Source organism: Tyto alba, unplaced genomic scaffold (genome assembly GCF_018691265.1).
Source record: "Tyto alba isolate M040663 unplaced genomic scaffold, T.alba_DEE_v4.0 Super-Scaffold_13, whole genome shotgun sequence".
NCBI classification, from domain to species: Eukaryota; Metazoa; Chordata; class Aves; order Strigiformes; family Tytonidae; genus Tyto; species Tyto alba.
Window position 1 is genome coordinate 30,695,782 of NW_024881275.1, and position 113,706 is coordinate 30,809,487.

A 113,706-nucleotide genomic window follows, 5' to 3' on the forward strand; every position below is an offset into this window, starting at 1 on the left:
CCTCTGCGATAACGTATTTAAGAAGGGATGTGGTGATGTGCAGTGGGACTTGTGAGGAGGAGTTGCTGCAGCTGCATGAACACCAAGGTCAGTGGAGGAACGGAGGAAGAAAGGAGTGGGGAGGTGTGCCGGAGCAGAGACCCCCCTGTATCCTGTGGTGAGACGGCAGGGCAGCTCCCCCCTGCCACCCATGAAGATCTACGGTGGAGCAGACACTGATTTATGGCCTGTGTTTTTTTGCCTGGATGATCAAGGTGCTGTGCCCAAAGAAGGCCAGGGTTTCGTGGGAAAAGGTAGACCCCAGTGTTATAATTCAGCGCTGGGAAGATTGCAGCATGCGGGGGTGTCCCATGCTGGAGCAGCTTGGGAAGGGCTGCAGCCGTGGCAGAGAATCCAGTCAGAGAAAGTTCGTGACTCATGACGGAACAGTGTGGGGAACGCTGCGGCCCATGGGAGGGACTCACATCAGAGAAACTTTGTGGAGGACTGTCTCCTGTGAGAGGGGGACCACGATGGACCAGGGGGAACAAGTTCTGGAGGCTCACTCCACCGAAGATGGAAGAAGCAGCAGTACTGACTGCACCCCCACCCCCCATTCCCTGCCCCTGCACTGCTGGGGGAGGAGGTAGAGATATCGGGAGCAAAGCTGAGCATGGGAAGAAGGGAGAGGTGGAGGGAAGGTGTTCTCTAGATGTGGCAATGCTTCTCACTGTCCTACTCTGTTAAGTGGTGCTGTTAATGTCTGTAATAAATGTATGTTCTTTTTTCCTTCCCCTAATGAGTCTGCCTTTTGCTTGTGCCCATAAAGAGTGATTTTTTCCCCATCCCAGTCCTATCTCAAACCCCAAGCCTGGCTCTCTGTCCCTTCTTATTGCTGGAAGAGAAGGGACAGAGAGTGGCTGCATGGTGGTTGGCTGCCAACCAGGCTCAAAACATGACAGCAGTGAATGTTATTATCCATTCTATCTGAGGTCAGGTGAGGATCCTTTATTCTCAGAGAGAACAATCATTACTCAAGCTGCATTTCTCAATCTGCCATATGAAAATGTTCTGTCAGCTTTATTAGATGTATACAACTTCAACCAGTCCATGTTACTTTCAGTAATTCATTTGCCAACATCATAATTCTTGATAACCTCTGTTACTTCTGAAAGTGTAATTTCAATGCCTTCTCAGTGTGCATAAGTGTTTTTAAAGGCTTTAGGCTTTTTAGTGCAATGTTGACAGGCAGTAAACAAGTACCAAGGTGAAACCCATAGGTAGATAGTGGGAAACTCTGTAATGACGTGAGTTTGGTCGCTGAATTTATAGCCACCCATATTTTAATTCCTGTGCTTGTGCCCTGATTGGTTCCTGAAAAGCCTATCTTTTGTATTTCAGGTTCAGAACCAAGTATTTGTTATTTTCCTCATAAGGGGGATATGGGAGTTTATGTCTAGCTTTTTCATACACAATGAAGAGCTGGAAAAGATGTGTCTTTCTCTAAGGAATTTATGAGGCTGGCAGGGCAAACAAAAAGAAAAAAAAAAAAAAAGAAAAGAAAAGAAGACTTTCCACTAATAGATTTTTTCAGGTTTTTTTGACATTCAACAAAAAGAAAAACTTTTTGCATGGACACAGTGGAAATTGATCATTATGGGAGAACAGACATCTTAAAGAGATCAAGCAATGGAAGTTGGCCAAGAGTTAAACATGGAGGAATGTGCTTGAGATGTGCTTTTGAGTGAAAGCTACATGAGATTTGGCAGGTTTCATTCTGGGTAGATGGTGAATTCCAAAAACTTTATTTCATGGACCTTGATGTGTTTGCCAATTCAACTAAATCTGATGGTCAAACCAAGATTAAATCACCAAATCATGTTAGATTTCAAATGAGACAGAAAAAAAAACTCCCAAAACTATAGGTTTGCTCTGATAATATTCTAAGAAGCTCACTCAGGTTTACATCTAAATTGGCTGACAGTTTGTAATATTTTTATCTTAAATTCATTTTGGGGTGTGATCTTACAAATCTGTTTTTGTTTCATGATTTCTGTTCTCAATCCTCTCAACTGAATACCTCCTCCTAGCATTTTATTAACAATTACTTTGCTTGTTTTTCCAGAAGCATGGGTGCGAACAGTTACCCCTTCAGGCTCTCAAGTCCCTGAAGATTCAGTAAGAATTGACCCTGAAACTAAAGCCCAGGCCACAATTCACTCATCTGTTCCTCTACCAGGCAGTGTTATTGATTATTCAGAGGAGATACAAGAACATCCTTCATGTGTGATTAAAAGTGTTATGACTGAAGACACAGCTGAAGAGCGTAAGCACTACTTTGTGCCTCGTGTTCAGAATGACAGTGTACTTCATTATTGTCCACAAAGAGGCAGATTGGTACCCCATTACCGTATTGTAGTCTCACAGAAGCAGTACTGCATGAGCATTATAGCCCATAATGCATCATCATTGCTGCTATAGCTTGAATATGGATGAATATGAGTATGGACTAAATGGAGGAGTTCTTGTCATAATTCATCATGTAGGTAATGGAAGTGGTCTTCAAGCTTCTCATATACAAGAGATGCCTATTGGCTTAATACACATTAAAACTAAAGCCAGAAGAACAGGATGAAATTTATTGTGTGTTCTGTATCTGTAACTTCTAAAACAAGGTGTGCAACCTACCAGACTCTCTAAGAGCTGACAAAAAATACAGTTGCAGTTATTCAGAAACAGCAATGTGGCTACCTAGTCTGTGCCATATACTTTGATTCTAGTTGTAAAGTAAGACCTCTGAAGGTCTTGAGGAAGTCTGCATTCTAAAGGGATTAAACTGAAAGGTACTGTGGTGGTTTCGAAGCCTTTTGAAAGCCAGTCTGACTGATGGCATTGAAAAGAAAGGAAAGAACTGTTACAGATGTTTCATCCCTGCCATACAACAAAATTATGTGTGAGTTACCTCATAAGAGTTTTATGAAAAGATATATTCAGTAGTTTTGGGAGTCACAAGCTCTATGAGATGCTAAGTAAAGAGAAGACGTATAGACTGATTTTTAACATTCATGAATTAACTTGTAGGAGTTTCAAATATCTTTTTTCCCAATGGATTGATATAGACTGAAGGGGAACTTTGCAGTCATTTCAGCAGGTAAAATAATAATGCATTTTTTCCAGTAGGAAGCAATATACATATGTCTGTTTTCCATTAGGGGTTTAAAATTAATCTTTACCCTAGACAGAAAGATAGACCCTATACTCTTGACCTGGAAGTACTGGTGCTGTAGTTGCTAATTTTACCTAAAGTAGGATTATGTGAAGTGGAGGGCCATTTCAAGAATGACTGTGGCTTCAACTAGTCTCCTAGGTGATGGAAAGCAAGCCAACTATGAACCAAAATGATGCAGATATGAGAAGTCAAGTCCTTTAAGTAGCTATTCTATATATAATGTGTGTCCTTCACTGACATAATTCACAGAACAAAACCTGAGAGAGGTTTATGTAATGTATACTGATGAAAATAATTCTAAAATAATAATAACTTGAGGTAAGGAGACTCAACACATTTATTTATTTAAGTATTATTCTAAATCATCAAAACTGGATTTTGACAAACAAGTCTTCTATGGCTGTATGGGAATAGGACCTGGTGAATCCATCCAGTAGATGGTAGTCTGTTTTAAAACAGTATATTCTGTTACAGTATGTCCAATAAAAGCTATGTGAAGAGACAGATATTTGGTTGTAAAAAATCACTGCACCACGGAAGTAAATAAAGATTGCTTCAGGATCTCAGGAAAGGTGGCTACTCATTTGGATTTACCCAGTGTACAAAAATTCTTAATTTTTGGTAATTTTTTTGACCAATTCAAAAATTCAGAAGACTTCTTTAAGACACTGTTCTCCCTTTCACACCAGAACACTTGAAGAAGTTCCTGATGTTGAGTTTCGTGACTTGGTTTTCTCTCAGCAGGAGTGTTGCACACATCCAGAGTGCTGATTAATAACCTTAGATCAGATAGGCCTCATCTAACAAGGTGATCCACCCATGCCCCTACAAACACACACACATATTTTCAAAGATATTGGTAAAAATCCAGTATGTTTTGTAATTTTTCAAAATTATATTTTGAAGATATTTTCACGGGAGGTGAGAAATAAGTCTGGAGTACAGCCTTTGGATTCAATATTTCTCTATTTTCAGAATCAGGTGGAACAATTCAAGACTCAAACAAGTGCTACATCCTTTTTATGCTTGTAGCACTCTCAATAATTTTCCAGTTTCTCATTCTTTTGTACTCCTTTTCCTCATTTAAATCTCTTTTGATCCCAACAGAGTAAGTGCATACCACCTTTAAATCCAATGAATTAGTGAACCAAGAGAATTCAGAGAATTGAAATTATTTTCATCTGATTTTAGCACCTGAATTTTGTTAACAGATGGAGAGGGAAACTCATGGCTGCAAAAGCTTGGAATGAATATAAACAAATGGTCATTTCTGAATTCTCTGATTGGATGGAGTGAAAACAGAGCTCTAGAAAAAGGTATATTTATACAGAAAATATTATTATTGCTTTCTGGAACACATAATACATTTCATAAATAGGGAAGGTTGTTTTCTTTTATGTGAGCTCTGATTGAATGAAGTTGTATAGCTTAAATTTATACAAGTCACTATTCCAAGTAATCAGATCAGTCTCTTTTGACCTTGTAGACCTGTTAGTTAATTATGATACTTACTTAAGGGTTATAATACACAAAATAATTTTCCAGTAAGAAGTCACCTACTATGTTAAACCAGAGAGATGATTGAAAAAATAAAATTAAAAAAAAATATGGTTTAATCAGCAAAAAAGAAGATAAAAACAAATTGAAAAATTTTATATCAGACACTTATACAAATGATCTATCAAACAACTTGTAAAAGGTTGTTTGAAGGAATCTTTAAAGGGCCCTCTTTTTAGCTGTGATAAAAGCTAGTTTTCTTAACAGGCACCATATTTCTGTGTGATTTTTTTTTTTTAACCTAAGTTTTCATTTTTAGTTTTAATGACATAAATATATGTAAGTAATTAGCAGCAGAGTAGTCATGGACAAGTAATTGTTAAACCCTATAATTATGTGTGATGACATCCATAGATCAAAGGTGACCAGTCAGAGTTGCTAAAATTCTTCTTCCAAAGGTCCATTTTCTTTGTTATCAGAAAAAAGATATATTAAAAATATATTTGATGTGTCTAATGAAAATTTCAAAAATGTAATATCTACACCTGGAATTGCTGTGCATTTTAATTCTACAGTTCAAGTTGATAAAGTAATTTTTATTATGCAGTAGATCGTGTGAACATATCTGGAGTTTGTTCTGATGTTGATCATAAAGCAACTGCGCTGGAGGAGTGTACAACCAAAGAAGACATGTCATATATTCCATACAAGTTAGCGACATTATATATCATCAAGGTAAAAAAAAAAAGCAAACAAAAAAAAAAAAACCAACAAAAAAAAACAAACAAAAGAAAGAAATACACCTTCCACCTAAAATAAAAGCCCCAGCATGAATGAATAATACAGTATAAAAAATTGCCAATTTAATTAAGTGTCTTTTTTGTAGGATATACTAAATGAATTGTGATAATTGTTTTCACCATGTGAATTCAATTCACAGTGGGTTTCTTCTTCACATTTGAAAGCCTGAACTTAGATTTTGAATACTGATATAAAAATGCAAACATTGAAATGGAAATTCCATCTCAAATTAAGATCAGATATTAAGTTCCTTAAATTTACCTGTTCCAGGTAAGCATCTAAAGTTAAAAAACTGCCTTGTAATTGTATATGGAGAAAACTCTTGCCTTCCCATACATTTCTCATCATGTTACTTTGTTGTTGGAAGTGGCTTTTGACCTCCAGTGTGAGGTTTTCTTGCTATTGCAATATTTCTGGTACCAGTAACTAGCATAATTTTGAAGTTTCTGCTTAGCCAGTTTATTTTATATTATGCAATATCTGTGTGTATATGTCTGCGTGTATATATATCTCCTGGCTTATTGGTTTCATTGGTTTATTTATCCCATTAAATATGTTCTTATACTCTTATTATGCATCCAGAAAGTTCTATGATGACTTCTGTGGTATAGCCTACAGACTCCTCAGTTATCTGTAAGAAATGAGTTCAAATACCTGAAGCAATCTAATTAAGACAACTCAGAGCTCTGTGGGTGATCAGAGGGATAAACCTGTCTGGGTCTTTTCAATGTTCTCCTAGAAGAGGCTTTTCTTGCATCTTAAACTTTAAATTGTGTCTATTAAAATTCCTCTACTTCTACAGTAGTGGTTTTGGTGGGTGGTAAATAGGATAGTATATTTCAATATCACATTGTTGCTTTGTTACTTTTTATAACATTTGAACTGTGACAGTGTCAGATGGTAGAAATTTTTTACTCTCAAATTAACTGCTTGTAAATACTCTCAAAGATTTAATCTATCATCATAGGTCAGTGCTAACAACCACAACTATTTTTAAAAAATACATCAGCCACCACAAAAAAAAAAAAACAAAACTTTTTTTTTCTTTTTCAGTTTTAGTTTGGCTGAGCTGCTCACTGTCAGGAGAATCTGCATCATATTAAGCTTAAACGTGGAACTGAAACCAAGGAAATATCTGGAAAAGCTCTAGAGTTTTATAATTTACACATGACCATGTTTATTTTTGCTGTAATGCATCTAGCAGCATCGCTTAGCCTCATTTGAGATACACAAGTGTCAGTGTTGCCTGATTTTAGACTGCACCTCTCAGACAAGTATATAAAAAGAAAAGTGGACAGCAGAAGCTGGGGTGAGAGATAGAGGAATTTTCCTTTTGTGACTACTATGAATTAGATTAGAAACAAAATCAATAAAATGGAGTCACTAAGGATCCTGACGCAATTTAAAGCTTAAATGAGTCATTTTCAAACAGGAAAAAAGTAATTTTGCCAGTGCGTTAAAACATCTGTTTTATTAGTCATGAGAAATGCCTGTAGTTCACCTTAAAGTTATATCAATTTTGCAGGTTTTCAAATTATTTTAATTAAATTAAAAATAAAATTGAGTGTGTTCTGTAACCAATTTGTGTTATCTAACTCTTAAATGCAAAAATGCAGTCTTCCCCACTGCAAACCTTTGTGTGTGGTTTTTTTTTTTACTTTTTTCTTAGTAATAAGCTTCATAATGCTGTTTCTCTTTTTCAAGCACTTTAGAATAATTGTAATGACTATGTCTTCCATAATCAATTCAGATCACTACAGTAAAAAGGAAGAAGTGAAGATGTAGTACTAGGACCAGAAAAGAAAATCCACTTTGAGTCATAAACAGATTTTTATTCAGTATCATAACATATTTTCTAGTTGTTGAAGCCTGAAAGCTTTGGCCTGCAATTCTGTTGGCTATTTATCTGTTTTCAAGATCAAACTCTTCACTGTACTGTATCTGTCATTTTGAGAAATATACCTTGAAATTGTTTGATGGTTCATTATAGCTGGAGTTGCTAATGCTCTGAATTGATAATTTCATTCATCCTCTACAGATTGTAAAAGACATGCAGCAGATGAAAAACAAACACATGAAGATAATCAGACAACTAGACAATACAAGGAAAGAGAACCAGGTAATTATTCTGGAGGATTAGCACTGTTGTTATACCATACCATTAGTCAAAATGACAGCAGGGTAAAATCTACTACATTCACATTTACATCTGCATTCAGGTATCTATTCTAAGTCTCTTTTCTCTTAAATACCACTTTCTTCTAACAACTGACACCATGGTTAGAACATTTGCATTTATGTAGGTAATGCCACTCAAGAATGATCTTATTGTAAAGGGCTGTGCCAAGCTGTACTGCCTTCCCTCATTGACAAAGTGGAAAGTTTTATGGCCTCTTCCTCTGTGGGTACTTTCTCCTCTAATTCGCTCTTAGCTTTGCTTTATTTAGCCTTGAAATATTTTGTCAATATTGTTTACAGAATAGCAGAATCCCTCCACCTGTAAACCCCTGCAAGGTTACCGTGAGGATCCAGAGGTGCCAGTCCTGTGAAGATAACCCCACAGTGCATCACTTTCCTTAGTAGAAGTATTTCTGGATTCCATTAGTCAGTAATTCTCCCAAAATATTAAATTACCCACATCATCTTTGGCTACACTGTTCTGAAACATTTTCTTGCATCCACTGATTGATCATTCTGCTTGTTTGTCACATTATTCTCCTTTTCTGATCCACAGTAAGACACGCACTTAGTTCCTATGCAGATATATGTTTTTCCATACAATTACAGTTTATTCTGGGTGCACACAGAGAAGAGATTCAGATGTTACTCTGGAGCCTCCAAGGGGAAGTGAACAAACACTATGGACTGTCAAATGAACTTGAGAGAGTTCCTTGTATGTAGTATACAAAGGCATAGTATCCTTTGGTACAAAGGGGACTTCGTCTTATTCTCAGGTTATCACATCTGCACAAGCATTGTATAGTACCCGTTTAAACCCACCTCTGTGCCTCAGTAGGCATGTAACCCTTGCACAATCAAATCTTGCACTTTCAGTTGTCTCTGTAGATCACTGGGGAGGAAAAAGAGAGAAACAGGAAGAACACAGATGCAAAGTAAGAGAGAATTGCCTGCTGGGTACAGATGCAAACACAGGAAATGTAATGATCCTTCTTCACAGAACCTCTTTCATTCTGATTTCTGTAATGTGTTATTAATTAAAATCTCTGAAATAAAATAATCACTATAAAGACCAGAAATATTTGTGCTTTTTAAAGCTTCTGATTTGTTTGTATTTCTGATAAAATTTTATTGCCTTATTTAGATGTTTCCTGTTGCTGAGAGTTATTTTTTGTGCTAATTATGTCATCTAAGCTTTTGTTTTCTGAACAAAGTTTAATTTCTTTAAAATTCTTAGGTATGCTTAGAGTGAATTAATTCTGCTCTGCTCAGAAAGGTTTTTACTCCTGCAGAAAACCAGAGAAAAAAGTTACTTTAGCAGCAAGTTTTGATCAAAATCTGCAGTGGGTGAAAGTATGGACCCGTGATCAATAAGAAAGGTTTGCAGGCAATAAAAAGCATTCAAGAAAGAGAATCAAGCATTATATGTTGTGGAAATTGTTCTCTTTAACATGTTTCACTTTTGTGGTTTCACTCAGTATTCATTTTCTCAATAATCTTTTGTAATACAGGAGCAGACTGTAACTACTGTAAAGAAATACTATGGTGAGAAAATGAGGAATCTGAAATCCCAGCTAGAAGCTTACCAAGAGCTAATGAACAAGAGCAACACACACTGGCAAGACACAGTTAAGGTAACCAAGAAGTAAAATTTTTACATGGGGGTAAGGATGGCAGGTACTTCCAAAGGTTGCAGGAATAGGATGTATAAGTAAGGATTTTTTCTTAGGAACAGACAGTCAAATGAAGGCACTCAATTTCTGAAGTTAATACAAAACTATGTCTGCCTCCTCCTGGAGATGAGTAAAGCCTTACACAGTATATTTCCAAAACAGTTTTCATAGGTTGCCCTATCTTCACACCCCTGATGAAAACTCAGTGTGGGGTTCTCCCATACTGTCTGTGCTCATACCCTTGGAAATAGCTTTGTTTTTAGGAAAAGAAAGTGCAAAGATATTCTCAGACTATATAGGATGTGAAATGCTTTTCTGGTGATGAACCTGTTCCTCCTTCTGTCCTACTACCAAGCAAAAGACTCAGCACATTCACACCTTTAGGGAGGCTTTTTGGAGTCAGACCACCTTTCAACATGTAGTCATTGTAAATAAGTTAAATTTTATTATTTTTGTGCAAGGTCTCCAGGACTTAGCAGCCTGGTCAAAATGTTATGACTTCGCAACACGTGTGGAAAAAAAAACCAAAACTATAGGCCTTTTTAAAAAATGAAGCACTGTTGTAGAAATTTGAATCCCTTTTGCTTTATTCTACTGCCTTCAGAGCCTGAGGGAAAGCAACAGACAACTGATCCAAGAGAAGGAAGACCTTCTTCACCAAATGAAGCAACAAACAGAGAAATGGGAAGAAGAAAAGGTAAATACAGCTAGTATGGGGTTTTGTTCTGGAGTTAGACAGTGTTCTCATTAACATTTCTAGTGTATGCTGTTTCCAGGAGTCTCAGGGACATGGAAACCACAGTGTCTACCATTAGATGTGTACATCTAAAACAGCTAAGACTGAACTGCTGTGCACCTGCCTTCCTGTTTTGTCAGAGCACCCATGTAGTTTTTCAGCCTTTAAACACCAGTGAAGATGACATACATGTTTTTGTCATACTATATTATTCTTTCGACTAAAAAATTATTAGATTGTCATTTCTCTCTCTCATTTCACATTTCATATTTTTGGAAGAATTTTAAAATCACAGTAGAGAACATTGATTATTTTTTTATTTAGCAGTTAGCATACTACAACACCGCAATGCAACTTTGACCTAGCAGCAAAACTACCTCACTTGGTAGCTGCCACAAAAAAGGGATGTGCTTAAAATTCCACAGGTTTTCCAAATTTCTCTGAAATAATGCAATTTCAGTTTAATAAAGATATGAGATAGCTGCAGGGGTGTAATAAGAAAAAAAATGGTTTTTTTAATAGGTAGCGTCTGTGAGCATGGACTGATAGTTGTTATTTTCTTTGTCATGTTCTATTCCATATAATATGTGCAAGTCTTTCTGTAACTTTAGAGATCTTCAATGTTGCTTTATAGTAGCCAATTTTCATTGCACTATTCAAAGACATGTATTCAGGGAGATCTTAGCTAACCTTCTGGTATGTCACAGTGGAAGATTCTCAAAGCCAGATTCTCTTTTACATTTATGAAACTGAAATGCAGATTTCTGTAGGATTTCCCAGTTAATGTCTCAGGAAAGAGTGGTGTTTTGTTTTTTGGTTTCTTGTTTTTTTAGGGTTTTGTTTTTTTTTTTTTTTTTCAAATGCTGTAGCACCACCTTTTGATTAAATTTTGCATAGCACCAGTATTGAAAATTAACGTTTTCTCTTTCCAAACACTTGCAACAATGTCTACCACTATAATACCCTATTATTGACTGATAAACTGTGAAAAATCATGTTTTACAAATTTTTTGTCCTAATTGTTATATATCAAGGAAATGTAGCATAAATATTATAATAAAGAGTAAGAAGTGATGAGGATACAATATTCTAAGGCTTGTAGGAAGAAGGAATACCTTCTATTAGATCAAATAATGCTGGTAAGATTTGACAGACAAAACCTTTTCTTCAGGTCTGCCTTAGAACTGTGCTCCCAAAAGCTTTTGTTCTTCAACTGTTTCAGGAATGTTTATAATTTTTGTCTCTTCTTTCATTCCAGTAATGTGGGTAAATGCTAAAGACAATGTAAGCATAGGACATCTTGGTACAGGCTCTTGTGACAACACTAGAATCTGAGCAGTCTCTGGTTTATATCTGTATTTTATTTTCTAGTAATGGCCAATTACTGTATAACAGTCCATCTGTGTAGGCTGTGCCTGTAAGTGACAACAAAATTAATTCACTATTATTGATTATTCTCACCAAAGAAATGCAATGAAAACTGGTAGCATTGATTTCCCGCTATCTTCTTTTCTTGTCTTGCAGGTCGGGATTCTAGAAAATTTGTGTAAAAACCTAGATTGTCTTTATACCCAGCACACACTAAGTGAGTTTTGTATTTCAGATACAGAGTTTCTTTCCTTCTTGTTTTTCTGTTTACAATGAGGTGCATACCACCTGAAGTCAATATAAGCTTTTTCATTGCAATACTGTGTTACAGGTGGAATAGTAAAGGAATGTTGAAGGTACAAGTAATGTCTGTTGTGACTCCAAACTTCTTAGCATTATTCCTAGGCTTATTACAGTCAGTGTCAGTTTTGAGTAGGTCTATTTCAGCATTTGTAGCTTTCACTTTAGAACTTCAAAATGAAACAAAGAACAACTCATTTAAAATTCTTTGAGTTTTAATAAATAAATGGAATTCTTGATTATTAAAATTTATTAGTCCATTATAAATTCTTGATCTCTAAAGGGAGATAATTTGGCCTGCCTAGACAATATTCTAGGAACTGCAGATTAGAAAAGCTTACATTGTTCTCACCCATTTTTCTTGTTGTTTTCAATTCAGCTTTGCAGGAACTTCACAACATCAGTGTATATGTGGAAAGAGTGCATGACCTCATGAATTTCCAGATAAAAATTCTTCAGCAAAAATCTGAAAAGACAGAAGGAGAAGAATCAGATGTGTCAGAGGTTTTAGAATTAGTGCAAGTGAGCAAAAAATGGAAATGTAACTGGTTGTTTTTAGGATTATTGCAGGTATTTCAAAGGCAGTCAGGCTGACTAGCAAAGGCTGAAGTAAAGCATGGGACTAATTGATAGTAAAAACTGTCTGCAAATATGTACATGGCATGTAAATGATAAATTAGTGATGAATGATTAAAACACCACAGTAATGAAATTAATCCTTATTCTAGAATCTCTTATAGTGTACTATCATTCTTATTATGATATTAGATAGTATAAAACTGCTACAAAATCTTTTAAAAATCTACTTCCTTGAATTATAAATGCTATATTCTGAATGTTGGAACCAAGCAGCCCGTCTTATTCAGTATTTATTTTGCACTTCTCCATTTTTGATCTACCTTTCTCATTGAAATCGTGGCAATTTCATATGAAAGAAATGAAAATCTAGATCCTGGCTTAGTGTTTAAGGTTATATTTGTTGCCTCTTAGGTAGGTAATGAAGAAGAGAAGCCTGAATGGTCAATGGAAAAGGGATATCTTTGGCAAGCACACACCATGCTGCAAAAGATACAAGAATCTTTACAGAAACGAGAGAGAGAAGTCACTGAGTTCCTACAAAGTGAAAGAAGATATAGCAAGACAGTGAAACCTCAAATCACAGTGCTAAAATTCTTGAAAACTCTTGTCAAGAAGGTAAGGTCTCTGTTATTGAAAAGATGAAAAATTATATACTGGGTTTTCTAAAAAGTTCAATAAGGAAAAAAATGAAGTATTATTTATTATTGTTATTGTCTTTAAAAATTGGAAAAGTTATTTTGTATACACTTACTTAAAGACTACAAGAAAGATTATCAGAATAACACATGGAACTAAAGAACCATAAATACCCACTGAAAATTAGCCTACAGAAAAATGATTAGGTCAATTTGCACACTCCTTAATTGTCATTATTTTAAAAGATAAATTAGTGAAGCATGAGAATGGCATTGTTCTCATGCTTTTTCTGTCTTTCCAGTTATGTGAACTACATGAATTACAAATAGATGTGCCACTTTTACAGGAAATATCTAATTTTTGATCCATGGTAGGTTCACACCGTATATTGTGATGTCCCTGGGGCACAACAGTACATCAGTCATCTTATCAGGAAGAATGAGGATGAAATGGGTGATCGGAAAGAAGCCTTTAATAATGCTCAGGCTGACATTCTGTCCTATGAAGTATTTTATGGAGGTGAACCTGTGGATGACAAAAGGTATATTGGACAGTTAATAAAACAAAGATAGAAATAGTACAGATAAATAATGGTCTGTTTAATACCTTTCAAAGATTGCTACTAAAATTTCCATGCATAGTTTGGGGGGGGCGGGGGAGGGAAGGGCAGGGGGAGGAAGAAATCAAAGTCAAGTCTATGTTTATGTTAAGAAAGAAATCAAGGAGCTTAGAAAACCAGCTACAAAAAGCAGGAAAACATTTCAGCTTAGCTGGCTTATGCAAGTTTATCCAGTGTATTATAATATGTGCTGAAATAAGCTTATTTGACAAGCCTATGCTACAACTTCACCATCTTATTCTTCCTACATTTTTACAGGATGTTTCTTCCTCATATTCTGGGTGATTTCATCTTTCTTGTGGCTTAAATAACCAGTTCCTTACAAACTCCTCTTCTTTTTTTTTTTTTTTTTTTTTTTCCTTTTTTGAATGACAGGACACAGCTCTCAGCGAAGCTTTTCAGAAATCTTGGGAAAGCAAAGTCTGATTTAGAATATGTTGAAACAGAGAAAATTGTGTTTGATTGTATCCAGACAGGGGAAATCCCCAACTGGATTAAAAGGGATTGTCTTTATGTAGCCTTGACAGGTGAGAAATCCTCTTGTCAATTCAGAGAAGTCTAGTTATCCTCAGCCAACTCACTTTTGAATGTAGGAAAACCCAGTACAGCAGTTAAAGGCATTTAGACACATGCTGCTGCCATGCCATAAGGTATCCCATGAAACATCTTTAGTTATGTGCATTTTAAGGATATGAATTTTAGTACTGGGTCATGACTTGTAAACATATGGTTTCCACATTTATTCTCCACTGTTCATCTTTTCTTTGGTATCTTTATAATTTTAAAAATCAGGTGTCTTTTCATATTGTGTCTAAATAGCTCAGTGAATGTCTAAGGTAGACACTCCCAGAATCCCACCAGATATGGCAGCCATGCACTAAATGCAACAGTAAATGCAGAATTCAGAAGGAAGTAATCGCTTCTGAAGAAAACTTCAAAATATCCACTGCATTAATTTAGCACATTGTGCTCTTCTGAGAGGACTAGCAGAAAATCTTTTCCAAATATTTGGCATGCTTTTTCTATGATTCAGCAACACAAAACCTGGTTTTGGTGGTTTAGGCAGGGAAAGGAAGGAAGTTGTGAACTTCTGTTTGAGAGGATGGCTGTTTCTAATTTACAAGATTTACTGGGTTATATGTTTATTATATGTAACTATATAATTACTGGAACTCTCCAGAAGACCCTGCAACATGCTCTGGGGAGACAAAGCCACCATCCATTGGAACTCATGCAGAAGTTTAAAATGGAAATCAAGGTAATATATTGCAATGTCTTATCCCACATGGTTTTAAAGAAGGTATTGAAAATTGCCCTCCTTTTCCTAACTATTCCTAAGGAATTTGAGATTTGTTCTGCATTATCTACTGTGATGTATGTATGTGTATCTTTTTCCAAAGAGCAAAATCTCAATGGGAATTACGTACACAGATCTGTAGTTATATACCTGTAGCCCCCTAAACATATTTACATTAAAGAGTAACATAGCTTTGCTAACCAGTGAATTATATGGTCACACTTTTCTGTGTATGAAAAGATTCCTGTCTTCTATTTTTATATCTGTACGTCTATTTTACTCTTTACATACAAATCTTTTTCTGCATCTTGATGGCACTTGATGCCTGTTACAAGTAAAGATATATTTACCTTAGAAAAATCCTTTAAGATCGTCGAGTCCAACTGTTAACCTAGCACTGCAGAGTCCACCACTACATCATGTCCCTAACCACCACATCTACACATCTTTTAAATATCTCCAGGGATGGTCACACAACCAGTTCCCTGGACAGCTGGTTCCAATGTTTGACAACCCTTTTAGTGAAGAAATTTTTCATAATATCCAATCTGAAACTACCCTGGCACAACTTCAGGCCATTTCCTCTTGTCCAACTGCTTGTTACTTCTGAGATGAGACTGACACCCACCTCACTACAACCTCCTTTCAGGTAGTTATATAGAGAGATAAGGTCTCCCCAGAGTCTCCTTTTCCTCAGACTAAACAACCCTAATTCCCTCAACTTCTCCTCATAGAACTTGCTTTCTAGACCCTTCACCAGCTTCATTGACCTTTTCTGGACATGCTCCAGCACCTCAATTTACTTATATGTCTAAGGATTTGGAGTACACAGATTCCCTGTTTAGTAGTAGGTTACAAATGAAATATTCTCATCTGCATTTACATCAGAGCAAATAACTGAAAGAAATAACTGTTGGAATTGAGTTTTCTCTGCTGAAAGTGACCCAAGCACATACTTTAGTGATGCAATAAGAACCAGAGTGCAATAATGTGTTTATCATATTGTGGTTGGATATCAAAGTGAATAGCCCCAGAATTGCCTGAAATCATTATCACCCCTACATAGACATTAACACAACCATCGTGTCAAGTACAGAAATTCTTCATTGGTAAGTAATGAACTCAAACTGTAAAATATTTATGTTGATAATTATTAATTATACCATTGGGGTTTTTTTTTTGACTGTTGGTTTTGGGTGTTTTTGGTTTTTAAGTTTACCAAAGAACAGTCCACATTTTAGAGAAAGACATTGGAAAGAAAACTTAAAGCAGAAAAGCACTTACAGCAGAATCTCTGGAGTGGAAAATGAATTGGAAGAATTATAAGCCCATAGTTCATTAAATATCAGAAAACCCATGCAGGCATTTATATATTTTGAAAATTTTACCCCTTTTAAGAATTATTTTTAAGGCATCTTAAAAAAATAATAAAAAACACAACCAGAAAAAAACAACAACAACAACAACAAACCCCCAGTATTATAATAACCTGAAAGAGACAAAGAAGTCTGAGTCAAACAGTTATAGATCTGCTTCCAAGTGGATGAGATCCATCTCACTAGGCAGCAAAGCTTAAAGTGGGGCATTTAACATGTCTCTACAAGCAATATATGCAGAAAGGTGGCTCCAAAGGGTAATTTTCCTCTGTGAAACACAAACCTCCAAAATTATCTTCACTCTGTCCCACTTCAAAATAATATTAAATAATTGTTTTAAAGTTCTGACACTTGTACCATAGCAAGTGTTTTAACTCAACATTTTTTTTTAATTGAAAATTGAAATTGAAAAAATCATAGATATAAAGAAAAGCTGAAAAACATAAACTTTGAAATTGTAGTTCAGCCAAAGAACAAATGGAAGTGAAGATAGTGATGGTTGTTGTTGAAGACAACTACTTGTCTTTAAAAAATGTTGTTGAAGATGATGATACTAAGTTCCTGGAAGAAAACGCACACTGCAAATTTAGATACCAAATGTGTGCTCTTAAAGATGGGGTCTTTTTCAGCTGCCAAGCATAGGTACACAGGGCCATGAGTGGTTTATTTGCACTAGTCAACTGAGTCAAGTCCCTAATTTTACTGCCCACATGCAAGTTGAAAACAAGTTTTTTTCCAGGGCTGACCTGGCATTCAGAAGGTAGCATCCACAACCTTTAATTTTTTTTAACTGCGTGTCTTTTCTTTATGTACTGCTTCTAGGTTTGAGTTACCTATACAAAAAGAACACTCTCTACAGTTGAAGCATGGGGGACTGCTGGGAACACAATGTCTGATCCCAAGTACCATTAATGTATTTATGGCCTCTTTCAATTGAGCTGTTAGTCCACTTCTCTGCAGTAAGACTATTGGAAGGGAATGCAAAAGAAAAGAAACAAGGACATAGATGTCACTAAAGCATAGATGCATTATGGTGATGATGCTCAAGAGAAAAACAACTAGAGTGGGTAAAGAAGAGGGTGATTGTCAGTGTTTAGTGATGAACATACCACTCCAGGATGCGGTACCATTGACGATAAGTCAAAGCATTAGACAGAACTGGACCAGTGCCAGTCCACCACAGGGAAAGAAAAAAAAAAAAAAAAGAAACAAACAAACCTAAATATCTGTAAAAACTATATACCAACTATTATGCAGGATGTATGTATAGACCACTGACTGATTTTCTGCTGCAATTAGAATTTTGATGTATTTGATGATGAGTTAAAGGCAATTTTAAATCAGCTTTAAACAATAGAAGTCATTTAATAAGCTAGAGCTCTGTCAAAAGTCAAATAAGATTTTTGAACTGTGATGGAGCTATTAATCTGTCTACTGTAAAGCAATTGAATATTTTACATAAAGCAGTGTAAAATAAAATAAACTGTCCAAAAAAATAAAAACTTCTTTATTGACTTTATTGGTTAGCATTGTTAACTATTTAAACAAAGTGCTCAAGTGAAAAGACTGTATCTCTGAAGAAGGTTTAATATTATTCTTGTTATTCTTTTCCTAACCTGTCTCAATGTCTGACTAAAGCTTACAGTTTAGCTCCTTCCTTTATTTAATCTCATGTCTATGCAAGTTTACTGAAGCTATTTCATGGATTCATATACAATTGTTCAAATTGCTAGCATTTATATTTATTTTTAATTTTGCAACAGATAGAAAAGGATGAATTGCTGTACTAGGAAATTGATTTTTGCTTACTGTTACTGTCAGCATTAAGGATAAGAATTAATTAAAATGTTTCACAAAACAGCATTTAAAATAACAGCTCTTACATGCTTTAAACTTAATTAAATTAACAAATATACCATAAGTGACAAAAATCAGAAGAAGAAAGCAATGTCATTTTGATTTCACTTTGATAAGAATCATTCAAGTAAAGGACATACTAACTGAGATTAGTGAATTGACAGTTTGTTTCTCATCCTCTCAGGCCAGATATTTAATTGTATTTCTGAATCTAAAAATGCAAAAACATGTCTCTGACTGAGACTGCCAAGATATCTAGATCCTATTTAAAGATCTAAAAAATGAAAATTCTATTAGGTACATTAATTTTTAGTTCCTAATGTCTTAGAGAACAGATGACTAGTTATTTGGGGTGTTTTTCAGTAGTTCTCATATTTTCTTGCTTTGTTTTTGTTTTTAAGCTGAAAAGAAAGCCAGTCTTTCCCCCTTATCAGCTCCCAAACTGCTTTCTGGTTTGGAAGGGACTAATGCATTTTAGTGAATTTTTACACAAACAAAATTTAAAAAAAAAAAAAAAAAAAAAGAGAGATAACTTTAGTTTAAGCAAGATCAAAATTGGGACTTAAATACCAAAGCTGAAGAAAGGTTACTTAGATCATCTTCACCTGATAAAAATGAAGGGAAAAAAAAAAAAAAAAAAAACAAAAAAAACAAAAAACCACTTTATTTCCAAGGAATTTTGACTGTTTCTATCATGTGCAAATTTTCTCCTGGTTTGCCTTTCTAAAGGATGCTCATGATACATCACGGCAGCATTATAAATCCTTGATAATTATATTTTACTATTCCTCTGGTAAATGGAAACAAACAAAAAAAAGAACATAATCAAATTAAAGGCCGGTATACTGAGAGAACAAATCATAATTATTTATAAAAATTACACTACCCAGAAACTTCATTTCAAATGCTTTTATCTCACCAAGGAAATATCTTTGCTGTAGAAATCAGGTACACTTTAGGAAAACTTCTATATAGCATAACTCTTATTTAGCACATCTAATCTTTTGACCTGCAATCAATCAAATGGAAACATTTAATCTAGTTCATAGACTAGTGATCATAATTTCGTATTGAGATAATATTTGAAAGTCCTGTAAAGATCCACTACAGCTACTGTAATTTTAAAACTAATCCTGGAGAAAGGGAAAAAAAAAAAAAAAAAAAAAAAAACAGAGAAAAACCTAAAAACATCAGCAGTAAAATGTAAGATATAACTCTCAGCACATAGATATGTAGGTTGCCTAATATCTGCCAGGGAAGACAATGAAGTTGAATTACAAAACACTGGCATATATGAAAAAAGAAGGAAGCCTGTGATAATATTCAACCCCCTATCCTAAAATACTCTGAAACTCCCCCCTGCCAACTGAAACCTTAGAATGACTTTATTAATACCCACCAGCTAAAAAGATGTCATTACTACTACTTACTATATTATCATTTGATAAGTCTGGAGCATTTCTATCAATTCTTTTTTGTATTGCTTATACTTAGAGCATTAGAAATACCTCTGAAATTATTTCAAATCGAAACAAAAAATAGGATAAATTTTCCTCCAAAAATCTTTTGACATCATAAGTAGCATAAGCAATAAATTTTACTTTAATCTGAGATATATGGGATCTACAGCTGTAAGTACCTTAGGCATTCCTGCTAAAATTATTCTTGTGAGTGCAATTCACATTTTCTTAGAAGAGAATCAAGCTTGGTACATTTCTGCAAAAGCACTTATGATACCCTTCAGAAAAACTCTGAGATTTCTGTCTAGGGATTGATCTAATTCATGTTTCATGCTAGATAGTAAAGCCATTGACTGCTGAGTAACAACAGATGTACACAGTGTTATATTACAAATCAGACTAAGCATCTTTCTGCCAATCACTTTCTCCAGTGCTTTCTACTAGCAGAAACAAAATGGTTCTGCCATTTCATCACAGCTGAAATGTAAAGGCATAGGCAATTTAATCTGCCTGAACATTTGCTTAATAGGTTGTTTCATGCAGATTTTGTGACACAAAGTTACAAGCTACTTGTTAAAATGCGAAGCAGCCACACACAATTTTCCAGGTTTACTTTAGCAGATTTCCTGATAAAAATGTTCTTTCTTTATCCAGGAAGGAACTCAACCTTTCTAATTCAGGGCAGGTTTACAGAGACACAAATGGATGTTAGGAGTTTGTGACCATTTGAATTTTCATAGAATAAAATGGGCCTGACTGGGTTTTTCATGCCTTTGAAAATTTCTAGTTTGGAAGTCGTGAAGGCAAAACCTGATCATTTCCAATGTGTGCATCTCCTGTTTGCCAGTGTGGAAACAGGAAAAGATGTAAATAAAAGACAGGGTATAGGTAGAAGATCTGGGAGCAAAACTGTACTGATCATTAATGATTCTGCAAGGAATTAACAGAAGTATTGTATTACCCTGGAACATTACTTCCACAGACAGTAGCCCAAAGTGAGTAAATATACAAGGTGTTTGCTATGTTCTCCTCAAAGTAGTGGGTAAGGGATACTTGGTTTCCTGAGGCAAATACCGTGAGTCGTCTTCCATTTTTACATATACAGTTTTTACCAATCTTCAGAAATCTGGACCCCATTTAAAACCAGTATGAATGAGAGAAGAAACAGCTCTGACAGTTACAAGCACAAAGCCTTCATTACATAAAATTTGACCAAAAAAACCTCTGTTTTTCAGAAGGAAATATTATTAGAAAAAATTTGTGAAGTATTTTTATTATTGATTATTTGTGCTATGACAGTAATTGTATGGAGAAAAAAGTTCTGAACCAGAAAAGCATCAGTTCCCAAATATATTTGCATTTTACATCAGCTTAGTCATGATATTTAAAGTCTGTAATTAAATTATACAAGTACTAATCAGATTTAATTTTTGGTTAGATGATTTATTAACTAGTTGTGTACAAAGAACCCATGAGCTTCATTACCACAGCATAACATAGCATAGCATAGCATTTGTAATTTTGCTCTTTTACTAGGAAAAACAGGTTAAAGAAGTTAAACGTTAAGTCTGGATCTTACCACCATCTTTCTGCCCTGTTCTAACCTGAGAAGTGTTTCTCATCTAGGGTGTGTTCAAGGGCTGCTCCTTAGCTCTCCAGGACACCTGACCTGAAACACACCAATTCTTCTGGTGGTTAGCTTGTCCACCTTGATCATGGCTTTCTCATTATCTTAGTGATAAAACTCTTGTATTGCTTTATATACCTTTTTTGATATTACAGTTTCAGCAGAAATTTTACATACTCTTTATCATTAAAACACAGATATGCTTTGCAGACATAACTCTCTTCAGCGTAAAGCAAGTTATATATAAAATAAAAGCAGTGCTCCTCTTATGTGCAGTTCTCAATTCTTCCACGTTTTTCAGGTGTCTGCAGTTCTCACATTAACCCTGCTCAGTCTCGGATGTTTTCTCCCTCATATGAGGTCTGACATTGAATTAACTTTTAACTAATATGGAAATCCCAATCTCATCAGACAAATTCTTTTCTATTATGCTCATTTGAGCAGATGTAAAAGCTTTCATGAAAACCACCATAATAGAATATTTTGCTTTAAAAGAACCATTAAGATTCTACTTCTAATCCAGTCCTAGTCTTACAGCTCTCTGACTATTGCTTGTTTCAGGTCTATAGTTTTGGAATTTCATCTTTTTTATCATGTTTTAATGTTATTCCGCATACAGTGTGATGGAAAAGATATCATAATAATACAAAAATAAAGGAGAATCTTCACAGTAGGAATGTAAAATAGTGGCAGCACGATGTAAAGTCCGCTGGATTAACAGAATATATGAGGGAGGTGAGTTTTAATTTAGAGAAGGTTGGGTTTTTTAATCTCATGCTAGATGAAGTCTCATTTCACTGTACTCACACATTTTTCAAAAGGAGAGGGGGGGAAAAGGTTATCTATGATATAAATAGTAATATCAGTGTTGTCAAATTGCATCTATCTGAAAAAGTCTATATTTTGCCTGCTAAAATTCAGACACAGGTTTTCTAGACAGTGAAAGTTTTTCATTTATGATTTTTAAAACATTAAAGGCAATTTTCTGACAGAGTTTTCTTATCTTCTCATGTTCCACAGAAAATGTGACTTTTCCAGGTGGTAGAACTGTTCATCTCCCACAGAAATGTATCTCACTGTACCTAAACTAAAAATCACATCAACTGAAAAGGTCATGATCATTAGTGGAAACATGTGCCTTCACTTGGATGTTTTTTACTGAAACAGGTTTTCCTCAGGTCTGACCCTACTTGGCCTGACCCGCATGCAGGCAGTGTAGCCGTGGGCTGAGACTGGAGTACAACCTCGATCCCCAAGCAAACACAGCATCTGGATGATGGGGCAGTCTTGGAGGTCTTTGTGGCTTCAGTGCAGGCAGGATTAATGCTTCCCAAGAGATTACTGTATGCTTGAGGTCGTGGTAATACTTTTGGTATGTTGAAGAGCAATACCAGAGGTCCTCCCAGCCTTCACCTGTGCAATGAGTGCAAACTAAGGCATTGGAGCCCTCTGGTCCCACCATTACCTCTTCCGTCTCAATCTCATTATTTCAGTTTTCATCTCTTTGTCTTCTCCTTACTTACCAAGTTCCTACTGTTGACTCTATTTCATTTCCATCAGCCATTTTATTCCTTTGTTCCTCCATTTCAGTATCCCTTTGGCAAAAGTCACATCTACAGCTTTGGTACAATCAGCCTTAACTCATTGAAATGCACAAAACCGAACCTGATAATTTGAAGTTGGCTAAAGACAATCAGCAATTAAACACATTCTCTGGTCTCACAAATATGTGAGCACATTGATGGCATGCTGTGCACGGCAGACAAGTCCCCACATAACAGAGAATTCTTTGTGAAACTGATTGCTTGGGTGCTTCGAGAGACAGCATACCTCAGTTCTATCATGTGCTGGCAATTCCAGAGAAATAATGGGATTCTTGCTGTGACAGTTGCATTTTTTACTTACTTTTAGTATCTCTCTGTCCTTTCAAGTATCTTTGATTGCCTCCCCTCAAAACAAAGCTTCATCAAATGAAGCTCTTCTCTGGCTCTGTCTTTTGGTACTTACATACTAATATAGTAATGCATGACCATTTGACTACATCCACAACATCATATACAGGACGTGCACTTCATTCCCCATTTTAGTTCTGTTTACATGATCTTATTTTACCAAAGGCCATGGACAGGCCACAAGTTCTAAACAGGAGGCTCGACAATCTTTCGTGTAATCATTTAAAGACTAAGTCTAGAATCCAGATTATTCTTACTTTTCTGTTTATGGACTACAATTTATGCTGCAGAAGGTGAGCTCCTATGCACTGTGTAAAAGTAAATGAGAAAAATGTCAGGACAAGCTATGGCATTGTCTATGATGTAACGTTTATCAAATTGCTCTTAAATTATAAAACCAAACTAGAAGTGCAACTAAAACAGCTTTGCTTAGGAAAAAAAAAAAAAAAAAAAAGTTAATTTGACACAAAAGTTAAAAGCCTCTTATTTCTCAGAGGGTCAGAGATTTGCAAATATACATGTATCTGTGTAAAAATTGGACCAAAATATATTGAAATTTATGTTCTTAGTGAGACTGAAATTTGAAACTGTGTAGATTTCATTACTAGTCTAAAATCTGGGAAGGGACCTAAATTCTGGCCTTGTGAACTGTTGATATTCAGTCAGTGTTCTAAAAATAAACATAATAAGGCTGGGTGTTTGCCTGTTTAATTTTCTAATCCTATGATAGGATCAAATATTGGTCTACTAGTTCAGGGAAAAAAATGTTTTACTCTCTAGAAAGTAGATACATTTTTACAACATATGTGTATCACAGTGAAGCCTAAAATTAACCCCTGAATAATTTTTTCCTTCGACATGGCTTCTAAGAAAATCCATGCTTAATGACTGAAATAGGAGTTGTGAATTATGAGTGAATCTAGGTGATGAGGCACTTATTTTTATCTTAATAGAAATTTTTTTCTAAATAGCAGAAAGTAAAACTTGTTAGTTTCATTCTTTTAATATAAGAAAACTTCCATATACCCCAGCATAGGCAGGTAGGCAAAAATAACTATGGAATACCTGATACTGAGATTTTAAGAAGTGTCTACTGGGCATGATTTGCCAGTCTTATAATTTTTAAGGGTACATCACTATAATTTTGTTTAGAGTAAATACTAATTACATTAATAGAATACATGCCTACAGTAATAGAGCTATTATTTGTTCATTTTTGAATAAGATGAACAGTACCACTACAGTGGAAAAGCAGACGTCAATATTCAATACTAGTAATGCCCAAAGCCTATTATGACAAAATAAAACATCCAGTAAAATCCAACTTACATCCATGGTTGACTGACTGATGGAAATACAGGCATATCTGGGAATAAAATATCCATCTAGTATAGTGTCTTTGATAGTACTGAGGAAAAAAGGAACACAATTAGGCAATCATGCTCACCTCAATCTATCATTCACACATGTCCCTGGTAGGCAAAGTGTTTTTATTGGCAAATTAAATTTCCAATTGAAACTTAGTTGAAATCCTTTCAATTTCCTAAATTATAGAAGTTTAATTTACAAATAAATAAAAATAATTTAAAATTAAACTAATTTTTATTACTTCTCTTTCTATTCATGCTTAAGCATTTTCAGAATTCTAAAGTAACTGGTGTGTCAAATTGTACAATGTAGTTTGCTTACAAAGAGACAAAAGAAAACTCAAAAATTATTTTCTTTTCCTTAATCTTATTTGGACGATAAACTATTATTATTGTGCACTCTTAAATAATATTAAAAACAATCTACTTTATAAAACATAGTTGCAACTATAAGAAATGGAGGGTACAGGCAGAATAAAAAATGAGTAATCAGATTCCTGTACTACTGAAATTAGTCTCATAACCAGGAATGTAGGACAATGTAAGTCTTCAGCTTCTAAAAACATGCCCTTATTAAATCTGAATGCACCATATCTTCAAGAATTCCAATGTTCTTTATATTAAGATTTTTAAAACTTTGGCTGATCAATTATGAATTAAGGACCATGAAAGTCACATATGATGAATGTCCAAGCATCTCATAAATGAAAGTTTCCGTGTAAGTAGTTGAAGACCTGTCTTCAAATCTGAGTAGCTTCTTCATCCCAGTGTTTTCATCTGGATGTGTAGAAGTAAAGATTAATGCCGCTGAAAGGGACATAAATATGTTCACACCACATATCCACTACAGCTAGAAAACATCTGGCACAATTAGTGCAGAATTGTAGCACAGGAGCAGCCTCAGTAAATGTAATCTTTCCCTGTCTAGAAGTCAGAGTATATGAAAAATTATAAAGCACCACAAAAATCTGGATGTTTCTTTGCATAGAAAGTTTGTATTGTGATGGTTTCTAATTCTGGCACCAAGTGTTCAATTTTAAAATACACAGTTTCATTTAAACTATATAACTAAATATATGTTCCACTTTACAATTCTAATTTGTCTGTGTCCAGAAGAGAAGGAAATTGCAGATGGGTGTGGGAATGGATTAGATTCTTTATTCTGTTCCATCTGGAATACTGGACCACAATCTACTTTCTTACTCATGCTATTTTCTTTCTATATACCTACAGAATAAATACAAAAAAAAAAGGAATCAGGATTTTGTAACTGTAGGTGGGATCCAGACACAAAATCTCATTTAGGTCAACTAGCTTTCCCTCTGGAGTCTTTTAAAACTGCCAAATTTTCTCCATGGACTGTAAGAAAAATGAGGCTCGTGATTCAGAAGGACTGCTTTGCTGCATATTTAGATCTTAGATCCTAGTGGTCTTCTCAAAGTAAACAGTTCATATCTCATCTATGTGTAAAACATTTTTATATAGACAAATTTTAATTTCAGACCAATTTACTAATTTCCTGCTATATAGATTTCTGGGCTTTGGGAAAGAAAATTATATTAAACACCAGAGCAATCCAGTTGTAGTTGTATCAAAACCTATAACATTAAGCATTATGTTTTACCTTAGATGTGTCACTACAATTATTCTGTAAAAAATATTTAATTGCTATAGTGCCTGCCTTCGGCCTAATGAGACAGAAATCAGGTTCATGAGTGTAAACACGAATCAACACATATACAGAAAAATAAAAATATTTAAAATTTTATAGATGTTTATATTAGCTGAGCAATGCAAATATGGCGGAAGAGGAAGAGGAGGAGGAAGGCAAAGGTAAAGGGGAAAAGGAGGAGGAAGAAGAAGGAGAGGAAGAGGAAGAGGGAGAGGGGAGAGGGAGAGGAAAGGGAGAGGGAGAGGGAGAGGGAGAGGGAGAGGGAGAGGGAGAGGGAGAGGGAGAGGGAGAGGGAGAGGAAGAGGGAGAGGGAGAGGGAGAGGGAGAGGGAGAGGGAGAGGGAGAGGAATAATTCCTCATTTTAGTCGACTTTATGTGCTAACTTTAGTACTCCAACTCTGAATTTGTTGATATAATTTAAAGAAGTAACTGATATTTAACCTGTAGGTAGCTTTTTACATTGAAAGTATGGTATTGATAGAGGATACAGAGTTCTGTGTATCAGAAAAGTATCCTGTACAGTGAGGCTTTGATATGGATCCCTATATTGCACCTATGTTAAAATTACACTTCCAATTCTAATGATTAACAACATAGTTGAGCAACTGGGGGTATGTAAAAAAATATTTTTTAAAAAATTAAGACATTATTGGCATGCAAAACTTACTTGTATGTGTTATGTGCAAATAACTTCACTAAATTCATCATGATGCAGAAAGACAGAAGAACTCTTATATAAGTACTTTATATGCCACACCAGATATAAGTATATTTATGATTTTGGTGACTAATTAAAGTGGCATAAACGTCATCTTTCAGTGAAAGACAACAAACTATTTCTATTGAAAACAAGTTACAGAATTAGTTCTTAAACAATAGTTCAATTTTTTTGGTTTGGTTTTGTTTTGTTTTTTCCGCTTTAAAATGTCATTTTAGTTGCTGTAACAAATAATGTACTGGAGTACCTAGAAACAGTGCAATAGGATATATGTTAAGAGGGGATTTTATTTTTGAAACTTATTTTATAGTACAGAGAGACCAACTGAAAGTAATTGCATTTGATTTATGGTAACATGAATAAATGAAGATGCTATTTTAATATTCTTTGTTATGTAAAATCCTACCTGAGCTTAGAGGATTGCAATTACATGAGTTCTTCTTTTGTTTAAAATAGATATTGATATTATCTGAAAAACTGGCAGCTTATATTTTTAAAAATATTATGGCAAGACTATAGTAACTAAATTTATTACACTTATCCTTCTGTATAATACTAAAAGGGACTATAATGACTACTTTACATTTTGTGGTTATTATAATTTCATTAAATATTAATGAGAAATATATTGAAAAGTCAAGAAAATATTAAAACAAAGATTGCATCAGATGTTCAGGAATGTATTATACTGCCATAACAATATACTTCTGCAGTTTTCATCAATTGGCACTAAAATGGGCTCAAAATTTTTATTTCAACATTTCTTTATATCCTAAGCTATCAATGCCATGACACATAATATTACTAACTTACTAAAGAGTCAAACTGCACACAATCTTTACATTAGCAGTTCCTAACAATAAAACACAGTAGCACTGCAATCCATTTTCATGGCAAATTCTGCCAGGCATTTATTGTGTATTGCCATAATTTAATTGCCTTCTACTTCATCATATCTTTCAGAAACTGAAACATACAACAGATTATAAGTCTTTAAATTCACAATTTTCATTGAAGATACTTCTTTTTTAAATAGAGATAGGTTAAAATCAGATGTAGAACTGTGCAGGGTTAAATCTTTAATGGTTAAGGTAATGGAAATTCAAACTCCTCTGTGCCCTCCCTGAACTCTCTTGAGCTGCAAATTAAGAGAAAATCTCACAGAAACAACCATTAACAAGAGCAATTGCACTCTCATTAGTATAGATGGGAATTGTGCCATCAATATCAGTGTAAGAGGGATCCAGACCTTCTAAATGGTTCTTTAATCTTTCCCTTTCCCCATGTCAACCACATAGTGAATTAATGTCTCCTAGAAGATATTTAACTTTGATTGAATATGACAGTTATTGGATAGTAACCTCAGGAGATTTGAGATCTAACAGGGTAATAGGGATGCAGGGACCCAATCAACCCCTCTGTCAGCCTTTCAAAAACTTTCTAGTTATGTGTAATTTTCAGATTGCATGTGTTCTGTTCTAAAATTCAGTTGAAATGCTCACCGCCATGAGTGGGAGCTACAAGCATATGTCATTAGTAGGACTGTAAGTAGGTTAGCACATTTCATGCATTGTGTACTATCCAGGGCTTTTTGACCATGTTCTGTAAATGGGTCCAGACTGAATATCGGCCTTATAGACTTCGAACTTCAAGAAATAATTGGTTTTGGATCAGAATACATACTCTCATAAAATTTGTACCTGCTGAGACCTAAAAAAAGAGTTAAACTAATGTGGGGTAGTTAAAAAATAATCCAGATTCTTTTTTTATGAAACATATTCTCCTTTGTTCTGTGGCATTATTTCTTCTAGCTCCAGACCATCCAGCTGTGTGGTTCCAGATATCCCCTGTTTCCCAGCTTACCTTTCATTTTCTCTCTTTGAACAGTAATATTGAAAAGTTGAGCTTTTCGAAATTAGTAAACAGTGCTTTGAGGAAAGTATTTTTCCACTTTATAGCAACAAAGACACCTGCAAATAAAAGCAGCCCTATCACCTCACAACTGCGCAATACTGCTGTGAGTATTTCTGCATATGATAGATCCTGAAAGTGTTCAACACAGTGTGTGTCACGGCACACACAGACCAGCTGAGAAGCACACATAGTTCTACGAGAAGTAAAAGAAAAACCTAGGTATTACCAGTATTGATTATAATTCTACTTATACTTGATAAAACTCATCCTGCTTTCAGGGGGTGTCTTATGCACTGAAGTGAAACCTCTGAAGTCTACTTTACTTTCTATATTGCTATAAAGCTAGAAATGTAATTTACACCCTTTATTGAGCCTTAAATAAAAATCTAGCTCCTTTGTGATTTTTTTTTTTTTGTTACTTTAGACTACAGGAAACAGAAACAAAAACAAAAACAAAAATAAACAACAAAAAAAAACCACACCAAAAACAAAAAGCAAAAACAAAACCAAAAACTGTTTGGCATATGAATATGAAATTTGTGGGTTGGAAGAGGATATATTCCAGAAGCTACTATTAAATACAGAACATTGCAGATCTAAAATAATAGCAGGACTTGAAGATATTATCTGCGTCTTTAATTTTTATCAGGTGAAAAACTGCAGGATAATACATGCACCGCAAAGAGGTAAAGAGATCCTCAGGCAGTAACACATTTGTAAGCATCTTCAGATCTTCTCACGTCTAAAGATGTTGCTGATGAGACACAATATTCATTAAATAACGAACAACTTATTTGAATATTTTTCCACTGTATCTCTCACATTAGAAGTACAAGTCTGTTCCTATAGACAATTGCCCCCCCAAAAAATATACTACCTATTCTTTTAACTTTATCCTTTTTTAAAAAAGTTAAATGAATTATTATTCCTCAGTGCTGCTGAAATTGTTATTCATTACCATCATATTATCTTGCTTATCAAAAACATATGCAACATATACTAGAAGTACAGTTTTTTCTTATTATATGACAGTTCAGTAAGAAAAACAAGAAACTTTTAAATTAACATACTATTACAGAATTAAGTTTTAACAAACATAAAACAAATACAAGTTACACAAACCTCATTTTTTCTAACTGAAAAATTTTTGCATATTTCTTAATTAGTATACTATCATGCAACAAGTAAAATTATATCACATTTAATAACTATGACCAATAGTTTATCAAGAGAGAAAAAAGTTATTAAAAATAATTGTATATATAATCAAATAATTGTAGAAATATTTAGACATTATGCATATATACACAATTCTTTACATAAACAGTCTAGTCTTACCCAGCCTAACCTCTGAAGAAATTCAGTATTTTAAGTGCAGTCTATATTCACTTTGCAAACTATTAATTTTTAAAGAGTGAAAATGTGTTACTCCTGATTCTGCTCTGCTTCTTTTATGAAGGTAGACTCTGTTAGGAAATAATTCCTTTTTGGGACTTGAGTGAGAAGGCATAATGACTTGTTGCACTGATGGAAATAGATTGTACCTTGATATTTACAGCCAGTTCCTTTAGAGCTTCTGCAGCTGTTTCAGGCCAGACTGAAAAACTTTCAAATGCTCTTCTGCTTCTAAATTTTAGGGGAGGAGAAAAAGGGAGGAGCTGGTGATGCCAGAGAAACTGTAAAAGAGAGCAGTAAATTACAGAGCATGCAAACTGTAGTTCAGACAGGTATTTGCAACATAATAGTATGTTTTGCAAAAAGAGTTCCAAAGAACTGTTTAAACTGATACCAAAACAGAATAAGGTTCTCCTCATGGGTCTCACATTGGCTACATGTTTATCACCTGTACTGTGTGCTGCATTTCTTCTATATCCTTTCTTTTCTGAGTAGCAATAAGTAAGTTTTGCTTGCATCAGAGTTAGCCTTTTTTGATCCCTTTCCTCTGTCTGATTTGTTATCATTTTCATGACACCTAGATGAGAACCTTTGGCTCCCTGAGAAGTGCAACATGATCAGTGCAGTATCATTTCTGCCTAGTTAAAGGTCAGAGTAACGGTGAGTTATACATATGGCCTGAGAACAGAAATCTTACTGGATATGACAGAATCATTGCATCATAAAGGTGTAAAACCTTGCTGGTTTTCTTTAGAAAATATCATTGCCACCTTACTGAGGGAAAATGGCAACTGAGCTACCAAAATTTTGGGGCACAATACTACAGATGGGAAATTTTGTCTCCCTTTGCTAAACGCATTCAACTTAAGAGTCACCTAAGTTGCAAGAGCCGTGTTCAGACTTCATCTCCACTGGATGCATCTTTAACCAACATAATGCTTTACAAAAATGATTCTAGACATGCCAACCATATTAAACTGTTCTTTCCATACAGCAAGAATTAAAATATAGACTAATATATTCCTTTGTTTAGTTTGTTAATTTTTGACACTCTGTATTTAAAAGAATATTGATTTTCAAGAATCCTTAGTCTAAATGTTTAATAAATCAATTTACAGGCACAGGTTATATACAAAAACAGGACATACCAAAAGAGGTACAAACACACAGGGATTCTTTGCAACAACAGATCTATGGACAGCATATGTGAGCTGAAGTCACTGTGTCAAGAGACACTAGAGGCAGCCCTTTGATCTGAATGCAGGTCTGCCTAAACAGATGTTTTATCCTCTTGATGCTGAACTTGAGGTGATTTTAAAACTGGGTACAGGTGAAATTTGTTCTTGCAGGTTACCTTTAAGGCAGAAATGAGTCCAAAGCAAAAAAAAAATCTACCGTTCAAATCATAAGGAAAATCTCAACGTATGTTTGGTACCCAGTTAAACCATGGCCTGTTTCTGCTGGGATTAGCCTGTGTACATCCAGCTGCAGTAATACCCACATTCAGAAAGGCTATGGCACCCTCTCATGTTGGTTTTTTTGTACTTCATTAAGAAAGAATTGGTAGTGTGTACCTGCACATTTTAATCACTTGAGTTTGAAACTAAACACACTCACCTAGTGTCTATGCATGATAACCACCAGATAATTTTCTTTTTAAAAAAAAACAAAGAATGACACATCAGCCCACCTTGATTCATCACCTGAGGGAAAAATCTACCAAGGATGACATTTATTAAACCAGAGGCCAAATGTGCTGTTCATGCCATTCAGTTTGAGAAAAGTCATTGCAAATTTGATGGTTCCCTTAGGCCTGAAGTACCACCAACAGCACCATTTAGGTCTCTACCGGCAATCAAGAGAGCCCCTTCAGTGGAGCCACTCTGACTGTATAGCAAAATATATGACTGTAGGAGGAGTCTGGGTGCTTCTAGTTTGAATCCGTCATCAGTTTTCATATGTCCAGATGTTTGTAAATAAAGAGGAGTCTTCTAGGAAAAATTATTGCTGAATCACTAAGAACAAACTTTGATTTGACTGGAGAAAGATCTGTCAATCACGGTTGAAATCTTCCAACTCTTTTATGTCCAAACCATGGTCAAAAAACAAGCTATGTCCACTAAATGATTCCATCCAAAAGACATCCGAGACAGTGTGACTAGGACAGTGTTCAGTCTCATGAGTTAGCACTAAATAAGTAAAGTCCTCATATCCTCATGTACTCATGAGTGCTCTATCTGGGGCAAATATAAAGAATCTCTTTCCAAATCAAATGAAGACTCAGTCGTTTGTTGTGAGATTTGCACACACTGTTTATGCTCTGGCTTACCACCAACAATGTCTACATGCTAAATAAATCAATTTTCAGAATGAGAGACATTTTCAAATAAAATTTAACTTGTCATAACACAGTACTATCACTTTCCCACTTCATATTGCACCAGGTGTCATTTAGAGAACGGGAAGGTTGGAAAAAGGCCAGGAACCTCATCCCTCCATGTCTTGGCTAATCATCAACATTAATAAATAATTAAACAGCAGCAAATCAGAGAAATTCTTGAGTGATGAGTTCAGCTGATACCGCCTCTCATACCTGTAGCAGTTCCCTATCACAGCAGTAGGCACAGCTGGTTGTCTACCAATTTATCTGTGCTTTTCATGAAGCAGGTTACAACTCATCCCAGAGCAGGGCCACCAAGGCAGCTACAGTTTGGACCACCTGACCCATGATGAGACACTAAGAGAAGGTTAGAGAGAGATCCTCCTGCTGCCTTCAGCTATTTGATGGGATGTCACAGATAAAATGGAGCCAGACCCTTCCCAGAGGTGCACAGCAAGAAGAAGAGAGGCAACAAGAACACAAAAATTCCAGCTAGATTTCAGGACAAAATTTTGCAGTAAGGTCATCAGTGACCAGACTGCCACAGATGCTGCGCAGTCTTCATTCTTGGAGATATTCTGAACTTAGCCAGACAGGATCTTTCTACCTCAGCAGACCCTCCTGCGGGTAAATGGTTGGGCTCGACCTCCAGAGGTCCTTTCAAACTGAACTTATTCTGCAATTCTCTGACTGCAATTGAAATTCCACCAGACACAACTAAATCCATTTTCTCAGGTGCAACTGAGACAGAACTCCCCAAAAATCTGAGTCATTTAATAATAATAATAATAATAATAATAATAATAATAATAATAATAATAATAATAATAATAATAATAATAATAATAATAATAATAATAATGTACTACAAACAATTTTTATTGCAAGATTTGGTCTTTTATTTTCATAAAATTTTGAAAGTTCAACTTTGTAAGATTTCTGTCCTTTGTTGATACAGTTAAAATATCTTAATATTCTCTGATGACAACATAATTTTATATATAGCAGGCTGTCAGAAAAGATGACTCAGTCAGGTAGGTTCATTGCAAACTATAGTCACAACAAAATAAATGGAATTGACAGCACTGAGTAATATGAGATGAGACTCTTGAGAATGTGCATTGATGAGATCTCGGAATAGCCCTGTGAAATGCAGACTGAGAAAATCCCAAACCCAAGTTATCATAGTGCATAAATTTTTAACAGTGGACTAATTAGTAATTGCAGAGAAACGGTCATTACTTTAACCGAGAGCCTAATATAAATGGGATTCCTGGTTATAAAGGCTCCCTAGGCATAGCCCAGGTAACTTTCTAGGATTCATAGTCCCAGATACACGTATTTAAATGTATCTCCCAGGTATCCTTACTTCCTTTGCTTTCTGAAGTGCACAAGTTGCCTTCTCAATGACTTGGTTGACACATTGGCTTCTCCTCCCTGAAGAATTTTTACTGTAGGTTTCTCACACATGGAATCTACTCCTACTTCCAATCATTTTTATTCACTTTAGTTACTTTTATTTTAATTTACTCTTATTTAGTTAATTTTTGGGGTTTATTCTATACTTGTTGTACTGGAACACATCTCCTTTTGAAGAATAGAAATGCCAAAATTATTTATTTTAAAAACTGGGTATTCTGTAAAAAGTATGAAAAATGTGACTCTAAATTTTTTTCTTTCATTTTGAAAATTCTCATAAAATGTGCAAAGTTATTCTTTTTCTTTATCTTAATAGCTTGTTACCAGTGGATTTGAGATTATATATTCAAAATGTGAAATTGCATCCTCCTTCTTCCAAAATTCTGTGTGATGAACTCTGAATGCAGAACTTTTTATACATTTAAGTGTTTGATTCTTTAACATATATACATTTTCCTAGTGTAAACAGAGGATATAATAAACTCAGATTTTTCTCACACAACCCAGATCACACAAGGGGCTGCACATGCATAAAGGTGGAAATAAATGCTACAGAGGGTGCATTGCGACATCTATCATTACAAAGCAAGGCAGTAATTTGGCAAAATAAAGATCCCATTCTCAATTAAGGCATTCCTAAACATCACAGTGTTTCTACTGAAAGTTCCCCTCTTGATTGCTAGGGTGAAAGCTGCATTTCTAGGCCTATTGGAGTATCAAACCCTACCATCACCCTTTTGGGAATGATGTCAGGTCACGACAAGTTGAATCTCATGCCTAGGCAAGATATGAGGGGCTTTGCCTTCGTCAGAGCTCCTGAGAAGCCTGATAGTTGCATGGAAGTTCTGGGCAGCTGCAGGAAGGATGAACAAAGTTACATCAGTGTATGTAAACAATTGCTGTCCCAGTCTGTGACTAGTGCTAAAGCAAACTTTTGCGATGATAACAACCAGGGGGTACAAAACAGCATGAATATCTCTACCTGCAAGGATTTATGTTTTCTCCTCTATGCAGCCAATCATTATGTGTATCTCATTGTCCCCAGTGGCAAAAACTGTCATCCTCTGGCTGTCATTTGACAACAGTGGTGTGGCTACAAGCATCAAGTGTTATTTGAAGGTTTCTTAATCCTAGTCCATTTCATTCCCATTTTGCATATAAAGACTGATGAATAATTCAGGGAAGCTCAAGCCCTTGTCTACCTTCTATGTTAAGCAAGCAGCGCTGTGCCATGCCCTCAATGGATAATTATTGTGGAAATTATAATTCCTTCAGATTTTCTGGTCAGGGAATGAGAAATGGCAGGAAAGATGACTTTCAAAACAAGCATTCCAGACTAAAGAGAATGTAGAGGTTATGCAAGCATTTTCTGCAAATTAAACTATATTATTCACTTCTACTAGAAAAATTCTTCTGAATATATTTTAGGGTATTTTATAAATAAAATGATTGTTCAGAAAAACAAAAAGAATATTCTGAAATACAGAATGTATTTCAGCATTTTAAAATTACTTTTCAAATTAACATTATTTGTGTTAATGAAAGAACAATAATCTTCCTGGACCACTTTCTGAATTCTTTATTTGTTTCTCAGTCCATGAAACTCATTTTCATACAATAAAGTATCTATAAATGAAGAAATTAATTTCAGAAATTCTTAATGAATTATACTGGAGATATAGATTTCACCTGGTTTGTACCCATACAGCCAAAAAACCCCAGAAAATAAGGAGATTACTCAACCAAGAATATATAACAGATTTTTAAATCTCTCTATATTTTTATACACACATGATCTTAAATGGAGCTAACCTTCTTAAAGAAGAATCTGAGACCAAAGCCATTGATTGGTACAGTCTTGAGTGTAATATGTAGAGACTAGAAACAGACAAATAGATAAAATTGCTGTGGTCTTCCTAGCTGGTCCCAACCCCAGGATACATAAAAGCTGAGCTTCAAATCTCTTAAAATTCCTTTTTTTTTTTTTTTTTTGTTTTTTTTTTTTTGTTTTTTTGTTTTTTTGTTTTGTTTTGTTTTGTTTTTTTTTAATCTCTTTCGGGGGGCAGCTGGGGTTTCTTTTTGTTTCTTTTCTTTTTTTTTTTTTTTTTTTTCTGGTTTTGGAGGGAGCTTTAGGGTGTTCGTTGTTTGGGTTTTGTTGTTTTGGGGTTTTTTTCTGATAAATTTACAGATTTTTTATATCTAGTTTCACAAAATTACTTCCAAATAAAAGGTTCTCCCATACAACCCCAGGGAAACACATACTTGGTTTGCTGAATATTGCACACCGTTGAAAGGAAACAAGTTGTCTGAAGACATGTTGTTGCATCTTTGTTTTGTCCACAACTTTCAAGGTGAAACAGTAGCAAAAACATGACTGTAGGGAGTCTAACCCCTAAGTAAGAGCAAGGTACAGTTAATACTTGATCCTTGAAGATCCTGTGGATGTGTGTGCAGCCCAAATGTAGCATTAAATGCTCTACAGTTCCCTGTGGCTGTCAGCATAATAGAAACACCCTCTAGCAGAAGGTTTACTACAAGACATTTGAAAGCAGGAAAAAGGTGGGAAAAAAAAAAAATAGAAAGAAGCTGACTTGGTGCCCTTGAAATGGGTCAATAGTAAGCAGAGTAACGTTGTGGCCAGCTTTTGGGTCATAATTTTATGTAACAGTGACAATATTTGATAGTTGATTTTGATGCATTCATACTACTCAAAAAACATACCTCTTGTAGCTCAATTCCTATGCAAATAGTCAATAAATTATAGTCCACTATTTGATGTCATTTTTGCAGTAATCTGCTTCAGAATCCTGTTCATGGACACAGAACAAGAAATACTTCTCTGAAAAGATGCATTTGGATATTTTTTTTCCTTGTGTAATTTCTAGAATATATTCAAATAGAATTACCTTCATTGTCTTAATTTTAGAGAAAACAATCATGTATCAAAAACTGACCACTTTTTTTTTATACCACAAGGAGGTGCAATTGATCTTTTCTTTTGCCTTTTTTTTTTTTTTTTTTTTTTTTTTTTTAATTTGGCCTGCCACACTTTTAATGCCAATTAATGTCCCATGAATTTTGATGTTTTCTTTTGACATTTCCTTTTGGCCTTAGTGAAAACAGTAGGTCCTCAATATTCCTTTTCTTTTCCTCTTAGCTAAAGTTACTGTGACCTGTTCTTTGGGTAGCACAGCTACATTGTTTCCTCATCAGTGTTTCAGTTCCCTTGCTAACCTCACATGTTATATGGTGCCTGGGCTGATGCAGGAAGAAGAATAGAACATGAGAAAATCCCCAAACCACTGTCATGATACTGAGATTTTTTTGCTCGTAGAAAGTGTGGAAGTCTCATTATATTGGATTTTATATAATAAAGGATGAAGTTCATGCAATAATTCTGCACTGTAAGGAGAGAGTACTAGTTCAGTATGAATAGCACTTCTAGCTGTCAGCTCTGTTGAAGTTATTGGTAAAAATCTTCCTTACATATTTTGGATCTGTTGTCATCCATCTTGCTCTTTGAAATGATAGATTAAAAATATTTTCCATTCGACCTTGCTAGTGTTTGTCATATACATTATGAAAGTGCAATCAACTAGTAGTCTGATTCAGCAAGTTTAAACAATATTTATGTGCAAAAATATTGTTGTAACCTGCCAGAAAAAATCAGTCACATTTTTATTTAACTGTATTTCTATAATACATCTTGTATGGTAGGAATAAAATAAACTTATGTCCTTTCCTGAATTTTGTCTAGTATTCATGATTTTATGGGTATGGAGAACACAAAGCCAAAACATGATATCCCAAAATATTTGCTGCTGATAGCAACACCAGTAGAGTTGAAGACAAAAGAAATACTTTACATACTCTGAGATCATGTCAGGGCACTCTGTTCTGTTACTGACAGATGACTTTTCATATTGATGCACAGTTGGTATTTCTTCAGCTTCCTTGTGCTGACTACCAAGAATCCAGACTGCTAAACTCACTTCCTATTTCTTTTTTCCGGAAAAGTGTTGCCTTCTTTCAATCTGAACAGTTAACTGATCCTCATGATTCAGCAATTATTTTTTATTTCACTTGTGTTCCAGTAGGTGGAAAACCTGAAGACAGAAGCAGGACTGCTACAAAGCCATTCCTTAAACATATCTACAAAAGCTGCATGGATGTGCTCTTCCTCTTAGAATTTAAGTAATCAGCCTGCTGCTCACAATCCCTTGCTTTTTTTGGTCAGCACTTTATCCTGAATCTCTTCCTTAGCTCTTCATTTGAACAACACATTAAAAAGACTAATCTGGCTGAGATGGTAATATCTTTGCTCAAAAGTTCCCTTAAATAGTGCCTTAGTTATCGCATTTTTGTATCAGTGCTTAGGCCACATTACTCAGTTTCCGCTCATACCTCTCCACGTGTTGGGAGTGTGCTGGCTTTCATTGTTTCAGCTATCTGTTCCCACAACTGAGCTTTATTGTTTCCTCTGTTTACTCTGTGTGAAAAGACATGATTACATTGCCCTGTGACTTTTCACTCGGCTTTTCTATACAATAAAGCTATACCCTCTTTTGTTCCTTGCATTTGTCATAATTTGCTTATTACTAACCTTCCTGAGGTTAATAGACTCTCTTAACTCATTCCATAGTGGGAAAAATTTATAGTATCCTGTTGTTTTCAAATGTTATCTTGTTGGGTTAAAAAAAAAACCAAAAAACCAAAAAAAAAAACAACAAACAAACAAAAAAAAAAAAAAAAAAAAACCACACACACACACACACAAAAAAAAACACCTTAAGATATGCTGGTTGCATTTTTCATTTTCATATCCTCAAAAGACAAAAAATATGCTTGGAAGAAATGTGAATACTTGTTTGTATTTTTAAGGAGTAGGTAATGATCCTGGACATAACGAGAAATTCATAATTTTTCTGGTAAAGATGGGGCAAGAACTGAGCACCTAATCCCTTGCTAATGGTAATATTTTGCTTCTTGTCCCTCCACAGTAAGTGCTACTCTGGATATTTCTATTATGGATACCATTTATTTATTCTTTATCTAGGTAGTAATGCTGGATCTATCCTTATTACCTACACTTGTTATACCACAGGTTGAGCTGTTTAATCTGTTTTAAAAGTCAGTGCAAAGTGTAACTACTCCCTAGCAGTGACAACCACTAGTAATCATTGCAATAAATTTGTCCTGCAGAGACAGGCCATCTCAACAGTTCATCTGCTGCGTTCATCTGCTACCCTGAAATGAAAATAATATGCTTGCAGAGTGGAAGATGAATTTGTCGTTGTACTCTATGTCTGAGCTTCAAAACAACTGGATCACCACAACAAAGCAGAACTAAAGGTTCTGCTTGCACTTCCTCCACTCAAAAATGAACACCAAAAGCAACACCTTGAGTGAGACATGTAGCACATGCAACACACTAACCATTCTGAGGGGTGGTGCTCACTGGTTGCCACTTCAGCGATACACCTTCCTGCATAGAATTAGGAGCTGCAATTACCAGAGGAGATACCCTGCTGCTGCTGGTGGCTCCCATCCTTCTTTATGCAGGCATGTTCAGTGGAAAGGGTTGGGGAAGTGGTAGTTTTAGCCATTGAACAGTCCTCGCAGTTGCAATGTGGTCATTTTTGAGCTTGTTCAAATAGATGTTAATTTTTGCTTCTGAGTGAAAGTTAAATGAGCAAACGACAATCATTTCTGTAAAAGAATAGAGATGATGAGAAACCAGATAGATTAATCATTTCATGAAAAGTCCAGTCCTCAAGGTTAAATAATTCTGAGGCAAGGGTTTAATAATTGAAAGTAAGTACCTATATGTCATATGAAAAAATACTGTGTCAAAAACATATGGTGAGGTAGGAACCATGAATTTCACATTAAAGTAAATTCAGTTTGGGAATAACAATGGTCCAGAAGCAATCTCTTTGGGAGCAATTGCATGGACAAAGAGCCCTCTCACATACTGGGAGATCCTGGGCCACTGCACTTGCTAGTTTGTTTTCAATTTTTCTTCCGAAGCAAACTACTGATCTGCTTCTGACACGAAAACCAGGTGGGGTCTGGAATATGTTCTTCAGGGTAAAACCTTGTAAAATTGTGAATAAACTGCTCTTTCAGCACAGATCTATCAGGCTTCATTCCTTCTTGTCAACTATGGGTGCCACAGTTACTCTCTGAAAAGAGGACAACAATGTCACTTTATTTCAAGAAGTTTGGACTAAAACTGCATACAGAGAAAATGGCACCTTAAGGGAATGGGGAAGCCACTGACAGTGTGGCTCAAGCCCCTCTGCATTTTAAAGGCTAATCTTAAGCATTGTGGACAAAACCCATTCTGTATCCTTCAATCCTAGGGGCCAAGTTTTCTCTGAAATAGATCATTTAGAGTGTTGTGACGTAGCATGGTGGTTAGGAAAAGGAGAGTTGAGCTTCTGCGGCATGTATCATTCAGAAAGATAGTGTGAATTACTCTATTCTGTCCTGAGTCAGACTAAACTGTGGAATATAGATCGTAGATGGCGGAAAAAATAGAGAAAGGAGTGAGGATCCTCCAAATTCTCTCGACAACAATTTAGTTAAGTAGGAATACTGAGCCTCCTGTCTGAAGTCTTGGAGTGAAGTCCCAAGGACCACGGTTTTTAGATTTTTAAACAGCAAGCCAGCAGTCACAAATCCCTGCAGGTGTTTCATCTTTCTTTTGCATTAGTAAAACAACATTTTGATTGATATTCTGTCTTTACCAAAAAAAATTCCTTATTAGGCCAGCACAGGACTTTGGGGAGAACTCTTCAGCAGGAATTTTGCCTCGGGCTAAGTTCCACCCCCTAAACTAGAATGCAAGGCTGATGCTTCCAAAGGCATGGCATACTTCTTCCTGTGTATTCAGTCAGCCCCTTGACAACTGGGACTCCTTAACTCCTTACTCTGCATCTTTAAATATTGGTGTACTGTACTGGAAATGCATGCTAGAAAAGTAAACAAGTTATTTCTACCTAGTTCTGTAAAATCTAGGTAGTTGGTAAAAGGGTCACAGTACGTTGTGTCAGCCAGCCTTCACTGAAGTCTGCTCTAATGCATCCTCAGTGGATGCATTCCAAGGTGCTCTTATCCTCTAACAAATTCAAATATGTCTAGTCATACTGTAATTATTCTTCATCTCAGTGCAATACAGATCACTAAAATTAAGTACTTCTTGCCTTTTCATTCTGCTCACACTTAGCCTCTATGTAGGAGAAAAAGAATAAAAGATTCCTTATACCCTACTTTGCGTCATTCCTGGAAAAGTCCCATATCCTCAGAGAAGAAATATTGCAGCAGCCAGGTTTTTCTCTTTGAAATAATCCAAAGTCACCAGTTACTCCATTCTTGTAATGTTCACAGACTAGAGCGCAAGGTTGCATGGCTGCAAGAAGTAGTAGATATTTAACTTCAGCATTCAAACACAGATTGTTTTAAATCTCTGGCCATGTCTTCAAAAAGCTTGTGTTGCAGGAGTGCTAGTTTCTATTGGCTTCTATGTATCTCATTATCTCAGTTTCTTATTTACTTTGCTCTGCCACAGATCTCTAAGGTTTCTGATTCACCATAACATTACACTACTTTTATACTGACTCCGCTGCTATGCTTAGCAAAATGAAATAACACAGTAGTGTTATCAATGTTTTAAGAATTTTTACTTTTAAAAGGTTTGACTAATATTGTTACTAAGTCATTTACCATGTAAAAAATAAAAACATGCAGACAAGCCCTATACTGAGTTTGAGACTGGAAACGTACCACCCTGTGAGTTGAAATCAGTACAAAACTTTATAGCTCTTAGAGGTATAACAAAAAGCAGATGCAGAAGACAGTGCAGCAAGGTGAGTAAATCATTAACAGTCTGTGAATATTGCTTTATGAGAAGATTAAGAAACTACCAGATGCTGCTCAAATAAAACACCAATACAATTTTACTCTTAACAGATAAAGAACAAAGTTCATTCTTATTTATATTAGCACCTGAGCTTAAAATGCAGTTAAAATCCTTGCACCACCACTACATCAGTACAATTTCACTGTTATATTATTTATGTAAAGATCTGGCTAAGAGCATGATTTCCAGATATTGCTCCTAAATATAGGCAGTGTTTAAGCTACATATCAACACAAAGAGATAGCTTTACAGTTGTGCTGTGTCTGTATAGTCTTGAATAGGACTCTAGACATTTCTCTTACATGTATAATAAAGACAATCATACAAAGCAACAGTGAATGAGCAAAGAAAAAAGTTCAGATGAAATTTCAAGGTATATATTTATAGTAAAATTGACAGAAAGGATAAAAAGCATTTTCAATAGCTGCCACCTGATTCAACTCCATTCTGAATTTCTAGAAAAGAGTGTTCTAACACCCAGAAATGCAAAAATGTACTTAAAAGGGTTGAGCAAAAAGAAGCTGTTGAAAATGACACAGTCAGGCTCATTTTTCTAGACAGTGCTAAATCTGGTGTCCATGAATTTAAAATCCGGACTGAAAGTGGTGTCTCTTCATTGTCTTCTTCATAGTGTCTTCTGCCATGAGTCCTTATAAATGTGAGGATCTCATCATGACAAAAAACTGGTAGTTTAAAACAAAATTAAAAACATAGATGCAAATAGAAGAGGTATGATGCTCTGACAAACCAGTGTAGCAACTTCTGTCAGTGATGAGACAGTCCCCCTTCCCCCATCTCCGTGTTAGTAAATTCCAGGAGCCAAAAATATTCAAAAGCGTTGCTGCAAGCAGTAGAGTAGGTCATGGTAGGAGCACTTTAGACTGGAAAAATAGTAAATGGCACAAACAACTATTTGGGACTTTTAATCCCAAATTTATTGTCTCTTTTTTATCAGCTTGATGGCAGATACTAGTTTTTTCATTTAATTTTAATCTTCCGTGTTGAGTAGAGAATGATTGTTAAAGAAGTTAAACAATAATCTTCTAAATTAATGTCAATAAAAAGTGTGGTAACATGAGTTCAAACAACCTTCAGGACTTTATGAAGCATCTTCCTTAAGCAGTATGTGTTTCTGTGTTTGAGGCAGGGAATTGTACCTGCACACAGCTGAGGTGAGAGGTTTCAGTACCCCAGAATGAAGGATTTCAGTAGCAAAAGACTGCGAGTGGGGAGGAATCAGGCATCCATTCAACTGTATCTCTTCTGGGACTCCAGGATCATGGAGTTCAAAGAACTAAGAATATTTTATTCTTTAGGTTATGTCAATGTCTGGCTGGGTAGAAATGGGATATAGGAAGCAAGTCCCTATCTTCGGTATCATTACATATCCCTGCCTCCTGACCTTTGGTCAGGTAAGGCAATACCACCTTTCTATTTACATATATTCAGAAAACCTGGACTTTAAGGCTAAACAAATTGTACCCTTACATTTTAATGAGATTGAAAGTCCATGAGTTAACATGTCTTATGTGCCATAGTACAAAGGCAGTTTACTAAATACAGTTTAATGTAAAACAAGGCTGACTGCAGATTCCCTTCTTTTTTTAATTTTTTCCTTTTTTTTAATGTTTTCTTTCTTTTTTTTTTTCCTTAGATGTCTTCTTCAACCTAATGATTTCTAGACATTTTGAAATCTTCCACTCAATAAAACAAACATTTATTACCTATTTAATTGCAACAATGCATTAATAGAAGCTGCTTGGCTACCTGAGGCCCAAACATTTGCTTCATGTGCAAGCATATAATTGAAAATCTGTGGAAGAGTTTGTCTTCAGTAACCCACTCTGTTTTTTTTACTGAGAATGGTCAGTCCTTGGTCTCTTGTTACAGTATTTTTCAAATTAATTTGAAAAGTTTTCTTAAACCAGTGCTCATTCAGAAATCACTCCTCTTATGACCAGAATTTAGAGCCATTAGATTGTTCACACCAGAAAAGTTCACATCCCCTTGCTGCACTTACTTAGTTAAATTAATGATCATCTATTTACCAATACTGAAGAAACAGAAACTTTAGAAACTTTAGCAAAATAATGGAAAAAAAATGGTGACAATGAAATCTAGTGAGATAAAGAATTAGACCCTGTGAATTAAAACCTAGCTAATAAAGCTTTATGCACAAGAGTCCAAGTAAATTAATCAGTACATAATAAATAAAATTCTGTCTGCAGTATTCCACAAATAATCAGCAATAATTAAATGGTACTCAAGATCGCCTTGATGAGAACAAGCAGATTACTTTTATTGACACTTGTAAAGAACTCAAAATACTTTGAATAGGAAAAGGAAGTGAACAGTGAGTAACATTTAATTAATTCGATGGTTCTGAGCTTTTTCAAGATTTAAAAATTCATTGAATACATTTTTATTCTAAAACTTCCACCTGTAATTTTTTTTCTGTGAGAAAAACTAGAAAATTTTTGAAAGAAGGAGGAAAGATATATTTCAAAATGTAATTCCCTATTAAGTCAATAGGTCTGAAGAAACTTAATAGAGAAAAAAATTATCAATATACACAAAAGTCCTTAATTTCAACACCCATGGTGAAACAGAAAATGAGGTACCTTAAAAGTTCATTTGGATTTACAAATTTCACAGAATGATATAAAAATTATAATAATTGTTGTTAATGTGAATATAAAAATAGTCCTAAATGTGTATAAGAAGAAATTACGATGAAGAAAGGCATGAGACATTATAACAGCAAAATATGAGAATAAAGGTAGTCTTTCTGATGAAACAGTTAGATTCTGGAATTCCCTATTAGATGTGAATGTTACAGTGGGAAGAAAGAAAAACAGAACTCTGGTGGTGCAAGTTCCCCATTAAACTGATAAATAATTTTAGGATATATTTAAACTTGGAAAAAAAAATGTGTTTTCTAGGAACTACCACCAACTTCTGTTGAACAGCTTGAGCAGAAAATCAATCAAGCAAAGTCAGTTAAGTAGATGGGTTTGTTAATGTTTTTACTACATTTTATTAGAAAATTAATTTTTCTAATGAAACATTGGCCAACTCTTATCAAACCTTCTCCAATCTCTTACTAGTTAAAGAAGGTATGTGTAAGCCTTGCTTAAGTAATATTTACTGTACAGAAATTGGAATTTTAATGCCCTATAGTAAGTCAAGACTTCTTAATTCTTATGCAATGGGTCTTCATTCTAAGTTGTATTCTACACAACTGCAAAATGACCTCTCATTTTGTCTAATGAATGTAAAAAAGATGAACTTGTCTCTGTTCAAGTTGTGTAAATGCTAATTGATTTGCTAAAAAATGGTTAATTTCTGCTTTGACAGAAATGTGTTTTTATTTTTATTTTGTATTAACAATTCTAAACCAACTATAGGATTTTCTTTCTTTGCTATTTTGATTTCCTTTTTTTCTAATGTCTAGTGACAATTTGAAAACTCCTTGGTCAGCCACTGGTATTAGAGATGTACACACAGACTAACAGAACCAACAGCACAACTGTAATTGAAGTCTGGTCTTTGGTAAATGTATGTTAGCTCAGAACTTTAAGTCTCCCACATTTTGATACTGGCTCCTTTTCTCGCTTACACCAGTTATTTATATCTGTTTAAGACCCAGTTTACAACAATAAAATGGAATGATAGACAGTAAAAGGAGTAAAAACTCTACACAGGCCTCTTGCTCTTACAACTCCAACTGTCTTTTTTTTCTGTTGGAGGCAGAAAAACATAATCAGAAGTAATTGCTGAGCTTTCTTTACTTGTCCTACTGTTAGGATATCTAGAGTGTTAATGAATGTAACAATACCTGAAGCAGGTAAATGGAAGGATTTTAGGAAAGACAGATATAACCTCAAAAGAAAAACAGTTGCAACTATTGAGTATAGCTCTTTGTAAAATAGTGATTGTAAGGATTAGATTGAGATGTGACTTCAGACACCATCTGAAAAGTGCTACCTACAGCTATTAACACAAAACTAAACTGCAAGAAGTTTCTCTGATAATGTTAAAAAACAAAACAAAACAAAACAAAAATTAAAAAAAAATAAAAACCAAGCCAAACCAAACCAGCCAACCAACCAACCAAACAAACAAAAAAGATTATTAATATTTGGGAATCTGACCAAAGCACTTTTGATAACATAGCATAAAAATCCAACCACATCCACTTTCATTATTAAAAAGCCTAAAGGCTTAATCCTTCCTACATATGCTATAAATTTAAATTATTCCACTGTTAGTCTGGATTTTCTATGTATGGATATAAATTAAATAAGAACTGAGCCCTAAATTATTTTGTTTTCCTTTATTCCAAGGGAGACTGTTTACAAATACTGTCTTGACAAATCCTAACCACATGCATAACATTTCAAATGGTCGAAGTACACTATGAAAGGTAATGAATTTGCAATATAAGACTATTTACTACTGCAATCTTTCAAGTAACTTGAGTAGATTTGAGGGAATTCAGCCATGAAAGTTAGGTTTTGAATTCAACAGATTTTTATCAATGGAAATAGTGAATGGGTAAGAAGCAAAACACTAGAATTTTTACTAAACATTTTGTTATAATCTATTATGTAATGTTTATAGTAGACATTGTATTAATTTATTGGGTTTTCAGGAATAAATGCATTTATATTAAAGTTAGTCTGCAAGATAATTAATTTTAACTGTCATTAATCTAGTTTTGAGGGAGTTTATTTATACTATTTGAGAGAAAACTTAATACAAAAAGTAGTGAGGATTGATCATGTATATACCAAAAATCTACTATTGATACTTTAATCATCAATGAAGCAATTTCATGGAATCTCCATAGTACTCTTGAGAATGACATTTAATTATGAAGGATGACATGATAAAATGTCAATCAGAGAGCAATGTACGTCAGCTGAGTACATAGTCTTAAAAAATCTTTGGGACTCATTCAATATTAATTCAGTCCACATGTTCCCTAGGAGCAGCAAAAATTCTTTCAATGGAGAAGTTCTTTTAATGCAGAAAATAGCTGATCTGAGCCGTTGTAATCAAGCAAAACTTTTCTGATAAAGCAATGGTCTTTGGAAAATTCTTAAACCTGGGGAAACTTGAGAGTTCAAAAAGGTAATAAAACCCCACCCAAAAGAATGACTAAACAGTCAGCTAAATTAAATCTCTTTGCCCAGGAGAAGCTCTCCTTTGTGTTTATTACAGGTAGTCATCACAGAAGAAAACAGCAGCAGAAGAGGTTTTTTATTCAGAAACACTGCTGTCTTCAAAGACAGCAAGAATTAAAAAGGCAGTCCTTGAAAAAAAGCAGGGTTGCTTTATATGAAGAAATAGAAGATAAATTGTCATGTGACAGTCTCTATACACAGCTCAGTCAAACTCACCATGACAAAGTGCAAATACATCCTTCACAGTTAACTCCTCTTTTATTAACAACAAAAAAAGTCAGAAACAACAAACTCCAAGACAGTAATTAACACAAACATTTCCAGGTAGGACAGACAGATCCCACCCACCCTGACCAATTCTGATTGTCACATTCTGGGCATTCCAGTGAATCACCTGCTTCAGAACCAACCTGTCAGCTCACACACTGCCACAGTCTGAACAGTGCTGCACTCCAGGGGCTCCATCCTCTATTCCTTCAATATCTGACACTTCATAAAAATCAGGCATTTTCCTGACTGCTCTGGTGCTGTTCTCCTCAGCTACAAGGGCATGTGTTATAAAAAGTAGCACAATGACTAAAGCATTTCTCATAGAATTGTCTGCTCTACTAATTTTTCAGCATCTGGCAAAGACTCATCCATTATTTTTGCTTTGGGAGCACACTTTTCCAGTTGAATATTTTTATAGGAACATGACTGTGAGTTTTAGAGTTACAGATTTGCTGCTTGCCAACATATTTAGCAGTGTTGTGGCTAGAATTTACCTAGACAACATTTTCCCAGATTCAAATATACAAGTATTTTATAGAAAATTGAACATTTAAACATTTTTCTCTCTCTTAATGAAAATCTGGCTTACAGTCAACATGGAGCATGTGGTAAATGTTTCTATTATTTCTCAGCTAAATGAACATGCTAAATACTTCCTTTAGGGTTGCAGATATTTGCTGCTTACCTTAATTTCCAATATATTTCAAGTTAAACTAAACTACCTTTTATGCTGCATACATGTGATAAAATATGTATGTTATTACTGAGGTGCAACAGACATGTAGTTCATTTCAAGAGGTGGTTTTGTTCTGAAAAACTTTTAATAGTGTACTGTATTATACAACTGTTGCATCTCCTCCAAAATGATATGCAGTTTCACTGTGTTGGACATAGATATTCCTGAAATAAACCCAAAATAAATGACACACTTGTCAATTCACTCATGCCAGACATCATTTAGAGGGCGGACTTGTCTGAAGTCCCTAAGCTCCTGTTAGCTTGACTTGGTGACTGCTAGTACTTTTTACAGCAGAATGAAAACCAAAATTGATGGACAAGTGCCAAACTTGTCCTTCATCCTCCACTGATCTGCAAATGATTGAGTCAAAAGGTGATAAGTGATATGACAAATTCTCCATATGTTAACATACTTCTTTCTCTCTGCAAAGCACATTACCATCTATTGGGAGATATTCAGCTTCTGTGAGCATAATATTTCATTACATTTATGTTTCTCAGGAATCCATACTAGAACTAATGGAGATACAAAAAGTGTTAAAATATTTGCAAACCAGGAAAACACATGCAATCCAAGTAGCAAAAAAACACACCTAAAATATAAATCACTTCTCATTGTAAAGGCCTGACCTTGTTCCACTGCTGGAATACTTTAACAGTAATGTGACTAAATTCATTGAGTTGTGCTGATGTAAAGCTGGTATGACATTAGCTTGAGGCATAAATCTACACTGAGTGTTGATAACTATTTTAGAGCTTTCCATGCTCCAAAGCTAGAAAAAGGAAGATATAGAAAGAGCTTACAGGCAGTGAACAGACATAAAACCTGGGAACATATTGACAAATCTACCTCATTCAGGTAGTCGATGCATGTACTAATGGGTAGGGTAGTCAGTACAGACAATTGATAGCATAATTCATGCAGGACATACAGGATTAGTGTAAGTGGCTGCTAAAATGGCTGACTGCTGTGGTGTATTCACAGCTGTCTGAGCACTAACACCCATGCTTGACAACCTTGGTGAAAAAAAATTCATTAAGGTGTTTAGTGGGCTTGTTTTCAAGTTCAAGCAAGTGGCTTATACTTGCCTGTTCCTTTGGGTCTACTCCTAGAGTGTTGGCTGCTATAGAGCTGCCTGGATGACTGGCTCAAAACCCTCCTTTCTGTGAGTATGGAAATTCATTCTGTGTCACATGAAGAGTGCTAGGAAACCCCTGTTTCCTAAAGTAACAGCTTCAGGAAATTCCTTCTAGCACACAGTGGTAGAAAATAAAAAAAAAAAAAAAAAAAAAATGTGGCCTGTGGCAGCAAAATGAAATCCCTTATAATCTAATAATTAATCAAAAATTGAAGATGCTGATTTCTATGCAATCTTCATTTTAAAAAGAAAATTCAGATTTATTATCTACATAGCCTCAGCAGTTATAAAACCCTAAACTGGATAATGCACACTTGTTACAGTGATTTTTTTCATCCTCTTCGAAGTCTCAGGCAGATGCCTACTCATAGACACTCACTGTGTTCCCACATGCAAAGTTTTCAGATAAATGCTTTTTTTAGTAAAATGTAAAACTCAACATAAATGTGGTTGCTGAGTAATCACAATATCAATGGGATTTTGCTTAACTGGAAGCAGGGTACATGTTAAAGTGGGGTGCTGTTATGATGGGGTTTTTGCTAATAGAATTCCAGATAAATTTTTAATACCATTACTTATACTATGTAGTGCCTTTTGAAAGCAAAATCTAATTCTGAAGTGATTTGCTCAAGATGTCTATGACAAGTATTATACAGAAAACATTGTTAATGGCTTGACTTTACATCCTTCTTTTCAAAACACAAATTTTGTTTGAATAACTTGAAGATAACACAAATTAAAAAAAAAAAAATCTTTGCTATAAAGTGGAGGAGTGACTAATTCTATATTATTCAGTGAAATTCAAGTTGTAGTGTAGGATAGATATAGGTAAGCATGATAGAAATTTTTTAGCTGGTGCAACTTCATTGATTCCAACGCATATGAGTAATCTGAATGTAGTGTGTCATTATTTACCCTGTGTGATATAAGTCTTTCCTTTTTTCCTACATCAGGATTACACCAAAAGTGCACATTTTTCTTTCTTTTTTTTTTTTTTTTTTTTTTCTCTCTTTTTGGCATGAAGTAATTTTGTGTAAGTTGATATTTGGGTTTTGCTTCTATATATTTTGGAAAACCATTTATTTTCCAAGTTGTTGATTTTTATTTTTCTGCAATCATTCCCATTACTTCATCAATCTGGAAAATGACAGGCAACTCTAAGCCTCATTTTATCAAGCTATTCCAGCAAGCAGACTGGCAAAAAGTGCAAGCTGGGGCTGTATATCTTCCTTGTATCTTCAATTCTCTCTCTTCCTAGACCCTGACCCAAAGTACACAACACTTATAGCCTTTCTGAGAGCTGGAGAGATCGAACACTCAGTGCCTAATCCTAGGGCACTCTAGTTTCCAAAGTCTCACAGCAGTTATAAACCTACATTTCTGGCAGCCTTTTCTTCCAGGATACCCATGGTCATAGCAGTCTGTTCACTTAGTCAAAGAAGAGTGATACACTAATCTAGACTACTGAGACAGGACTGTCTGCATTAGCTTTGTGTAAATATATAGCGTAATGTATTCATGTAACAGGTTTAATGTCAGTTCTCTGTAGAGTATTGCCTATTTTTGCTGGGACTCCAGCCAAGTTGTCAGCATTTTTTCCTTTTTCTTCTGTTTTCTCATTAATACAGTTTTTCAAATGACATACAATATTCATCTGGATTTATGAATGTGCGTAGAAGCCTCTTTGATAAGGGGAAAAAGTGATTATACACTGTAGAAGACCCATTTTGGAAAGATAAATTAATTTATAACTTTGTAAATCTGAAGTTTCTCATTTACTTATGTGTGCACACAAGTGCAATACAGATGGGTCTGCAAATTAAAACTGGCAAAACCAGAAACCAACTGTTCTTTTTTTTTTTGTCCTTAAAAATCTCTGTGTATTATTAGTAATTATTGGGAACCATGGATTTCTTACTTGTGTGTTTTCTAGTGTGAAGCGAAAAAATGTTGTCATAAGCACAGATGTGTTACGTTCTAGATAATCAAGTATAAAAATATTAAAGCCATTGCCTTTTTGGCATCCTGTACCCAATTGATTGCCTTTGACTCCAGGCAACACTGTATGTTAACTATAATGTAGTTTCTGTAAAATACTAATCCCTAGTCTAAGATTTGACAGTGAAATGTAACAGCCTAAGCCTACCCACTGTTACAATTTACTTTTGTATTACTGAAACATCACTATAAGATGAAAATCAAATCTACCCCACTCAGAACAAAAGCATATTCTACTGGTTTTACATTATTAAGGACAATAAACTGTAATATATATATTTCTTTTTCTTTTCAGTAATAATTTTCTCTTATTATTTCTTTTTTTTAGGAAATTACAGTAGCAGGGGATGTAAATGACAAATGCTCTATAGCTACATATCTATTCCTCCAGATCTGTTTTCATTTGCTTCTAAACCCTATTAGCAGTTGATTTGTAGTTCCCATGGGAAGCACTGTTTAATGGTAACCAAAATATTCCTTCCATTACTTCTGATTTTTCGATTACAATTCATATTCTCTTTTTTTCTTTGTTTTGTCAAACAGCTCGACTCAGGCACAGATTAAAATAGAACATCTTTAAGTGTACTTCAGTAGCTTCTCAGGCCCATGTGGACGTGGATATACATGCATGTCCACAGAAAGAATATTGCTGTAATTGTAGAAACACATGGTAACCCTACACAGTAACAGCATGTTCATCTTATGATCTATTGCAGGCATACCTGTTTGCCAGTTCTGCATGTTAGTGCCTTTGGGTGCCCCAAGTCACTTAGTGATTGCAGACACAGGTGCTCATATACTTAGCACCCAGGATTCAGGCTGTTTACTATTTGGCTATGTCACAGAATGCCTTTTGAAAGCTAATGTTTGCATCCCTCTCATAAAACACATACCCTCATCCCTGAAAAAAAGCTGCAAAACACCTCTATTGTTAATGAGATGAATATGTGAGAAGTTTTAGTTATTCTTCCCTATGTGAAGCGATGGATGTAGATGTGTCAAAAATTGAAAAAAATTGAAAAAAATAAAAAAAAAGCAAACAAGTTTGTTGCAAAGCTCTGTGTCTCATTGGCCAAGTTTGTAGTTAAACTTGCATTTGTGCTCAGTCTGAAACAAGGTGCTGTAGGCATCCCGTTTCCTATCCTCCCTCCCCAGTTCTTTCTCCCCTGGGCCGAAACCCAGGCTGTGTCCTGGCACCCTATGCGCCCACCATCCCTCCCCTCACTCTCCCAAAATGTCCGGGGTGGTTAGTATTCATCAGGTCACACCTCGGCCTGTCAGGACGCGGCGCCTCCTTTGCCCTGCTTCAGCCCATCGCTTCATTTCATCTGCACAGAGCCTGGCGACGAGCTGGCCTTGTTAGGCACAAATAACCACAGCCAGCCAAAATGAACCGTCACTTTCCTTCCTGCTTACCTGTCACAATCCCTTGACTTTTGCTAAACCAGCCAGCACTTTTATTAACCCCAATCCAGGCCATGGTACAGAAACAAGTGCCTACAAACACACACTAGCACATGCATGTGCAGGCACATGCAGACATGGAGTCTAGCAAGAGCTTCTGGCTTTGGGCTGAGGGTGGTGGGGGCCAGGATAACACCCCCTGTCCTTGCCTCTCCCACTGCCCTCCTTCCTCCTCTTTATCTCTTCACCACATGCTACCCACAGAAACTCCTCCTCACCCAGGTCTGTTCTATTTTCAGCCTCTACCACCTCTCCACATGTTGCTTTTCCAATATTTTTTCCCTTATTTCCCCAACGTGAAAATTTGACTCCTTCCCTCCCCTCAGTCTGACACCATGTTGCCTTCAACACACTTTTTTTCCTTCAACCTAATTCAGTGACTTCCTTCAGCCTTCACTCCGCCCTGTCATCATCAGCTCTCCCCTTCCACCTCTACTCCACTTCTCCTATTTCTTCCCTAGCTTTTACCACCCCTCTTTCCTCCCGGCCAGCCTGAATTTGATGCAGGGACATGTGTTGAAGAGATGAGGTCTCACTTCTGGCAAACCCTACAGCCTCAGCTGCAATCACAGCAAACACACCCGCACCACCCACTCCTCCTCCAGCAGTCTCCTGTCCCCATCATTGCGCGTGGAGAGAGGAGACCTCAAGCACAGAAATGTGGGATTGTTGGCAGGAGTCCTCTCCTGAAGCTGGACAAAAAAGTACCCCTCTGAACATGACATTGCACACAGTATGTGCACACCTGAAACTCAACTTATAGTTCATACTTGCTCTACATTAAAGTTGGTTACTGTCACTTTATTACAGGTTGCGCTATCAAACCCGATAACTAACCTACTGGCAACAGCACTGTGAGAGCAGACTCACAACATCACTGAATGTATTTAAGAGATTCAGATTTGTGATTTTTAGATAGGAAATCTTCCAAAGAAGGCCTATCAAAAAATGTGATGTAATATATTCTATATAAAGATATCTACATATAAAATAACAAATAACAGTAAAAGTGAGGAGCAAAAACCTCTTCCGCATGAACATAAAATCTAGAAATTACTCTATCCATAGCTGATAAAATAACACAGTATTTTTACACTGGGATCATTCAGTTCTACCTTCCTCTTTGTACGTGTGCCTATTTCTGACTCCATAAGGAAAACTACACTTAAAACTGTTTAGCACAGTACAACAAAACCTGACATTTCCCTGGCATTTTTTTGTGATGCTTAGAAAGAACAGGCCACTTTCTTCCATGAGTAGTTTACATGGTATTTTCTTGGCAAAAATAACTACATCAATGAATTTTGGGGTACATGCGGTAGAAAGCTGTTGATAGCAGAGCAATAGCTGAATTTTGGAATCTGAGCTGTTCTCCAGTGGGTGCTGAAGTATTTTCTAACAAGAAGCAAGAATCTGACTTCAGTACAATGTTGGATTGCTTATATTTCTTTGGTGGTTTTGCAAGGCATCTTTGCCTTTTCTTGGAAATGAAGGGCAAATCTGCTGTCAGGCCCTTCTTCTCCCCTATTTTTCAGCCTAACTGTATCTGCACCTCCTCCCCCCTCCCTCCTTTTCTTTTCCTTTCTCCATCCCCTTTAAGTTGTAATTCAATCTCTTCCAACTCATGATGTCTTTTCTCTTTTTGGCACTCCCTCCACCCTCTCTCTCTCATTAGTTTAACTTGAGTTAATTAGGAATAGTAGGCAGCCCTCAATCTGTTATGTGTTAAAATAGAACAATCCGAAACAGAGAGGCACAGACACAGCTATGTGATTTCATTGTCTAAGGGAGACAGAAAACCAGTGGGGATTCTCTTATCTAGACTAACATCTTCCCAATGGTTAATCTAACTGGATTTAAAATGTTCCACAAATGCAGATCTAGGATAACAATCTTTCCATGTTTCCTTTTCTTCTTCTTTTCTTTTTTTTTTTTTTTTTTTTTTTTTTTTTTATTTCATCATTGGCAAGAATGAGTGAATTGGATTGACATGAGGTGATAGAGGAAGAGAAATAGTCTACACGTCAAAATGACAATGTATATTACATGGTTAACAGAATGAGTGGTACGTGCAATGGCTACGGGTATTATCATCTGCTATGTTGTACAATAAGCTCCTTTTTTTTCCCAAGTGTATCATCAAGATCACTCTCAATTCAATGCAGATTAAGTGTTTGCTTGAAGGATCTCTTTCTATGAGTAATATCACTTGATAAATGTGGAACTGAAGTAAGAATCTAAGTATTTGCTTGTTGCTGTTACTGAATTGTGTATATATAGAGGTCATTCCTGGTACTCTGACTATAGTGCTGATCACAGACCTTAGGGCAGAGTGTGCTGTGGAAGTGAAATATAACAGAACTGAGAAGTCAAGCCCTGATTGTAAAGGTAAGGCCTTGCAATTTTGATTGACTACATATAGTATTGTCTGGATGAAATGCGTGCTCAGGAAAGACAGGTTTAACTGTGCAACTAATACAAAGATACATGCCTATATAAAACATATATAAGTCTATGTGTTCTTGTGTGTTTATTTATTTATATCTAAACCCATAAATACATGAAGTTTAAGCCTTCAAAGAGAGATGTGTAAGAGTCATGGACTATCAACAGCCAGATTTACGGCAATGGTTACATTAAATTGCAAATTTTGTATGTATGTGCCTGCATGCATATGAAGATGTGTGGCAGTAATTAGTGTTAATAATTTATCCACTAATTAGCAATTCTAATGCAAATATGCTTTGAAATTAAAAAAATTCCAGTGATCTTTTTGAAATCTGATATCCAGGAAACAGAATGAAAAACCTATTTGAAAAAAGGGAAGAAAGAGACATTGAAAGTACTGCAATCAAAATGTCATTATATATGTTAAGAAAAATTAATTTCCTTTCTGAAAAAAACATCTCTATGACAGAGAAAACAACAGACTAATGGGGCACAAAAGGAATGTGTAATGAAAGACAAAGTATAAGCTTCATTATCAAAACATAAAAGAATGTTAAAGTGTTGGAGAAGATAATATCCCCTTAAAAAGACATCCTTGACATTTTCTCTTGGGGGTGTGTGAGGGAATTTCTAGCTGGGCAGAATCAACATAAGACCAAATATGGAGATGTTGCACTAAGTTCAGCAGTTTTTTATAGTTTATGATTAATATATTGGTTATTCATTTCCCAAAATATTGGTACAATTATGTGCAAACTGTATTAGATCCAGTGAGGAGAGACAGATTTGACCCTTATAAAGATCCTCTATTTGATCTTTTTTTTTATATAGTAATACAAAAATGCGGTGATGTGTGTTGGTCTATTTTACACCAAAATGAAAAATACTTTCTTTTTCCATGGAATTAAAAGAATTTACAGTAATACCTCTGTTTCAATATTGATAATTAAGACTGTTTAATTTGCACAATCTTTTTCTCTCTCTAAGCATTATAGATCACAATGTGAAAACTGCATAAGAAAAAGGTATAAATGTGTTTTAATAAAAATCCAGGGCATTGTAAATCTATACACTAGCTGACATTAATGATTTTATGCAGTTTTGACATCTGAGATTATATCAATTCCAGTTCTACATGGATACTGAAGCATTTTCAGGAAGCTATAAAACACATATGAACTCACACATAAAGCCATTTTTCAGTCAGAAAGTAAAATAGTAAGGAAAAATAGTAAAACTAAATTAATCTATTATCTCTTCAGCAGGTATCTAGAAAATGCATGCCTTTAGAAAGGCAAAAAATATTCTACCACATATATAGTAAATATACTGGTGATTTTACAAGAGTAAACATATTTATCCCCCACATGCAGCAGATTAGAACCATGATTTCTGTCATTCCTCAATGCTTTTCCCATGTAAAGCTGCTCTGCAAGCTCCTGAAAATGATCCGTGGCTGTAACAGCACACTTTTCAGTGCAATGCACACAAACCCCTTGTCTTCCATCAACATACATACTGGTATGGCAAGAGTGGGAGAAAGATAGCAATGTGGTCTAAGAACCACTTTAATACATAGTAAACTAGGGCAAGTATTTGTAATGAGCTGACTCTAGAAGATTGTTATGTAACATAAAGAGAAATCTACAATGATGAGTGTTTTCAATTCACTGTTATCTATGAAATTTAGTCAGGACAAAGTTTCCACAGCAAGCTTGGTTTCAGCCATACTGAGTATGAGACTTTGTCAAAGCTGCAGAAATGCAGGATCAGATAATATAAAGCTACAGAACTAAGAGCAAAATAACTTTTAAAATACACAGGTAATGCAGGGGTGTCTGTGTCCTGTGGGATTTAGTGGCACATACCTATTCATACATGTGGGTATCTAACCCAAAATATTATAAAAGCATAAAGCCAATAATTTTTTAATTTATCCTTTAAGCAACACTGTTTCAAGTGGATTAATAACTTTGGTAGTAAAAACTGTTGTAAATCATTTTGGTGTGATGACAGTTTATCATTTGTTGTTAATGTTTATGTTTGTATTGCAGTTGATTTTGCCTTATTCTTGAGACATAAAGAGATAGATTCAGAAAGATAATTATATATATAGGATGCAACAATGCTATTTTTTTTTTATTTTATATAATGCTAAAATTCACCTCAGAACTAAAACTCAGACTCAGAAATATTTTAAAATACGTTCCTTATATGTTTAGACAGATTGCTAAAAATACATAAAAACTAATATTGCTGCTTAGACAAAGAAAGTCAGGAAAACAGAAAAGAGGCACTGAAAGCATAAAGGCAATAGAACTCACCATGTTCAAGCTGTATCAGTTTAATTCATGTTCTCAAATAATTTGTTTAGGTTAAATATATAATAATATTAACTATGATCAGAGTTATTTTACATGTTATCCCAGGAATATGCAGAATATTAATCGGATTGCTAATTTCCTCAGAGGCCAGAGTTTCAGCAGAAAATTTTGTTGGTTAATAAGCTTTAATGTGTAAATAGGAACACTGGAAAAGGATTTAGATAGTCAGGATAGCTTGCTGTGTACAGAAATATGCTACAATTTTGGGTTATGCTCCTACAGTATATTCCATCCTGCTTACTATTACGTTTGGCAAGAAATTCAGATATTAATTAAATCTGTACCTTTAAATGCATTTGTGTTGTTGGACTGATGCTAAAAATGTATGATATATTGGACAATGAGGCCCAATATTAATGCTATAAATCTAACATTTTCTCATAAAATATTAACTTTTAAATTGGGAAAAGACTTCCTGGGGTTTAGATTTGAACAGATTATTTTTGATATCTGAGTGAGAATAGCAGAGTTGGGAATATGCATATCTTCCTCCAACTTCACAAATGAAATGGAAAACATTGGGAAAGGACTGCAAGGTTCCAGCAGACACTGGAACCACCCATACCTGTAGGTGAGGAAGCTGCACTCAATGACAACATCATGCACAGACCCTCCCACTGTAAATAATTTACTTCCACTGACAAATTGCATAGCCCTTTCTTCTGAAAGACATTTCATTTTCATAAAACAAACCCTTATTTTATGGAATAATGTGGATGTCATATCTCTAGCTTTAAACCTGATGTAATACAATGTTATTTTAACTTTTAAATGATGTTTAGTTGCTATTGGGATGAGGGTGTTTTGTTTTTTGTTTTAGTTTGGCTTTTTTTCTTCTATTTTTTGACTGAAAAAAATAGAGGTATCTAGGCAAAAATTATCATTAAGAGTTTGGATGGTGCCTGTGTCTCAGGTGACAGTATTTTCTTACTTCATCTCCATACAGCAGCAGAAAATTTATAAAGAAAATATTTTCATCTTTTATCCACAGATATTTCAATGCTTTTATATTTTAATCATGGAGAGAGATTATTAGGACAAAAATCAGACAGATTTTTACTGTAATGGAGTCACCCATCCAAAGTACCCTTTTCTTTTTTGAATTCTGACCATCCCTTTTCATAATCACTCCATTCTTAATTCACTGCATGGCATCACATAGAGTCTGTGCTTCTGCAAATGCTTACCATCAGGCAAAGCACTTTCTAGCATGAATATTCATGCTGAATTTTTGGCATTAGTTGTCCACCTACAGGCACAAACCTATTTGACAAAATGTCTTTACCTAATACTCAGTTTAATATCTTTTCTTGATTGTTAGCATATTGCTTAAACATGAATTTGAGTAAATTAATTTAATTTGTCTTCCATTAAACTTCCATTAGCATTAATAAGTTTTACAAAACTAGTAAATTTAAGAGCCCTAAGAAGTACTACCTTTTTAGATCAAAGCAAGCAGCTTTTCTTTTTTTGTGGTCAGTTCTGGGGAAAAATTAAAATTACTTAGAGAACTTTTATTTGGAGGTATTTGTGAAGCTATGACATTCTCATGTGTTTGGAATTTTAAAAATTTTTCCAAAACAAATTGCAATGACTTATTTTAAGAAACATTCTTTGTGGTCTTTGTATAAACTGAACAGTGAAATGTTGTACAAAAATACATAGCCTTAAGAATATGTTGTCAGTCTATATAATTTAACTAACTATATTTCAGTTCATGACAAAGTTATGGCTTGGATAGCACAGAAAGAGAATAGTTCTGAAATGACTTATCAAAACTTGATTATTTTTACGTTCACTGCTGTAGTTTCCACAGAGGCAGCATGGTCAGATAACTATTCCTTTACCGTCATTAAAAAACAAAATAAAGCAAAACAAAACAAAAAAAATAGTAGATTTGTTGTTGACTTGTATTTAAATGCATTATTTTTACAGATGTAGCTACACTAAAACCAGACAAAACACTATAGTGCAATCTAATAAAATGTTCATATTATTTTGTTTTACATGCTGTTACAAAGAGAAGAAATGGGAAAATAAATCATGAGACTAATATTGTCAAAACAACTCATGTACTTTGTCTTTCAGAGCTTCTTACATTCCTTCCATCCAAAAACTGCTGTCTATGATTAAATATTTTTAACTGTATTAAGTGAACTGAAAATTTAATTCCCTAAACACTAAACATTTCTTGACTGTGAGTAGTAAATCTATTAATAAATTTACTTACATACTAACTGACATCTTAATAGTCCCCTTTGCCTTAATATGAACTTTCAAGACTTTTCAAGATAGATGAACCTGCTCTCATTTTACAATTGTTCTTCCTCTTCATTGCAAATTACAGCACTTGAATCTCAAGTAATTTCTTTGCAGAGGACAGACATTCTGTAGTTTTTCTAATAATGATCCTAAGTAGAAAGAGAATTTTCTCCACTTCTTTGCAGAAATATGATAGTATTTTCTTCCACTATTAATTAAGTATCCTTGGCAATTCAGGACATTTTATAAATAAATGAATGAACAGACAGGTTTCTGTTCCAAAGAACTTACAATCCTGGGAAGATATTAGACAGATATTGCACAGATATTACACAATTATTACAAGTATCTTTTTCATTCTTTTTTTTTTTTTTCATTCGATTTCTGACAAGAAATCAGATACAAAAATTTTGCTGACAAACTGAAGGCTGAAAGAGCTGGTGTTGATGAAAGACTGAAAAGGGCAGTGAGTTGTGTGAAAAACAGACCACAAAGTGTAAGGATTCACAGATGGTAGACTCCATCCTGATACTGTAGTTGCATCAGTGCACAGAATTACTTGTGAGAGAAGAACAAAATGGAACATATTTTAGTACACAGCATATTTTAGCTGCCAGATTTACCACTTACACTTGTAGTGTAGTGGAGTGATGTAAAACAAGACAGAGAAAAAGAAGATTTATAAAAGGACCATGAAAGAGAAAGTGTGGAGTTTCAGTGTTAGAAAGACAAATGAGAACTCTTGTATGGCTTCAACCATGGTGATTAATTGGTTAGAGTAAACCGGAAGAAAACTGGTTTTAAAAATACGTTTGCAGCAGCTCAAGTGCCAGCTCCCAACAACTGACTAATTTTAGTGGCTTTGGGAGCATTTCACTTCAAAAGGCACATCACAGAGGTATGGAGGCTTTTGCACTGAAAGAGAATGTGAATTGTCTGCTTGTGCTCTCACTGAGGTGGTGAAAGGAGGATTTGACCATCATTAACTTAAAACGGGAAAATACTTGGAGTGCAGAATAAGAAACAAAAATTTCCTGTTGAGGTCTTTTCTAACAATTTTGATCACATTTTCTTAGCTTGTTTAAATAGTTTAATATCTATAATTTTCTTTGATTCTAATTAATATATTAGCCCACAGTAGCTAAATCTTCATCTCATCAAATCTTTCTTTATCTTCATTAGTGTTCTAAATTTTAGCTTCTTTGTAGCTTGATAATCTCTCCCCAGTGTTTCACCCTTCAATCTGTCTCCTTTTTTATCTCTGGGTTTGGTAAAAGTTTTCATACTTTCTTATGCTGAATTAATACAAAATTCAAGGTGAATCTTTGAGATAACATCATAGTTTTACTTAGTTTTGAGTTGAAATTCTAAATCTTTCTTGGCAATGATAGGAAAGGAGTAGTTTTATGCAAACTGCATCCTGAGAAAAACAACTGTGAGTTTATGTTGCTTGTGAAAGACTAAATATTGTCTCACACGGCTTGCAAAACTCCTGTGTCAGTTGAGTTTGACAAGCTAACTAAACAAGAAAGAGTAACAGTATTTTAATTTTTCAAGCCAAATTTATAACTTTAGCTGTATGCAACTTGGTTTTCAGGGAAAAATTTTAAAGACTAAATAGTAACTCTGCCTTTGACCACTCTCTCCTGCCTTTGACTCATTTTTGCCTCTCTGCTTTCTCCAGAATCTGCTGATCATCCAGGTAAATTTCAGTTTATTACTATCATTGTCACCACCCCAGAATACAACTTTGAGTTATCATCCAGGTAATGTATAATTTGTAGAATTTTTTGAGTGATGAGTATAAGCGTAATTATTGTACATAAAATGTAACATTCCCACTACCAAAGCAATACATCAAAGTATATGTATTTGACAAGCCTCAGCAGGATGCTGAAAAAAGTACTAAAATGTTATAAACATGTATCCATTTTTCTTGGGAGTAAGAAACCTTGATGTTCACAGCTCTCATATACTTCCTTACACAAAGTGACAGAACCAAGAATTTTTTTTTAATTATTCTGTAAATTGTGCAGTCAAACCAAAATAGACCTAATTTTATTTTAAAATGTTACAAAGATATTAAACTTCTCAAAGATTTGCTTTAAAGGTCCAAATTTATTTATTTTCTTGGGACACATTGGCAGCAGCAACCAGATGATGTTACACATCCACTGATGATCAGAGCAATCTTTAGAGCATTAGCCTAAACTTAATCAAAATACATGAAAAGCAGTGTGAGACTGAGAGGTACTTTTCACTGTTTAATGTGTTTATGGAAAGAAAAACAAAACACACTCCACACCTCTCCAACAACAACAAAAAATAATTAAACAATGGTTAGAGGGAAAAATGGTTTTGTTGTTTCTGTTTTATTAGAAATTGTGTAACAATCTGAAAATATTTGCAGCCTTTTTTTTTGTCAGAATTACAATAAAGTAGTTAAGTACTGTGACATTTTATTGGGCTACGCTATTCTGAGGTCAAACATTCTTGCTCCTTAGAGAAAGGATTTTTTTTTTTTTCCTAGTTTTCTTCTTAGAAGGGACATGAAATATTTATTGAATCAGTCCCTAAAAAAGTGGATTTAGTTGTGTCAGTATGTACAATAATCTACATATATATATACAAATAAACATACATGTAGGTCATCCACAAAACATACTTCTAATTTTAGATGAAAACTGAATAATGTCACACACCATGTGTAGGGATGTGGTTTAACTGTAAGCTTGGCTCCTTCCAAGATTTATTTTTACTCATTTTGCACTTTTAAATCTGATGGTTAGCATGTTCCTGTAATAAAGCAGGAAATTAGCTCCCAGAGTGTATGTTATTTATCTGATTTCTCGTACTAGGAAGCTATCATCAGTTTTTAATCCTCAGTTCAAGGGATCTTACAGAAATTACTAATATACTTAAATTTTGTGACAACACATACTCCTTTTAAAATGTAATTATTTAATTAAATTGTATACAGGACTTAAAACTACTCCTTCACAAGACAATGGGAAATCTCTTGACAACATTCAATGGAAACTAGACTAATCACATTGTCTTTTTAAAAATCATAGTCAAGTGTTTTAGCTGTTAATTCTCACTTACCAGTGATGCTAATAAGTAGCATATGTACAATATTTCTACCAACAAACACATGAGAATTAGATTATAACCATGACAAAGTAGAGAAAAATGGGAATTACAAATGACAAGCTAATGTAGTCAACTCACTACATCTAAATTTGAAATTAAATTATAAACTATAGGACAGGGGATAATGTCAATCTTACTAATTACCTTAAAATGAGAGTAAATTCTAACAAAAGGGAAACAGAGACATAATGTGCTGCAAAAGTTTTATTCTATATTGGGATTTGGATTCTGAGACCTAGTCCACTGGAGCACATCTATGCACAGATCTACAGTCTGGTTAAAGTCCACTTTTCATTAGAAACACCAGCTTCTGACAGAATCCACAGCAACCTTCCTGAAATTTGCAAACAAAGAGAGGTCTTGCTTCATATTGGTTGTTTGTTTGTTTAAGTTAAACTAAACAGTTGGGAAACAGAGGAGTTGAAAATCTGTAAAAACCTGCCATTGGCATTATAATACAAGGAAAACACTTCAGTGTCTCAGTTAATTTTGAAATGCTGCATAATGAATCACTCTGCAAAGTTATTTTTTATTTCAAATAACTCATATTACTACTGCAAATATGATTCTTTCCTAGCATTTCTTATTCCACTTCAAATGTTATAGAGGTGAGTTTTGACCTCAGGATTGCTTATCTGTATGGGTGGTTTCTAGCCAACTCTGTAGGATCTTTCTGGGAATAATCATAGTAAAAGCAAGTTGGGGCAAGGGTGGAACAGGATGACACAAATGAACTATTACTGATTTCATATTACTTATATTTCAGTTTAATTGCAACTTCAGTAGACATCCTTTTGATTTCTTCTACTAATAGCAAGTTGCAAACTATGTCCTAGCAGTTTACTATCATGATGCATGGAAAAGGCACACTGGCTCTTGAGTAAAGAGGATTTTCTTATTTTCACTGCAGAAATCTCAGGGTCCAATACATCCTATATTAAAAAATACAAAACTAAATCTTTCAAAACCCCTATAGTTATAATCTTTCTGATTATTAATATCAAATACTAACATTAGAAATAATAAAAAGTGATATAATGGAATTAAAGATTATATATAAAATTATTTTTAAATATGAAAAAACAGGTAGATTAAATACACCTCTGATTTTTTTTTTTTTTTTAGCTGTACAATAACTTTTTTTAGATGCTCTTTAAAACTTTGAAATGTAGAAAGAGGGTTATTTTCATATGTGAAGCTTTCATAACTGAAGAACACAATCACTACACACAGACTTATAAAACACACATAGCAATTATGTAAAATCAGTTGAGCCTGTCTAAAACTTGGCTTTGAAACAAAGGTTCATGGAGGAAATACAGAAAATTACTTGGCAGTAATTGTTGCTAACAATGCAGGTTAATAACTAATGTTGGGTCTGATTCCGATCTAACCCTGACTAGTTTTGCACTTGCATGAACTCTATTGATTCACATCAAATTATTCATGATGTTCACTGATAAGAGCTTTTATCTTTGACCCGTGGCATAAAATTTACTTCTTCATTCATAATCAATTATTTGGGGAAACTTAAAACTATTTAATTACTTATTTTTTGTTCTCATTTGACCTGTGTATTAAAAAAAAAGCTAAAAATATTTTTATTTTAATTTTTAACAGGAATAAATTTGCTGTTCTGACTCATGTAAAATGAGCTTTATTTAATGTCACACTTTTTAAGCATAGCATAGACAACAACAGAATCACAAGATGATATTCTAAATACAAAAGTCATTCTATGCTTCCAAGACTATCATGACTAAAGCTATGGTCAGTAAAACTGTACTCATTTAACTAAGATGTTGCAATAATACTGTTCTTTTATCGATTCTAATTTTTACAGACCAGATATTCCTTCCAGTTTTCTCAAATCAATATTGCATAGGAGATATGAATGTCCATTAACTTGCAGCAAATAGAAAAGCAACAGACCATTATTGATGTTTTAATTAAATAATATCCTGTTGACATGAAAACTAGTTTAGACTGAGTGAAAAACGCATACTTTTGTCAGTTGCTAATTTATGAATGGTCTATTTCTATGACCTTAATTTTGTAAATATTTGATGTCATGATTGAATAATAAGGAGGAATTAGTAGAGTAGGAAAAATTCTATTGATACAAGTGAATGCAATTACTAATGTTCTATATTTTAGCGCAAATGTGGACACAGACCTTTACAAGTCACAGTTACATTTTTTGGTATGGTTTACCCCAGTTTTGTAAGAATTTATTTCTTCAGAAATGTAGGTACATTTTTTTATGCATCAGACTATAATGAGTTCATTTGTTTTTATTTGTTTGATTGACACTTTCACAGAAACCATCATCCCTTTTACTTTTGTCTGAGTTTTTTGATGAAAAAATCAAGAAGAGAGAAAACCAATTACAAGTCTTTTCAATTTAAGGAAATAAAATATATTACATGTTTCCAAATACTCTTGCAACTTTTAGGAAATACTGTAATGCTGAAATAGCTAGTACTTAGTCTTCTAATTTGTATAACAAAGAAAACTGTTTATTGTGGCTGAAATAGGTTCTATAGCTAACTGTCCTTAAAAATGGTTTTAATAATTCCTGAAACACTACTCTCTCTCTCATAGTCCCACAATATATCCAGTTCCTTTATCATCTCCTTTTATTTTTTCTCTAATGTTGTTTTTATGATTGAATTTTAGTCACCATTTTATATGCAAATTGCCCTACATACTAAAATAAAACATCCATCTTGAAAATCAATGCACAGCAAAACAAGCTATAGAAAATATCACCCACAAAGAGTAGACATCCAGGTAGTAGAAAGAGAGATGAGTGTTCCAAAAATGTATTTAGACTGATGTACACCTAATAAAGCATTTTGGTCTAGATAAACTCAACTAGATTTTAAATAAATATTCCTGGGGTCCCAGTCAATCTTTTAACGAGCAAAAACTCTTCAGTAGAGAAGATGTGTTTGTCTTCTCCTGAGGGCCTGCTATCGACAGAAGGATATTGTTAAGCTTTATTTACAGTCTAGAAGTAATATAACAGTTCATATATGATAGATAGGAAGCCCTCTCCCTGTGGTGGGGGAAAAAAATAAAGTTAAAACTATCTCACCTGGAAGTACATATCTACAGTAATATATTCGTATCAGAGATAGATGAGTAGACTTCCTTTATATCCACCAACAGTAATTATTCACATATGGGATACTGATCAGTTAATTAGGATACTGAGCTACTTTAGATACCTCCTTTCAAGTGAGAGGATTTGTGCTTTAAAATATTCTGTTTCTCACCACTTATTATTGAGAGTTGCTATACAGTTAACTCGGACATAGATATCTGTATGGGTACAACATAAATTTGTCGAGGTAGGCCCCATTCCATTGGGCTAATCATGATATATCCTGTTATCTCACCCTATCAAAATCAGAGACTAGAAATATAACTGTTTTTCTAAAGGTGGTTTTTGACTGGTTTTCTTCAGCAAACTTGATGTGCAGACCCACAAGTCCACAGGTTAACCGTGGTACCCCCTTTGCTCAGGGAATATGTGTTATTACACTTCTGCCCATGCAACAATGAGTATGGGTTGTGGACTTTTTACTCTGAGCCCCAAGCTCCCTTTCTAGGTGCTTTGTTCTCTCTTACTCTGTTGTCATGCTTTGTTTCCTGTCGTGAAAGGATTTATGGTGGGGGATTAAATTATTCTGAAATTTGTTGCAAAGGTCTGCGTTCAGGATACAACTGAGCAGAGAGTGATCTGTGTATGAAATCAGAAGAAATTATCTTGCTCCACTAGCAGGTGGATCTCTATGTGAAGAAAAAACATCCAGCTGTGGTTGCACAGGTTTGTGTGTAGGAGCAGAGGAAACACTCACTTGTCCCTCCCTGCAGAAAGTGTCTTGGGACTAAACTGTCATTATGGATTCAGCAGAGAATAGGCATCCACTGCCTGCCCAAGCACTGATATCAAGAAGGTATTCAATATCTTTTGATACCAAGATTACGAAATAAGTAGCACTAGTTTTTCTACTTCTTGGTCTGCCTCTGCATTTGTAGGGAACCAGTGCAAGCTAAATCTGGCCATTACTGGAGCAAAGGTGTTTGAATGAATCCGCCAAAGGGTAGTTAGTATTATGATGTGTGTTCAGGCTTGTTTGTGGAGGCATTATGAAGAAATATCTTCCGGGACATTTCTTCATACACTGTTATTGTCCATGTAGCAAAAGGGAAAGATTTTTCACTGAGTTCAAATTTCAAACTCAAATAAATAGTTATGCATCTGTCAGCTGCCTCACTCCACGAGTTTATACCTCACAGAAATTTTATGACTAAAGAACTGCTAATTGTGCTCAGAAACGCATGTATGTATATAAAAGAAGCACTTGGATTTTCAAAAATGCAGGATAATGTGTTGCAAAAGCCAAAGGAATTTGCTCAGTAGCCCTGAAAATCTTGTCATTTTGACTTCAGTGCTTCACAATTAGAATTATCAGAGTTTATACATCCCACCCACCTTTGGAGTCTCAGTTTATATGGGCAAACATGGAAAAAATATCACATCAGTTCTGCCTGGTTGCTGTTCTGTCTGCCTTTCCACATCAGGCTAAATGATAACCAATGTTTCTGTTCTACTGTCATTAATGGGATGTCATAAGGAAGATTAGCAAAGTGGATAAAGCATTTCAGTGTGAGAGACCAGAGATTTCCTGAATCTCAGTGGTTTCCACTTTTTAAACACATTTTGGTGCTTTTGACACCTATATTTTCCACTCCTGACTTAATGCCAGTTTCTGCCAGTACCAGCAGGGGATCTGTATGAATAATTCCATTTCTTAACTTCCTGCATATTATGAGTTAGGAAGAAGTGGATCAACTAATCAGGATTTTCAGTAATGGTGATGTTGTCTCAATAGAGATTTTTCAAGTGATTTTTTGATGATAAAGTCTTATAAAGTGTAAACATGCCCTTAAGCCTTAAAGACTCTGTCTAAATTCAGCATAGGTGATACAATATGGTTACCAAACTGCAGAGCACAGCAGTCTATTCTGCTCATCTCCTATTCCAGGGAACTTTTGACAAGTGCCTTAAGTCACCAAGGAAGATTATTCACCCTAAGTGTTTTTGAATTATAGCAATTATAACTTTTTTGGAGGTTACTTAAATTGTTATGTCACCTTTTAGAACACATAATTGTTATGGAGTTCAAGGTGTAATTTTGATATATTACCAGATGCCACAGATATGCAATTTGGAACAATTCCCAGACCTGTAAATGACAAAAAATGAAAATAGAGAACATCTACTGTCTGTTTACCCACAATAAAAACCTTCCGCTGGCCTACATAGGAGGTGGTCCAAGATAAATATAAGCAGCCTTATCTGATTTACATAGTTATGAACATGTCTACTATGAGAAAATAGTTAGATTTCTTTAGTGATCAAATATATATGTCAATTGAAGCGGGAAGTCTGATTTCTATAGAAATCTATGGACCAGTATTTCTTACTGCTGCGATTACAATCTACACATTATACAGAGTAAGTCACCTGTCCCTTACTGCTGGAGAATGGAGACACCCAGACTGTGGTAACCAGGAAGATAGTTTGGCAGTCATTCAAAATAAAAAAAGAAAAAAAAATAGAGCTTTGAAAAAAGACAAACTTATATCTACTTCTGGGAAAAAAATACACAACAGCTTCTGTCCTTTAGAAAACTCAAAGTATTTTCTGGATAAGAGATAATTCTATTGTCAGAATAATCTTCTACAATGTCAAGTAAATATATTTCTATTAAATTCTAGAAGAGTTTCTATAACAAAAATATGGCTTTCAAACTGTATTAGTCCCTCATACATCAACACAAAAATACCAAGTAAAATCATAAACCTTCGGGTCATTTCCTTTGACATAGGCATTGAGAGTGCCATTTGAGCAGCAGAACAGTTTTGAAGACACTGATATGACTTTGGCAAGGTGACATAGGATCTGCAGGAGTTGCCTGGACTGACATCTCAGGGCAGCTAGGAAAGGCCAGGGCATTTCAGATAGTGCTAGTATTGTGTTTACAGAAGAGAATCCAGTCACAGGTTACCTCTGGCTTCTTCTGACACACTGATTTCATTAGTCGGATTGACAGCTACCCCAACTAAAGGCTCTGCTTTCGTCTGTGTGCTTCCAACTATTAAACTGTATCTCATGTAATGAATATGGGGCTGCAATGAATCTCAAGAATACAGTCCAAAGAGTTTGCCCACCTAAACTACAATGAACTGAATCAAAAAATAACTGCTAGCAATGCTGGCAATATCCCACTATATGATAAAGAGAAAGGTTACTTGTACTGCTGAATGCTGTTTTTACTTAGTTATTAGGTTTTAGGGGGGGGGGGGGGGGGGGGGGGGGGGCGGTTCTAATTTTCATGAAGAAACACATGGACAAATGATTTACAGCTTCTTCCAGCATAAAACGTTCATTTAACTTACTAACAGAATGACATGTCAGACCTAAAGTTCATGCAGCCCTCCATCTTGTGTTGTAGGACCACCAGTGCCATGCAGCAAGCTATCTCATATCTTATTTACAGCTTGCACAGTAAACCACTACTTTTCATTTGTTCCTCTTGATCTTGTATTAAGTAGGGGAACTCAGTAGGTTTAAACTGGGAGAAATGCTATGCATTAAAGTGTAGAAAGCACTATCACGTGGTCACATAATATATCACGTAGTTCTCCAAGATGTGGAGTATCTAAGATTCATTCCTTCACAGTGAAAAGATAACAAGTAACAATTAAATCATTGACAAAAATAAAGGAAAAAATGAGATAGAATCTAATATTTTCCAAGAAAATATTAACAGAACTATGTAAACTTCCATGCACAGTATCTGTAATATCCAAGTGTTGTAAAATCCACTATTTGAAAGAATAGTACAGTCTACTAAAGTTACAATGCTTGAAGTGCACATCTTTATTTAGGGAAATGTCTAACATTAGTGATGCAGGATGGGGGAAAAAGTCACAGAATGAAAATAGGAGGAAGCAGTAATAAATGGGAACATGGGATATGAGGAAAAGGAAATAAATTCTACACTAGGCTAAAAGGAATCCTAGGCTGAAAGTGAATAGGAGGAAAATTACTGAATGGGAGATGATTGGGGTGGTCCTTAAGAGTGAGTCTAAGCAATGGTTAGAAAAGGGAGCAGAGTCAGGCATTCATAGATATGAGAACACAGAAAAGTTGGAGGAATTATTGACATTAATGGTAATGCTTGGAGCAAGTCTCAGCAGATAAGGCCTGGGAGGATAGGACAAGTAAATTGCTCAAGATAACAAGTAATCTTTTTAAGACATGAGACCTTTTTAACAATACACAAGGTTTAGAGAGAAAAGAAAGGACTCACAGGAAGCGTGGTAGTGAAGGTGATTCATGCAATCCAAGAGTGAAAGAGGGAAATAGAAGGGAAAAAAAAAAAAAAAAGGTAAAGTATGCGTTGAATGAATGGTGTGGAAAATAAAGCAATGATTACCATCATGTCTGTAAAAGTTGAAACTTTTCACCCAGGCTCATATCTCTAAAGCCTGACAAAGCAGATTTCAGGCTGCTCTGACATAGGAAGAGGGTAAATGCTGCAATTTTCCAAAGTTATCATAACTTATTTCTATCTTAATCATTTAAAAATAAAATAAAAATAAAAATAAGGAATGCAATGGTAACTACATACGAGAGTGTATTTAAAACACTCCCACGTAGGGAGAAAGATTTTTCTCTTTGCTTGAAACCAGACAATTCTGATTTCTCTCTTACTGCCCCACTTAGAATCTGTTTAAGTTAGGCAAATCTGATAAATTAGTAAGTGAATTAACTAAAGACAAACTCTTTGTATGTTAATGGAGAAATGAGTGGCTGGAAGATTACTGGGGTAGACTTTATTGTCTAAACCAGAAAATTACTTAGAAATTTAAAAAAAAAATAAAAAAAAAAAAAAAAAAAGGAAAACCACAACATTTGCTATGTGAAGATAGAACTGAAAAGCTATATTCCAAATAAAATTGAACAAAACTTATTTAGACATTGTATTTTTTTCATGAGACTCAAAAACATTCTCCAAGGCAGCCAAACATTGTATCCTAAAATGTTAAGGTCTGAATGTGCTGTTCACAAAACTTTCAAATATACCATTCTACATTAGGAAACCCTTGAGCCAGCCAGCTGAGGCAAAAGAGCTGGCTATCATGGCATTAGAGCAATTGGAATGGGTGCCTTTCATTCACTTGACAGGGTGAATGGCTGAAACTTGTTCAGGTCCACACGGCTCTTTATATTGTGCTGAGAGATGACTATTGTGAGAATCAAATTATCTTTAATCCATAAATTATTTGGACTTTTCTAAAGGCCAGAAACTCTTGCTCCAACCATATGTCCAAATACAAAAATCATCAATGATGATTACAGCATGTTCTTTCATTCATAAAGTATGTTACATATAAGAAATACATCGTAAGATTAATTTCATGATATGTCCTATATCATCCATCAGTTAAAAGCAACAAAGCCTCCATTGCCAGATGGTTTAGATGATGCCTAATACATGAATTAACTGAGCTCAGTGCATTTTTCACGCATCTGTGTAGCTTCAATTAAAGCAATAAGATCATTTTTCTTTATTTCTATGGCACAAATCCATTGTGCATATATCAGAATCTTAACATATAAAAACAAGTGCTAATTCAGTCCCAGTTTGTTCTGTGATACCATTCATCAGAAAAGGTAGGACTTAATGAAGAAAGGAGTTTCTTGTGCCTTATTAAATGATTTGCCCATAACAGAGACTTGTTTCTCATTGAATAATCAGAATGGGACATATATGCACTAGTGGGTCCCACCATGGGTAGACAAGTCCTGTCTATTAAATCATTTATTTTGAAAGGCACAAACTCAGATTTTCCAAAGGGCACTGCAGTAAAAATTTTGTCTTCAAAATTGTGGTGCTATCTGGAAAAAACAGATTTTGCTTGGTTCTACCCACGGAGTATTTTTTCTGGATCAATCAGTTTTGTCCTACTTTCACATTTCTTGAAAAATGTGAAAGATTTTGTATCACCATAGTCATCCCTTATCTCTGTGATCTACAAAGCAGGTATTAATTACAGGAATTACAATGTACTCTGAACATATTAAAGCGTAACCTAAGGTGGCTTGTTTTTTAGTGAGTGCTTTCCAGCTCTGGGAATTATTCTCACCAACTCTCCAATAAGAAGGGCTTAGTTTGTTTTCAGAGTTAACAAGTCTGTCTTTACCTTCAGAGCTGCCTTCAAGTACATGAAGAACTTCACTTAAAATCTGGGGACCTGCCTGCTGAGAGAAAGCAATTTTACAGGTAAGACAAGAAGGCCTTAAACTGTGCTTCCCAGAAGGAAATTCACAGTGTCTGGCTAAGCAAATTGTTTCAGCAGCATTTGCTTCATCGAGGTCGCAGTTCAGTGAAAAGGCTGTTGCTTTTTGTCTTAAAAATAAGTAGTGTCATTTTCTCTTTGCAATGAATTCTTTCATCCAATCATATTCCTGTATGCAAATATACCATAGCTGGTACAGATAAAAAGCACAAATAAAGCTAAGAGCTCAGTCAGGACAAAAATCACTGCACTTCCCTTATATCCCATTTCACCTGTGTTTCAGGAACCTCCTCAAACTCCTCAACTGAAAATATGAAGAAGCAAGGTTCAGACAGAAATCCTGCTCCAGTTTTGCCATCTCTGCCAGAACCACTCAAAGATCTGAAAATTAAGTACACCAAGGTTAGTAGCATTTGTGTTTCTTATTTTTTCTTATGCTTTCAACTCAGACAGTAGGATATGCTCATTTTTGTCTTACATGAAACATGGAAGCAATGGTAAATCACTGTTTAAAATGTTTATTCTGAACTGTTCAATTAATGTTCAGTGATACTTTTAACCTAAGTATTTCAGGAAGTGTGCAAGGTGATAGAATTATTTCATATTTCACTTGGGGTGGATGTTGTTTTACTCCTGAAATAAGCTTTCTGCGGTGGTAAGTTTCTCAGAAAGTATAAATGAAGCAAAGAAAGAAAAGTTTCTATTATCATATTATTTCTCAGAACAGTGAGAACAAATTAAAATGTTAGCATACTGCATTGTATTACAATCAGACTTAAATAATTATGCCAAATAAGCTTATGTGGAAATGGATGTGTGAAAATGAAACTAAAATAAAATTAATTCCACTCACATGTTTTTCTTAGAGATAATACATCTTTTTTTTCAGCTTAAACAACTATCAATAAAACAGATAAAGTCCACCATCATTACTCAATATTACCATAAACTCTTGCAAATTCTTTCTATATGTAGTTAGAAATACACAGATAAAGGAAGTCTGAATCCAGACTTCTATTCCCAGCTTGAAAAGATCCTTTGCCTGCTTTATATCATAGTATGCAGATATCTGCAAGAACTTTGAACCAACTGTTGGCAGAAAATATTGAAACTCTGCCCCCTGAAACATTCAGGTAGAACAATTGATCAGAAAGGACCTCCTCCCTTTGGAGACTCCTTGATTACTGTTAACTATTTTTCTCATTACGATAGCAATGGAAATAAATTTTATTTTCTAGAGACACTGTTTATCTTCTTTTCCAAAAGCAAGGTGTTCAGTGATTTTCTAGATTAGTCTTTTTTAATTACATTCTATCCTATTTTTTCATGGAAAAAAAAACTAATCAAATTTCAATGCATGTCTTTCTTGAATAAGTCACACAGGACCTTACTTTGTAAATATTTAACAGGCTACAAAAGCTATGTAGTTCTGCCATGTGATAGCTCACTACTGCTCTTTCTGTCTCAAAAAAAAAAAAAAAAAAAAAAGAAGCATAATTCAGAGAAGATACTTTAATACCTAGGTCACAGTAATGTTCCAGAAACTACACTGCTATCTGTTTAATTTTGTATTTTTCTAAAGGAAAACAACTAATATGAGTAAAATTCCAGCTCAGAAATCTGATGTAACTGAATATACAAGACATAAATTTCTGTAAACATTTCTATCTTTCTAAAATATTTAGGTAGCAAAAACCTATTCCATTAGTACAAAAAGCAACCACAAGAGAGCCAGCATGGCTGAAATGTCTATAGTGTGCAATTAAGAAGAGTGTCACATAGTAGATGCGTATTTCTTCTGCTTTGTCAAAATATACCATTTCCTTTAAAACTGTATATGATGTGTAAGAAATGCACTTGTTTGCAAAAGCGTGTACCTACAAGTGATCAAATCCTACACACCTTTGCAAAGGCTTAATTTTTGTAATGTTTTCTTCCTCTCTTCAAATATCACACAGGGTTGTATGAAAGCCACAACAGTGCACTGAGGAACAGTGAGATGAGATAATAGAAATGTCATCTTATACCCAGCAGACATCCCACAATTTAATAAAGTCTTTCCACTCTTGTCTTCTTACCCATCTTTTTCCTATCCTGTCCCATGTAAGTTAGAATGTGGGGTGTGGGATTGTTTTGACTCGTTACGTTGGAGGAATCAAGATAAGGGAAGCATTAATTACTGCTGATGTATTATCCTTTCTGTCTGAAGCACCTTGGACATCAGCAGATCCTTCAGCTCTGGAAACTAAATTTTCTCTTTCTTCTACCATGGCACATCAATAGCCATCACACAAGGATCTCAAGAAAGGTCTGCAGGAGATGCTCCAAGGACTTTCCTCTTTACTTAACGCTCTATTTTATTTTCCATGAAAGGGATCATTTGGGGCCTTTTACAGAGATCTTTTAACTAAGTATGTTCATACACCTATAGATGTATGGGCTGATATAGCTACATTTCAGGTTATGCCTTTCACATATAGTATAAAACTGAGTACTCTTCAGGGAATATGAATTTCAATAATAAAATTGAATTAATTTTAAGCAGTTAAATTTGCTTGGATGTTGAACCAGAAATTTATCTTGAATTGGTTTCATATCTGAATCACCTTTAAAGATATTCCAATGAACTGCATAAGTGTTGGTAGCTGGTTAAAAATGTATTAGTAATTATTTTACTTAGTCCACACTGAGGAATTAGACAATTGTTTGACAAATTATTTCTGTCATGATGCTTTCACATACACTAAGCTTTGTGGTGCTCCTTTAAACAGAGAGACTCAAATTAGTTAATTATTAGGTTGTCAAATCACATGAGGGGGGAGAAAACAGTAGCACGTTCTCTCAATAAACTGCATGTGGAATATCAGAAAGTGTGAAAGGGTAAGACATTCTGAGTATCCAGATGAGTATCACATAGGTTGCAATAATTAGCTTCATGAAAAAAAAAGATAAGGGGTAAAACATAAAAATCTACTTAGAATATCTGGGGAAAAGTAATCAGTTATAAAGGTACTACAGAAATATGCTCTTTTTAAGATCAGCTGTCTTTGTAGATACAAAGCCATTAACTGACAAATCAAAAAGTTTAAATAAATAGTGAATAGAAAGAGTATGTTCTCTGATTGTTCGTTCAGTGCAGCAGTAAACTGTAGTTCCTGCATCAATAATAACACACAAATTTGAGGGGAATAAAAAAAGTTACATGAAATAATAGTCAAATATCAACTCCTTATAAGGAAAAATCCAGGGGACAAAAAAAAAAAAAAAAACCAAAACAAAACAAAACAAAAAAAAAAAACAACAAAAAGAAAGATTGCACAGCAGGTATTCTATATTGATATATTTGTTTAAAGATTATAGTTTCAATCTTTAGTAGTTCCTTAAATAATTTAATGTATTTTAACTGTACTGCTTAAAGAATACAGTGAGACTCCATGACATATTTTGGAACTAACAAATCAGAATTTATAGCACTTGGAATGAGCCTTCTCTTGAGCCACAAATCTCTCCTATGTGTAGATGTAACTGTAAGATATATCACCATTATTAAACTCAAGACTGTCTGAATGACTCTCATAATCTACAAAAATGGGTGTGAATAGGGGCCAACAATTTTTCAGCACTGTGCATCACCTCACCTGAGTGGTGACAAATCGCCTCCAGTGTGTGGAAGCCCACGCACAGCCCTGGTGCCTCTTTACTGTTCTTTGCCATCACTCTAAAAAAAAGAGTGATGGTGTCATTCCCTGGTTTACTGTCTGCACTAGAAAGCTTGTGAGCCTTCAGTTGATCAACTGTTGAAATTTTGTGATCACTGTGAGCTCTGTGAAACAGGCAGCTGAGCTCATTTGAAGACCATTGTCAAAAAAAGCTTATCATATCAAGTTGTAGGTGATGCAGGGGCAGATTTATGGTGGGAAGAGGTTATGCTTTTTCTTGTACCACAAGTATGGAAGACTATATAAAGAGAAGATAGCTTAGACATTTTAGTCCATATTTATGAAGTTACTCTACATAGTTAAGTTTGTGATAGTCCACATTTTAGATAGTTTTATTACTTTTCTTGACTACATCTTTGTAGTATAGATTATAGTTTATAACATTAATAGGGAATTACATAAGAATCCTTCCCTGACAAAGAATAAATTTATAGAGAGATGCTGAATATGGGATCATGTAAAGGATCTTTGCAACATCAAAAGTGAAGTATTTTCTTCTTTAAACTGCACTTTTAAGTCACTTCTGTGGAACTACTGAGTCCTGAAACTCTGCATTGACTTTGCACTATATTGAATCCGCAAAAAGGGGATTCTTATTCTAAGGAAGAGGCATCAAGAAGTTATGTTTCATAAGGTTATGACACCTAATGTAGGTGCCCTAAAATCTACATCAGCAGAGCTATAGTGTGGTCCATCTGAGGCAAAGCTGTCCAGAGTCAAATACTTTCTCTTCTTTCCTCATGCAGCACAGACACAAATATGACACTTTCCATCTAGCAGACACTCTATAAAATGAACTCACAGTCCTTTCAAAATACTGAAGGACTATATGGAAAAAAACACTCGGATGACAAAGAAAGGCAAAGAGCAGCTCTTGTGCCCCTGTTCTCTGTCAGGAGATTTGAGTGATCAAATCGACTGTCTAAACAATGACAGAAATACTGTAGTCTTGAAGGTAACTTCAACTCCAAAAGGTGAGTTTATCAGATTATCTGAGTTGAAATCAATCATTTCAGAGAATCAAGATTTTATTGCACTGGGAAATAAAGTCAGTCAGAGGGGTTTTGACTGCAGTAGTCTGTTATCTGGACTCTCTTTTAAATACTAAACTTTAGTAGTGAACAATCTCATCTACAAGAAATGCATTTTTCCAGGTCTAGTGCAAAGAGGCCTGAAAGTTATTAATTCTTTGGGTTGTTTAAATAAAAAACATCTTCTCTCCTAAAAATATCAGTGAACTAAGTTACAAAGGGTTGGCAACAACATTTCTAAATCCTTATAAAATAAATTTGCAGGTCTAAACCTCATGGGCCATAGTCAGTTACCACAGACAACCCCATACACAGCACATGCCAAAGAAGGTTAGATATTTTGCATTTATGTCTGACAAACCAGCAGAAAAAAGTCTAAACTGCCAGTGGAGTTCTGACTGACAGACAAAACACTGTAACCTATTGCAAGATGACCCCAATTTTTTTTTTTTTTTCAGCAGTACAAGGGAGTTGCCAGAGGCTGCTGTTCTCTGGTACTTGAATGTTGCCTGAATTTAGGGATCCACGTCCTGTTTATTTACAGCATATACTCCACAGCATTAAATGAGCATGGCTACATGCACATTTCTGATTGCAGCTGCCAGCAATGTATGTAACACTGCTTACATGGAGAGTTTTTACTTTTTCCTTCTCTTTCCTGCCTTTCATACCTGAATAGGCAAGACTGCTGTCTAGCTTATGAAAGACATCTGGATAGTTTGATTTATGCAACACTGAAACAATGTTGTGCATATATTTAATATAATAAAGTTATGTTTTAAATGGGAATGGCATTAGAAACACTAATAAGAAAGATATTCTAAACTAATATTATCAGTGATATTGGTTAGTGCAATAAATGTAGTATTTAAACAAATACTTCAAAAACTTCCAAAAATGGTATGTTTACTATTATTCCTTTCACAGACAGACATGAATTTGGCATACTGTAACATCATAGCAGTGTTATGTTAATATTTACCTTTTACTTTGTCTCTTTTCTTGGCAATGTAGCTAGTTACTAAAGAAGGCTTTTTTCATATTAACCATTTAATTGCTGTCTTTACCCTTTCACAATAGTCAGATTTTTGTGTGGCTGTTCCTATAATCAACTTCATCACATATCTGAAATTTCCATAGACTTACATACTTAATTCCCTGACAGCTTTTGTTAAAGCAGGATTTTGCTGGTCAATCCTGATGGTCAGAGGCAACAATGACACTCTATATATGGTGCCTAGATAGAAACAAGTTGAAACATTCAGGAATGTATTAATAGCAACTTGTTAACATATCCATTTAGAGATAATAGTTTTATTGATCTTGGTAGTTATTACCCGATTATTCACCAATTATTAGCAACCACTCAGACAGTTAGTGTAAGAAGTTTAAATACTATGCAAAAAATCTGTTCCCTGGAATCTGTTATGTTTTCTTAACATACACAACTGTGGTGGTAGGGTTTAAATACCAGGTTCCTGTGACAAACAGCACTTATTCTGAAGTTTTGGTGTCCTGACTTTGTCCTGCCCTGAGTTACTCATCATTTTCTTTGATTTGCCTGCCCTAATGCATGTTCTGGTGTTCTATTTAAATGTTCCTGCTAATCCAAGTAGCAACAGTGGGTCTTTTATCCTGATGGAGAGGAAATGGGAATCACATCTTTTCTGCTAGTTGGTTTCACAGCTAATCTCCAGCAACTAAAAGTGAGGCGAGATGCCATGACCCTAAAGACAGGTGCAGTTTGAGCACAAAATACTGGGTACAGTCAGTCAGAGCCTGCCATGGTCTCAATGACAAGCATGATCAAGATGTCACATGCATGCCAGCAAGGCAGCAGCACTGGGAGGGAACGAGAAGGGAGGGCACCAGCCCATCAGGAGCAGGAAGGTGGGCTCAGGCACTGGGAGGGCAACTTAGGGTGGCAACCCTCTTTCATCACTGACCCGAACACAGAGATCACTGAGATGGTTAGGCAGAGGATGGCAGGTACTGTTAACATTGGACTGTATATATTATCATTTCTGCTTCAAAGAACAACCTACACAACACTTGGTAACAATATAGCCTCATCTTCACAACATTTGTGCCATGTATCAGATCTTTCCAATGAGGTTTTCTTTTCTGTTTCATGGCTAACCTACAGAGTCAGAAATAAAAAGTTAACCCACTCTGACAATTTTACCAGTAGTGGCTCAGAGATGACAGGCTCTAGGGTAGTATAGATCTTGTGTATCTATGGGTAAGGCCCAGCTTCTGTGAACAGAGATAAGTACCTCAAATTTCACCCAGAAGTCATTAACCTTCACTCTGCTTGTTTTCCAAATTTTCACAGCTGTGTAATATCATATAACAGTAATTACAACTAAAGTGCATTTTTAGTAGACTATTTTGTCACAGCAGTTGCTGTATCAATTAATTTTGCATCATCTTTAATATGACAAAAGAGAAAATTCAAAAATATTACCGTTGTTTTAATAATGGTAAAAAGTACCTCTTTTAAAAGACAACATTTACCTTTTTAGAATAGTGTGGATGGTGCCATATTTCACTAACACAATTGAAAAATACTGATTTTTTTTAGGAACAATTGCATTGGTTTATTTCATTGTTTGTTTATTTTGATGGAAAAGCAGACTAATTTCTACAGTTTTCATCAACAATCTTATCAATATACAGCAACCAAAAACATAGAGAGATGCAGGACTTATCACTCCTGAAACCCTCTTTGGATGTAGTTTTAAGGGACATATAGCACAACTGAAATTAGGACACCAGAGCTTGAAAGAGAAGGGAAGTGCCACTCCAAACAGACAGTAAAATTCACCATAAAAGTAAAGCAGACATGGGAATTCTGTGCTGTCTTTGGAGAAAGTATTCATGTATTACACTGATGTAATTTAGACTTTATAAGGATTTCAAACATTTAATTATTCATTCAGCTGCAACAGGACGTTTGCCAAACACTTATTCTTATATAAAAGGGCCTAGGGTTGAATATCTGGGGTTATTATACCACAAAAGGTTATGGAACATAAAAATTCAATATTGGAACAACAATGCCTACCTTGCTTTGTTTAGGTAGCCTTCTAAGTACACCAGCAATGATGCAATCAAGAGTTAATGGTATTTGTTCCAGCCATACAAAGTAAATTCAGTACACAATGTGCTTTCAGTCTGTATAAAAGTTTGATCTTTGAGTAAGGACACAGTTCCTAACTTTTATTAAGTGAGCTTTGGGTATCAGTTTCATTGCTCTGGGTAAGCTGTTATGATTAACTTTGGGGTAGGCCAGCTGCTCCGCAATTGTTGTTCTTTTGTGCTTCTTAATTGCTAGCTATATTTTGGCACTCTATGAAAAACTTGAAATAGAAAGACATTAAATAAACAGACAGGATAATCTAGCAAGATTGTAGAAAGCATGATTTTATCTTATTCTCTTGGTTTAAATATTAGGCTTTTTCCAGTCACTGTCAGGTAAGAGTCAGGATAAAACGGTTACGTGAGAAATGCATGCTGGCCTGATTCTCTCGGTGTATGGATGCTCCATACAAAGGTAACAGATCAATAAAAGTGGTTAGACAGTGTCTGGAAGGATGGAAAATCACGAGTGGTGCTGTCTGCTGAGGGAATTCAGTGTAGAGACATAACAGAGATCCTCGGAGTTGGAATGAAGTACGAAAAACTACCAAAATGGACACAAGTAATACTAATCTGCTGTAATACCCCTTGCAGTTCAAACAATAATAGTCAGACATTGTCAGTAATAATCAGACTAATAGGAATATGTTTGCATTTTCTGACTAAAGGCTGAATGTGAGGCAGGGAAGTGTCACCAAAGTCAGGGTGACAAAAGATATGATAGCTGTGACCACTAAATTGTAGGTAATCAGGGTTCTGATAGAAATTACTGAATAAGTAATGAATGACATCAAATAGTTATAATCACCTTAAACAGAAGATAGTCATACTGATTATAAAGCAGTATGACAGCTAAAATGGTTACCCAAGGATCATCTTGTCAAAACCTGAAGTCATACAAAGCAAGTAGCTTCACCATTCAAAAGCAGGAATTGCAGCATGTGCTGAAAACCAAAACCAGAGCATTTTGAATTCCTGGTGTTTTACAGAGAAACTTTTAGGTAGGGAGGGGAGAGAAAAGAATCTCACACATACATGACCATCAGCTGTAATCCTGCTGAGCAATGAGGTCATATACACTGTCAGCACCCACATTTTCTGTATGTTTGTATGATTATATTCACATGCTGATTGCAGGATTATGGTAATATGACACAAACACACTTCTGTCACCCTTAGTATAACTCCTGGGAAATAACAGCTTTGTGATGTGAAAATGTGAAGATTGAGATCCCTCAAATAGTCCTTCCAAAAGAGGAGCAGGAACCACCTTTGCAAACTATGATCAGAAGTTCCACTGCTTTCCATGTATTTTCATCTAGAACATATTGAATTGTATAGGGTTATATGTGTAGCTGAGGACCACAGTCATCTTCTGCCCATATGCCATCCTTGAAATTCCCCTCATTATCTGCTCTTGGACATCATAATTAGGCCAGTATAAACATTCTGGTATGTGCTGGCTCAGTCTGGAAGGCTAGTCCTCCTTTCCTTGTAAGATTAGGACAGCCAGTTAAACAGTAATTAAAGAAATAGACATTTGTGATTTCATCAATTAGGAATTAAACTGTTTTTTCAATGTAACAATCATATATGAGAGAAGGCTCCTCCCCGTATATGTTGCTAAGTGTGTTTTTAAGAGACTGTCTCTGTGAAATGCATCAGCTACCAACAACAAAGACAGTCTAGGCTTTCTCCAAGGTTGCTAACAGTGTACTTCTGGTGAATACATCAGTCATTTCTTCTTGATTTGTGATTCCTATCTTTATATAATGGAGTAAATTCTGCTTTTTCTGTAAAAGATTAAAAGCATTATGTTTCTGCTTTTAAATCTTGATTAGGATCACATTTAATGAAGTACCAATCCACAAAGCCAAAGGATTTTAGTGAAAAATAAAAGAGCCCTGCCCTAATCTCTAATGATTTTTCTCCTATAACATGAAAATAAAGAAGTATATTTGCTTGCTTTTTACTCTGCTTAAGTGGTTCTTTCTTTGTTTCATTCAATTGGCAGTGCTGGGGTTTTTTTAGTCTTGACTTTAATTTCAGAAAAACCTGCTATGGGCTTTTTAGTCTTGACTTTCTTTTTTGGCAGGAGTGAAGAGAAATCAAAACAAAGCTAAATTAAATAGTGTTCTTCAAGATACTACATGTATGCTAAACCGAAGAAATGAGTTTACTTCTGTTGGAGCATATAATAGAAAGGCACTCCATCATTGCCAACCCTGTGAGCATAAGAAACCCAAGTTTTAGGTAGGCAATTTAGGGCCGTACCTCTCTTGTACATTATAGATTTCAGTTTGAGAGAGAAAGGATCCCATTGTAACAATATCCTTTTGTGATATGACGAAAAGTGAAAGTGGCATGTAGAGAGAGAGAAAGTTTGCCTCTCCAAAGGAAGTTCATTTTAAAAAGCTGTTCCTGGTTAAGTGCTTATGTGATTGCTCATCTCTTCATAATAATGAAGAAATAGCTATTCCATTTTTAATTCATCTACCTACCAATGAGGCAGCTTTCAGCTATGAAGGATAGATCTATTCTTTAAAACAGATAACAGACAACAGCTATATATATGTTATTAATATTGTTGCACTATTTCTTTCTCTGCAGATATTTATAAACAATGAGTGGCATGATTCAGTCAGTGGTAAAAAATTTGAAGTCTTTAACCCTGCAAATGAAGAGAAAATCTGTGAGGTTGAAGAAGGTGACAAGGTAGGATTTTCTTTCTTGCTCTTAACCCTAGCTTTAAACTCAATTCTGTGTCTTAAAAGCAGGAAGGCAAGCACCCATCTGTGTTGATGTAAAACACCACCTCAGAGATGTACCTACTTCATCGCATATACCTTCTTCTGCAAATATAATGCTTAGCTTTTCTACTAGACTTTAATATGGTTTGTAAACAAAGACTGAAATACTGCTTTATGCTTAAGATCTTGATCATATGAGGAAAGTTCTGAAGAAATACTTTTTGTTAATTTTTTTTTGTTAATATTTATTCTTTTTGTTCTCTTCGATCAGTGACATCTGATAACTTATTTAGAGTTTTTGTTGTTTTTTCCTGGCTTACACAGGGGTGTAATCTGTTCACTACACATTTATACAAAGCTTTTCGTTATAGATAATGTAAAATGGACAAATGCTGGTATTTTCACACACACACTCCGTGAAGATGATCACTGCCATCAGCATTTTTAGCTATGAATATACCTTCTCAGTACTGCCCCTTTCAAATATTTGGTTTTGTGAAAAATGTGTTGGAACACAGTCCTAAAAAAGACTCTGAAGTCGAAGGTAACCTATCAAATACACACTAATTTCACCAAAACTGATTTCCTTACAGCATGTTGAATTGATGAGTTTAAGCAGAGGACTAAAAAGATTGTTGACACCTGCAAACAAACATTTTTTTCTTATATTTATGAGGTTTCTTAATGGAAAATTACAGACAGATGCCATGTAATCAAAGATATAATGAAAACCTAAACCTGCAAGTAAGCAGCTCTTTATTTGTGTTGTATTATATACTTTTCTGCTGAAAAGGATTCACCTAGTGCTACCATATAGTTTAAATGTAAGCTATCAAGTGGGAGGGTATTTTTCAAATAGAACAATGTTGCTTAAATAGTTTTAAAATGAATGAAGAAAGAAAATTTTTTTATAAAAAATAAAGTAAGTATGACAAATAAATGTTCTATTTCTAATTCACAGGTATACAAAAAGTGATGAATCTTACTGAAAATAAAGCTGGTTTTATAATGACTGTTCTTGTTCTTGCAAATATTTGTTTCATTTCTTACACTTTCCCCTTTGAAAACAAATTTTTACATCCAAAAGTGAAAAGATTTTCTCACATTTCTCACAAAATGACATCTGATATTCATTTTAGTCAAGAAATATGCATATCTGGAATAATTTTTGTAACAATTATGTTTTAAACTTAGCAGCAAAATGTCCATTAAACACCTTTTTATCCTAAAAAACTACTATAAAACTTATAAGCTATTTATCTGTTTATTTACTACCAATATTTACTACCAATAAAATAAGCACAGTTTGTTTCAGAATATTTTAATTTATTGTACAAAGGTTCACTCTGAAATTAAATGCTCTTTTGAGAAATACATAGAGATGTAGTTCATTCAACATCCTGTGCTCATTGAATCTTAGTTTTTCTGTTCTGTAATTTCATCATGAATGTCCTAATAAACTTTGGCTCAAGTGCTATCTCTCTAGCACATGAGCAATAGTAACCACACATTATTGGGAAGGTCATGGTGAGGACACATTTTAAACTTGTTAAACAAAGATAGTTAAGATAGTCTGCATGAATCTGGCTTTTGATAATTTCATATATCTAATCATGAGCTTTTCAAACACCTTGCTCTTGCTTTTCTCTAGTCCCAGTTACCTGTATATAGTGCTCAGAGTCACTGAGATTACTTCAGGCTCTTTTTGCCTTCAGCCAAGAAATTTCATAATCTTGCTGTTAACTTTTGAATCATATCCCACTAGAACCATAATGCTTTTGATGTAAAATGCTATTTCTTCTACCTCTTCTCTATTCAGTGTTTAAAAAACAAATTACATTGAAAATCAGGTTGGTCTGATATTTGATCATCCTCAAATTAAATTACTCATGACCTACAACTGTTCACTTACCATTCATAATTTTTTGTAGCTTTCATTCTTTACAAGCAATCTAACAACTCATTAAATAAAGAGATAATACTGTTCGACACATACGTTTGTTTTCTCTCCAATAATTTTGCAAACTAATGTGTAATGACAACTGCTATTAACTAAATTGCCAAGTGAAATGTACAAATCTAGTAAATTACACAGTCATTGTGAACCTAATATTCTAGAGCCTAGACTTTAGATAATGAGCCAAGAGATTTTAGGAATTTAATTTGTGTGTACAATAACGTTGACAAAGGGCTGTATGCTGCCTTGCAGTGGTATTTAAAAAAAAACAAGTGGAGATTACAAAGCAGAGACGCATATGTGGGTGGGAACTGTTTTCCTTTCCATTTGATGGTTCTTTCAAGCTACATTTGTTAATCCTAAAGGCCCCTAGTAATAATAAAGCAGCTTAACAAATGGTCAGTGGGATGTAAAGTAAATGTACTTCTGTAAAAAGGTTAAACTAGCTCTGAAAGGAGCTATCAGTCTTTATAGTCATGGTGTAGACTTATGTACCCAAATTAATATCATACAGTTGAAGAACATCTTTTTTTGTTACTTTTCATTCACAGCCTTATATTAGTTTTATATATTTTTTCTTGGTTTTAATTGCTTTTGCACTTATAGTAGAAAGAACACATGATACTCTATTTAGTCTTAATTTACATAATACACACAAATACAATTTATGGTTTCCCTTTGTTCTTTTCCAGTAAAGACCAAGGTGTACCCCCCAAGTGATATTGCAAAGCTGCAAAATATTTATGATAGAAAGAGATGAGGAAAAAAATAGAATTAATTAAATATACATTGAATGCAGTTTTCTGGGTCACAGATAAGTTATGAGGTATTTGACAACATTCTGAAAGATTATGAAAAAAAAAAAAAAAACAATTCTTTTTAATCTGGTAGGTATCAGATACCTGATGTAGGTAGCAGGTCAGTAATACCCTATAGCAATGACTGTGCTATTTGTAGAGATCCTATCTTTTCCCAGACTTCCTGAAAAGACCTTTAGGAAGTCATGTGAGCTTTCTGCCTAGCAGGGCTGTGCTGAGCTTTCCAAGCGACTCACCCATCACACTCCTGGCTTTTAAGTATTAGTTGTTGGCTACCAACATCAGTTAAAGATTCATAATCTGGTTCATGTTTAGAACAAATTGCTTTGGTGTTGACTTAGTCAACTTTGCTAACTTAGTCAACCTTGATAGTGATTTCCTTGGAGGCAGCTCTAGCAACCAGCAGTATGAAAAACAGTTTGAAAGAAAGTCTTTAAATAATGCATGTAAATTGCTCAGGGAAATATGACATGTACAGATTCCTCTTTTTTTTTTCTTGAAATTTATTTATAATTTCTAAAAAAAGACTACCATAAACTTCTTTGTTATGTCATTTTTTGCCTGGGAAATCTTTTATAATAATTGTGGAATATAGAATAATTCCAAGTACTAAATGCCTTTTATCAAGAGATATTTAATTGGGTTTTTTATATCCATAAACACCATTGCACAGAAAAGGATTTCATATAATTCACTGTAGATTTGCCTGCTATAGCAAAGGTCAAATTATAAATAATAAAATATGCTATAAAAAATTAGTTTGCTTAATGAAAAAATGAGACTTAGACTTCAGAAAATTTGGGCTTAGCATTTTAAACCTGGTCAATTAGTCAATTGTTAAAATGATTTTAAATACAAGTATTCCTTCATAATTTCAAACACAAATGTATTGATTTGTCTTCCTCAATAACAAATTTATGTTCATTTTATGAAACATTCTAAGGAACAGAATTTTCTAATCTGGTCTTCATCACCCTGACAGATACTTTTAGATAATACTGAGTACTTAAATATTTAGCTTACAGAATTGGGCATCTCTTTGTACATAAAAGAAATTAAATTACATCAACAGTATAACTGGTTGGTGTATCCCCAATTACAGACATTAGAAGGCAGAGGGTTTGAAAATCTAAATTTTAAAGATAGAGCTCCTTAATATGTTTTTATTTCAGAAGCCTTGAGAACCTACCTGTTCCTCATAAAACTTCACATCGCTGAAATGGTAGCAGAAGTATTTGAAAGATAATAACCCATGTATTTATAATTACTGTATTAATTCTGATTGGATTGTGGTCAGTGTCTCTTATTTATCTTGCAAAACACCTTGTAAGTTTAACAACCAGCAAAACTGAGGACAGTATCAATTTCTGATTATAAAAGTTTCTCTGTTTTCCCCACAGGCAGATGTAGACAATGCTGTTAAAGCAGCTAGAAAAGCTTTTGAGCTCGGGTCACCCTGGCGCACAATGGATGCTTCAGAGCGAGGACGGCTCTTGAATAAACTCGCTGACTTAGTTGAAAGAGATCGGCTGATTTTAGCTGTGAGTATGATACATGAACAAAAAGACTGGGAAAAAAGCCTATGTCCTGATTTTTAGAAAAAGGCATAAGCGAGCGTAACGTTAAATCCTTGGAAAGTCAGGCTGTCTCAATACTTGTTTTTCATCTGTATTGAAAATGGACCTCATTAAACTGGCTTGCACTATGTTTTTTTTAACACCCCACATCCACAAAGTACTTGAGTATTTGATTATCTTTAAGGTGATACTTAAGCCACCTACAATCAATGCAATTTCAGTTGTTGATTCTTAAGGACACATTAACATAGACCATGTGCTTAACACTTGACTAAACCAAAGCCTGAATCAAGACCTAAGCTCAAAGCCTGACTCGGTGCTTACAGATGATCCAAGTCAGAACTAGGAGAAATTTTGAATTTCATAGCTATTTATTTGTTAGCACTGATCCTTCATGAACTCCAGCTTGCACCTGCAATGAGTGAAAAATTTTAGCCAGAACCAAAGGCAGCAATGAATTATTTATTCGTAGGAAGAACAAGGAGGGCAGGGTGTGTGAGAATGATGTCATGTCTTTACCAACTACTGTGTATTGGACATTTTACCATTCTTAACAGAAGACATACAAGTTGTAGCACCACCACCTACCTACTGTGCACTAATGCAAGAAAGAACATTTAAAATAGAAATACACCACAGATTTCATAAAGTGTAGTACCTCCCCTCTTGTTTTAAACCTCACATATGATGCTACTAATAATACGATCTCTTTGCTATTTCAAATACCCCTTGGAATTAACATTTAGACAGGATAATTTTTTCCACTCTCCTATGGATGAACTGTAGTTTTCTGCCAACAGTGTCAAAAATTTAAGAGAGCGGGAGGAGTATCCAACATTCAGGATCATCACTCAGACTGATATGGCCACAATTTGAAGTATTTAGTCATTAGCCACAAACCACGCTGTTGATAAGCTTATAAAATTTAAACTTCCAAATTACGTGAAACCTGAAAAGAACCTATTGCCCATTCTATTGTCCTTATGGCTGTAACATAGGAAGACACTTGTATGTGTCCCTAGCAGGTTTTTAAAAGAAAAATGAAAATTCAGAGCAACTGAGGTTATTTCCTTGAACTCCACAGTCTGCAATTGTCAAATTTACACTTTTCTTCAACCAAGTTATTTCTCTGAATGCATCTTGTCACCTCAATAGGGACTGATACTCATCTGATTTCTCAGGAGAAAACTTGGGTGGCTAGAACTTGTGTCCTTAACAATGCCAGATTTATTGGAGTTGAGAGAGACAAAATTTTAAGAGACTTAAATTTTTAATAGGAAAATGTGTTCCCTTGTCAGCTAAATTATGAGTAATCTGGCATTTGCTTTTTTATTGTACAGCCAAAGGCATTAAATATGCAAACAGGATGGAGAAATAATCTTATTTCCACAAGAAAGAGGAAACATTATTAGTTTTTGTTCCCACTTGTCATTTTCATAATATGAAAATAAGGCTTTCCTCTGGGGCCCCTCCCCAGTTTCTATTTTACTGACTATGTTTATACTTCCTACACCTTGTACACATTATTGAATACTTTTCCCTTTTAGATAAAGTGTGTTTGAAGGAAGTGGTTTTCAGACTTCGTCAAAATGTAGAGAGATTTGCTCTACTCACAGACTCTATCTTAACTACAGAACTAGTAATATAGAATAGAAAATAGACTTGAACAGTCCTATAGGTAGGCTACTGGAAGGATAAGTCAAAGCAGGGTACTGAAAGATCTACTGAGACTTTTGTTTCCTGGTTTTCAGTCTGTTGTGATGTTCAAAGCTATAGAGTTCCTAAATTTGAGGCCAGGTAATAATTTTGTCCCATGTCCAAACAGAACAACACAGTGCCAGATATATTGCCTGGAATGGCAAGAGTATATCCCATTTAATCAGTTCCTTGTTGCTGAAAGCCATCAAGTTTTTCTGTCTTCTTCATTTGTTCTGTTCTATTCCCAAGTATGATATCTGCAGTGTGTTCAGTTAACTAAATCTGTGGAATTTACAGGGGAGTTGTTGGTGAAACCTTGTACTTGCAGGAACAGTCTGTGGACTCAGTCTGAAACACTAAAGAACCTTGGACATACAAAATAACAAATTTAGAAAAGAAAATAGTATTTCTAAGATCTGACTAGATCGTGAAACTGTAGTTTGAGTGTTTCTTACTGTCCTGGGTTGAGTGAGTGGTGGGGTTTTTTGGTGGCAGGGGAGGGGGCTATAGGGGCGGCCCCCTGTGAGAAGCTTCTCGAAGCTCCCCCAGCTCCACGTCAGCTCCACTTCTGTTTGGGAAATTGAGCCAATCAGCTGCACCTCTGCGATAACGTATTTAAGAAGGGATGTGGTGATGTGCAGTGGGACTTGTGAGGAGGAGTTGCTGCAGCTGCGTGAACACCAAGGTCAGTGGAGGAACAGAGGAAGAAAGGAGGGGGGAGGTGTGCCAGAGCAGAGACCCCCCTGTATCCTGTGGTGAGACGGCAGGGTGGCCCCCCTTGCCACCCATAGAGATCTGCAGTGGAGCAGACATTGATTTATGGCCTGTTGCTCCTGCTCGGTATAATCAAGGTTCTGTGCCCGGAGAAGGCTGGGGTCTCATGGGAAAAGGTAGCCCTGCTGCTGTAATTCAGTGCTGGGAGGACTGCAGCATGCGGGGGAGTCCCACACCGGAGCAGCTCGGGAAGGGCTGCAGCCGTGGGAAGGAATCCAGTCAGAGGAAGTTAGTGACCCATGATGGAGCAGTGTGGGGAACGCTGTGGCCCGTGGGAGGAATTCAAGTCAGAGAAAGTTTGTGGAGGACTGTCTCCTGTGAGAGGGGGACCACGGTGGAGCAGGAGGAACAAGTTCCAGACACTCCCCTCACCGAAGATGAAGGAAGTGGCAGCACTGACTGCACCCCCCATTCCCTGCCCCTGCGCCACTGGGGGAGGAGGTAGAGATATCGGGAGCAGAGCTGAGCCCGGGAAGAAGGGAGGGGTGGGGGGAAGGTGTTCTCAAGATGTGGCAATGCTTCTCACTGTCCTACTCTGGTATGTGTTGTTAGTGTCTGTAATAAATGTATGTTCTTTTTTTCTTCCCCTAACGAGTCTGCCTTTTGCTCGTGATCATAAAGGGGGATTTTTCCCCATCCCAGTCCTATCTTGAACCCAAGCTTGGATCTCTGTCCCTTCTTATTGCCGGAGGGGAAGGGAGAGAGAGCTGCTGCATTGTGGTTGGCTGCCAATCAGGCCTAAACCACGACACCTACTAAGTATCCTAACAGGATTGTTCACAAAACTGAATGCCCCCAGTGTCTCTGTGCTGTAAAACTTGAGAAAAAATTTCTGACAGTGTCAAGAAGATGTTGACACTATTTAAGAACTGTACATGGTCTTTCCTTAGATGTCTCAAAAATTAGGGGTATTGAAATGGCATTAATCCAAACCACACTCCCTAGATTTGGATGGAAATCAACCGTATTTAGTGCTGGTGTCTCTGTGGGATCATTAAAGCACTGTGGGTGGAACAGAATTGGTCAGCTGAAAAGTTATAGATGTTGAATGAATATTTGCTGATTATTATTCTAAAGGTTTATATCTGCCTGACATGGAGATCCATGTATGGAGAGTCAGGGCTGGCTTCAAACAAGATCAGTTAGTTCACTCAGTTAATAGTTACCTAAAAGAGAGTCTCTTCTTTATAACTATTTATTTTTCATAGTGTCTTTTTCAGTTAGGAGTTCTTGACGGATCAAATTTTTCCTTTACGCATCAATCACTGTAGTATATCTGGAGCATTTTATTCCATGCATTGAGTCTTCTTGCACATATAAGTTGCTAATCATGAGTTTATTAAGCACCTAGAAAGTTGTTCCTTAGTAATTAAACAGCACAGGATCCTAAGTTAATATGGCAGTTATTTACAGGAAACTACTGTCTAACTTGGTTATCAGTGTTAATAAGCTGAGGGATGCCACTCATTTTATTTGCATCTGTTATTTGCACAGACTCCTAGCTGATCCTTTCATCTACACTTATAGAATATTTGATGTAAACTAGAACAATGTAATTGATTCAGAAGGGAGAAATGTTACTGTTTTTTTCAGAACGTCTCACCATTACAAATGTGTCATGATCATGTTGTTGGCATAGCTCACTGTGAATAAACCATCATAAAAACTTCTCATTTGTAAGTTACTACCTTGGATTTTTTGAAATGCTAAGTATCCTTCAGAGGGGAATTAATCTAAACATTTGTACTAAAACTGTAAACTTCTGGACTGATTATCTGAAAGCTAAATGACAAAGTACAAGCATGAGAACCATTATCAGTATTTGATACTAACTTTGTAATTGCTGTTGTCTGCAGACAATGGAAGCCATTGATGGTGGGAAACTCTTTTCCACTGCCTACCTAATGGATTTAGGTGCCTGTATCAAAACATTACGCTACTGTGCAGGCTGGGCTGATAAAATCCATGGGCGTACTGTTCCAATGGGTGAGTAGTTTTGAGATAACAAAAGTACAGAACTGAAGCCAACGTGATCTGTAAAAAATTGCCTTTTTCTAAAAGTTCTGCAATGCAAAAAATGTATTAAATGCAAAATATTTTAGATAGTCCTTAATATAGATTATTTAAGATTTATCATAGTGCTTGTTTTAAACATTTATTTGTTAATCTGTGCTGTTTATTGACCAAAGTATTTTAGCCTGTATGTACATCTAAGAAGTCTGGTAGGTTACTTCTGCATAGCAGTGTATAGTTTACGCAGTGGTACAGTAATGAAAACCAGGTATTTCCTTACTAAAGCTAAGATTAACACAAACTTTAATATTTGTTTGTTATTGGATAATGTATTAAGGAGAGTACTAAGAGATAGGAATGAGGAAACATTCTTTTATTTTGCTGAAATTTCATTCTGTTCCCTCTCCCATTAAGCAGCTCTATGAAAACACTGTTTCTAGCTGGCTTGTCTCAGAAGGACAAAGAAAAGAATGGTAATAAAGAAGGAATTAAGGAAAACTAGAGTGATAAATACTTCCAACCTTTTTGCATCACATAGATCTCTATGCTAGGCTTAATGGAACATATGTTTATTTGAATCAAAGAGAATTTTGTACTTAATGGATTTGATTTAAGCTAAGATCTAATATTAAAAAATGCCTGATATGTACCTAGGATTGCAAGTAGCTTTTAAAGGAGCATTCCCCAAAAAAGAAGGTGATAAAAGAAAAAAGAAATGAAGGATACTCATTGGTATGCTGTGCATACCATGTTGAAAAGCAGGGTTATCACTGCAAAAAGTCAGTCAGACTGTCAGACTCAAAACTTGGAGGTATGAAGAAAGTAGATATTGAAACCAGATGTATTTTATGGTTGTTTTTTTGCATAGTTAAGATTATGAAAATATAATTTATAAGTAAAATTGTATCCAGCTAAGTTTGGTATCCAACTTTATCTTTTTTGTGGTTTAACTGCTTCGCACAAATGCTTTGTCTGAATGTCTAATTTATTTCTTCTTGCTCTAGATGGAAACTTCTTCACATTTACAAGACATGAGCCTATTGGTGTGTGCGGACAAATTATTCCTGTAAGTTGGAGCCATTTATGTAAAACCCAAGTGTTCCTGTTACAAGTGGAAATACTTTGGAAATTTTGTCTATGCAAGTGCAGTTGTGAAACATTACCAATCAGAAACTTTCAGATCATGTTGGATCCTGAGTTTTCATCAAATTCTGCAATATGGAGTTTTTGATGAGAAGTCGAGACTTGTCTCTCTGCTCCCTGTATATGGAGGTGATAAAAATCTCAAAAGATTTACTGATGGATTAGTTTGAAAGACAAACTTGTGTTTTGTTGGAACTGAAAGAATTAGAAACAAGTAGGAGAGGGTAACATTTACAGCCTATAAGCAATAAGCTCTTTAGGACCTGGAATATCTGTTCTGCTCTGTACAACACCCAAACAGCTAAATCTTTATGACTAAGACTCATTCACCATGTTAATGGCACAAGTAAGAACACAAAGAATGTGTGCATCAAGCACAGTGATACTGAGCCATATGTTCCCAAGCTCCTGTTTGGTGTTTAAATTTCCAGTTTTGAAGTCAATTACTTTAAGTGAAGATTCAAAAGTTTTGCCTGAGTCTGAACATCCAAAACACTGAGGAACTCCACTTTCAAACTTATTGGTGAGGTCTACACAGCTTCAATGGGTTGCTGTGAAGATGGTTATATGTACTAGACACTCCTAATCTACCCACCTCTTTGCATGTGGTAGGTGTGAGCAGCCTGACCTGACCTGCTTGACAGATTACCAAATTCTCAAATAGTCAGCTTGTCTATCAGGTCTGCTCACACCTGGGGGTCCCACACATGTTCCTGATGTCTTTCAGTTGAGCTTTCAGATTTGCTATCTCTTTAGACCACTACATTGATTTAGAGAACATCACTGGAATATGTTCAAATCCAGCCTCTAGGAAAGCTTGGGAATCTTCTGGTTTAGATTCTCTCGTAGGTCAGTCACAAGATATTTCAAGTAAAGCACTCAGAGTCAAGTTATGTTGAAGAACTAGAAACACTAGATGTAGCCACTTCTAAATAAAATTACATCTTGGAAGTATTAGCAGTTAGTACAAACTCTAATCTCCCTTATAAAATGTTCAAGGACCTCTTGGTATATCTTTATTTTCTCTCCATTGAAATGTGAACCCGCCAAGTTGGAGATTTTTACATAAACCATAAACTTTGAGGACTATATGAATGCTGCAAAACACTTTTGCCAGCTCATCATTTCCATTTCCCTTCCAGTCACACAGTTCCACTTTAATGATGAAGATCCAGAAAACCCTGTAATCCCTTACTTTTTCTTATTTTTGCTCCTGTTCTTTTTGAGGGTGGGGTGAGCCTGAAATAAGATAAGGAGAGAGATAAAGAACAGTTGCATGTATATTCCTCCAAGACTTTCTAACATAATAGGTAACTGTTAACTGCCTTTTTCCCCACATTCATAAAGGTAAATCACAATGTGTCATTTGTGCTGAGGGTCATGGGCTCAGTGCTTCCAAAAGGATTAGAGATATTCTCAAATGGTCTACCTATTTTTCCCACATCAGCATTGTCCCTCATACTGCTGAATATGGGGTCCAAAGGAGTCAGCTGCACTGCAGTGTGGCTGCACTGACTACAGTAGAAAGCTGCCAGTGAAATCTATGGGGAAGGCAGCAGGTGCAGTGTTACATGATATTACCTTGTCTCCCTTAGAAAACTGAACTGATGATGGATGTGATCAAGATAGCAAAATTCCCAATTTCACCACTAACCCAGCAAGTTTATATAAGACATTGTTAGAGGAGTGCACTTATTGTCTCTTGAGCTTTTAAAACCTTGGGTCCCCTGTACTCTCTTATACCAAAATCACTGGTCTTTGAATAACATGGCTTGCCAGTTGCTTTTTCAAAGCATCTTCATTCTGAAAAAAGTTCAACAAAGAGTTCAATGATCTAGTTGACAATTTGCACTATTATAATAAAAAAAAGCAAAGGCATTTTGGTGGCATAGTAGAAATAGGATACACCTTCTCATCTGTCTTTCAGTGGAACTTCCCACTGGTTATGTTCATCTGGAAGATCGCCCCTGCCCTTTGTTGTGGAAACACAGTGGTTGTCAAACCAGCAGAACAAACTCCACTTACTGCCCTCTACATGGGATCCTTAATTAAAGAGGTAAGTCATCAACAATAGTTTTTTGCCCTTCTCAGAAATGTAAGAGTATACTGCAGCTAAAATGCCACAGAGGTAATATAAGACGGGCTGTCCTCTGCAAGTATTTCTCATTGCATATTTAGCCTTGCACAATGGAACTTATCTTACTGTAAATCAGTGAAGCAAATCCAGGGCAAAAGCATGCATCTCTTTCAGCCTAGTCCACACTTACACAAAAAAAAACCCACAATAGCAATTTAGTAAACTCCATTCCATGGCAAACATATTTGTATTACAAAAGCACAGTACCTTTCAAAGTCAAAAGCAAATAAGGAGTCAAGAACAGAGTACTTAGAGGTGGGCAGCAATGACTTTATTAACATAGTTATCACAGAAAAGGACCTGTTTGTACAGATAATTATCATAATTTTTTAACTCGGCAAACTTTTCACCCACCTGGGTTTATTATTAACCGGAAGCTGTAGAAGTGAGCTGTTGACTGCTACGAAATTTGTGAACTGTCTTCACACAGAAAATGGGAGAATCTGTGCTCTTGAACACAAGGCATGTGGTGGTTTCTCCACTGTCTCCAAAGTTACCATGACTATTGTGCCCAGCCCAGCAAACACCCAAAGAACAGCTAAATGGTTTAGCTATCTTGCTTCCCAATAAAATCAACAAATGTATTCTAACATGTTTGAAGAGTTGGCACAGATGTCAATAATCACCAGCGCATTAACCTTGCAGACTGTTAATGGAAATGACTTGGCACATTTTATTATTCTTCTTCAAAACAATGATTCAGCATAGCATGCTGACCAGTTATGCATTAATATTTCACAGAAACTAAATGACTATCCAGAAGGAGCCAAGTCCTGCTGTTATTGCATCACATAGTAAATGCTATTAGATAATCTTGCGGAGGAGGAATTGCTTTTTTTCTTTAAAAAAAAAAAAAAAAAAAAAAAGGGATAACTTCCTTATTCTTTTTCAACAATAAATATGAGAAAGCTTATTTCTCTGAAAAAGCAACTTTACAGGGAAAATAACTTATTTCCTCCCCAAGTCTAATGAAATATCTACTTTGATATTCTGATTTCATGAAGGAGAGCTCATAAGTGGGAATGTGATCAGTGGTCCATTTTGTATGCACACGTACAACGTTTGCATAGTGGTAATGACTGGTACAACTCTAGAGCATTTTTAGTAAAAGGCAAGATGATTTTCATTTTACCCATTCATTCAGTGTTCAACTGGATGAGAAGCTTAAGTATGTAATTGTTAAATGTTTTTGGTGTATTATTTGGTAGATGTTGTGGAGTTCTGTGAAAAGATCAATATCTATCTTATCAAGTCCTTCAATATTTATTCACCCAAATATAGCTGAGTTTTAATTTACACCCAGATTACTAAAATAAAGTTGGAGCCCAAATCTCTGATAGTGATCAAAACCTCTGTGATCACTTCAGCAGCTGATTTAGACTTGTGAAACCATCTACAGATTTAATTTAACTTTCTACTTCTCAAGTGTCCATATAAAAAAAAAAAAAAAAAAAAGAAAAAAGTAACTTTTAGTAAACCTCACTATCCGTCTTAGCAGTTTTCACAAGGCTGTTTTGTTAATATGTAGATAATAGCTTCTAATACAGACATGGAAATTAAATGCCCAAAATGAGATGGTGTGAATTAGTCCCATAAAAAGTATTCTTCTTACTTTTCCCTACAAATTAAGTACGAAATACAATGCAAAGCAAATGGAAGGAACTTCACTGCCTCATCAGTTCCAGGGTAAATATTATTCTGGAATATTAGAAGAGCATAAAAAGTATTGATAGAATATATCTGAGCATGAACACATAAGGAATTCAAGTTGTCTGGTGTCCATAATACAGGACATGAGGTTTAGGAGTTGTAACTCCGTGTCTGAAATTTACCATTTTCCAAATGAAAATGGAATATTTGCATGTAATTCCAAAGTCCTGTTTAATGATAAAAATAGCTTCATTTAAGTGATAATACAGGAGTTGCATCTTTTTGGTCTTTTAGTTCTATGCTTGCTCTGCAAGTGCCATTGACATCCTATAGCTGCTTCATAAACCAACAGGAAATCCAGCTGAACTACACACATCCATAAGAGTCTGCCTGACAAGCTGTTGGAGGAAAACTTATTTTGCCTGTGAATGGAACATAGCTAATACAGAATTAGTGGGAAACAATAGGTTTGATTTGGCCCAAAGGAAAACCCTCTTTAAATAGAAAATTTGAAAGATACTGGAACTATGCATATCTCAGGTAACCAGATTTTTTAAGCCTGGTAGCTGATCTGCCTTTTTTGTGCTGTACACTCTCATGTTGCACGCTCTCTACTTTCAACACATGTCCAGAGAAAGAAGCAGAGACATTGAGCTTGCAATACTATTTCCAGCATTTTTCTTAATAGAATTTCAATGTAAGTCAGCAGATCATTAACTAAATTCCATCTAGCATGAAGGATAATGAACAGAAGTCAGCAGGAACACAGGATGATTCAAATAGCTTTAACAAAGTGGACATGAATTTAAGTAATATTTTTCTTTAAACATCTGACTGGGGGAGAAAATAAAAAAATAAATTGATTCCTTGGCAATGACACTGAAAAGGAACTACACAAAAAGGTCTTTTTTTTTTTTTTTTTAAAAAAAAAAAAAAAAGAGCCAAAAAGAGCCAGTTCAATAGCCTAAAAGACAGGTGAGGGAAAGAGAGTGTAAATCATGTGAGAATTAACACATTTTCAGCTCTAGGGCTGAAAATAACTGTATGACTGAGAAAAGGTGGCTGGAGAACTGAAAAGGGAAGTAAGACTGTATGAGACATGTTCTTCTAGTCATTATCTTTCCCCAAATTTACAGGGTTCTCTCTTCCAATTCAGGCAGGATTTCCACCTGGAGTTGTGAACATTGTGCCAGGTTTTGGACCCACCGCTGGAGCAGCAATTTCTCACCACATGGATGTAGATAAAGTAGCTTTCACAGGCTCTACAGAGGTACTATGATGAATGCAAGAAAATACAAGTAGGAAATGTGCCTCTCTGATTCCTAGTAATGATTTAATGTCTAACCCTTTCTATGTAACTATTTTAACTTTCCTCTTTCTTTTGGCTGCTGGTTTGTTAAACAAAATCTGTTTAGTGATTTGTTGGTTATTATTAACTTTAAACACATTTAAACAATGTTTGTATTACAGGAAAGCCCTTCAAACAAAGGCTCACATGAGATACAATAGATTCTAGTACACCAAGGCTATTTTATGTATTTAAAAAGAAAACATTTTCATAACTTTTTGTTTCCTTCTTTTTTTTTAAGAATAATTATTTTTATAAATGCAAAAACTAAAACGTGCTGTAATCCGTTCTCTTTAATTGTAATAACAATAAAATGGTAGGAAGGTACTTCAGAAATCTCACTCCTGGTTCTGCACACTCTTAGGTGAGGTGATAGCTTTTTGGTATTTGAATGATACTGATGATCATCTGGGTGGTCTTAGAAGGGTATTTTAATATGTATCAGTTTAATAATTGAAATGGAGGTTACTGTTAATTTTCCTTAACCTTCACTCTGAAAAACTGTGAGTGGTATGATCGAAGATTTCTCACTGCAGGCATTATAAAACTATATCCTTAACACAGTACATTATATTATCTCTCTGTATGCATGCTACATGGAAGAGCTGCCAACCAGTCTCCTAACTTCTTGGATGTACACTCCAAAGATAAATATCACTGCCTCATGTCAAGGATCAGTACACACTGAGTGCAAGAGCTGTGTTTACTCTTAGAAACTTTTAGCTCTAAAATAACAGGAAAACAACCCAAAACCCCAACACCTGAGAAACAACCCACAGATGTTCCCAGTGGACAGTAACAACTACAATTCCTGGTACACCATGTCCTTCTAAAGGAAGGTGGACCATAGGGTGTATTCACAGACTTTGGTGACAGTCCTCTCCTCACAGTGTAATTTAGCAGTGAGGAATGAAGGCAGAAAGACTGGCAGAGAGAGGAAGCTATCTGATGGTTGCTACACATGATGAGTCACAGACCAAAGCCATCAGAGCTACAAGCATGTTTTCCCCTCACAGTTTTTCCAGGAAAATTCATATTAAGTAGTTCCTTTAATTATGACATCAAAGGAAAGAAACGGGGTAAGGGTTCTGCCTCGCAGTGTCCATTTCCTCTTCTTCTTTCTTCTAAGGGAGAAACCAGAATAAGGAATAATTGGCTTTGCAGGCGGTGCAGATATTTACTTTTTTTCTCATACACTTTGTACATCAAAGGGCTTTCCCATGTATAAACATAGGAATTTCAACCTAATGGAAGTAACTAGCAGAGCAGAAATCAGTATCTACTTTAGATTACAGATACAAACAAATAGTGTAGTAGCAACCAAAAAAGCACCAGACATCTTTGGCTGTTAACATGAGTGTGTCCACAGGGAAACATTTAGAAAGCATTCCTGGTTCGTAGACTGCAAGTCCGATGTACCCTAACTCTTTTTTAAAGTTTATTTTATTTTTTATTTATTTTTCATTTCTACAATTACTGGGATAGTAGACAACTATGAACAGATTTTCACTTTTGAGAAAATCAAAGAAGTGTTATCAAGGTCATAATAAACTTTTTGAGATTAAGCTGTCCTCTCCCTACCTTTTAGGTTGGCAAACTGATTAAAGAAGCAGCAGGGAAGAGCAATCTAAAGAGAGTTACATTGGAACTTGGAGGAAAAAGTCCTAACATTATATTTGCGGATGCAGACTGTTAGTAGCATTTTTATTGTATAAACCTCTCACTTTTGCAAGTCCCATGTTCTTTTTCTTTTCTTTGTCAATAAATTATTTGTACTTGTTCAATGACAGTGTAATTTTTAATGGTTTCTGGTCACTCTATAAGTTAGATATCCATAAAAAATTGGTAGCTCCTGAATGGATATGAACCTCTGAATACCTGTCCATCCTTACTGTAATTAAGGATCATCCTAAGACAACATGAATGCAGAACCAAAAGCAGCTACATGGATCTTATTCAGGTTTATTAACTATCTAGCCGAATACTTCTCTTGGTACTGCTGGTAGGGCAAATAATCTACATCTAAAACTACATTTCACATGGAATGACTGAATGTGTGTTTGTCCAGGTGTATTGTGCTACTTTTGATAAGAGTAGTTTTGGACATAAGCAAACGGATGAATATCTGTCTTCTAAAGGGCCATAAAAATAAAAAGTGATAAAAAGGGAAATGAGGTGCAGTGACAAAGGTTTGTAAAGAATTTATGACATGACCATTCAAGTTCATGATCTGATGAACTCTGTATTTCTTTGCAGTGGACACTGCTGTGGAATTTGCACATATTGGTCTCTTCTACCACCAGGGACAGTGTTGTATAGCAGGATCTAGGATTTTTGTGGAAGAGCCTATTTATGATGAGTTTGTTCGTCGGAGCATTGAACGAGCAAAGAAGTATACTCTTGGGAATCCTCTGTTGCCTGGTGTACAGCAAGGTCCTCAAGTAAGTAATGCTATGTGTTTCCACTATAACTGTGATGCAACATCACAGTTTAATGTAATTCTAAACCTATTGTTATATTAGTTACAAGGCTAAGTACAGTTGTCTAGTGTTTAGTCTGGGGAACCAGGAAGAAGAAACAGAAGTGATAGTTGTTTGTGCTACTATCATAGGCCAAAAGGTGAGGTTTCTTTCTCTTTTCTAGTTCCTTTTATTGTGGAATGGGAACAATTCTATAGAACTGAAATGCTCTGAGAAAGCTCCAATGTAGCAGCTGTGAAAGTGCAAGTATGGTCATCTATGTCAGAGATTGCTAACATTATATTGACATAGTGCCACTGTAAGTGAGTAGCTTAAGGAAATAAAATTTAATAGTGTCTTTTCACCTTTTTCAAGGTGCTAGTGTTTCATTATGTTGTTTGCAGTTTTAGAATGTTATACAGTTGAAATGCATCATTTTATACTTTTTTCTTATGTAAAATGGTTATGACAACAGCTTCTCCATTAAATGAATGCTAAAATGCAACATTAAAAAGTATGGTTATCATAGTGCTGTGGATTCAGTGGATCACATCAGAGAACTGTTAAATTAGTTTTCATATAGAGTCTTATTCCCATATCAGTTTGTACTACAGAATATGTACTTTCTTAGCAGAGCTATTATGCACATATTTGATTGTCACAGAATAAAGGAATTGTATCAGAGACAATGTAAAAGCTGGAGACAAAGCGACTCCCACACATTTGATAATGTAACATGTTCCTCATTCATTATCACGTTTATTTTATGCAAAGACACCAAGTAAATTGGAAAGCTACATTCTGAACTACACAAGCTTTGGAGAATTTAAAAATAGTAAGAATACTATTTTGATATCCTGCAATGTGTCTTGCTAACAAACTAATACGTTCAGCTGAATGGATTTAAATGACAGAGGACAGGACGATTGAAAGAAGTAAATTCCAGGTGTCTGGTGTACAGCCAAGACAAAACTAACAGTAATACACTCTCACGTTATTGTGGCTTTACTGAGTCTGAAATTCATGCTAACAATTTAAATGAGATGTGAAAGTAAACTTAAAAAAAAAATATTAATCATGGAAAAAAAAGCATTACTGAAAACATTTGAAAGAGCATGAAGACTCTTTTCTCCTCCAGTCTCATCATTTCCCTTTCTTAACCTCTTTTTCTTCTTAGCAAGATTAAGCAGAAATCTTAACTTTCACAGGTTAACAAAGTTTCTCATTTAAGACTGCTTTGATCCCATTTAATACCCAATTGTAACCATGCAGTTTATGTGCATTTCTTCTGTGGTAATTATGTTAAATATTTCTCTTTGTCTTCAAATTCCTTGTTGTGATTTGACTAATTCTTTCCAGAAAGAACAAATTACAGCCTGTATCAGGTGTATTCACTGTGCTCCCTTGTCATAGAGTCCTTGAAAGCCATATTTCTCCTCCAGTTCATAGACCCTCTGGGGCAGCACCTGCCTCAAGCAGAAAGTTTGGGTAACACTTTGCACAGTGGACACCAAAGAAAAGTGGAAGGACCTGCTGGAATTCAAAAGATCGTATATATGTTAATCCACACATTATTAAGAAAAATAATGATTATAGTAATAACAAAGGAACAACTGGCAACAACATAAACTGTATCAACTAAACCTCATCTTCTCTTTGAGATGTTTATGCACAAGAGACATCTGGCCACCAGAGTAGTAGAAATTTTATGCCTTCAGCATGCAGTAAGACAATTGTTTGAAAGCAAAATGACAAAGCGACCACAGCGAACCAAAAATCACCTCCTTATAAATACACTTATGATTTCATATCCTTATAAATATAAGCTTTCATCACAGCTTTAGCTGAATAGCTGTTTAGTCTAATGCGCATCCAGGATTCCCCAGAACCTTTGAAAATAATGTGCTCTATGAGCATGGTAAAACTTGTTGCTTAAACTGAAATGTGACCTTTTTATTAAACAAATAACAAAATACACACCTACTCTGCTGACTGATGAATATGATCACAGAGAAGAAGCTTCTGTGTAAGAGTTGTCCTGGAAGCAATCTCATTATCTTCATGAACCAGTGCTTGTAAGGCTGAACTCTGAAGGAGTGAAGGAAAGAATCATGAAAATGGATCAAATAAAAAAAAAAAAAAAAAGGGGAAAAAAAAAAAAAAAGATGGTGTTAGAGGCCTCTACCAGACAAGTTTTATCACTGAGTATTTCTTTACATAAATGCTATCTCCCTTCAGGCCTAAAGTGGTGATTTGTTGTTTTGGAGAGGGGAGGAGACAAAATAATGTGTGATCTGTTTCTAGTCCCCATTTACATACACTATTTCCTGTTATCCACTTTATCAGTGAAAACTGGAAGGGGCTAAAGAAATATAAGTCCCTATTGTACTGCCACCATAAACTCCTTTTCCATCCAAAAACCAGGTATTTTGCTATATTATAGAGCCAAACTGCAATATGCTTGTCATATGTTGAATTTATCAGTAGGCTTGGGTGAGTGGAGGGGCAGAGATTGGCCTCATACTGTAAACACTGTTATCTGTGTTTCTTGAACCACAAATGTGTCTTTATTTCACCCACAAATAAGAATGAACTGAAAACAACATTGAATTTCAGTTATATTTTATTGTTGCTTTTTATCTTCCTTTAATAGTTTAGGAAAATATTATGACCAATTTACCAGACCTAGTAAGTACAGAAGAGTCTTGTTGGTGAGATCAAGCACTCTGCTATTTTTGCAGAATCAAGCCCAGCTATTTTCATTTTGATTAATCATTTGCAGTTGGCAAGAGTACTGGGAGAAGTATAAAACATTAATTTTACAGATTTTTTTTTTTTTACTAAAAAAAAACCAGGATATCGGTCCCTCTACAGCTGATTCTCCTAAATCAAAATTTCTGATTACTGGTCTATTTGAGAAAAGCCTGCAAAGTTTTGAAAAGTTAGTGACAAGAAATCTGCAAGGCCCTCCAGCTGTTCCACTTCAACACATACAATTGAACAAAACTGGAACATTGAAGGTTTTGGTTAATGAGTTAGGAGAACAATTGTTATCAGTGTGTGCTGTTTTGAACCCTGTAATATCTTTCCATTTAGATTGATAAGGAGCAATTTCAAAAAATACTGGAGCTAATTGAGAGTGGGAAAAAAGAAGGAGCCAAACTGGAATGTGGAGGAGGTCCATGGGGAGACAAAGGTTACTTCATCCAGCCCACAGTTTTTTCTAATGTTACGGATGATATGCGCATTGCCAAAGAAGAGGTAAATAAATTCTTGGCAGGCTGTACTCTCACTGGAGATTGTCTGTTTAAATGTTTGTACATAGTATCCATTTAAGAAGGTCAAGTGGCTACATAAAAACACTCTGAGTAAATCAAATGCTTTTCTTGGTTTATGATTCCCCTTTCAACAACTCAGTAGAGGTGAATGAGAGGAGTATGGGTCTGCCCTGCCAACAAAACTCCAGCTTAAGCTGGCAGTAGATGAGAAATATTGATGTTCAGATTGTTTACATCACCCCATACTGCCCATGTCTCACATATCAGTCACAGTAACCTGTAACAGAGAATCAAACATTGAAGTCAGAGATTGTGAACTCTGCACTACTTAGGAAGCCACTTAAATTGGGATTTGGACACACTATGCACCAAGCAGCTATTTTGCAATAACAGGAATTAGTTAGTTTGTGCTTCCACAGGCAGTATTGGGGAGGCAATTACAGCAAAGCAGATTTTTGTTTCTGCAGGGTTATTTAGCTAGCTCGGTTTATAGATGTGTCTATGCAGCACTGAAGGAGCTTTTACCGACCCAACTAAGGTGGCAGTGCCATGGCATCAGTAATCATCTCCAAGGAACAGCAGAGAGTTAGGAGTGCAAAGCTGCTATGCCACTGAGAAAAACAGTTCTGTAAATACATCCTTGAAGTCCACTCGTGAACTGTTCTCTGTGTTTTTTTACACCCAGCTTGATTACTAACTGTTGTAATTGTGCTGCAACTGGTGTCCATTATATTTCTTCATACTAGAAAGCTCCTTCAAAATTCTTACAAATCTAGGTGTTGCTTTTTATAACCAGTGATACTGCTGATGCAATCAGCAGGCTGAGTTAAAATGACCATCAGACCATCTAGAGTTAATTGTGACAGGGACTGATCTGTAAAACAGGAGGGAGATAGATGAGAAATAATTTGGATTTTTTTATGCTGGTCTGGGAGGCAGGTAGGAAACTGTACAGAGATGTTTCTTCACGGATCTATTAGTTTCCTTTCAGTGAGCAGTACAAGAACTGTTTCTCTCACACTATTTTGAGTGTATTGAATAATAAAACCCCAAAGAGCCAAGGCAATTTAAAGAATATCCAGGTTTTGAAACTCACGGCTTGAACAGTGGGGATACGTTCAGTGGTTTCTGATCTATGTAAATCAATCCCCGAAACTCTAGTTAGAAACTACCACTAAGCGCTTTTCATGAAAATCAAGCAGAAAGCTCACAGTCTATGGGAGTGGGAATAATTAGATGTGGTAATGCCTCCCTACCCTAAACAGCCTTGGCACTGTGTGGTAGACATGGGGATCTCTGGCTGAGAACACAGAGTGGCAGTACTGGGAAAGCCGAGCCTGAGGGACTATTATCTTGTACAACACACATACGAAAAGTGGAATTAGCTGTTTCATTTGGTGTACATGACCAGTTGTGCAGTTACCTGCAGAGACAAAAGTCTAACAGAAAGTTTAGGGGAAAGAAAATCTCAATGTCTTTCTCAACTATAATACTGGAGCTTACCAAGAAAATGCCAGTTCATCTGTAACCAGTATAGATGTGTAGCACACTGTGACTCCATGCTAACTACCTTTATGGTGCATGTCTTTTCACCTTTACTTATTTTTTTTCATAATTTCTCATTTTATTTATTTATTGTTTTATTAACCATTTTATAATAGGCTGTCTTGATTCACTCCATACTACAAAAAAACTTGTCTTTATATGAATTGGTAATACTTTTTAGAGCTGTTTTGATACATATATTCTTGATTGAATGACTTCAGGCCGTTTGACAGAAATGAATTTTAAAAATATAAATTATTTCCAGTAGTAAGCTATACTAGTCCACTTCATATGTTTATATATGTCTGAAACAGATATTTGGACCTGTTCAACAAATCATGAAGTTTAAAACTATAGATGAAGTTATCAAGAGAGCAAATAATACTACATATGGCTTAGCAGCAGCGGTTTTTACCAAAGACATTGATAAAGCACTGACATTTGCAGCTGCTCTTCAGGCTGGAACAGTATGGTAAGTGATGGCTTTTTTAATTCTTTCTTCAGAATTGCAGGTGCCAATGGCAGCAACTGTAGGACATTTTAACACTTCTTTGGGTAGTATGCTTTTATGTTTCAATTCCTTGTCATCTTTAGAGATGTAACTAAATGTCATTCTCCTGTGTCTTTTTTCCCCTCACCTTTCCATGCTTAACATGCTATTAATAAATAGTTCTTATAAGTCTTCACAAAATTTTCCTGTAAACTTTGTCTGAAAAATGAAATTTACTTGCTAAAAAGGAAAGGAAACAAAAGGAAATACCATGAGAATGACAGTTTCCATCCAGGAGCTGAGAATAGCCCATTACACAGTTAATTTGTGGGATCATTTTCTGTACTATATAAATTAATTACCTGTGCAGAACATGCACATGTGATGTAAAAAAAAATCATAAAATATGGTAGAAAAACAAAGGAAACACAAGTCAGAGAGAACTGCTGCAAGTACAAGGACAACTGTTTCCAGCAATGGAAAAGAAAGAGGCAACCTACATGGAGCTGGAAAGACAAAGTCTGAGAGATGAAAGAGTGAAAGCTTGGAGGAATAGCAGGCTGAGTCTAATGACTATCACTGACAGTGACCAGCATTTTCCTATAGTTATCTCAATGCATCAGAAAGAGAACAATCAAGTTTACTTGAACGCAAAATATGTGTCCAATTTACATTTTATCTGAAAGAATTTGCAGCCAGCACAAATTCCTCCCCAGGTCCTGTAACCTAAAACATACATTTTCTGAGAATAAGTTAACAGTTTTGACTTAGGAGTTGGTATTCTTTAAATGAAAGAAAGTTTAAAATAAAAGCAGAATCTTTGGTTTTTACTCTTACATGATTGTTAGTCTGTCTAGGAATCCCTAACTATGAGCAGAACCTCCTGTTGAAAACAATAGACTGGCAGCAGGAGAAATTATAAATTATGAAAATAGAGAATATCTGATTTGACAATGTTGCAAGACAAAAAGCTTCTCATCTAGGGAGTAGGATGCACATTGTGTCAATACTCTTGATACTACAAATTCCCCTGTGAGATTATTTCTTAGTCATTATTGTATTTTTGTTCTCGAACACAATACAGGATATGGTTTAATATTGAGTATAACCAAACAATCTTCTTAAATATAAACTGAAGTGATCCTGAGTTTATCTATTAGAAGTTTACCTGCAGAAGACTTACCTCTTAATAGTCTTTGGTTTGAGATCTTATGCACTATTGAGGAAGGAATTTTATCATACCTATCACAGAAAGTTATAACTGCCAATCTGCCTGAAGACCCTTCATGAGTGTTAGAACCCCAAACTTATGTGTAATTTCTGGTAATGCTTTGTTTCTCTGAACCTCAAATGACATATTTTTAAAATATATTACTCAGAATGGTGTATACGGTGAATACCACCATAAGTTTTTCACAGTCAATAAAAAAATACTTTCAGAAATGAAAAAAGTTGTTTCACACTGTCAAAAGTAATTTTCTTGTTCTACCAGGGTTAATTGTTACAGTGCAATGTCTGCTCAGTGTCCTTTTGGAGGATTCAAGATGTCAGGAAATGGACGAGAAATGTAAGTAAATATTTTTAAAAATGTAAATTCACAGGAACTGCAAAACAAAATTCCAGACCCCAACTTTAAACATTCATAACTAGGACGCATAGTTTGAGATTTTGTCAAATTATTCTATATAGAGTTTAAAGGCTTCATGTTGTCAGAGACGATGTGAAGCGAAGAACAGATCTATAAAACAAATAAGAAAATTACTTAGATACATACTTTTGCAAAATAATTGGTTTTAGTAGCTTGCAGTCTACTGATATGCAAAACTGATCATTGTGTTTATGGTTTACAGTTTTTGCATGTATTTAGAAAGTGTCATTTGCATTAAGATCTATGTGTGTGTAGTTTGTGGAATCCCCTTTAAGTGCTAGGTTTTTGAAAACAAAACATTTCAAAATCCTTGATTTAAACAAGAATTTTCAGTTTAAAGGTCTTGTGACAATAATGTTTTTACAGTACATTCCTGGTTGGTCAAAAGTGATGACAAAACCAGTCCTCTGTAGTCTCCAGACCTTTGGTCTTTTCCCAGACTAGAAGTGGAGGAATATAGAGAAACGATAAGTTAAACAAATCCTTTCAATCTTCTAAGGTTTAACCAAGTTTCAATTTGAAACATGTCCTGCCTTAACTGTATTCATCCTGATCTTCATATTAGCAAGTGAATCATGTAGTGTTGCATCATGAAAAGTTTGATATCATGCGTGTTCATTACTTTATGTAGAATTATATCTTCTGGGGGGTTTTGGAACGTAAACCACAATCAGCCTTTTGTTAAAAATGCCATATATCTCAGAGCAACAGATTATTTTTAAAGTAATGAATGAAAATCAAAACATGTAAGTGCATAGGACATGAATAGGACTTTTAATTAATAATGGAAGTAATTAAAAAAATATATGGTTGAGTGAAGTGTTTCAGAGCTTTGTTTTCTCTTTCTTCATATTTTTTTTTAAGAGGTAAAGGCTAGGGTTTTCATGCTTGTACATCACTGGATGCAATCTGCTCCTGACGGCAAATCTTCCACTGACTTCAAAGAAAACAGAGTTACACCAATTCTGAGATCTTTAGAAAAGATAAAAATAAAAAAAAAAAAAAAAATCAATCATTTAGGCCTTTACTATCAAAAACTCTTTTGCATTTTCTGGATGCCAAAAATTGAGATTATCAATTCTGAATTACAGTCTTTTGCAGAATTATTTTGGGGATTTACTTGTTGGAAATAACAGGAAAGCAATAATAGGCTACAATAAAGATTAATATTCTCTGTAATAGTGAATTTTGAAGGAGTTAAGCTTTTGTGCAAATGAAGATTTTTCTAATGCTCAGTTCAAAATCACAATTAGTGGACTAATAAAAATATTCCTGCTAAAGGGCAAGGAAGAAATTAGCACTAAATGGATGTCTGCCATGGAAAAAAGTTTGTAAACATGGAATTACAGAATCATATAATATCAGGTTGGAATGGACTTCAAGGATCATCTGGTCCAACATTTTAGGCAAAAGCACAGTCTAGACAAGATGCTCCAGCACCCTGTGCTGAATCTTAAAAGTGTGAACTTTTGGGGAACTCACCACTTCCGTGGGGAGATTATTCCAGTAGCTGATTGTTCTCATTGTGAAAAATTTTCCTCTTCTGTTCAAATAGAATCTCCCCAGGAGTAACTTGTACCCATTGCCACCCATGTGGCAATCAACTCCAGGAGAGGCAGAAGTATGTGTGAAAAAAACTGCATTGAAATAATCAGGAAGTCTGTGATAATAATAATTCAGGAAGCCATTGACTTCCTTGAATCCCTGAATAAAATTCCCTGTATAACTCCTGGAATGATAATAACATTATAAATTAAACTACTGAATGTCACATACTAACCAAATGGCTCTTCAAAAATGAAGAGAATTTTCCCACAGCACAAGAGTAAACATTTTCTCACAGCACAAGAGTCCTGAGGACAGATTTCTGTTTTGCATACATATGTATCTAGTAAGATGGCAGTGAGAACTGCATAACATTATACTGTAGCAAACTCTGGTTTCATAAAGCAATCATTTATTTCTAAATAGTTTGACTGCATCAGATGTCAAACATTGATGCACACAAGCAAGCTTCATTTCATCATGTAAAACATAAAGGTGGAATCATGTTAATCACATGTCAGTAAGATTTAACTGTTTTTCACTTCCTGGGAGATTTCATAGTGAATTAATTATGTCCCCCATTTACTTGAGATGAAGAGTCTATTCTTTGACTCTGGAGAAAACTCTTCACATCAAAGTCCTTTGCAAATAACTTGTTGAGCATGCTTGTGATGTGCCTGATTTGCTTCACAGAAGCCCAGTTTAGAAATGCACTAAATTGATTAAACACCATTCTTTTGCACAGAAATTAAATTGCTCTCCCACTTTTCTCAGGAGACAGTTGCTGTAGCTTTTCAAAAGTCTTCCAGCAGCAGTCTAGCTGCACAAATATGTCCAGTGTACTTACTATATATCTGGCCAAGTGCACAGTACCACTGAAAATCCCACCCAGGACATAACTCATATAAAGAGCATTAGCATAAATACTGCTCTTTGTTCTCTTTTATTTAGGGGAGAATATGGTCTTCATGAATACACGGAAGTTAAAACTGTCACAATCAAAATCCCACAGAAGAACTCATAATGCTGCTTGAAGTGCAGAATTTAACATCTTCAAATGAATCTGAAAAGGTTAATTGAGTTCTGGAAAGTTTTATATCCCAAAATATTCATCAACTGTTTTGCTTTCTGATTGTATAAGAGATACTTGCTTACACTAACAATATAAAGAATAATGTAGAAAATTTTAATGTGATTAACTGAGAAAAGAAAACTTTAACGTCTGGTACATAGTTAACAAGTTTTGAAATTCATGTTCAGAAATAATTATTTTTTGTGTTCAGTGGAAGGTCTCTGTAGTACTATGAAAATGTTCCTTTTTCAATATATTCTACAGGTACATCTTGAATTTATGTGCTCTTCTAAATGTTAGCTGGCAAGCTCTCTTTGCATGTTCTTTTCTTTGTGGCCTTAACAAAAGCACTTATGAGTAATTAGCAGATAAGTACTTTTCTGTCTCATTTGAAAATAATAGACTTCTAGATATGTTTCTTAGACTACTGAATTTGTTCATCATACCACAGAATTGTAATCTGAATACTATTAAACATTATTAAAATCCACCTTCAAAGCCTAATATTGATCCTTTCAATAGTTTTTTTTTACACTGGTTTACCACTGGACACAATGTATCACATATTTTATATCCTTAAAGAGGAATCACTGTCCTAATGATGTGTTTAGGTCGTCAGGAATATACTATCTTGGCTACATGGAGCCTAAAGTCCCTGATTCTTTGACACTACTATAAACTGAAAAATATGAACACACAGAACATTAGACAATTTGCAAAGAGCCAGCACTTGGCTTTGTAGTGATAAGTATATAAAAGAATCTTAACAGATAACAAGTAAAAAATATTGAAGGGAAAAAAGAGAAGGGGAGGTGAGGAAAGGCAATATCCTTTGTGGTTTATATCTGCTCTATTTTTCCTATACTCATATGTTTTCATATAACTTGCATGTTTTCCTCCCTCCTCTTTCCTCCTCTAGTCTACTGTTTCCCTTCATCCTTCTTCCTCATCCTCTCTTTCTTATATAGCTTCTTATTCTCATGAAGGGCCTCTGCAGATGCATGTGTCCCAAGCTGATCATAACCTTTAAGGTCTCTCAGCCTGTGCAGCTTCAATATTTCACAAATCTCTGCGAGCACAGATATCAGCACCCTCGAACGGCTGCTCACCATCAGCAGCCACCAGATAAGCTCTGGAACAGTGATCTACAGGCACCAAGTACAGCACTAACATAGCCTGCTACTGACAGTCATGTTTTCTCTGGCCTGCATCCAGAACTACAGTTCATCTCTTGTTAGAGAAGGTCAGCCTTACATACAACCTTATGTACAAACCCCATCTATTAGTAAGTAAGAACATAGCACACCACAAATTTTTAAGCATCAAGTATGGAGAAATTGAACAGTATTGAAAGGAAAGAGGTTTTATTCATTAGGATATGCATGTGAAAATTTTTAAATATTTTTTTTTGTTATAAGATGGTGTCTTGGTTTGGGCTGGAATAGAGTTCATGTTCATTTTGGTAGCTGGAGGAGTGCTGCAGCACCCTGAGACCCCAGGGGCTCCCCAGGTCCCAGTGCCCTCACCTGTGTGCGGGGGCGGGGGGAGCACAGCTGGAGGGCTGGGCCCGGATTGGCCAATATTCCATGCCATGTGACATTGCGCTCACTATATAAAGGCAGGAGTGGGCTAGGAGGGGCTGCCACTTCTGGGAGTGTGGCTGTGGGGCCTTTGCATTTGGGATCGCCTGGCCGGGAGCAGGCGGGTGTTGGTCGGTGGGTGGTGAGTAGCTGTATGGTACATTACCCGCTGATACTGCCGCCAGCTTATTATTCTGTTAATGTTATTAAACTGTTTGTATCTCAACCCGCAAGTCTCCCTTTGTCCCTCTGATACCCTCCCCATTCCCAAATGGGAAGAGGGTGGATGAGCAGCTGCATGGCGTTCAGCTGCTGACCAGGCTCAAACCATGACAGATGGTTATATCAAAACCCAGGTCCGGCTTTTACCTTGTGGCTCTTCTCTGGATGCCTTTTTCATGAAATTAAGAACTGGACATAAGACTTGTAACACAGGTATATCTCTCCACCGGCCTCTATATTATCTGTTCTTGAAAGGTGTTGGTTCCAAATCCCACACATATGCCTCTGAAATAATTTTGTTAGACATAGTTATCAAACAAACCCAAACTAGTCTACATTTGCATTTTCGTTTGGATAGGAGTGCACTTCTGAAATTATATTTCTGATCATCCCCGCTTGTCTTCTTTGGTTCACATGGAAGAGTGACACAGGAGAGCAAAATTTGATGCTTTTTCAATGACACTAAGCCAGAAGACGCACACTAGGCCTGTGACTGGTATGATCCAACCACTAATAACCGTTCAGCTCTTAGAAATAGTGTAGGGCTAGTCTGAAACAACTGCCCTCTGAATATGTATTATGTGGGCAGTTGATTCTCATCTCCTCAGTGTCCTTTGGCAGCACAGGACCGTAAATCCAGTCCTACAGGGCTATGCTGCCTTCAACATCAAGCACAAGAATGACTTTGAAATATAACTCAAGGAAAGAGAAAAACCAACATAAATAGAGGGGTATAGGAGAAAAATCAATTTGAACCTTGCATATGTATATGTATTCTTCTTTACAATGCTTAAAATATTTTAACACTATCTCAGCAATATTGTAAAAATATTTTAGTCATTGTTTGTCAGTCTTTCCCTTATTTACATGTAAAAGAAAGCTAGCAAACACCTTGTTTTGTCAACTTAAATGTTTCAATGTGATCAAAATGTAGCATCTAGTAGTGACTTAGGTTCTTATTTTTTCAAAAACTTTGAGTCAGGGAAGTGTTTCCATGTGTATATTATGCGTGAGAGTGAGAGAAAGAGAGAGAAGAGCAAAAGAAGGCAATGACTGTTATTCAACCAAGGTGAAACACCCAACTTTTTCATCTGAGTCAAGTATAGCTTGGGTTAATCTGATGACATGCTGAAGTTGTCCCCAAGAGATGCCAATGTGAAGAGATACACCTTTTGGCATCTAGTAAGTTTAAGGAATTCAATATGTATGTGTTTGCCTAAAGCACTTAAGATATGTTTGAAGGCAGCAAACAAGGGCTCAATAAATTGCATAGTCTGGTTTACCTTACAAGAGCACATTAGTTCACAGTGCACGGAAAAACATCCAACCCAGAAGAATTTCAGAATATTGTCCCATTTGTTCCTCAACTGCCTGGTTACTAACTCAGAGTCAAGGTCAGGAGTGAGTTTGTCTCCACAATGCACTCACTATTAGTACTAATTCAATCTCTCTGTGAGTGCGAGAAATGTCCTTTCACAATTATAGGTGTTAGTTACAGTGTCCACAGCATTAAGGACTCCATCTGACAGTGAAGTACCTTTGCTATGTCTTTGCATTATACCTGCATGTGGGTACAGTGGCTTGTGATCACCCAGTCTGCGCAGGCGCAGGAATAAAGGAAGACTTAAACTCCACAAATACTACACAGATAATTAAGGATGCCCTTTTTTTCTGGGCTTGAATCACTATCACGTTATTCATGTTACATGCTAAAGCAGCACCATTAAAA

At 35.4% G+C, this 113,706-nt stretch overlaps 1 protein-coding gene across 3 annotated transcripts; it reads left to right on the forward strand.

The window, feature by feature from the left end:
- Positions 1 to 53,968: 53,968 nt before the first annotated feature.
- Positions 53,969 to 110,635, forward strand: ALDH1A1 (aldehyde dehydrogenase 1 family member A1). Of its 3 annotated transcripts, XM_033010301.2 has the most exons (15): positions 53,969 to 55,139; positions 72,295 to 72,366; positions 72,666 to 72,784; positions 82,884 to 82,988; positions 87,199 to 87,339; positions 91,704 to 91,833; positions 92,865 to 92,926; positions 94,931 to 95,059; positions 97,947 to 98,060; positions 99,727 to 99,829; positions 100,395 to 100,579; positions 103,694 to 103,858; positions 105,735 to 105,892; positions 107,403 to 107,477; positions 110,055 to 110,635. In XM_033010301.2, exons 3-15 carry the CDS (start codon positions 72,695 to 72,697, stop codon positions 110,125 to 110,127), a joined length of 1,530 nt encoding a protein of 509 aa, XP_032866192.1. In that variant the 5' UTR covers positions 53,969 to 55,139; positions 72,295 to 72,366; positions 72,666 to 72,694; the 3' UTR covers positions 110,128 to 110,635. The 3 variants fall into 3 exon arrangements, with proteins under 3 accessions (XP_032866192.1, XP_032866199.1, XP_032866208.1); XM_033010308.1 differs by lacking the exon at positions 53,969 to 55,139 and having other exon boundaries at positions 72,269 to 72,366; XM_033010317.1 differs by lacking the exons at positions 53,969 to 55,139; positions 72,295 to 72,366 and having other exon boundaries at positions 72,651 to 72,784.
- The last annotated feature ends 3,071 nt before the right edge of the window (positions 110,636 to 113,706 follow it).

Excerpts from the sequence above, each read along its gene's own strand:
- ALDH1A1 (XM_033010301.2), top strand. The coding sequence starts at position 72,695 with ATGAAGAAGCAAGGTTCAGACAGAAATCCTGCTCCAGTTTTGCCATCT. Across the intron at positions 82,989-87,198 it reads AGGTTGAAGAAGGTGACAAG|GCAGATGTAGACAATGCTGT; the intron begins GTAGGATTTTCT and ends TTTTCCCCACAG. Across the intron at positions 100,580-103,693 it reads GTGTACAGCAAGGTCCTCAA|ATTGATAAGGAGCAATTTCA; the intron begins GTAAGTAATGCT and ends CTTTCCATTTAG.